Source organism: Castor canadensis, chromosome 3, assembly GCF_047511655.1.
Source record: "Castor canadensis chromosome 3, mCasCan1.hap1v2, whole genome shotgun sequence".
Lineage (NCBI taxonomy): Eukaryota > Metazoa > Chordata > Mammalia > Rodentia > Castoridae > Castor > Castor canadensis.
Genome location: NC_133388.1, coordinates 20336616 through 20480794, shown reverse-complemented (window position 1 = coordinate 20480794; position 144179 = coordinate 20336616). Strand labels below are relative to the sequence as shown.

General features: G+C 37.4%; 2 protein-coding genes and 1 non-coding gene across 4 annotated transcripts; 1 reads left to right on the top strand and 2 right to left on the bottom strand.

Moving 5' to 3' along the window:
• Positions 1-60391: 60391 nt before the first annotated feature.
• Positions 60392-119676, bottom strand: Galc (galactosylceramidase). 2 transcript variants are annotated; one of them, XM_020185887.2, is made up of 17 exons: positions 119475-119676; positions 112418-112486; positions 112121-112184; positions 107996-108109; positions 105890-106029; positions 104057-104095; positions 96751-96881; positions 85197-85352; positions 81419-81543; positions 79416-79543; positions 74791-74880; positions 73392-73478; positions 72789-72939; positions 72488-72668; positions 67964-68127; positions 66934-67010; positions 60392-62404 (listed from the first exon to the last, which is right to left on the bottom strand). In XM_020185887.2, exons 1-17 carry the CDS (start codon positions 119667-119669, stop codon positions 62258-62260), a joined length of 2058 nt encoding a protein of 685 aa, XP_020041476.1. In that variant the 5' UTR covers positions 119670-119676; the 3' UTR covers positions 60392-62257. The 2 variants fall into 2 exon arrangements, with proteins under 2 accessions (XP_020041476.1, XP_073923489.1); XM_074067388.1 differs by lacking the exon at positions 112121-112184 and having other exon boundaries at positions 119475-119518.
• On the bottom strand, positions 61039-61203 carry LOC141421901 (U1 spliceosomal RNA). Its single transcript, XR_012446591.1, has one exon. It is a non-coding gene; the product is annotated as a U1 spliceosomal RNA (small nuclear RNA).
• Positions 119677-130716: 11040 nt separating the features above from the next.
• Positions 130717-139730, top strand: Gpr65 (G protein-coupled receptor 65). The gene is made up of 2 exons (XM_020185890.2): positions 130717-130795; positions 136024-139730. Exon 2 carries the CDS (start codon positions 136489-136491, stop codon positions 137551-137553), a length of 1065 nt encoding a protein of 354 aa, XP_020041479.1. The 5' UTR covers positions 130717-130795; positions 136024-136488; the 3' UTR covers positions 137554-139730.
• Positions 139731-144179: the final 4449 nt, after the last annotated feature.

Sequence of the window (144179 nt, the reverse complement as noted above, 5' to 3'; positions counted from 1 at the left end):
CTCCATTATCATCAATAGATAGGTCATCCAAACAAAAACTCAATAAAGAAATCCAAGATCTAAAATATGCAATAGATCAAGTGGACCTAGTAGATGTCTACAGAACATTTCATCCAACCTCTACACAATATACATTCTTCTCAGCAGCCCATGGAACCTTCTCCAAAATAGATCATATCCTAGGGCACAAAGCAAGCCTCAGCAAATATAAGAAAATAGAAATAATACCGTGCATACTATCTGACCACAATGCAGTAAAAGTAGAACTCAACAACAAAAGTAAAGACAAAAAACATGCAAACAGCTGGAAACTAAATAACTCATTACTTAATGAAGAGTGGATCATCGATGCAATAAAAGAGGAAATTAAAAAGTTCCTGGAAGTCAATGAAAATGAAAACACAACCTACCAGAACCTATGGGACACAGCTAAGGCAGTCTTGAGAGGAAAGTTTATAGCCATGAGTGCATATATTAAAAAGATTGAAAGATCCCAAATCAATGACCTAATGATACATCTCAAACTCCTAGAAAAACAAGAACAAGCAAATCCCAAAACAAATAGAAGGAGAGAAATAATAAAAATAAGAGCTGAAATCAATGAAATAGAAACCAAAAAAACCATACAAAGAATTAATGAAACAAAAAGTTGGTTCTTTGAAAAAATAAACAAGATCGATAGACCCCTGGCAAACCTGACTAAAATGAGGAGAGAAAAAACCCAAATTAGTAGAATCAGGAATGCAAAAGGGGAGATAACAACAAACACCATGGAAGTCCAGGAAATCATCAGAGACTACTTTGAGAACCTATATTCAAATAAATTTGAAAATCTTAAAGAAATGGACAGATTTCTAGATACATATGATCATCCAAAACTGAACCAAGAGGAAATTAATCACCTGAATAGACCTATAACACAAAATGAAATTGAAGCAGCAATCAAGAGTCTCCCCAAAAACAAAAGTCCAGGACCTGATGGATTCTCTGCTGAATTCTATCAGACCTTTAAAGAAGAACTGATACCAACCCTCCTTAAACTGTTCCATGAAATAGAAAGGGAAGGAAAACTGCCAAACACCTTTTATGAAGCCAGTATTACACTTATCCCAAAACCAGGTAAAGACACCTCCAAAAAGGAGAACTATAGGCCAATCTCCTTAATGAACATTGATGCAAAAATCCTCAATAATGGCAAATCGAATTCAGCAACACATCAAAAAGATTATTCACCACGACCAAGTAGGCTTCATCCCAGGGATGCAGGGGTGGTTCAACATACGAAAATCAATAAACGTAATAAACCACATTAACAGAAGCAAAGACAAAAACCACTTGATCATCTCAATAGATGCAGAAAAAGCCTTTGATAAGATCCAACATCATTTCATGATAAAAGCTCTAAGAAAACTAGGAATAGAAGGAAAGTTCCTCAACATTATAAAAGCTATATATGACAAACCTACAGCCAGCATTATACTTAATGGAGAAAAACTGAAACCATTCCCTCTAAAATCAGGAACCAGACAAGGATGCCCACTATCTCCACTCCTATTCAACATAGTACTGGAATTCCTAGCCAGAGCAATTAGGCAAGAAGAAGGAATAAAAGGAATACAAATAGGCAAAGAAACTGTCAAAATATCCCTATTTGCAGACGACATGATCCTATACCTCAAAGACCCAAAAAACTCTACTCAGAAGCTTCTAGACATCATCAATAGTTATAGCAAGGTAGCAGGATATAAAATCAACATAGAAAAATCATTAGCATTTCTATACACTAATAATGAACAAACTGAAAAAGAATATATGAAAACAATTCCATTTACAATAGCCTCAAAAAAAATCAAATACCTAGGTGTAAACCTAACAAAAGATGTGAAAGACCTCTACAAGGAAAACTATACACTTCTGAAGAAAGAGATTGAGGAAGACTATAGAAAGTGGAGAGATCTCCCATGCTCATGGATTGGTAGAATCAACATAGTAAAAATGTCGATACTCCCCAAAGTAATCTACATGTTTAATGCAATTCCCATCAAAATTCCAATAACATTCATTAAAGACATTGAAAAATCTACTGTTAAATTTATATGGAAACACAAGAGGCCACGAATAGCCAAGGCAATACTCAGTCAAAAGAACTATGCAGGAGGTATCACAATACCTGACTTCAAACTATATTACAAAGCAATAACAATAAAAACAGCATGGTACTGGCACAAAAACAGACATGAAGACCAGTGGAACAGAATAGAAGATCCAGATATGAAGCCACACAACTATAAGCAACTTATCTTTGACAAAGGAGCTAAAAATATACGATGGAGAAATAGCAGCCTCTTCAACAAAAACTGCTGGGAAAACTGGTTAGCAGTCTGCAAAAAACTGAAACTAGATCCATGTATATCACCCTATACCAAGATTAACTCAAAATGGATCAAGGATCTTAATATCAGACCACAAACTCTTAAGGTGATACAAGAAAGAGTAGGAAATACTCTGGAGTTAGTAGGTATAGGTAAGAACTTTCTCAATGAAACCCCAGCAGCACAGCAACTAAGAGATAGCATAGATAAATGGGACCTCATAAAACTAAAAAGCTTCTGTTCATCAAAAGAAATGGTCTCTAAACTGAAGAGAACACCCACAGAGTGGGAGAAAATATTTGCCAACTATACATCAGACAAAGGACTGATAACCAGAATATACAGGGAACTTAAAAAACTAAATTCTCCCAAAACTAATGAACCAATAAGGAAATGGGCATGTGAACTAAACAGAACTTTCTCAAAAGAAGAAATTCAAATGGCCAGAAAACACATGAAAAAATGCTCACCATCTCTAGCAATAAAGGAAATGCAAATTAAAACCACGCTAAGATTCCACCTCACCCCTGTTAGAATAGCCATCATCAGCAACACCACCAACAACAGGTGTTGGCGAGGATGCGGGGAAAAAGGAACCCTCTTACACTGTTGGCGGGAATGTAGACTAGTACAACCACTCTGGAAAAAAATTTGGAGGCTACTTAAAAAGCTGGACATTGATCTACCATTTGATCCAGCAATACCACTCTTGGGGATATACCCAAAAGACTGTTACTCCAGAGGCACCTGCACATCCATGTTTATTGCGGCACTATTCACAATAGCCAAGTTATGGAAACAGCCAAGATGTCCCACCACTGACGAATGGATTAAGAAAATGTGGTACCTATACACAATGGAATTTTATGCAGCCATGAAGAAGAACGAAATGTTATCATTCGCTGGTAAATGGATGGAATTGGAGAACATCATTCTGAGTGAGGTTAGCCTGGCTCAAAAGACCAAAAATTGTATGTTCTCCCTCATATGTGGACATTAGATCAAGGGCAAACACAACAAGGGGATTGGACTTTGAGCACATGATAAAAGCAAGAGCACACAAGGGAGGGGTGAGGATAGGTAAGACACCTAAAAAACTAGCTAGCATTTGTTGCCCTTAATGCAGAGAAACTAAAGCAGATACCTTAAAGCAACTGAGGCCAATAGGAAAAGGGGAACAGGTACTAGAGAAAAGGTTAGATCAAAAAGAATTAACCTAGAAGGTAACACCCACGCACAGGAAATCAATGTGAGTCAATGCCTTGTATAGCTATCCTTATCTCAACCAGCAAAAACTCTTGTTCCTTCCTATTATTGCTTATACTCTCTCTACAACAAAATTAGAAATAAGGGCAAAATAGTTTCTGCTGGGTATTGGCGGGGGAGAGGGAGGGAGCGGAGTGGGTGGTAAGGGAGGGGGTGGGGGCAGTGGGGAGAAATGAACCAATCCTTGTATGCACATATGAATAAAAAAAAAAAGAAGAATTAACCTAGAAGGTAACACCCACGCACAGGAAAAAAAAAAAGACAAAAGAGTGTGATAGTGGAAGAGGGAGGTTGGAGTAATGAGAGGAAGAAGTCACAAGCCAAGGAATGTGGGACCCAGAAGATGCTAATGCTGAGGAAATGGCTTCTCCCTAGACACTCCAGAAGGACCTAGCCCTGCCAACATCTTGACTTTAGCCCAGTGAGACTTATTTTAGGATTTGGACCTCCAGCACTTTAGAAGAAAGACATAGTATATCCCTATTAAGTCACCATGTTTGTGGTGATGTATCACGTGGGCAATGATGCAGCTGTGATTTGACATGGTCGTTCTCAAACCTTGCACCTACAAAATGTTTATTATGCTAATATTCAATAGCTACAATTGGATAATGAATAAAGTTATGGGAATAGTATAATAGCTATCAGTTTTTGACAATATATTAGCATGAAGCTTCTCCATGTATAATTTCATTCCAATTAATACTTACACTTTTCCCTTTTTATGAGTGAGCAAACTGGTTTTAAAATGTTAAGTAATTTGTCCTAAGTCATAAAGCTAATGAAGTAGCCAAATGTGGATGCAAACCTAATTTTAATCTAAAAATAATTACATTAAATTTAGCATACAGAAATATACCAAACATGGTTTTTCTACCAGTGGTTTTTCTTATAGTTCTGCAATCTACTGCCATGTCTGTGGTGTGTGCTAGCAGAGAGTCACATGAATGAACTAGAAAGAACTCATGTTAGCAGAAACTAATTCTAATAATGCCTAAGGACAAATCCTTTCTTTTAAAACGCTAGGTATTTGAACTTGAAATCATTGTTTATGGGATTGAATTTTTACTTGTATTAATATTTCTAAGCACACCGAACTTGAAACAGTTGAATATACAGTGCCTTCTAAGATTTCCTTTTGTATATTTGCCTGTTTTCATCAGGTGTCAGACCATGACAACCAGTCTAGGAGACCTGTGATTTTTACTTTTGCACTGTGCAAACAGAAAAACTAATGCTTACAAAGCTTAAATAATTTGTCTAAGCCCACCTAGATAATGAACAGGAGAGCTGGAGCTGAAGCCAATAGAAGTCTTATCTAAAACCTACACTCTTGGCCAGGAGTAGTGGCTCATGCCTACAATCTCAGCTATTTGGGAGGCAGAGATCCAGAGGATCTGCTTGAGTCCAGCCCAGGCAAAAAGCTAGCATGACCCTATCTCAATCAACAAGGTGAGCAAGCATGGCAGTACACACCTGTATAGCCCATGCAGGAGGCCATGGGTATGGAGACCAAGGACTCAGACTAGCCCCAGGCAAAAACATGAGACCCTACCTGCAAAATAACTGAAGCAAAAAAGGATGGAAGTTGTGGCTCAAGTGATAGAGCACCTGCCTAGCAAGTGGGAAGCCCTGAATTTGAGCCCTAATTCTAATTACTACCAAAATAAATAAATAAAACATACACTCTTTTCTGTATACCACTGAAGGGGTAAAGTGCCATCAACTCTAATCCCTGTCTGCTTTGGGTGAGGGCAGAGGGGTCATCCAGTAACAGGGAAGAGGTATATATGTATGAAAATGTCATGATGAAACCTACTATTTTTTATGATTTAAACTAATAAAAATATGTATTTTTTAAAAAGTGTCATCCAGAAGGCTCCACCTCATGCTCAATCCCTTGTGATTTACTTTGGAGATAACATAGCTGGCTCAGGCTGGTTGCCTGGCTAGGAGAGGGGTAGTGTTTGACTTCTCTTTCTCCACATTGCACACTCATTCTTTCTCTTCAAACTTGTCCATCATGGTTGCTTACCCTTCTGGATAAGAATGTGACTGGGGCAGAGAATAAAAGAGGTTTCATTTTGTGTTGACCCAGCATGTGGCTGTCAGGTTCTCTCCTTGGACCCTTTCCTGAATCTCTTGCCCTCCTCACCTCATTGCTGGGAATTTCTCTCCAGAAGTTTTGCAGACATGAACAAATGCTTCTCTTCTGCCTGACATAGCGATCTTCTTTAGGCTCTGGAAATCCATGTCAGTGCCTCCACCACCCTGCTTAGACCCTGTCCACCTTGGTCAGGGTCTAAGGTGGACCCCAGATGTCTGCTCTGTAGGACATATTTTCTTTGCTTACAATAACACTACATCCCACCTCAAGGTAGCAGCAGACTCTCCTTCACTCCTTTCTCCCAATCACTAGTTAGTCAGTCTCTCACATTCTGGATCTGGGAAGGTAAGTAACATTGCTGACTTCCAGAGATGCATATCATGGTTTCTGGGTAGATTCCTTACGGCCCCTCTCTCTGGAACTGAAGTGAACTGCTCCACCCTCCTTCCTACCTATGAGACAGACTCACTATACACCAGCAACTCCCTCCACACCTCTGCATCTCACCTGCCACTCTTTTGTCCACTGTTACACCACATCTAAGGCTGGAGCTGAATGGTTAGGGGTCAGTCGGTACCCACATTTTTGCTGACATACTTTTGCAAATCTTGCTTGTGGTTTTGCACCTTGCTTTGGACAGTGGCTTCTATTAACGAGTGCTCAGCTGAAATTGGCACTGAAAGACATTTGTTTTAATATCTCTTGTCAGTAGTAGTAGCAATGATAATAATGGCAGCCTGTATTTATTGGTCACTGAGACATTTCCAGCACTATAGTGAGTGCTTATGGCTATTTATGGCTATGCTTTTTTAAAATCCTTACCATGACTCTATGAGGACACTGTGGTGTTTGCTTCATTTAAGAGACCACCTGAGGGTCAGAGTGCGTCTGTGAGTTGCCTTGGGTCACAGAGTTCCTGAGGGGCAATGGTAGGATTGGATTAGAATGCAGTTCAGTCTGATGCCCAAGCCAGTGCCAGAGCCTCTGCACACTAAAATGCTTGTACAATGAGCAAATCAGCCATTTATTTGATAGTCTATGAGAAAGTCCTTTGTAAAATTATAAAGTTTTTTTCAATTATTTACATTGTTATTGTAGTTATAAAAGACAATCATTTTTATTATTCCATTCTATTGGTAGGGCTTTAGACTGCTTGTAGAAGATACATTTGAATGCTTTGAAAAGATTTAACTTGAGGCTAGAAAGTGCACAGTGATAAAGTGTTACAGTAGCCATTAAAAATGTCTGAAATATTAAGGTGCCTAAAAATGGAATGTTTAACTGCTTGAAGACCTCCAAATTAAATTGGCTATTTCCCCAAGCATGATCTCTAGTAAGTACATTTGACTCAGTAGTGAAACAGACTGATATATGGGCAACACAAATGATGTTCAAGCCACCCTTCACTCAGCCACTAGGTACGTGGAGTTCTACTGACTTTTCAGAAAACAAGACAAATATGCTTTGCTTTGAATACATACAAACATCATAAGTATTTGCACAGCTATCCCCACCACTTCAAAGGATTTAGAAAGAATCTGTTCCATTAAAACATGACACAGATGAAACTGGTAATAATATTAACAGCTGAGGCATAATGAGTTATTTCTCTACACTAGGCCCTAGGCTGAGCGCTTCACAAGAATGACTTCTTTTAATCTTCTTAAATACTATGATGTTAAATCACTAGCGTTCCTGATTTACCTCTGTGAAAGAGTTTAGGACAGTCACTACAGTAGGTAAAACAGTTCTCCCAAAGATGTCTGTGTCCTAATACCTAACATGGCAAAAAGAACTTGCAGATGTGATTAAGTTTGAGATCTTGGTGTCCTGAGATTATTTACTGCTATCCATATGGGTCTAATGTAATGACAAGGATCCTTAGACATGGAAGAAGGAGACAGAAGGTCCAATTCAGAGAGATTTAAAGATGTCACACTATTGACTCTGAAGATGGAGGAAGGTGCCATGAGCCAAGCAATGCAGGTGCCCTCCAGAAGCTGGAAAAGACAGGGGAGTGGTTCCCCCTAGCAGTTCCACAAGGAACACATTTCTGCTGACACATTGATTTCAGTCCAGACTTCCGACCTCTAAAACAATAATATAATAAATGTGTGTTGTTTTAAGCTACTAAATATGTATAATTTGTTACACCTTACCAGTAGGAAACTAATATAGTCACTTTTCATAGCCAATGTTACAGGCTGGATTTGAACGCTGATGTGACTGACTCCATTATTATTCTGCTTGGTTCCCTACCCCCCTTAAAAAAAATTGATGTCCTAATCCCCAATATGATCTTATTTAGAAATAGGGTCTTTGCGGATGATTGAGTTAAGATGAGGTCATTGAGGTGGGCCCTAATACAATAATTGGAACTGATGTCCTTAAGAAGGGGCAGTTTGGAAGCAGACATTCATAGAGAGGAGACAAGATGAAGGGATATGAGGAGACTACAAGCCAAGGAACACCTGAGGCTGCCAGAAGATAGAAGTAATTGGGAACAGATCCTCAGCCTTCAGAGAGAGCACAGCCCTAAAAAACATTGATTTCAAACTTCTGGCCCCCAATACTGACAATAAAATTTAGTTGTTCTAAGTTACTCTGTTTGTGGTACCTTGTTATAGAAGCCATAGCAAACTAACATACTCACTCTGCCTCACAGCATCTGAGTCTATAGTCTTGCATAGGCACTCTCCACATCTGTCATTAAGGAGATGCCTTAGGCTGTCAATAGTGCTATAGCAAATACGGAAGACTGGGTAACTCAGTAATAGAAATTTACTTGCCACATTTCTGCAGGCTGGGGAGCCCAAGGTCAAGGTGCCAGCAGGTTCTGTGTATGCTTCCAAGATGGTATGTGGAATATTGTGAACTGACATGGCAGAAGGGATAAAAGGGCAATAAGGACATACACCCATCCCCTCCAACCCTTTTGAAGGCACTAATCAACTCATGGGAGCAGAACTGTCAACACTTAATCACCTCCCAAAAAGGCCCCATCTCTTTACACAACCCAGTGGGGATTAAGTTTCTCATGTTTTGGAGGGGAATACCTTCATTCAAACCATAGCAAGAGATGATTATTAGAAATTGAAGACAATACCACTTTATATATGTGCATGGGTTGTTCTTTCATGGAAAACTTTTCATATTAACTTATTTCATATTATCTTATCTGATCCACACCACAATCAGGCAAGTACACCAAGGATTCTCTCTCCAAGATGGTGGCATGGTAGCAGTATATACATAGTGTTTTCACACACCAGATTGTCTGTGTCCAAATTCTGGTATTTTCAATGACTCAAAAAGTTACTACTTTTCTATGTGCCTCAGTTTCTTCATCTGAGTAAAAGGAATAATAATAGTAATAACAGTATTTGCCTCATAAGTTTCTTGAAGTGGTTAGAGCACAACACATTTGAAACCCTTAGGGAAGCCCATTATAAGCCCAGAAGACCGTTTTACAAATAGAAAAACTGAAATATAGAAGAGTTAAAGGAATTACACAAGGGCATATGGCTCCTAAGCAAATCTAGGACTAAAATACAAATCTAAATCTTATGGCAGAACTATTTGCACTATAATATCCTGTCTCTCTATTACCTTTCATTTTCATGATTCTTTCGTGTTCTGGGTGTAAATTAATCTGAACCTTTTTTATCCTTTAAGCAATTATAAATTTAATTCTTCTTTCCATGCCCACCCCAGTCATTCAATAAAGATTACAATTTCTATAAACCACAAAGTCTTCTTCTTCAAATTCTTTTATGAGAATCTTTATCTCAAGAAGTAACTCATTTTATTTCCTAACAGCAAAGGAGGTCTGCCAAGATAATGCCATCACTAAATAAAATACCAAGGACATAAAAAGAAGATACAATAACCCCTGCCAATGCCTACCAAACCACTGACTCTCTTAACCTGCCATGTGTTGTTTCTGGCTCATCTGTGTCTAGAGAGGCCGACCCTAAGATCTTACGAACTTATGAGTTCTTACAAAGTTTGCAAATAAATTCAGCACCCTGCAGACTGCAAAGCTGCTTTCAGACCTCACTTCCACCTTATTACATTTTTGCATTTATCCAACCATCTCAGAAAGTGGTTCTCCTTAAAATCATGGGATGCAGAATGAAAAACCCATCAGGATTTAATGACCATATTTCAGCATTTACTGCTTAACAGAACTTGGCTTTTTCAGCATTTTTGCAATTATTTAAACTGGAAGGGGATCAAAAAGGTAGAGTGAATTTTGACTTTTTTTTTTCAACTGCCACAAACCATCCATCAAAAAACTAAGCTATTGTTAGGGAGAAAGAATGAAGAGCCACAAATGTGGAGATTTGGAAAATATTAAAAAAGACAATCTCCCAGCCCAATAAAATATAATTAACTAAATTTCATCAAGACTTCTATAAAAAAATACACAAAGAATCAATACTCGGCATAAAACCCAAAAGTGGGCTGTTATCTCTAGACCAGAAAAAACATTTCATTAGGCTGAAGGATTTTATATTCCCATTGGGAAAATTGCTTTTTCCTCACACCTCTCCTTTGCTCACTACAGAAACTCAATTCAAAAGTCAATCATCAAAATCACTTAGCAAATGTCACAAGGTGCTGCCACTTTTCACAGACATTTGTTTCTTGATAGGAAATTCAGGCCCTAGAAACCCTGGCACCTTTCCTCTGTGTTGACTCACACTCTTCCATCATTTTGTTGTTTTTACTCTTTTGCGATTTTCTTTTTCTGCTTGGCCTCTTTGTTTTTGTTGTTGTTGGAAACAGAAAGCCTATTTTCATAAGGTTGCAGGCAACAGCTTTTCCCTTTAACATTTCAGTGTTCTTTAACAGTCACTGCACCACTGAGAGCACCCGTTGGGCAGGTTATAAATGAACTTCACTCTCCAATCACACTCACTGCAGTGCAGAAGGCCTTTTCCAGGCTGATGGCATAGGTGTCATCTTTTCACATTTCATCCTTGGAAATGCCTGTTGCTTAACTGACACGCTGCCCAGGAACAATACTTGCTTGGTTTATGATTCTCTGCTGACCACAGATCCACCAGGTGCTCCCCCTCCTCAACCCCTTGCCAAAACACAAGTGGAGCAGATACACAGGGAAGCACAAAGACCCCACAAGCAGAATCTGAAGATCAGGATTATCCATTGAAAGGGAGAGCATAAAGAAGCATCTGAAGGCCTCTAGCCATAAATCACTGAACTGAAAAGAGCACAATATAAGACTTCCGTGTCTGATACCAATGACCAGGCTGCTGGTGAATATAGCCAGAATAAAATAGCAATTTACTGGATATCTTCTATGTGTACTTGGTATACAGTTTATCATTCTACTTCTGAGTTCTGCTTACTGGCCAGCTATGTGAACAGGGACAGACTACCTCCTTTTTTTAAGCATAGGATCATGAAACCCACATGTTTTCTCAATCAAGTGTTTTAAAGAGGAAACCAAACATAGCAACAGTGACTTGTGCTGTTAGTTGACCTGTGTGTATATGTGTGTTCAATTATTTAACTAAGTAAATTAACCAAACTGACTATCCACGTTGTTTCCAACTAACTTTGTCTTGGCCACTTGGATGTGTCCTAAAGATGACAGATGGTGACGATAGCAGACAGCTGCAATGGGACTGGGCCTCCCATAAACTCATCTGGTGTCACTCTTCTATTAATCCTTAAATTTGGAAAGCTACCACTGATGCTCTTGAGGTCCAAATTTTTTTTATCTTTTCCTAATCAACCGGCTACTTACAAAAGAATCTTCCATAATCAATAGAATAAATATCTGGATCTTAAATTGATTTTTTTTAAAAAAAAGAAATTTGCTTCTGACTGAAGAATGCACTTTATGCATAAGTTACAGTATATATTCCTCTAGAACCTCCAGAAATCTTCCACATTGCTAACAGCTCACACAGGATCTAGAACTTAGTGAGAACATAATTATTTAACAGATTGTACTCATGAAATGTCAGAAAAGGGATTGTAGTTAATATGAAACTATAGCAGAAAAAGAAGAAATTGCTCACATCCTACAATTGAGTGAGAAGTCATGATAGAACAGTAATTAGTAAGATCCTGACTGTGTGGCTTGCTTGAGACTAGAGCTGTTTAATAAATAAACATTCTCTGTCCTTTGAAGAATGTAGCACTAGTCAGGCAAATGCTGAGATTGTCTAAGAAAAAGCAGAGGTGAGCTACAGAAGACTTTTAGCCCCTAACATAAACCTGCTTAAATCACACACGATTTAAGAACACATAGTAAGAATTACAGTAAGAATGCAATATGAAACTTCACCCAATAGTAATAAGAATTCTCTATTAATTTCATACCTCTCTTTCTGTGTATTAACATATATATCCTATAGTTTAGAATACTTTTATAGTAGATTTATGTCCATAAAACCTTTTGCATTCCAACCTCTGTTCAGTATAATAAATCCCTTTTTCTATGCCTAAGAAAGCCAGTATGATCCTTTAACTGTGGGCATGCTGCCATCTAGTGGACTGTCATTAGAACTGAGGTTCTGTTCCTCAAGAAATGTGAACCATCTACTTTTCTTTGGGGAACTAATATTTGGAATACCTTCTATAGGTTTTTCTGAGCATGGATAAGAATATTTTTATACTATCCTTCTCTCTTATCTTAGTTGGTATTTTCAAATGTGTCAGTCACACTCAGTGAGCTGGTACAGAATGGCTGATGCCATCAGACTAGCCACAGCTTGCCACTGTTATTTAGCTCTGTGTTGTATCTTTGAGGAAACAGATTTAAATGCCAACACTGATAGAGCACTTCCTTTTTTATTTTGTTTTCATTGTTGTCCTGAGACAATTGCCAACACTACTGAGTGTCAAACACGGTACCATTTGGAAAGGGACATTATACTTCAGTCACTTCACAGACACTGGTTCAGTGTCAAGGGTGTGCCAAGTAGGCTAGAGTAAGTGAGGAAGAAAGCAGAGGTCTGGCTCCTTCCTTAGCTGAGGGGCCTAAGTGGTCATTCCTTATCTCTGAGCCTCACTCAGTTTCTCCTATTGCTAAATGAGTAGAGGCATTAGAGGGTGTGTAAAGTAAATCCTTGCTTAAAAGCACGTTAAGACATGTGAGTTTATAGCAGGCTGAAGCAGAACGATCACAAGTTTGAGGCCAACCTGGGCTACATAGTGAGAGTCTGTCTCAAAAAACAGATGTGTGAGTTTAATCACCTTAAGAACAAGGCGAGTACTAAACTAAGATTATAAATAGAAAAGAGGATTTCAAGATTTCCCTGTGTTACCCTCCTCAGTGGACATCTGGCCCTCCCTGTTGTCAGGAAAGATGGGGTGTTTCAGTTCAATCTCTTGAGAGTTGAGATGTGAGATTCACAATAGTTTCTGAACCCTCCATTCACTATAGGGCGTGCTGTTAAGATGCATATTGGAATCATGGGAGAGCTGGAAAAATATCAGAGTCTAGGGTGCTATTAGGACTTCGGGGTAGTCTTAAAGTTCTCTAGGTGATGGCAATTTTCAGACAAGCTTGAGAACCATTATTTTAGAGAAAATAAAACATAAAGCCCTTGGATAATGAAATTAAGCTTTCTAGAAAAGAGCAAGAAAGCAAGGGACCTGTACCCAGTCACTTTGTCCACACTGTCCCTCACCTATGACCCACTTCTGAGTCCCTTGATCCCACTAGTAAATCTCAATGCGTCACTTGGTTATTTAATGTATGTGTGTACCTATGCTGCAGTAACTCATTGTTTACAGAAGAATAGAAAAATAAAAGCTAATAGAAGTATTAAACTTTCCTTTCTAAAGACTTTTTAAGTACCATAGATGTTTTGAAGAGAAAGGGGAGCTTAGAGAACATCTATTCTAATTATTTGATTTGACAGGCAAGGATGTAATCCAGGAAAGATCAATAGCTGGATATGGGTTATTGCATGCTCTCTCTAAGCTGGATTGCTTGTCACCACTTTTATACACATCATATCATTAACTCTTCACTATTACATTGATATAAGGTGGTCATCTTACAACTCTGTTGAGACTTTGTGAGATTAATTCAACATAGTCAGCATAGGTAAATTTGGACCTGAACTTGAAACTTTAATTCCTATATACCATCCAAAGTGCTATTCCCAGGTGCCGTGTATGGCCAAGTTAGACCAGAAGATTCACAATTCTCTCTCTACTATGTCTCAGCTGCCCCACATAGTCCATTTGACCAACCTGGACTCTAACATTATAAAGAAATTCACCTGCCAGCCCTTGCTAGAAACCTACCCTATTAGTCACCTTTCTGTCACTATAACAAAATACCTAATGCAGACTACCTATGAAGTAAACAGAACTTTACTTTGGTTCATGGCTCTAGAGGACCAAGTCCAAGGTTGAGTTGCCCCATTGGTTTGGGTCTCTGGCAAGGGAGCCCATCATGGCAGAAGTGCCTGACAGAACAAGGGCTTACCTCATAAGCCAGAAAGAGGGAGACCCTCTAATGATATAAGGACATCCCACTACTCCCCACATCTTAAACATCCACACCACTTCCCAATATCACCACCCTGGGGACCAGGCTTTACATGGACCTTTGGAGGACATTTAATATCCAAACTGTAGCACTTCAGAAAATCTTTGACTTTTCCTTTCTTCAAATTCCTATACCACCTTATTTCTTAGGCAAAAATCAAATTATAGAATCTGAAAACAGGACAGAGTTTGAAAGTTGGGTATTATGGGGAAAAATAGAGAGTGTGGCTTTTCCCTAGTGGTTTCCCACGCAAAAACATTTTTCTATGTGTGTTTGTTGTGTTCATTGAAGAAAATGTATAAGCTTTCCAGTAAAGTATAAAGAACAATGTAAACTTTTCCCTATTAGTCATTTTCATTTTACTATTTTGATGTATTTATTTCCATTCATTTTTATAAGTAGTTTTTATTTTAGCTTATTGTTATTTTTTGCAAACTTGGAAACATAATGTGAGCACTATTTTATATACTGCCTTTTTAGAAATTAATATTAACTCATGGGCATTTTCTCATATCATTAAAGATTCTTTGCAAGCATGATTTTTAAAGGTTTAATTTCATAATATGGATATGCACAATTTCTTTACATATTTCCAATTTTTACTATTATAAAAAGCCTTATAATAAACGTTGCTATGTATACATATTTGTACCTTTTATATTTTAAAATAGATAAGATTTAAATAAATATAAATAAACACACTATATACAAAAACACAAAATATATGTATTACATGCTACATGTTACATATAAACATTTTCTACAACGGATTTTCTAATGAGATAGGCTCAAAATGTTGCTTTTTATTATTTTAATTTGCCTGTACATTTTCATAACACTTCATATTAATTGGAAATATGCAGGTTGCAGATAGTATTCATCAGAACAATTTGGAGCAGAAGCTCAGGAGTATCCAATGTGCCTTCTCCCTCTTTCCCTGTAGAGGGAGCACTACCTCCTAACTCCAGATGCTTCCCTTCCCTGGGGAGCTAAGCAGAGCAATCAGAAGGAATCCCAAAAGTTTCCTCCACCTTACTCTATAAAGCCCAAGTGAGGTTTATGTAGCTGGCCTAGTGTCCTCTCCCTTGGGACCATCCCCACCCCACCCCACTGCTGCTGGTTCTTCAGAGGACACAGAAGACCCAATTCTCCAACCCCAAACACCTCAGCTACAAAGCTCTTCCCACAGCTCAAAGCAAAAGGACTCACCTCTTCCAATTCTTCAAATCCATAATCCCATTACTCCTCTTTAAAAACCTATTTATCTCTACAATGCATATAAAAACCAGAAGCAATCAAAATGACTAAAAACATAACTGTTCTAGTCTGCAAACTCAAATAAATGTTATATAAGTCCATCAAAAATTATAGTTATACAAACCATAGAAAAATATTTACCAGAGTCAAGGATATAGTTCAGTGGTGGAGCACTTATCTAGCATGCACAGTACCCTGGATTCAATTCCCAGCACTACTAATTAAATAAACCAATAAATTTACAGTACATTTTATGAAAATGAAGAATATAGAATAATGTTATTATTATGACTCAAATACAAAATGTTTCCCACAGATTCATGTATTGAAGGCTTGGTCGCCAGCTGGTAGCACTAATTTGGGAGGTCATAGAAACTTTAGGAGGTGGGCCTAGCTGGAGGAAGTAGGTCAGTTGGAGCATGCCTCTGAAGGATGTCTCTTTGTCTCTCTCCTTCTCTCTCTCTCTCTCTCCCTCTCCCTCTCTTCCAACTATGATGAAGTGAACAGTTTCTGCCACGTACTTCCAAAGCTGTCATGAAATTCTGCCTCAGACCAGGCCCAAAGCAATGGGCCCTGCCAACCATGGGCTAAAACCTCTAGAGCTGTAAGCCAAAGTAAACCTTTCCTCTTTTTAAATTGTTTCTCTCTGGTAGTGTCACAGCAATGGGAAAGTCTGACACAGAAAATTAGTATCAGAGAAGTAGGGGTCATTGCTATGACTACCTAACTATGTAGTTCAGAAACCTTTGGAAATGGTTTGTCTGGCGAAGTAAGATAAAGAAAACCTCGAAATCTAGAATGCAATAAGCAGAGCTTAATGAGTGATTCTGGTGGGAATTCAGAAGTCCAGAATACTGATAAAAAAGTGGACAGTAAAGAATATGCCCACAAAAAGAGAAAATGAAGACTATTGAGAATTGGATTAGGGCCATTTGAGTTACATTTTGGCAAAGAATTTTCTGCATTTTGACCATGCCCTTAGACTTTGTGGGAAGCTAAACATAAAGTTAACAGACTAGTTAATCTGCCAGAAGAAATTTTAAGGCTATTGTATGGGTATTGCTGACTGCTTTTAGCCAGGTTTACAGTGAGAATTGTGAGCAAAAGCAGACCAGAATGATATGAAAAGCAGGAATGCCTAGAGAGGTGTTTCCCCAGGATGGATTTCACCATGCTCAGTTCATCCAGGCATTCAGAGTGGACCTGGCTACTGCTTGAACTGGCACCAGATCATTATGTCTTGCTGGTTTAGCAGGTATACAGAATCAAGAATTGCAGTATCACGGAGGCTTCTACCCAGATTTCAAAGGAAAGCCTGGGAAGCCAGGCAAGGTGTGGTAAGGTCAGAATCCCTGCAGAGCACCCCTGAGAGGGACTTGCATGAGGCTGTGAAGATGAAACCTAATATGCAATAGAGACTCCAAGAAGTTGAAGATGCCAAGAATGTGGTAGGACTTCCAAGGAAAGCTTTAGGCAGCTAGAATAGCCACCAAACTGTTGGGAGCTCACCTCGGGCAATTACATGCCTTAGAAGCCAGACATGGAGCTATGTCAGTGCATGTTGGAGGTATGTAATTTTCTTTTTGGTTTTACAGTGGTTCACAGCTAAGAGTTTGCCTTGAGTCTCAGAGACTTTGAACGTGGACCTTTGAACAATGTTGAGACTGTTAACACTTGGACGACTCTTAGAGGTGGACTAATGTGCTTTGCATTATGAGACACGAGTCTTTAGGAGCTAGGGGGCAGAATGTTATGTTCTGAATATAAAAAGTCCCCAAAGACTCATGTGCTAAAGGCTTGGTCTCCAGATAGTGGCACTATTTGGGGAAGTGGTAGAAACTCGAAGAGTTGGGGCCTACCTAAAGGAAGTAGGTCACTGCAGACATGCCTTTGAAGGATGCATTTTGTCCCATGTCCCTTTCTCTATCTTGCATCCCAGTCACCATAAGGAGAGCAGCCTCTACCACACACTCCCTGAGCTGCCATGTTATTCTGCCTCACCTCAGGCCCAAAGATCCAGAAAACCATGGGTTGAAACCTCTGAAACTATGGATCAAAATAAACCTTTTCTCCATTTAAATTATTTCTTTTTGGTATTTGTCACAGTGGTGGAAAGTCTAACACACCTATCAATAATATATCTCACATACTGATTACTACAATGTCAAATGTGTCTGCATTTTGGGTAAGGACTGAAAGGGAATTGAGAAGGAGGAAAATATGTACTTATTAAGCATTAGGTGTGAATTACTTTTATTTTTGGAAATTTCCTTTCCATTTTTATAATGATTCTTATAGAAAATAATATTCAGCTTAATGGGCAGGAAAATGATAACTTATTTTAAATTTTCCATCGTAAATAGTTAAAATAAATATCTTTTAACTCTAAGATAGTGACTCTAAATTTGTGTTAAATACTACAAGCTTATAATAATAGCTATCATTTATTACTTAGTATATGCCAAGCTTGAGCTAAGGACTTAGCATGCATTATCTATTTTAACCTGAATAATAATATGCATTGGATTAATTAGCCTACCCACTTGTATACCGAGGAAACCACAGCCTAGAGAAGTTAAGTGATCTGTCCAAGATGAGAGAACTAACAAGACACAGAGCTGGGGGAGATTTTTTCGCCTTCACTGTCCATGGAAAATTTTTGACATATATCATAGGATCCATTCCTAACTCAGACAAACACATAAGTAGTTTCAGTAACATGAAAAGTTGGTAAAGTTTTCTGCCTTGTTTAGCAGTACAAACATGTCCAAATACTTCATTTGGACAATTTATTAGTGGAAAAGGATTATACTTTTCCCTTTGCCTATCTCTAAAATTCATTTAATGGGCTACAGGTAGACTATGTGATACTTATTAAAATGGACATTTATTGCATGCTAAGTAGTTTTGATAGCTTTACTGTGCATTTTAAATTTGTACTGCATTTATTCTGGAAATGCAATTTTATTATTTTCCCTAATATGTTTTATCCAATTAGCATTCAATGATGTAATCTCCCGAGCTGACACATACAGGTGACAGTTCCTACTCTAGTGGAATTTGGAGGGGTGCTGTTGACTTTCCCAAAAAATACATGTGGTGTTATAAGATTAATCCACTTGTGCAAAGTCATGCAAGACTCAAGGTAAACACTGTACTTATGTTTTGTCATTTGGCCATTCAGAACCTTGCATGAATATAACTCATCTTATACAACTGGTGTCCTAGCAGTTCTATGCAAATCAAGTTGCTTTTATCGGATTACACTTTTTTTAAACTGGGTTTCCTTATGTAGCCTAGAATAGCTTTGAACTAGCTATGTAGATCAGGTTGGCCTTGAATTTATGATCCTCCCCTCTTTGCCTCCTAAATGCTAGGATTGCAGCCCTGCATCACACATAGTATAAATTATGCTTTTAATATTCTGAATGAGAATCTTATTGAAAAAGGCAGAAATTCTAAGTCCTTACAGAAAATTGCACCTTTATCTCTAATAATGTTTTCTGTTAAAATTAGGTCAGAGTGGTAAAGAGGGAGGATGAAAAAGGGGATAAAGAGAGAGATGATAAAAAGGGAGATGAAAAATTGTCACAAAGTGGCACCCAGAGAAGAATGTAAAGGGAAAGGAACAGTCCAAATTACTGACTTTGTTGAGCATGGAAGGTGATTATGGTTGGATTATAAATGTGCTAGCTGTGGGCATTTATATTTCCCCAAGAGAAATGGAGCCTCTAGAAGAGTCACTGGCTTCTCCACGCTCTGTATGATCTTGAAAAAATGCTGTAACTCCCATTTCATTTCAGTGGTCCATAAGATGTCTGTATTCACACCTTTCTGCCATCTCAGATTTAGAACCCTGTTTCTGCTAAACTCACTGTGTTTCTGGATCACTTTGCCATCATGTCCATGTTTTGCTCTGCCGCAGCCCTCCTAAGGGAGAAGCCCAGGTTCTTACATCTACATAAATCACTCTCTCCCTCTGTCTCTGACTCTCTCTCTCTCTCTGCATGTGTCTCTTTCACACACACATATACAGATACCCACATATCCACATGTATACACACCCATGCTTACCTCCACAGTGACATCCATGTATACATACACATCCCATAACACATATGCACACTAAACTCTACTCCATTATACTCCACTACAGTACACTATAGAAGGTGTGCATTTTTGTACACAATATATTTGACTAAAGACTTCAGAAAACTGAGAGTGTTGCATTACTAAAATGCAATCTCATCAAACTGAGCATTTGTCATCTCTGTAAGTGACATTACTTTGACCTCTTTGCCAGCATCAAGGGCACATCAATAGCCTCTGTCCACCCTTCCAACTCCTTTCTCCTCTCCTTATTCCTAAGATTCAATATCTTATGCATAGCAACTTTCAAATTCCTTTGGTTGTATTTTTCTACAAGCCCTCAGTGCTCCTTGTTCCATCCTCAAATAATTTTTCAAGATACTTTCCCAAAAAAGCTTTTTGCTGGAAATCATTCTGATGGCAGATATTAAAATAAAACATCCTTCTACCACCTACACACCTTTTTCTCCCCAACCTACATTGTGACTCAATAACTGGTAGCCAGGAAAATAAACAAATGCTGTATTCTGGATTTGATAAATCCCAGTAACAAAAAGAATCATTAAATAATTTTAAGAACATTCCATTTTTATAGATGTCTCACTGAAATAAAGACTTTTCTGGCTGGAGCTATGTTAACCACAGGGGCCCTGTATGTTCCTTGGCTTGTAAACTTAACCATTGTGATGCCCTAGCTTCTCTCAGGGACAGCTGGTTGTCCACCAACCACAAGATTTGAAGCCTAGAAGACAGATGTTCAATAGTACAAGAAGACTGTTGGTGGGAGTTGCCAAGTGCATGATTCCAAGTCAAAACAGAGACCTGCCGAACACTGTGCTTAGCAGGAATCAAAGAAAGCCTCACCAAGCAAGAAGGATTTCAAAATAATTCAGTAGGAGTAGGCATAGAGAGGACAGCTGGAGTGTTGCTTTCAAACCTCAATTGATCGTGCCAAATACCCAAATTGAACAGAGTAGGAAAAAATAGAACAAAGTTGTCAGCAGATGCAAGCTCAGAGCACCAGGTGTCATCTTTGTGTAGCCAAAAGAGGGAAGAGGAAGGAGAGGATCTGTGACCTTAAACATTGAGCCAATTCTGGCTCAAAGACACTAAAGATGATACACAAAAAGCCACCATTGTCTGTAATGGTCATCTTTTGTCATCTGTGCCTACCTCCTGTTCATTCCACATTTACACACACACTTACTTACTCATGAAAGACCAATCCTGTTGCTTTTGTCTCCATATGAAAGCCAGGATGCTTCCTATACCTCTCAGGGAGGCTGCATTTTTTTGTAGACAGGATATATGTGGTCTTGAGGAGGAAATTTCAAGATTTGATCCATCTTGTCCCACGGAACAGGCAAATCAGCATGCAGGTATATGATATTCCTCTATTTTTGTCAGAATATTTTCATGTTGGTCCCAGAAATCATTCTCTGACTGTGCTGGTTTCTTTTTCTCAATACAAAAGGAACAGCTTAGCCAAGGGTTATGAGCAATTTGGAAGATATGAATGCCCTGCCAAGTTGCCAACTCATGAAGGAAATGTAACTATTTTTAGTGAGAAAGAGCTGGCAAAAGTGATGGCATAGGAGACTATTGAAAGCATCAGGGAACAGCAAGAGGAAATTCCCAAAGGAAGACTCAAAGCTCACCTGCAGGGCTGTAGCATCTCATCACAGAGAGCCCAGAGTACATGGGGTGAGATAGAGATGTTCTCAGACCTCATGATGATCACCCAATCAGCAGCCCTGGATACCCTTCCAACCTGACCCCTTTCTCTTTTGCCTCTGTGAAACCATGTTGCCACTTTTTTCTCCTTGACTGGTATCTCCTCTTCCTGCCCTGCAAACACACAGGCATCCCAGGGCTCAATCCTTCAAACTTTCATCTACATCAAATCTGAACCCCTAGCTGATCTCATCTATACCTCAAGAACTATTCATATGATAATGACACTCAGATTTGTAGCACCAGATCTCTCACTTAATCCCAGATTCATATATCCAACTCTCTATTCAGCATCTTTATTCTGGGTATCTAATCCAAACCAAACAAGTCTCAAAAGCACAACCCTTGGTCTTCTCCCCAAAAACCTCACTCCCCTCACTCTTGATCATCTCAGTAGATGGAAAATACATTCTTCCAGCTGCAATCTAAACTCTATGAATCACCCTCGATCAACCTGAACTTTCTCATACCTTATATCTGGACCATCAGCAAAACTTATTGGTTCTGCCTTCTAAATATCTAGAATCCAATTACTTCTTACCACTTGATCAACCATTACCGTCCTTGTACCAGCCACCATACATTAGTTTCTGGACCACTGCAAAATTCTCTCAACTGATCTCCAACTTCCCATACTTTCCGTAGCATACTCCTTCCATCAGCCACATCTTCTGGGAGTTGTGAAACCACTACCCTGCTTAGACCTTCTAAGGGTTTCCTATCGCACTTAGCATAAATTCCTCTGCAACATGTCTCTGACCCTTGCTACTTATTACCTCCTTTTTTCTACACTTCCATATATTTATATGGTCTTATTTTACAGTCTAGAATAGAGGTCCACACACTACAGCTCCCAGACCAGCCATGCATTTTTTCCAAATAAATTTCTAATGGAAGACAATGAGTCAATTAGCAAAGATAATCTCCTTGACAAAACTTCAGTCAGCGTCCTCTTCTCAACCAGTCCTCAAACTTGGCCTACCTCCTGGCCTACTGAGCCCAAGTTTAGCCAAAATTCTACTAAGTCCATTTGACAAAAATCTCTTTAGATATCATCTCCCACCCTTGTTGTCTAAATCTTTTGCCTGTCTGTAATAAGACTTATGTTAGGTTACTTTAACAAGCATCTCCCATTCCTTGATACCGAATCAAGGTACTGAGTCATTTTCCAACCCCTAAGCCCTTCATTCTGCTATATTCAGAGATAAGCAGTTCCAAGCCAAAGTCTCTCTGCCCCACTATAGAAACTTGAATAAAATCTCTACTGAGGATGCTTTTAACAAGTATCCAGTGCAAAGTTTTTCTCTTACCATTCATTTACAGATTGGCCATGTTAAGTGCTGCTTAAGTGCTACAAGGACAGAGCTGAGCAGTTGTAGCAGAGATTGTATGGTATGCAATGCCTAAAATAATTGCCAGACAGCCATTTACATAAAAAGGTTGCTGATTCCTGCTCTAGAATGTGAACTCCATGTAAACAGGGATTTTAAAAATGTTCAGTAAACATTTGTTAAATAAATAATAAACAAATATGAGAAAAAAGTGCAATGTAGTATCTGAGTTTCTAATAAAGGTATCAGAATGTGACACCCAAGTGAGTGCTGTCCTGATGCCATGACTATAATAATAAGATAATGAGGCGTCTTTCTCTGAAAATGGATTAAAAACTTTTGATGCTGCCATGGTTTGCACCTCCTAGGGAAAGAGGTTTGAATTTATTTTCAAGGAAGGCCATATTCTGGTTTAGGAAAACTATCCTACTCATATAAGCAGATTCCCACCTGGTGCCTTTGGGAAAGAACTGTGCAGTGGACTCACTGGAATGCTGATGTTCTGGGGGTAGTGTCTTAACACAACTATGGGTTTTATATGACGGTGAGGCAAAACACACACACACACACACACAAATTTACTCTTCTTTCAGTGCTAAAAAAAAGTATGTCCTGAATCCTGAGGAAACAAAGTAAGGTGCCTGGACATTCCCAGTGCTAGTAAAGGAGCTGCCCCTTGCTCCTGTGGCTGGTCAGGAGGCAGGCAGAAAAGTATTCATGAGAGGGACAATACAAAGACAAGTCTAGGCCCAGGAGTTTGTACATAATGACTAGTGGAGATTTTAAGTTATCCTCTGTAGTTTCTGCATTTTTGAAATGCTACTGAGAACTAGAGAAAAAGTTTGGCCCAGACTAGAGATGTAAGGACAAAGAGAAGCAGAAGCGGGACTCTAGGGAAGTTATCAGCACAGAGCAGTCATGCTCACCCAAGAAACAGCCTCTGAGGGTCACCAAGATTGGGATGGGGGGAAGCAGTATAGGTGGAGGTCAACAAATTGCAGAGAGAACTGATCCTGAGTACAGTAGAGAGACAACCCATGAAACAGCACTCAGAATTATCCTGAGCACAAGACTTCTGTGCTCAAATAGTGTGGAACATTACAACATGATTCTTAAGAGGGAAATGTGGTCTTTTGGATCATGACCTACTGAGACCAGGATACTTAGCATACAATAAAGCTGGTGATTTGAAGAACATTTATTTTAATGGCCACCATGGAATGTTCATTTATTCATTCATCTAATAAATATTGAGTGCCTGCTTCAAGGCCATAATTGAGTCAGTAATGGAGATCAAGCGATGAGTCCCATAGATATAGCTATGTTCTCAGAAGCTTAGGGAGTAGTGGCAGAGGCAGATGACACATCAAAGTTCAACATTTATGCACTCATTATTAATTCTGCAGAGGAGAAATTCAGGGAGATGGATGGATGGATGGATGGATGGATGGATGGATGGGTGAATGGATGGATAGATCTTCTGAATTTCCCACTCTCCTAAATTCATCCAGTTCATTACAGGACATGCCTCATTTATAGCTAGTTGCCTGGATCAGTCTCAAACTCCTGATGAATCTCCAGACATCAGGACCTGCCCTCTTCCATATCCTTGTCATGCCACACACCTGCAGTCAGAAAAGAGCTATTTCTTCAGCATCTCATTCACTAGATCAGGGGACTTCCAGGTAACTTTCCCAAAGCAGCCTCCCAGAAGCCTTCCCCAAGATACAGCTCTGTGGTTTTACCAACTGTTTACAAACCTTTCTAAGAAGCTGTACGAAGGTAGTCTCACTCACTGAGCATTTTGTTTATGGTATAAACAAATAATCATTATATTCCCAGTAACTGCCATGTTCCCAAAGAATCTATTCTACAAAAATCTCCCTGCTGGAGAGAAGGGAATTTTAGTAATATTACAACCCAGTTCCATCACTTCTTGACCACTTTTTATTATTAAACAGTATAATTCCAGTTTTTAAACACCTATCTTCATTTTAATTCTTTATTCATTTGATTCAAAGGCCTCCTCTCAAGGCAGGTAAACTTGGGCTCTGCTACTCCCTCTCTGTCTCTTTTTTCCAACTTTTATTGATGTGGTATTGTGGCAGGAGCATAAAGTAGCCTAAGTACCCACTTATCAACTTGCATATATCCACACTTTCTGCCCCTTTCTTTTGGTTGCCTCTGTTTCTCTTTCTACCCCTATCCAGATATCAGTGTCCCCTCCATGTGATAAGGATTCAGAATGGACTTTCAGAAACACATGTGTGGATTTTTACAAGGGAGAGTGGACTATAGAGCTTTCTTGCTGCCCAGTCCCTGTCACAGAAATTCTGCTGGGTTGGTCCTTTTCCTGCTTCCTCAGCACATCTGGAGGAGGTTTCAGGAACCCTTCCCAATACACAACTCTTTTGGGAACACCTATAAGACAGACAGCCACTACTTCTAAGGCATCCTCTAGAACCACAGGCTGTTCATCTGTCCCTGCCATGGTGGTAGTGCAAACAGCTTCAAGGACTGCCTCTAGGCTCTACCTTCTCTCATATCCTTTCTAAATACTCAGAAGCATGGGTGGGGAAGACAATAGATGACTACTAATTAGTTCCCAAGCTAGTGGAGATTAGAATGATTTAGGCATCCTTTATGGATCTGGGAGCCTTCCTCCTTCTAAGAGACTTCTCTATTGGGAGACATCAACCCTCTTCCATTCTTGTAGAGTTGATTCAGCAAGAATAGGACCTGATCTTTAACTGGCATGTCTCATAAAGCCATTCAGAGAGGAGCCAGACCCCAGCTGCTAACAGTTCTCTGAACTCAAGATATAAGGTTTACTACCTATGAGTCTCAGCTATGGTGCTTTGCATGAAATTCTGGAACCAGAGAACCTCACTCCACACTTGATTCTTACAGCAATTTATACACTCAAACAGATATGGAATAAAGAATCAAAATTCAAAAATTTTTCACTTTTAGGGTGAATAAAGTCATTGGAAAGTTGTTCTGTGTCTCTGACGAGAGCTCTTAAAACTCTGTGGCATCCTTCTTAGTAGAAGACAACTCAGGTCTGTCAGCAGCTGAACCACACACTCACTGCTATGGACTAAATACCCCACCAAATTCTAATATGAAACATCCCCCAATGTGATGGTATTAGAAGGTGCAGTGTGGGTCTCCCATGATGAGATCAGAGCTAGTATGAGTGGGACAGCAGAAAACTGGCTCTCTCTCCACTGTGTGAGGACACAGCAAGAAGGTGGCAGTCTACCAGTCAGGAAGAAAGGAAGAAAACCCCCTCCCCAGACACCAGCACCTTGATCTTGGCTTCCAGCCTCCAGAACTAGGAGAAATAAGTGTTAATTGTTTGAGCTACACAGTCTGTGATATTCTGTTAGAGCAGCTTGAACTGGCAAAGACTTTAACAACTAAGACATGAAGAAACTAATGGCATCTTAGGATATGCATCAGCAGAGGTACAAGAGCTAAAGGGGCTGGTTTCCTAGTCCTCTGCACCTGCCACACCAAACATTCAACATTTATCAAGTCCTTGGAAGTAGGACAGGCATTTGGAAACCAGGGGTGGATGGTGCCCCACTTCTCCCACATAGTGACTGTTTAAGGGACAAGATGAATCTGAAAATAAATCCTCACATCACAGGGAGGAAGAGCAGTGGCAGAACTAGCAATTCCCTTGAGAAAACTAAGAAATTCACAGAAATAGTGCTTTCCTTCATTTTTAAAGAGTAACATGATCAAAAGAAAAATGTTAGGGGAGGCAAGGAAAAAATGCATCATATTTTCAAGCAACAATATAAAGAAGGGTATGATTTGTCCTTATATCCCTATTACCAAAGGACTCCTAAAATACCCTACCAGAAACAATAAATAAATACCACTTTCTAGGATGGCCCATACAATGGTCTTTATCTATTTGAAGGGCTTTGAATTAGGAAAAGAATTAGACTTTCTCAGAGTTGATTCAATTCTAGAATTAGAATAGTTAATGGAAGGACTAGAAAGGCAGAATTGTAGGCACAAGGTCAATAGTTTCTAGTGACTATAACTCTCCTACAATGAAGACATCTCTATGTATAAATAGGGATCAGACAGAAACAAAACCATCACCACACCATGTGTGAGAACTGCATCAACACACCAAAGCAACTTCCAAGTCACTCAAAGACTTACTGATTCCATTTTAAAGAGGATACCTCATTTTCAACATGCTTATTAAACAGTAATGTCCCTAGAATCCATGGGTCTTTGATGAGGAAAATTCTGTCAAAAAGGACCAGTTATGAAAAGCGCTTATATGTTAAATCATCAATTTGTTGTTTGGATCTATGGCCAAAGGTTTGGAATTCTTGCTCAGGGACTTTGGTGATGGAAGAAAGAGGATTGCTGTCAAAAAAATTTTTTTAATTAAAAGTTTCTTTTTTTATCTGAATAACAAAGAGAAGCGCTTTCTTCCTTTAAAAATGCTTGGTTAATGTTCCTATGGTTGCTATGGTGATCTGAGTTGGTGTCTGACTCCTGCTAGGAGACCCTCAGCTCCCTGCTGGGGTACAGTGAGTTTCCACCCTTGGCTGGCACTCTCAGATTGTTTTAACAGCCATCTGCCAGAAGTGTGCTGTGTCTTACTTTAGTGAAAATGAAAAAAGGAGGGAATTTAAACCCATCTTTTGTTTTTTAAATAAATTTTCCTTAAAATACTACCTTGCACATTATAAATATACATAGTTACACATACACAAATACTGTACAATGCAAATAAAGTAAAATTGTCTGAAATTCTATTCAAAAAGTACTTCTGTTAGTATCGAACACATTCTAGAAAATTCTGTTGCTGCCTCTGTCATTTATATGTATAAGATTTGTAAAGAAAGCATTGTACTAATTCATTTAACTCTCATAAAACCCCAGCCAAGTAAGTTACCTGTTATTACACCTATTTTACTGGTATTACCTCTATTTTACAGATAGCAAAGCGATGCGTTAAAACATTAAGTTCCATGAACACACAGCTAATAAGCAGTAGCATCAAAAGTCAAATCCAGACACCCTTGCTCCTAAGCCTGGGTGCACTTAGTTGTCATATGATGCTATCTCTGAGCAATGCCACTTTTTGGTGTAAATACCACCATTTATTACTCAGTGTCCTTTGATTGCAATTAGATTGTGAGTAGCACTTTGCAATGATAAAGCTGCACTTGACAGACATGATTGGATACACCCCTTGGTAAACTCCTGAGGTCATCTACTTCCTTAGGAGACACTCCTTGCAGTAGGACTGGTAAGTCAGAGGGCTTATTCTGTCCTTCACACTGGTGTGAAAATGCTTCATCTCCAACATCCTTGACAATACCAGCTTTGTCCTTGGTGACGTCAGCTTTTCCATTTATTGGACTCTTGATTTTCTGAGTTCTTATCTTTTCTTTTGCCTGTATTTTAAATCAGGGTGCTCATCTTTTCCTGGTTCACCTTTCACGTACATGCCACAGTGCATAATTATGGGTAGTATACTGTACTGTGGGTCTTTCAGCACCTACCCTACCCTTTTCCTACTCCAAGAAAGCTAAACACCACATTTTCCAGACTCTTTTGCAGCTAACATTTTAAATGTGATATCATTCACCACTCGGCCATGCTGGCTGGAGCAGTGGAGGAAATTCAGGTGAACACACACAGTATTGTTTTTGCTTCTGTGAAGTCAGTGAGCTTGGGGAGCTCAGGAGCCAGCAGTTCTGGCCACAGCATCCCAATGTGTGGATTGCAACTGTGACCATGTGATCCAAAGACCAGCAGAGAGGACAGCAGCTTTCTCAGCAGACTCCTGGGTAGCTCAGGGTGGCAGCGACATTAGCAAGCTAGCTCTGGAATCTCCTCCTGCCCTTCCAACAATTTGGTAACCACCGTACATTAAATCCCTTCCTGATTAAAAACCCAGAGTGGGTTCCAGAATCTGTAACTGAACTCTGGCCACTAAATGTTAAATTGTGATAAACACATCCTAGGAACATTATTCCAAGTTTGTTATTTCCTTCAATATTATCTTCAAAAGTGCTCCCCTGTTGCTTAAATTTTTATTTATGTTCATATTTCAAAAATCTTTCTTTATGCTTCCTATTTTATAATATCCCTGGAAAAACTTGTTCTTCACAAGTTTATAAAAGCTATATTCCTTTTATAACTATTACTTACTATTTGCAACTTGTGTATGTTGCAGAATAAGGCAACTTCCATCAGCAATGGTTCCACTGACTTTTCAATGCCATCTGTGGCCACTGGAATGTGGATTTTATTCTATGGTAGGGACTGGCAAGCTTTTGGTGTAAAGGACCAGAGTGTAAAGATTTTTGTCTTTGCCAGTCTTTTGGTATCTGTTGCATGACAGCAGTGGCCACAGATATGAACATAGTGTTGCACATAGCCATATCTGACCTGCTAGTCTTAGTTTGCTGACCCCTGTTCTATGTCCTCCCTTGTATGCTTGGCCCCAAAGGAGGCCACTACCATGCTCACCACATTACCACAACTTTAAAACCCTTGTCATTATACTTCACAGGTACTTTCTGACTATTCTTGAATCAGTTCCTTCAGAGGAATGTTATTTTTCGTCAAGTGAAGAAAATCTTATTGGAATTAAAATTTGAGCGTCATTTAATTCAAAAATAAATTTAGAGGAACTGTCATCTTTCCAAAATTGTCTTTCAATCTCACTTTATTTAAGACACTTACTGTCAATAATTTTCTTCTAGAAGAAGAGTATAGGTAAAGACTCAAATCCCAGTTCTACCATTTCTGGGCAGTGTGACTTCTCTGTGCTTTTATTTTCTCATTAGTAAAAATGAGACTAATAGTATCTCTCTTGCAGAGTTTTGGGAAGATTAAATGATTCGTTTGCCAGAAAGAAAGAAAGTATGCTTTATATGATTCTCCAAACTTTCCTTACATGTGATGGATAATAATGGTTATTACCATGAGAGTCCTTGTATATTCTTCACTTTAGAAAGTGGTTCTAGTGTTTCCATTTACATAATGGAGATAACTCCTGGGAGTTTCACTAATATGACATATTACTATTTTACTTTTTATTAAGTACATACACTAACTTTCATCAAATGCATCTTCCACTTTGGTTGAAATCAGCACTCTTTCCCTTCCTTTCCCCATCATAAAGACAATTACATTAGCAGATTTCCACTATTGAGCCACCTTCAATTTGTTAAAATGAACCTCCCTTGGCCATGGTGCCGTCCTCTCATTCATTGTTAGATTCTATTTGCCTGCACTTTAGTTGGAGGTTTTCATACCAATATTCTTAGCAAAGATTAAAATGCATAACTAATTGTTTTTAAGTGCTGTCCTTACCATTTTTTATAGCAATGTTGTGCTTGCTTCATAAAGATAATTCAGACACTTCACTTGTATCTGTGCTAGAACACTGTTAAGCAGCCTAAGCACTATCTTATCCTTGATAACTTAAAATTACCCAACTGGAAACTCTGCGTAATGTTTTACGGAAAAATGACTCAATTTCTTCCGTGATAATTGGTCACTTTCTCTTTTTTTCAGTTTTTTTTTGAGTCAGTTTGATTAAAGCATTTTCTTAGAAAAGGATTCATTTAACCTCATTTTTTCATTTGTTGGCAGATTATCTGCATTTGGATTTCCTGGTTATAGAAAAACTGCAAAATTCTTCTAGTTCATATGTGTTTAGTTTTTTTTTTTTCTTTCCTTAATTCATTAATCAAAAAGAAAGGTAGGTCACTTTGCCTTTTGTAGGAGCTGCTCTCCCAACTCAATCTGAGGTCTTTGATGGTCCTTAGCTAGCAAGGCCACGCAACAGAAACAGAAGAGGTAGACCACAGGAAGGGGGGACAAACAAAAAATATGATTTCTGAGACAAAAATGGCTCTCAATCCTGACCACACACTCAGAATCATATGGGATACTTACAAAATAAAGACCAATGCCTAGACCTCTCTCAAACCAGTCAAATCAGACTCTTTGGGATCAAACCCAGGCATCATATTTTTTTTCCTTTTTGTGGTACTGGGGTTTGAATCAGGGATTCACACTTGCCAGGCAAGAGCTCTACTACTTGAGCCACATCTGCAACATTTTTCCCGCTGGCTAGTTTGGAGATAAGATCTCACTTTTTGCCCAAGCCAACCTGGACTGCAAGCCTCCTCTTTTATACTTCCCACTATTGCTGGGATGACAGGCACATGCCACCACACTCAACTTTTTTCCTTTGAAATGGGATCTCAAAAACTGTTTGCCTGGACTGGCCTGGAACCACAGTCCTCCTGATCTAGGTCTCCCAAGTAGCCAGGATTTCAGGTGTGAGCTAAAGTCCAGCTCAGGCATCAGTGTTTTAAGTCTCCTCAGATGTTCCTAATGTGCCTCCAAAGTTGAGAGCAACTTGGTTCTAAAAATATGGGGAGAGGAAAGAAAACAAAGCCATAAAAGAATATGGCTACCTACTTGGGAAGCAGAAATCAGGAAGATCATGGTTCAAGGCCAGCCCAATTAAAAAAAAAAGCCAGCAAGACCCCCCATCTCAATAAATAAGCTAGGTGTGATGGCACACATTTGTAAACCCATCTACACAGCAGGCATAGATAGAAGGATCACAATCAGAGGCCAGCCCCAGGCAAAAAATGTAATGTCCTATCCAAGAAATAACTAAAGAAAAAAAAGGGCTGTGTTGTGCCTCAAGTGGTAGAACACCTACCTAGCAAGCCCAAGGCTCTGAGTTCAAACCCCTACCACCAAAAAAAAAAAAAAAGAAAAGAAACATGGTCACCTGATCTCCAGCCCACATCGTCCACTCAAAACCTTGAATCCTAGGCTGAGTCAGATTCATAGATCTGATTTAGTGACTGTTCCAGATACAAAGGCTTATAGAGGCCTGAGACATCATCACCACCTAAGTCAGGCTTCTAGTATCAGAAATATCTGAAGAAATAGAAAACACAAAAAATCACACACACAAATACCAAAATTCTCTCTCTCAGGTGGTGGAAGAGCAGTGCTGGAAGCACAGAAAACACAGGGAAGCAGTTCCTCCAGCCACCTGCTCCCCGCTGCCCGTGTACAAATTCACTATTTCCTTTGGAAGATTTAGAAGCATGGAAGTAAATCCCACAATTCTGGGAGTAAGATCGATGTCTTTCATTCATGCTCTAGGTTAGATAACACTAAAGAACAACATCTTCAAATTAAATGTATGGATCAGAAGAAAGTCTCTCAACATCTCAAACAAAATACAGTGGAAACCTTATTGAGTAACTATTCACCACTCAGTCCACCCCATTCTCCAAAAATACTTAGCCAAGTATCTTTGGCTAACCTAAAATGTTAGCCTTCTTTTTTTTTTAATTCCAATTTTTGTAAGGGTAATTAACTTATCTTTAGTGTGCTGGCTAACATGTCAGCTAGTCAGTCTTTTAAAATTTCTCATATTTAATATATTTATTTATTTCATATGGTAGGGAAGACATGAGATTCCCTAGTAATTCAGGAAGGAGTCAGACAGACTAGTTCAGGTCCCAACATTCAATGTATTTGGGTGTGTTTTCAAGTTTTAGTTACTAACATTATCTACCTCTTGGGTGGTTATAAGGTTGAAATGAAATGACTCATGAGAAGTGCTTGACTCAGTGTCTACCACCTCATAAACACTACATTGACTCAGCCAACAGCTATTTATTTGTTGCCTTACACGTTAAGCATCAAGGGCTATGTTAGGCACTAGATACTGTGGTGCATGAAATCAAACTTGATCCCTATTTCCATGGAGCTTACAAACTAATTCTCAATAAATTCCTGCTGTTATTATTTCAAGATGCTAGAATGGGAGCAATCCATTCATTGCTAAAAGTAGTGTGGTACAATAAGAATTTGAAAACTTTTACTTGAGCATGCTGATTCCCAAAAGGCAGGTATTTATACAGTTACATTTTATGAAAGGAAATAACACAGTATCAAAGGACTGGATAACTTTCTCACTTAGATTAAACTTGAAATAGGGATTATAGATGAGTAGCTACAGCCTGAGATGACCATCTTCCTGCTCCCAAGAAGTCTTCTTGAGTATATGGAACTTCCACCATAGTCACTTAACTTCTCTGGGCTTTAGTTTCTGTTTGTGTAGGCAGTTAGACAGACATAAACAGGAACAAGTAAATGTCCTGGGCTGCAAGACTCCATTCCCCTTCCTGGAGGCAGAATCATAATCCCCAGATGGTCCATACTCTGTACCTATGATTAAAATAATGGCCCTATGTTCTCCTTATGGAGTACACTCCCCATATCAAGGTCATGCAGTATACCTTGAGGGTGTGATGACTGCTACATTATCACCTATCACTGGTTACACTATGTCAGAAAGGGCCAAGAGAATCAAATATGCAGGTGTCTGACCTTACCTCCTCAAAGGTGCAGGTGGCCCTTATCCAAACTGCCTGCCTCACACCTCAAAGTGTTCTTTCACTTTGCTATTCTGTGTGGTTCTTTTGCTGCACTTGGAGCAGCAACTTAATCTTAAATGTTGCACCCAAAGAACTGAGGAATATCTGGAATTCCCATCCACTGGTGACATTTCTCCTCTGTAAAACGAAGTTGCTGTTCCAGGTTATGTCTGAGGTCCATTAGGCCTCTAACACTTTTCAGTCATTTTAAGTGTGTAGGGATTTTTGTTGTTGTTATTGTTATTTTGTTTCGTTGTTGTACTGAGGATTGAATCAAAGGCCCTGGGTATGGTAGTCAAGGGTAACTGAGTTACATCCCCAGTCACAAGTGTGTGTTTTCCGCCCCCCTAAAAACAGTATTTTAGGTCTGCCAGCTTTAAGACAGTAGTACTAAAAAAATTAGGCAAAATGCTTTTCTACCAATTGAAATTAAAATAACATTAATAAAAATAGGTGTTCTGTGGAAAAGGCAGTTGATTGCCTATCCCAGTGACTATTTCTCCCTTCCTACTTAGTAACGTAACCCAATTTTCTGTTTGCTTGTATGTTGTTTGTTTGGTTGGTTGATTGATTTGGGTTTTGATAAGTGTCAATGTACCCAAATGAAAGCCTATTACTTCCCAGCCTCACATGTGATTCCTTGGCTAGAATTTTACTAAATTTTGTTCAACAACATGTACGTTGATCATTCCAGCAAGTCTACTCAAATAAGAAGAGTAAAGTCCTTTTTTTCTCCATAATGAGTAGCAATTAACAAATGAAATATGTTGAAAGCAAAATGAAACATGCTAATGAAGAATTTTTGAGGTCAATATTTGTTTAATAATTTTTTTAAAGATCATTATAGCCCAGAAAATCATAACACTTTTATTGGTTCTTAAACCCTTTATACTGCTAAGGAAAAAATGTCAGCATAATAAGACTAATTATAAGTTTTTCATTCAATAAATGTTTATGATCATTGAATATTTCCCATACATTCTTCTACCCTCTATGAGAAGTAACAAAACATCCCTGTGTTCTAAAAGGTTGCATTTTTACTAGAAAATGTAATGCAGTGCTTTAAGTACATTTTACTTACTTTCATTTAAGAGTTCCAACATGTCTCTAGAATAAAGTCATCCTTGCTAGTCAAGATTATCCATACAAACAGAACCAATAGTGTGTTTGTGGGGTGTGTGTGTGTGTAGGTGTGTGTGTGTGTATGTGACTCTATGGAGTGGGGTTGACTGATTGATAGATTGGTTTCATGAAATTGGCTCATGAAATTGTAGAGGCAAGTCCAAAGACTGTAGGGTAGGCCAGTAGACTAGAGACCCTATTGAAGTCTGAATCCAAATGCTGTGTGCAGAATTCCTTTTTGCTTAGAGAGGTCACTCTTTTTCTATGAAAATCTTCAAGAAGATGAATATGGTTGATATATTCTCTATATAAGAATGAATATAGAATTCTTAAACCAGCTAAAACCACCATAAGAAAGAGACCAACATAGAATGAAAAAAAATATAGGAGATGAACCAAGTGAGGTTATAATACATATATACATGGAAATATCACAAGGAAACTCCCTGTGTAGCTACCTTTATCTTAAACAAGCTAAAATGTTATTTTTTTTCTTTCTTCTTTTCTCTTCTACAAAATCAAAGAACAGGAGGGCAAAACAGGTCCTGCCTAAGGGTGGGGTTCAGTACAAGTGAGACAGGGAGGAGGTAGGGAAAGAGGGTAGGAGGATGAACATGATACAAATACTGTGTACACATGTATGTAAATGCAAAATTGAAAACTGTTGAAGCTGTTCCAGGATGGAGGAGATAAAGGAGAGCAGTAGAGGGGGTGAATTCAAGCATGATATATATTTGATATATTTGATACATTGTAAGAACTTTTGTAAATTCAACAATGTACCCTTGCCCAGCCCAATAAAAAAGGAAAACTTTCAACTGATTGGATGAAGCCCATCTGCTTTAATCAAGATCTACAGATTTAAATGTTAATCTCATTTTTAAAACACCTTTACAGAAACATTGAGAATAAGGTACCATGGTTTAACCAAATTTACATATAAAATTAACCATCATACCATCTTAATTTTATTTGAAAAGCTTAGTTATTTGCAAAGAGAATTCCCATCTATGTAAATATGTTATGGAGTGTTATGGAGACTTCTGGAGGGTCTTGGACCTGAACCTATAAGATGGGTGTACGACTACACTTGTGAAACTGACCTTTAACTCACTCAGTCTTGCAGCAAACTCTCAATTTTTTCTGTGATTGTTGCCAGTTATTTCAAAGGAGTAGGTATGCATATGTCTAGCTTCCAGAGCAATTGGAAGAAGATAAGAGGGGGAGTCACCCTGAAAACCTCCTATTGGCAAAAAACTTGACCACATTCCACCCCCATCAGATAATACAGTAAGCAGCAAAGAACCCTTTTGAATATTCAGGGCCAAAAGTCATGCAATCCTACCTAGGGATGCCATGAGTCCCCCACATTGAAGAGCTATGAATCCCCAGACATGTTATGGCATCATTTACCTATGTTAAAGAAACTTGCATCCTCTGTCTGTGTCTAGTAAGGTTCTCCATTTGAGCAGTCGACAGTCTATTTATCAAATATAGTAATTCCATTGTAGCAAAGTAATAGATCCCAAAGTCCATGTTGATTCCCAAAGCACACGGGACCACTTCACATATAAAATCTTTAACCTCATCTCAATAATACCCATATTATGTTAAATACATACCGCACAACTCAAAAACATTAACTGAACAAACACAGACAATAATAAACTGTTCCTTCAGTATAATCTTCAAGTAATTTAACTCTATAAGGCTACCCCCATGAATGTGAAAACACAATCACTTCAAATTTCTTGCCCAACAATCCTCCACAACCCTTCAAAATGTTTATATTTTTCCTAAATGAATAACAATTATCAATCCTCTGGAGCATCAAATTTAATTTTATGGAGAGGGAAGGAGAAGATGGAAGAAAAGGAAGGAGCTAGAAGAGGAAAAAGGGAGGAGGGGAAGCATTTTAGAACAATTTCAAATTGTTTATGGATCCAAATTACACAGAAAATCTGTTTTCAGAATAATTTGATCAAATTATAATACATCTAACATACAAAGAAAACTAGGCTTTCTAGTAAAATACTAAGATAAAAAATAAAATAGAAATCAAGTGTTAGGAAGACTTGACCTAGGAGCAAGTGCTAGAGAACACTTTGATTCCTAAGTCAAGCCTTCCTTGTTTCCAAATTCTTAGTTTTGGTGAGATGCACATAACATTTCCCATTTTAACTATTTTTAAGTGCATTTTCAGTACAGTAGTGTTAAGTATGTTCACACTATTGCACTATCAATCTCCAGTATATTTTTGCCTCAGAAAATTGGAATTATAAATTCATTAAACACTAACTTGTCATTTCCATATCTCTAGTCCCTGGCAATATGAAAATACTCCAAGTGTTCATTAACAGAGGAATGGATAAATAAAACATAGTGTATAAATTGAACTGGGTAATTCATTACTAGAAAGGAAGGAAATTCTGATACATGATGCAATCTGGATGAAGCCTCCTACCTCTTGATTCCAGTCTACCATATCATAATGGACCTCACAATAGCTTAAAATATGAGACTGACAAAAGACAGTCCATTTTAAGTAGATCACATATCTAGAGTATGGAGTCTGCCATCAAACTTACCTATATTACTATAAAATGAAGTAAAATCCATTGGTCCATTGGCAAAATTATTTCATTTGATGAAGACACTGTGCCAAAGTGGAAAGTACAAGGTGATAGATGATAGAGAGATAGATAGATAGATAGATAGATAGATAGATAGATAGATAGATAGATAGAAACACACACACACCAGAGTCAGGAAAGAGAGAGAGAGAGAGATAGAGAAGCAGGAAGGCAAGGCATCTCAGATTCAGAAGCTTCAGTGATTCAACTAAAATCAGATAAATAAGTAGTAGGGCTGGTCTTAGCACTCAAGTTCAAAACTCTTGCCATGATGCTCTTCTAGGTGTTGCTGTCAGATTTGTAAAGTATAAGGGTATTATAGAGCTGTGAAGATAAATATCAGAGTTCAAAGTGGCTAAAGACACCTGAAATTTGCAGCATAGAGTACCTGAGAGGAAGGAGGTACGCAGAAAAAGAAATCTAGAAATCTCTGTGGTGGGTCTACTTTGCATCTTTGGCTATGGACTATGCTACATATTCAGAGTGTGGAACTCTATGGGCCAGACAAAGAATAACCAGGGAAAGAAGACTTAATATGGACATATTGACTAAACAACTACCAAAATTTTCAGAGGGCTGGAAGATGTTCAAGATCTGAGCAACTATAGTGGAGAGAATTTATTCAACTCCCAGGGAATTTATGCATTAAGAATAGGGCTATACTAGTTCTATGAGGCCCCCAAAAGTCAACCTGTCTGACCAAAAAGGGAAATAGAAAGCACACAATTGTATCAGGAAACTTTCTGTCTAGTTTTGTTGGATTTGTTTGTTTGTGTTTTGTTGTTGTTGTTTTTAGATAGGGTCTCATATGTAGCCCAAACTGGCTTTGAATTCACAATCCTCCTGCCTCAGCTCACAAGTAGAAGAGTTTACAAAGGTATGCCACTGTGCCTAGCTTTGTATCTGAAGCCTTCAACACTTCTCAATTAATCATTGTTAAAACAAGTAACAGAAAACCAATAAGTATATAGATATCCTACAACACTGTCTTGTCAAGTCACTGGTGGTCCACAGACATGTCAGAGGGCTCTTGCTGTCTAACACTTAAAATTAAGAGGTCAGAGCAGCAGGGTGGCAGTCAAGAAAGAAACTTTATTGATAGGGAAAGGCTGAGCAGAGAGACACACAGCAGGGTCTGGAAACCAGGCACCCCCTGATCATGGGAGGGCTGGGCTAGTTATAGCTATTTTAACACAAAGGGAGGAAGTGGGGAGGAGAATCTCTGCTCCTTCTTAGCTTGGGGAGTTTCCGCATTCCTGGGTGATGTAGGTTTGATTTATGTCATAGAAACTGCTACAAATCCCCCCTATGAGTTGGAGCCTCTAACTGCCATTAGGGAGATGGGACAGCAACATTCAGTCTGTAGCTATTTCCTGCTGAGAGGGGGTGAAGAAGGGCCCCCAGCAGGAGTCAGGGATCCAAACCCAAGGGGGTGTCTAAGGGTCCTCTGTAGTACTGGTGAGACAGCAAGACCATCTGTAGTTTGACTCTAGACCAGAGGAGACAAAATAGGTTAGGCAGTTAAAGTTGCATGGGCCAAAGCATAGGGCCAAGCCCACAAGGATGAGGGGACCCAGGAAGAAAGTACCCATAACCAGATGGAGTGCCCCAGGGAGGAGAACAGGGAGCCCCACCAGGGTGTTTGAGTGCTTTGAGCTTTGTCAATTATCTTGATGGTTTTTTTTTTAGGAACTTTAGATTTTCTTCTACCTTACTGGTCATGTTAATGTAGAGGAAGCAGGTTTCATTGAGTATGGCACAGGTGCCACCCTGAGCAGCTATTAGAAGATCGAGTACCTTCCTGTTTTGGAGGACCACAGCCACCAAAGAATCAATAGATTTTTGTTGGTTCTCTATGGCTGCCACCGTGGCCTTCCAGGATTTATGGACCATGATGGTGAGGTTAAAAACTGAATTCTTGAGTAGAGGAATACCTACAAACCAAAAGAACCCCCAGAGCACTGCCATCCCTACACTGGGATTTTCAAGTATAGGGTTGTGAGTGCTGTGGCCAGCCCATTCCACTGCCTGAAGGCCATTCTCTGCATCCCTACAAAAATGGGAGCTAAATTGATGCATTAGGGAGGTTTCAAGGAAAGACCCAAGATTAGGAATATAACCTAAGGAAATCATGTCAGCCATACAGTGTTCTGGAACAGTGGTAATGACTGCATATCTACAGGGTGAAGTATAGTTAATCGCACACAGAAAGCTGAATCCCATGAGATATAAGTTTACCTCAGTGGAGTATACCTGGACCAAGACTGTTTCGTTATCCTTGTCTAGGGACAGTGCATGTCTAGAGAGAACGCATGTGATATTATTGCTGTGAGTGCTGCGATTCCAGTGCCATCTGTCCTCCCAAGAGGCTTACATCTGTACTGAGGGTGACATTAGGTTGAAACTGTGTGCCATTACAGATGGGAGCCGAGTGGCTAGTGGCACAGAGCCCGTTACAGAGGATGAAATGAAGCAAAGGTGTACAGTGATGAGTGGTGTTGGTGAGAATCCCAGAAGTGAGGTTGAGACAGCCACCACAGTCCTTCTGAAGGACAGGAGTGTGGAATTACCCTCCCAAGAGTTAGTATGTTAAGAGTCATGTTGCAAAATTAAGAGTTCACAGTCCCTAAGAAGAGGCCCCCAGCCCCAACACTTTCAAAACAAAGGGCATGATAACCCAAAAGGGAAGAAGCTTGCCCAAACATCAAGGAGGGGGTCCTCCTCTGCCACTTCTGTGAGAGGCTGTGAGGCTTAGGGGTGACATTGTACAGTAGAGTCTCTATAGCCAAGGGAAGGGTCCTATAGGTGAGATCATCAGGTGCCCAAAGGTTTTTAGGACAAACCCAGCAGTCAGTAAGGCTGGTAATCTTAGCCAGGTAGTTAATGGTAAGGGTCCAGGGATGATGGTGGTAGACTTGACCCTCAAGGGCAGGGAAGAGAAGAAACATATGTATTATAATGTGAAGTGGATTATAGGGGGGAGAGAGCATAGAAAGAGGAATCTGAAGAGCAACACTCCTCATTGTAGACAAGTCCATTCTTGGGGAGAGGTTGCCCATAGGCCTATGCTTAAGGTAAGTCAGGATTAGATATAGAGTTATGAAGAGATAGAGGAAGAGGTCTGGCATAGGTTACTCTTTTGGTGGGATCTTCTTGAAGAGTAGTCAGAGGTCCTCTACAGGCTCATGGGAATATTGTTCCTTGTCTGGGTCTGGGTCTGGAGAATGGAGATCCCTTGAGGGATTCCAGCACTTAACTCTAGAGATGTGGATCCAAGATTCCAGTCCAGCCACTCAGACTCCTGTTGGGGTGGGAAGAAGCACAGGTATGGCCCTTCCCATGGGAACTCTGAAGGTTCTCTGGATACGTGAGGAAGTTTAACCAGCACCAAATCACTGTGACAGAAGAGTGGAGGAGAAGAGGGGGGGGCATAAGAGATGCCTTGGTGTAATTTGGTTAAGATTTTTGGAACTTAGGTAGCTGGGTAATATGGGAGGTAAGTCTGGCTGTTTCACCTTTCAGAATGAGGTAATTGGTGTGAAACAGACGACCATAAAGAGACCCAAAAAGGGTGATACCTAGATTGCCTGAGGTGTTTGTAAAGCAGAAGAGAGCCAGGGGCAGAAGCTTGGGCCAGGGAAGATGTGTTTCCTGGGCCAGTTTGGCTAAGTGGCGTTTGAACAATCCATCGGCCTGCTCCACCTTTCCTGAGGACTGGAGCCTCCAGGCTCAGTGGAGGTGATATTTTATGCCTAGGGTCTTGGATACTCCCTGAGTCACTTCAGCTTGGAATGCTGGGCCATTATTGCTCTGGAGGCTGTGAAGGAGAACAAATCTGGAAATGGCTTCCTGAATTAGAACCTTGACCATTTCCCGAGCCTTTTCTGTAAAGAAAGCAGAAGCCTCAACCCGTCCTGTAAAGGTGTTCACTAGTATGAAAAGGTGGGAGCAAGGACTCCCTGGCATGTGGATGAAATCAATTTGCCAGTCCTCTCCAGGATAGGAGCCTTGTCTTTGAATCCCAACAGGAGGGAGGGGCTGGTTGTGAGGATTATTACACTGACAAATCTCGCATCCCATAATTATGTCTTGTAGGGTCTCCCTAAGTTTCATACCCTTGAACATACATTTGACCAAGGACAGGGTGTTATCTACTCCCAGGTGGTAGGTTTGATGTAAAGTTTTGAGGACCTTCTACCGTAGGCTCTAGGGTAGGAAAAGATTGTCTTCAGGTGAGACCCAGCCCACAGGTTGAGTAGTGTTTCCTCAAAGTTGTGTGATGACTCCGAGGGCCAGCCCCTCAACCCCCTTTTTTCATAGAAATATAGCTGAAAGGTGGCCTGAGTGGGTAAGCTTAAGGCCAGGGTCAAGCCAAGAGACCATTTGAGCTTAAGAAAGGCATCTTGGCTTTCTTTGTCCCATTGAAGAAGGGACTAAGAGTGTTGTTGAGCCCTTGATGAAGGCGATATAGAAGGCGATCAATCTCAGCATAGCTGGGAATCTGGATTCAACAGAATCCAGTGACTCCCAGAAAAGCCCTTAGTTGTTGAAGGGTTTTAGGGAAAGGATAGTTTAAAATTGGATGATGTTGCTCTGAGCCTAGGGACCTAGTTTGTCTTTCAAGAATCAACCCAAGGTATTTGACTACATAACATAGCCCAAGGGCTACATAACTGAGCTTTTCCCCTGGGGACCTTATAGCCCCAACCAGCCAGGAAGTTTAATAGGGACTCTGTGGCCCTAGAAATAGTGGGTTCCATTGGATCACAAAGGAGAAGATCATCCATGTATTGGAGTAAAATAACCCCCTGGGAGTCCCAGTCCATGCCAGTATCTGGCCAAAAATGTGAGGGCTATCCCAAAACCCCTGGGGCAGGACCATCCAAGTTAGTTTTCCTGCTGGTTTGGTAAGGTCTTCAAAATCAAAGAGCAGTTGGCTATCAGGGTGGAGAGGTATGCAGAAGAAGGCATCCTTTAAGTCAAGAACTGAGTAGTATTGGGCATCGGGGGAATCTGAGCCAGGAGAGTATAAGGATTAGGGCCCACTGGATGTAGGGGCACTACAACCTCATTGATGAGTCAGAGATCCAGGAACAACCTCCATTTATTGGGACCTTATTGGGATAGGAGAGTTGTAGGGACTGGAGCACTTGACCAGGAGGCCCTGTTGTTAGCGGTTATTTATGATAGGCAAGAGATCCGTCCAGGCCTCTGGTTTTAAGGGGTATTGCTTTTGGTGAGGGAACTGGAGGGGATCCTTTAGGTGAATCTGAACAGGAGGCTATTTTTGCCTTTCCAATGGTAGAGCCATCCATCCAGACTGACGGGTCCACTTGTTCCTCAACTAGGGACATACAGAAATACTCTCCAGGATGAGGGGAGTAGTATTTGGACCTTAAGCTTGGACAGGAGGTCTCTTCCTAACAAGGGCTTAGGGGTCTCAAGGACTAACAGAAATGAGTGACAGAAATAGAGGTCTCCCCAAAAGCATGCCAAAGGCTGGGTAAAATACTGTTCTACGGGCTGGCCCAATATGCCCCAAATGCTGACTTTGTTGTTAGACCTGGGACCTGGAGAGAAAGGAATGACAGAGAAGCTGGCTCCACTATCCAAAAGGAAGACGACCTGTGCTTCTCAGCTATCAGGACTACCCGGAGCTCCTCAATCTGGATGTCAAGAACTGGAGCCTAGACAGGAGGCCCTGGGACCCGTCATTTGAGGGAGCCATCTGGCCTCTTCCCCAAGTGGAGACAGGGACAGTGTGACTTCCAGTGATTGACTGTACAGAGAGGGCAGGGTCCCAGAGGGGGCCAGGGCTGTCTCCCAGGCTTCCCCTCCATGGATACTCCCATTTGAAGTCTCCCTCCTGTCCACAATAGTAGCAAGTCCTAGAGCTGCCACTAAGTCAAGGTGCCTTTTGTCTTTTTCTCTTTTTAGTAAGATCCTGATTGTAGTATACGGAAGTAGCTGTCTGTACCAGCTGGTCTAATGTTTTGTAACCCTCAGCCACCAGCTTTTGAAGCTTTCTACAAATGTCTATGGCCGATTGGGTAAGGAATTTGTCTCTTAGGAGGACCTCCCCAACTGTAACTCAGGATCTATGGTAGTGTGTTTTGTAATGGCCTCTTTAAGACACTGTAAGAAGGCCATTGGGATTCATCAGGTCCTTGTTGAACTGCCATAACCTGGGAGTAATTAAGGGGTTTGACCCTAGCCTTTTTAAAACCCTCATGGTAAGGTGAATGAAATGATGTCTAGACTGTTCATCAGCCTCACTTCAGGGGTCCCATTCTGGATCTGTCCTGAGAACTGCTTGGGCTCCATTTGGGACTCTGGGGTCCTCATCTTCCCCTTCTAGGGGTGGGGGCTTAACAGAAGTCATTTGTAAGTGGTAATCATTGCCTGCCTAAGTGGCCTGATCAAGGACTCTTTGCCATCCCAGAGAAGTGAGGGTTTGATCTAGGAGATATCTTTCCAAGCCAATTCAAAGATGTGAATAAATGCTCAAATGTACCAGTTGGATCATTGGTAAAGCTGCCCAAGTCCTGCTTAATTTCCTTGAGGTCACTTAGTCTAAAGGGGACATGGATTCTTTCGGGGTGGCCACAGCTCCCCCTGGGAGCTGGTTGGAGGGAGTAGCAGCTGATGGCTGCCAAATAAGGAGGCAAGGGAGCCACGGGGTTTGGGCAACCACTCCCCTCACTTCCCTTGGGTAGAAGGGGGTGGCAGCTTTCCTAGGGGCAGCTGGGGTGTTTTAGAGATGTCCTCCCCCCTAGATGTGTTCTTACAAGCCATGGTCAGGACTTGAGTACTTCCTTTCCGCTTGTCCACCCACTGGGGATTATCTTTAAGGAGAAAGAACAACTGTACACAGGGGATTTCTGTTCATTTGCCCTCCCTTACAAAACGGGTCTAACTGGAGGACAGTGTCATAGTTAAGCATTCCACCCTTAGGACATTTTTCCTGATCTCCAAGAGGATATTGGGGCCAAGCTCCAGTGCAGAAGAAAATCAAAGCCTTTTTATGAAGGCTGTCAGGATCAATATCCTTCCAGCATTTTAGCAGGCAGGGAAGGGGTGACCTCTACAGAATTCAAGAGGAGGAAGATCCCATCTGGAAAAAGAACATGTGGTCTACAATGGAAGGGGTATTCCTATTTATCAGCATCCCAATAAGGAAATCCCTCCCCAGGGAGATCGTCCTTTCCCCTCCAACTTTATGATCTCCCTACTAAATGCTGGTGTGGTGTCCTCCCATATATTCCTGAAGAAAGTCACCCAGCATTGTTGGGGGCAAAAGAGCTCTTGGGTCACTGTGCAGAAATGATAGAGAGGGAGAGAGAAAAGCCTGGCAGTTGGAGGGGTTCTTGCCCATGTGGCAGTAGGGCAGTCCCATATAAACCCTAGGTTATACTCAGCATGTTATACTCCTAGGAGGGGTGTGCTGGATTCTACTGTAAGCCTTGGTGGGCTTGAGAAATTCTCCCTCTGCTTTCCGGAGAAACCTCCCTATGGATAGAGGGAAGAAGGGAAGGGGTGGCCAGAGAGTTCTGCTTTTGGCTATTCTGCAGCAGGGGCTCTCCCAGCAGACAGAATCCATGGGAATACCACATGGTCATGGTTACTTCCCAGGCAAACTGTCCCCAGTTGAACACAGCCAATACCAATCTTCCACCCTGAAAAGCAGAGTGTCCCTTTGTGGTCACCAATTTGTCATGGGTGGTCCAAGGATGTGTTAGAGGTCTCTTTCTCACTAATGCTCTTAAGATTAAGAAGTCAGAGTACCAGGGTTGCAGGCAAGAAAGAAACTTTATTTTTTAAATTGTTTATTCATTTATTCATATATGCATACATTGTTTGGGTCATCTCTCCCCCTTGCCCCCTGCACCTTCCCTCACCTCCAACCCCCCTCACTTCCAGACAGAACCCCTTCTTCCCTCTTCTCCAATTTTGTTGAAGAGAAAACATAAGAGATAATGAGAAAGACATATCATTTTTGCTAGTTTGAGATAAAGACAGAGAGATTCCTAGCATTGCTTCCACGCACATGTGTATTACAACCCAAACTGGTTCATATCTACCAGACCTCTTCACTACTTCCTGTCACCTTCCCATAGTGGCCTCTGCTAGTTTAAGATTACTTTATTCACTCCTCTACAGTGGGCACATCAAACACTTTCAACTTTTGGGTTTCCTTCCCTTTCCCTATTACTCCTGTATGTGTTCTCTCCTTAGTGTGTGACCTATAACCAATAATATTACTACATTTGTTTTAAATCTAAAATCTGCATATGAGGGAGAACATATGATTTTTGACCTTCTAAGTCTGGCTAACTTCATTTAAGATGATGTTCTCCAGTTCCACCCATTTAATTGCAAATGACAAAATTTATTCTTCTTTGTGGCTGAGTAAAATTCCATTTTGTATGAATACCATGTTTTCTTAGTCCATCATTGGTAGTAGGACATCTTGGCTGTTTCCATAACTTGGCTATTGTGAATAGTGCTGCAATAAACATGGGTGTGCAGATGCTTTTGGAATAACCTGACTTGTATTCCTTAGGGTATATCCCTAGGAGTGGTATTGTTGGATCATATGGCAGAGATATGTTTAGTTTCTTAAGAAGCATCCATATTGTTTTCCAAAGTGGAAAACCTTACATTCCTACCAGCAGTGCATGAGGGTTCCTTTTTCCCTGCATCCTCACCAACACTTGTTGTTGGTAGTGGTTTTTTTTTTTCGTTTTTGTTTTTTGTGGGACTGGGGTTTGAACTCAGGGCCTTGTGCTTAGAAAGCAGGCACTCTACCGCTTGAGCCACACCTCCAGTCCATGTTGGTGGTGTCTTGATGATAGCTATTCTAGCAGGAGTGAGGTAGAATCTTAGTGTAGTTTTAATTTGCATTTCCTTTATATCCAGAGATGGTGAGCATTTTTTCATGTGTTTTTTGGCCATTTGGATTTCTTTCTTTGAAAAAAATCTGTTTAGTTCAGTTGTCTAATTCATTATTGGTTCATTGATTTTGGGGGAGTTTAGTTTTTTGAGCTTTCTGTATATTCTGGTTATCAGTCCTTTGTCAGATGTATAACCAGCAAATATTTCCCCTCACTCTTTTCTTTTGTTGTGCAGAAGATTTTAATTTCATACAGTCCCATTTTTCCATCCTTTCTCTTAGTTGCTGGGCTTCTGGAGTTCTATTGAGGAAGTCCTTGCCTATACCTATTGCTTCCAGAGTATTCACTGCTCTTTCCTGTACTAACTTCAGAGTTTTGAGTCTGACATTGGGGTCCTTAATCCACTTTAAGTTGATACTAATACAGAGTGACAGACATCAATCCAGTAAAGTTTTCTGCAGGCAGATAACCACTTTTCCCAGCAATATTTTTTGAAGAGACTATTTATTCTCCATTGTATGTTTTTGGTGCCTTTGTCAAAAATAAGTTGGGCACAGCTGTGTGGATTCATAAATGGGTCCTCTATTCTGTTCACTGGTCTTCATGTCTGTTTTTGTGCCAGTACCATGCTGTTTTTACTGCTATGGCTTTGTATTATAGTTTGAAGTGGGTATTCTGATACCTCCAGCATTGCTCTTTTTGCTCAGTATTGCCTTGGCTATTCACAGTCTCTTGTGTTTCCAAATGAACTTTAGGGTAGATTTTTTCATCTCTGTGATGAATGTCATTGGAATTTTGATAGGAATTGCATTGAACATGTAGATTACTTTTGGGAGTATAGCCATTTTTACTATGTTGAGTCTACCAATCCATGAGCATGGGAGATCTTTCCACCTTCTGTAGTCTTCCTCAATCTCTTTCTTCAGAGGTCTGTAGTTCTCCTTCTAGAGGTCATTCACATCCTTTGTTAGGTTTACTCCTAGGTATTTGATTTTTTTTTTGAGGCCATTGTACATGGAATTGTTTTCATGTATTCTTTCTAAATTTGTCCATTGTTGGTGTATAGAAAAGCTAATGATTTTTGTAAGTTGCTTTTGTACCCTGCCACATTGCTGAATCTGTTTATGGTGCCTAAGAGTTTTTGGGTAGAGTTGTTTGGGTCTTTGAGGTATAGGATCATGTGTCTGCAAATAGGGATACTTTCACAGTTTCTTTACCTATTTGTATTATTTTTATTTCTTCTGCTTGCCTTATTGCTCTGGCTAGGAATTCTAGGACTATGTTGAATAGGAATGGGGAGAGTGGGCACCCTTGTCTGATTCCTGATTTTAGGGAAATGGTTTTAGTTTTTCTTCATTAAGTATGATGTTGGCTATAGGTTTGTCATATATAGCCTTTATAATGTTATACCTATAATAGAATGTATCTATAATAGAAGGTACATTCCTTCTATTCCAGTTTTTTTAGAGCTTTTATCATGAAGTGGTGAATCTTATCAAAGGCTTTTTCTGCATCTATTGAGATGATCAAGTGGTTTTTGTCTTTGCTACTATTGATGTGCTGTATTACATTTATAGGTTTGCATATGTTGAACCACCCCTGCATCCCTGGGATGATGCTGACTTCATCATTGTAAGTGATCTTTCTGATATGTTGTTGGATTCAGTTTGCCATTATTTTATTGGGGAATTTTGCATCAATGTTGATTAAGGAGATTGACCTATGATTCTCTTTTTTGGATGTGTCTTTGTCTGGTTTGGGATGAGTGTAATATTGGCTTCATAGAATGAGTTAGGCAGTATTCTTTCCCTTTCTATTTCATGGAAAAGTTTAAAGAGAGTTGATATTAGCTCTTCTTTAAAGGTCTGATAGAATTCAGCAGAGAATCTGTCCAGTCCCAGCCTTTTCTTTTTGGGGAGACTATTGCTGCTTCAATTACATTTCATGTTATAGATCTGTTTAGGTGGTTAATATCCTCTTGGTTCAGTTTTGGATGGTCATAAATATCTAGAAATTTGTCCATTTCTTCAAGATTTTCAATTTTATTGGAATATAGGTTCTCAAAGTAGTCTCTGATGATTCCCTGGATTTCCTTGGTGTTTGTTGTTATCTCCCCTTTTGCATTTCTGATTTTACTGATTTGGGTTTTTTCCCACCTCATGTTAGTCAGATTTGCCAGAGGTCTGTCAATCTTGTTTATTTATTCAAAGAACCAGCTTTTTGTTTCATTGATTCTTTGTATGGTTTTTTTGGTCTCTATGAATTTCAGCCCTCATTTTTATTTTTTCTCTCCTTCTGCTTGATATGGGTTTTGCTTGTTCTTATTTTTCTAGGAGTTTGAGATATAGCATTAGGTCATTGATTTGAGATCTTTCTGTCATTTTAATATATGCATTCATGGCTATAAACTATCCTTTTAGGACTGCCTTTGCTATGTCCCATTGGTAATGGTAGGTCTTATTTTCATTTTCACTAAATTCCAGGAAACTTTTAATTTCCTCTTTTAGTTCATCAATGACCCATTGATCATTGAGCAATGTGTTGTTCAGCTTCCAATTGTTTTCATATTTTCTGCTGTTGTTTTTGTTGTTGAGTTCTAGTTTTAATGCCTTGTGATCAGATAGAATGCATGGGATTATTTTTATTTTCTTATATTTGCTAAGGCTTGCTTTGTGCCCTAAGATATGATCAATTTTGGATAAAGTTTCATGGGCTGCTGAGAAGCATGTACATTGTGCAAATGTTGGATGAAATATTCTCTAGTCATCAGCTAGGTCCATTTGATCTATGGATCTAGAATTTCTTTATTGATTTTCTGTTTGGATGACCTATCTATTGGTGATAGGGAGGTATTAAAGTCTCCCACTACCACTGTGTTGGAGTCTATATGTGCTTTTAAGTCCTTTAGAGTATGTTTGATGAAATTGGGTACACTGATAGTGGATGCATATAGGTTGATAAGTGTTATTTCTTTTTGGTGTATTTCCCCCTTTATTAGTATCAAGTGTCCTTCTTTATCTCATTTGATCAATGTAAGTTTGAAGTCTACTTTGTCTGACATAAGTATTGCTACTCCTGCCTATTTTGGGGGGCCATTGGCTTGGTAAATCTTCTTCCATCCTTTTACCCTAAGCCAGTATTTGTTTCGGTCAATGAGATGGGTCTCTTGTAAACAACAGATTGTTGGATCTTCCTGTAAATCCATTTTGCCAAATGGTGTCTTTTGATGGGAAAGTTGAGTTCATTGATATTAGGTGTTAATATTGATAGGTATGTGGTAATTCCTGCCATTTAGTTGTTTTTGTTGTTTAAGGATTTGATTGTGTACAACTGAATTGATGCTACTCTCTGATTCCTTGTCTTTTCTTCTGTGGCTTGATACTTCCTGTCCTCTCATGGTGTTGTTTGCTTTCATCTTCTGTGTGCAGAATTCCTTCAAGAATCTTTTTAGTGGTTGCTTGGTGGTCATATATTGTTTTAGTTTCTGATTATTGTGGAAGATTTTTATTGTTCCATCTATTTTGAATGATAGTTTTGCTGGGTAGAGTATCCTAGGGTTGAAGTTATTTTCATTCAGTGCCCAGAATACCTCACTCCACACCCTTCTTGCTTTTAAGGTTTCCGTTGAAAAATCTGCTGTGATTTTGATAGGTTTATCTTAATATGTTGTTTTTTCTCTCTTACAGCTTTCAATATTCTTTCTATATTCTCTGTACTTGTTGTTTTAATGATACTATATCATGGGGATGTCTTATTTTGGTCAAGTCTGTTTGTTGTCCTGGAGGCTTCCTGTACCTGAACGGACAAAACAGTCTCAAGATTTGGGAAATTTTCTGTTATTATTTTATTGAATACATTACAAATCCCTTTTGCTTGGACCTCTTCTTCTTCAATGCCCATGATTCTCAGGTTTGGACTTTTGATGGAGTCAGTGAGTTCTTACATATTCCTTTCACAGGTCTTGAGTTGTTCGACTAACTGTTCTTCAGTTTTTTCTTTAATTTCTATTTTATCTTCAAGTTCTGAGATTCTGTCTTACACTTGTTCTAGTCTGCTGGAGTGGCCTTCCACTGTGTTTTGTGTTTGTTTGATTCTTTTTTCTGAAGTTTTCCATATCATGTGTCACTTCCTCTTTAATATTTATTATTTTCATCTTTAATTCATTTATCTCTTTATTTATAGTATTCTCTGTTTCACTTTGGTGTTTATTTATAGCTCCTCTGAGTTCATTTTTGTTTCTGTGTCTTCTCACATTCTTTATTTTTGGTATCTTGAAACTTCTTGAGTGCATCTTGTACATTTTTGTTAACCATGTCTAGTATCTTCTCTGTGAAATTCTCAGTGACTATTTGCAAGATTTCTTCTTTGATGGTGTTTTTGTGGGCATTGATGGGTTCCTTGGTTTCATTTATCTTTGTTTTGTTGGGGTCAGGAACTGGGTATCTGTTTTCTTCATTTCCCTCTGAATCCTGTATTAAATTACTTTTTTGAGGAGAGTGGTTTCCATCCCTTCTTCTTCTTCCCATCACTCCACTTGGTGCTGTGCAACTATGCTCTTGATAGGCTAGTTGGTAGCTTTAGTCACCTGTTTTCTTTCCCTTGATTTTTGTTTTGTGGCTGTCTTGGCGTACTGTTTCTGTCCCTGGTCTGGGTGTAGTTTAGCAATAACTAATTCACAGGTTCAATACTCAGCCAGTAGTTAATATATTATCTAGAAGACCCCTTGGTGGAAATATCTATAAGCAGTGGGAGGCTAGCTATAGAAGTTTGGGGGATTGGATAGGGTGGCACTAAAATTGGAGCAGGAGGTGGGGTGGGTGAGTGGGGTAAGTGGTGTGGGGGCTCTGGCTTTTGTGGCCCTTGTGTGTGTTTGGGTATATGTCTGTTGTAGTGTTGGGTGCTTGTGTCAGGGATTGCAGGGGGTTGGAGTTGTGTAAAGTTGGAATAGTAGGTCGGTCAGCAGGTGATGTGTGTGTGTAGGAGAGAAGGGTAGTCTGGTGACAGGTTGGGGGAGATTGGGAGGGGAAGGGCAGGGCAGGGTGAAAGAGTGGGTGAGAAATAGAATGAATTGTTGGGAAGGAGAGCAATGGATTTAACACAGGAGAAGGAGGGAGAATGAAGGGGTGAGAGTAGGGATGAGAAGATGATGATGGTAAAGGTGATAGTATAGAAAGAAAAAAAGATAATAGGAATAGAAATAAGAAATAGAAAACCCGCAATAACAAAACAAACAAACAAACAACAACAACAACCAAAAAAACCCACCAAGTTCAAAGATTTTCAGTCTTAGTTTAAGTTCTGGAGTTACTCCTCTGGCATCCAGTCCTGGTATTGGCAGATAAGCAGAAGCTCTGATGTGGTCTCACCAGGTGATTGGCTTGTGAGTAGTGTTTTGTTCTTCTACCAGTTTAATTGAAATTGTGAGGTTAGGTAGATTTGCCAGATCATGCAAGTTGGTCAGAGCTATTGATTTCCCCAGCTGATAGCTGTGTTATCCTTCAGCTACAGGTGTTTAGTCAGCTCCTCTCCCAGCAAGGTGGGACAGTTCAATTGTGGATGCTGCTCTCTGACTCATGAGATGAGCTCTGTGATCCACTGCCTGCCCTGCTTTGGTGAGTGGCTTATCATCCCACACACACTCTCAGTCTTCCCTGCCTTTCCAGTGTTTGTTTACTAATAGTTCCTACTGAGATTAGCTCCTTGCCCTTCCCCCTTTCTCCAATGCACTTTTAGTGTTCCACCTGCCCTTTCTGCTATTGTGCTAAATTACAGCTTGCTGTTTGTTACTCAGTTTTGTTGGCCGGGGCGGGGAGTCAGTCTGCCCAGGTCTGTGCTGGTTTGTGTTCCTGGGGATGGCTGGGGGAGTTCCATCCCCAGGTGTGTGGTACTCACCTGTTTGTTCTGTCAAATGACAAACAGGCAGGTTTGGAGCCAGAGGCAGTGGTGGCGATGGTGGCAGCTACTGCAGCAGCAGCAGCAAGAAATGGCTCCAAATTTTTTCAGTGTAACATGGCTTGGGAAGGCTTTCCATGGGGTAGGGGTTGAAGATGTCAAGTTTGATTCTTGTTGGTGCTTTATTTCCACTTGATGGAGGAAGAAGAATAGAAGGAAAGAATAAAGAAAAGAAAGAAAAAATCACCATGGGGAAGAAGGGTTTCCCTGGAGCTGGACCTGCCTTGCAGGCTGTGCAGTGGGTTGCAGCTGTTAGGTGCAATTAAAGGCTGATTGTGGGTCAGTCTTTGAATTTTTTCCTGCACCTAATGTGCCAGCAGTTATTACTTTGGTTAGAAGCAGTCAGAATTACCAAGAATGGCTCCAATGTATCAGGGAGGTTTTGGAGTCACGGTTATGCTTTCTGCTTCTGCACCCTAGTCACCATCTTGGATCCTCCTCAAGACAGAAATTTTGATAGGGAAAGGCTGATCAGAGAGATGCACAGCAGGGTCTGGAAACTGGGTGCCCTCTAAGCATGGGAGGGTTGGGCTACTTATAGCTATTTTAACACAAACAGAGGAAGTGGGTGTGGGGGTGGTCCTATAGGTTCAAGTTGGGTGCATGAGGGCTTTTGTTCTCCCTGCTTCTTCTTGTCATGGGTGGTTTCTCTGCTGCTCCTTAGTTTGAGGAGTTTCTGCTACAATAACCTAATTAATATTTGTAAAACACTGCAGGCAATCACTGAAGAAAAATTATTTTCAAGATACATGATAAATTGGATCATAAAATAAATCTAACTACATTTCAAATAGTTGAAGTAAAACAGAGCATATGTTCTGATTACAAAATTAAATATCAATGATAAAAAGATATCTGAAAAATCTTCAAATATTTGGATATAAAAACATCAGACTTAATTAGCACAAAATTTTTTTAAAAATCATGAGAACTTAGAAAACAATGGAACTGAAGGAAAATAAAAACAGTAATATAAAAACATGAGCTAAATCAGTACTTACAGAAAATTTTATTATTAAAAGATTTAAGCTAGGTATAGGTGATACAGGCCTGTAATCTCAGAACTTGGCAGGCAAAGACAGGAGGACTGTGAGTTCAAGTTCAGCCTGAACTACACAGTGAATTCTAGGCTAACCTGGGATACATAGTGAGACACGATCACAAAAAACAAGAACAAAGGCAGGAGTGGTGGTTCATGCCTGTAATTCTAGCTAGTTGGGAGGCAGAGATCAGAAGGATCATGGTTTGAGGCCAGCCCTGGGAAAAAGTTAACAAGACCCTATCTCAAAAAATAAAAAAAGGTGGGCATGGTGATGAACTCCTGTCATCCCAGCAACACACAAAGTGTAAATAGGAAGATCACGGTCCACGCCAGCCCAGGCATAGACCCAACCTCAAAAGTAACCAATGTAAAAGGATCAGGATGTGACTCAAGTGGTAGATCTACCTACCTAGTAAGCACAAGACCCTGAGTTCAAATCCTAGTATCACCAAAAAACAAAACAAAAGCATTTAAGAAGAGGATATGAAATCAAAGATCTAAACTCAGAACTTAAGGAACTAGAATAAAAGCAAACTTAATCTCAAAGTAGAAGAATAAATATAAAGATACAAGCAGAAAACAGATCTAGAAAACAAAGAGTACAGGAAAAAAAATCTAAGAAACCAAAAGTTGTTTCTTTGAAAGATAAAATTGAGAAAACACTAACCAGACCAATAAAGGTAAAAAGAAAGCACAAATTAGCTATATCAGAAATGTACAGACATTAAAATGACAAGAAAATATTTTAAACAATTTTATGCTAATAAGTTAGATAATTTAGATGAAATGAACAAATTTTTTAAAAGACACAAACTTCCAACACTGGCATAAGAAAATTTTATTTTATTTTTTTTCTTTTATTATTCATATGTGCATACAAGGCTTGGTACATTTCTCCCCCCTGCCCCCACCCCCTACCTTACCACCCACTCCACCTCCTCCCTCTCCCCGCCCCCATACCCAGCAGAAACTACTTTGCCCTTATTTCTAATTTTGTTGTAGAGAGAGTATAAGCAATAACAGGAAGGGACAAGGGTTTTTGCTGGTTGAGATAAGGATAGCTATACAGGGCATTGACTCACATTGATTTCCTGTGCGTGGGTGTTACCTTCTAGGTTAATTCTTTTTGATCTAACCTTTTCTCTAGTACCTGTTCCCCTTTTCCTATTGGCCTCAGTTGCTTTTAAGGTATCTGCTTTAGTTTCTCTGCATTAAGGGCAACAAATGCTAGCTAGTTTTTTAGGTGTCTTACCTATCCTCACCCCTCCCTTGTGTGCTCTCGCTTTTATCATGTGCTCATAGTCCAATCCCCTTGTTGTGTTTGCCCTTGATCTAATGTCCGCATATGAGGGAGAACATACGATTTTTGGTCTTTTGGGCCAGGCTAACCTCACTCAGAATGATGTTCTCCAATTCCATCCGTTTACCAGCGAATGATAACATTTCGTTCTTCTTCATGGCTGCATAAAATTCCATTGTGTATAGATACCACCGACGAATGGATTAAGAATAAGAAAATTTTAAAAAATAGGATAGCCCTGCATTTGTTAAAGCTACTCAGTCCCCCAACCCATTCTTTACCTGCTTTATGATATGATAGCTAGATCCTATAAATATTTCTCTTGTGCCAGATAGTAACTTTGGTCAGAAAAGTTACTGGAGGGACACTCTGAGGGAAGGAGTAGGTCTTGTGCCTGTGGCATGTGACTGATACTCAGTGAAGCCTCCCTTCTGGTGAGAGCTGAAACAATTAGTGGCACTTACCCTACTGGAATTTTCATCAATACTCTGCAGGTGATTTCCCAGAAAGTTTCATTAGCACCACAAAAGGTAGCTTCCTAGTAAGCGTCCTAGCTTTCAGTAGCACCTCAGGAGGCAGCTCCTCAGTAAGTCTCAAACACACCCTCCAAAAGCACTTTCCTGCTTGTAAGCCCCAGCATGCAATATCTCCTCAAACTTCTATGTCATCTATGGTCAAAGGTAAACCATCTTCAATGAGATCTGAACCTCAGCCTATGAGGAAGGTGTCTTCCAAATAAATCCTTTCCTTGGTACTCTACCCAAGCCAAGGAGGCAACAGGTGGCTATAGTTGCCATTCCTATACCCTTTACAGTTCTCCTTAATACTGAGAGGATAGTTAATCCCACTGTGATTAGTTACCATTCTTTACATTAAGTTTTTCCTGGTATGTTTTCTATCTCCTGTCTAGACCCTGAATGATACAACTGATGAATTTGAAGATTTAAGAACTTCACAAACTCTTCCTAAAAATAAAGGAGGGAACATCTCCTAACTGATTTTAGAAGGCATCATCCTGTTCTCAAAACAAGACAAAGACATTAAAGGAAATAAAACTAAATCAATATTCCATGTGGGCCTAGACACAAACACCTTTAGCCAGATACTGACAAATGGAATCCTACAAATTACAAACAGGGTAATAAACTCCACTTGCTTGTGACATATCTCAGGAATGTAAAGTTGCTTTAACATTTGAAAATCAAGCCCTATGATATACATTAACAGAATAAAGGAGAAAATTCACATAAATATCTCATTAGATGTAGAAAATGCACTTAACAAATCTAATATCTATTCACAATAAAAATCTCAGAAAACTTTCCCTAGGTAAAAGATCTACAATAAAGAAAAAATATTAGAATATTACAATTAATGATTGAAAGACACTCTATGATCAAGAACAAGACAGAACATATATATGCCTAGGAAAGAATAAATCTCATGAGAAGAATAGATGAACAAACAAGAATTAAGAACAAATCAAAAATTATCAACTCAGTAAAACAGAAAATCTCTAAGATGAATGAGAGAAAGAAAAGAACAAAGAGTACTCAAATCAACCAGGAAAAAAAATTATACAAAATAGCACACTCCTCTCAATAACAAGCCTAAATGCAAACAGTCTTAATTCTTAATAAAAAGTAGACTGACTCACTGGATTAAAAACATAATCCAACTATTTGCTATCTGCAAGAAACACACCTCAATGGCAAAGACACATGCATACCGAAAGTGAAAAGATGGAAAATGTTACTCAAAGCAAATAGGATCCAAAAGTAAGCAGAAGTAGCTGCACTCATGTTTGACAAGGCAGATTTGAAGCCAAAGTTAGAACAAAGGGCACTACATACTAATAAAGGGAACAGTCCATCCAAAGGATATAACAATTATCAACAATATATACCAAATATTGCTGCACCCAATTTATAAAGCAAACACTACTTAAAGTACAGCTAAGGCCAGATACCATAATAGTGGGTGAGGTCAGTACCCCACTCTCATCAACAGATAGATCATCCAAACAAAAAAATCAACAAGGAAACTTCAGAGTGAAACTTTATCATACATCAAATGGACTTAACAGACATCTACAGAATATTCTATCCAATAGCTGTGGAACATACATTCTTCTTTGTAGCCCATGGAACTTTCTCCAAAACAGATGGCATTTTCTGGCCATATAACATGTTTTAACAAACACAAAAAATCAAAATTTCTTGTATCTTATCACAAAAGATATCATAATGGAATAAAACTAGAAATCAACAGTAAATGAAACTTCAGAAAATATATAAACACCCAAAGACTGAGCAACATGCTTTCCAATGGTCACTGGGTAATTGAAGAAATAGGTGTGGAGGGGATTTCAAAATTTCTAGAATTCGATGAAAATCAAAATACCAGTATCTGTGGGATATGGGAAAGGAAGTTCAAAGAGGGAATTTATCTATAAGTGCCTACATTAATAAATCAAAGATCTCAAATAAATAACTGAATGATGTACCTCATCCTAGAAAATAAAGGGCAAGCCAAATCAAAGATTACTAGAAGAAATAATAAAGACCAGAGCTGAAATTAAATAGAGACCAAAAAGAACAATGCAAAGGATCAATGGTTCTTTGAAAACATAAAAAAGATCAATGGACTCTGAGCCAAAATAACCAATAGAAAGAGAAAACCCAAATTAATAAAGTTAGAGATGAAAAGGGAACATTAAACCAGATAACACTAAAATCCACAGAATCATTAGGAAATATTTTGAAAATGTGCATTACAACAATTGGAAAAGACAGAAGAAATGGATAAATTTCTAGAGATTTATGACCTACTGAAATTGAACCAAGAGGCTATGCAAAACCTAAACAGATCTATAATGACCAATAAGATTAAAGCAGTAAGTCTCCCAAAAAAGAAAACCCAAGGATCAGATGATTTCACTGATGAATTCTACCAGACCTTTAAAGAACTAACATCAATGCTCCTCAAATTATTCCATAAAATAGAAATGAAAGGAATGCTTCCAAACTTAATCTATGATGCCATTATTACCCTGAAACCAAAACTGGATGGCACAACAAAAAAAACTATAAACCAATTTCCTTAAAGAACATAGATGAAAAAAATTCAATAAAATTCTTGCAAACCAAATTTAAAAACACATTAAAAAGGTCATGTGTGATGATCAAGTTGGTTTCATACCAGGGATGCAAGGATGGTTCGACATATACACATCAAGAAACAAAATCCACACAGAAGTAGAATCAAGGACAAAAATCACATGATCATTTCAATAGATGCAGAAAAGGCCACTGACAAAATCTATCATCCTTCATGATAAAAGCCCTGAAGAAAGTAGGAATAGAAGGCTCATACCTCAAAATAATAAAAGCTACATATGTCAAACCTATAGCCAACATTACGCTGAATAGAGAAAAACCAAAAACACTTACTCTAAAATCAGGAATGAGGCCATACTGTCTGATCTTACCACCCTTATTCAATACAGTGCTTGAAATATTAGCCAGAGCAATAAGGCAAGAGAAAGAAATAAAATAAAAATAAGCAATGAAGAAATCAAATTATGCCTGCTTTCAAACATGAACCTACAATTAGAAGACCTAAAAGACTCTTAGCGCTGATAAACACTTCCAGCAAAAGAGTAGGATACAAAATCAACATAAAAAACTCAGCAGCATTCCTATACCCCCCAAAAAAATTGCTGAAAAAGTCAGGAAAACAATTCCATCACAATAGCCTCAAAAAATAAAATATGTAAGCATAAATTTAACCAAAAATGATAAAGACCTATAAAGAACTGAAGAAGCTACTAGAAGATGGAACTCCCATGTTCATGGATTAGCAGAATGTTGTGGAAATGGCCATATTACCAGTAAGAATCTATAGATTCAATACAATTCCCTTCCAAATTCTACTGACATTCTTGTCAGCACTGGAAAGCAATCCTAAAATTCATATGGAAACACAAAAGACCCCAAATAGCCAAAGCAATCCTGAGCACAAGGAACAATGCTGGCAGCACCACAAAACCAGACATCAAACTACATTACAGAGCCACAGTAACAAAAGTCAGCATTGGGGCTGGTGGAATGGCTCAACTGGTAGAGTGTCTGCCTAGCAATTGTGAGGCCCTGAGTTCAAACCACAGTATGCCAAACAAGCAAAACCCAGCATGGTACTGGCATAAAAACAGACATGAAGACCAGTGAAATAGAACAGAGGATTCATAAATGAGCCCACACAGCAAAATCACCTGATTTTCTACAAAAGTGTCAAAAACAACAGCCACTTCAACAACTGGAACTAGGAAAGTATATATTCACATGCAGAAGTCTGAAACTAGACCTCTATTTCTTACCCTGGCAAAAATCAATTCAAAATGAATCAAACACCCTAATGTAAAACCTGAAACTTTGAAATACCTCAAGATATAGGCATAGATACAGGCTTTCTAAGTAGAACTCCGATAGCTCAGGAAATAAGAGGAAGAACTGTCAAATGGGATTGCATGAAATTAAAAAGCTTATACATAGCAAAGGAAACAATTACCAGAATGAAGAAACAGCCCACAGAAAAGAAGAAAATCTTTGCCAGCTATTCATTCAACAGGAGATCAATGTCCAGAATATGCAAAGAACTCAAAAAATTAAACACCAAAGGAACAAAATAATCCATCAATAAATGGGCAAATGAACTGAAGAGACAGTTCTTAAAAGTAGTACAATGGCCAATAAATACATGAAAAAAAGTTTCAACATCTTTAGTTACCAGGAAACACAAATTGAAACAACATGGAGATGTCATCTCACCCCAGTCCGAATGGCTGTCATCAAAAAAACAAACAAACAAACAAAAACATTTTTGGTGAGAATGTGGCAAAAAGGAACCCTTATACATTGTTGGGGAGAATGTAAATTAGTCCAGCCACTATGGCAATCACTACTGGAGATTCCTCAAAAATTAATAATTAAAATCACCACAGAGATTCTCAAAAATTAAAAAATGATCTGGCTGTACCACTACTGCCAAAAAATCAAAGTCAACATACAATCAAGATACCTCCATACATATGTTTATCACACTACTCTTGATGGTTAAGTCATAGAATCAGCTAAGGTGTCCATCGTAGGATGTATAGATAAAGAAAATGTGGTATATATACACAAAAGTTTCATTAAGCCATAAAGAAGAATGAAGTCATGTCATTTACAGAAAAATGGACATGCTATTTTGCAAGGACAAAATGTTTTCTCTCGTATGCGGCTATCAAAGGAAGGGAGGCACATGAAGGTAAAAGTGGATGTCAAAGTAGAAAAGGAGAAGGAGGAAAATGATCAATGCACATTATATGCATGTATGAAAATGTGACAATGAAACCAATTACTTTTTTACAATTAATATATGCTAATAAAAAGCAAAATTGTCTACATTCACAGATAACAAAAGTGCATGCGTAGAAAATAAAGAATTTACTTTTAAAAAAAGCTACAAAAAGTGAATTTAGAAAAGAGGGTTTCAGGATTGAAGGTCAATATACAAGAATGATATTTCTATGTATGTGCAAACAAGCAACTGAAAAGGGAAATAAGAAAAACAAAGCATTTAGAAGAACATTAAAAGCATAAAATATTTCAGGATAAGTTTAGTGTAACACATTTAAGACTTGTAGGTTGAAAACTACAGAAATTGCTGAAATTATAAAAACCTAAAGTATTGAGACATAACTTGCTCATGGATTGAAAGATCCATATTTTTCAGATATCAGTTCTCTCCAAATTGATCTATAATTTAAATGTACTTACAGTCAAAATTCCATCAGGTTTGTTGCAGAAATAGAGAAAATAATTTGTAAAACTTTGATAGAAAAATTTGTTATCTGGATTATATTAAGCACTTTTTTACACCCAATGAAAAGATAAAATTTGTATTGTTTATTCATTTATTCATGTGTGTATACATTGTTTGGGCTATCTCTCCCCCCTCCCCCCATGCCCCCTCCTCCTCCCCACCACCTCCCTCGCTTGAAAAGCTGTAATTTTTAAATGACAAAAATATTTGGATAGATATTTCACAAAATAAAATGTATGACTGGACAATGAAAAGCCATGAAATATCTTCACTCATCAGAGAAATGGACCTGTCATACACCCCAAATTAAGGATTAAAATTGGGAAGAATGACAACATGAACAACTGGTGAGAATATGGAATAATTGACACTCAAACATTGTTGACGTGAGTATAAAAATCAATCAATTTGGAAGCAGTTTGGTAGTTTTTTATTAAGTTAAACATATATTTAACATAAAACCCAACAACATACTCCCTCAGCATTAAATCAGAAGAAGAAAAACCTTTGTCCATACAAAGATTTGTATGTAAATGCTGGCAGCAGTTTTATTGGTAATACTAGAAACTGGGAGAAGGAAAAACCAAATTATGGTGTAGTGAGTACTTTTCAGAAATGAAGAGGAGCAAACAACATGGAAAAAAATCTCAAAACATATGCTGACTGAAAGAAACCATTCACAAGAGTGCATAGCATGTGATGTGACTTCTACAGTTTGGAATAAAGAATCCTAACTTACAGTGACAGAAATCATATCAATGGTTACCTGAGATTGGAAGTAGGGAAACTGGCTGCATAAGTACATAAGAGAATTTTCTGGAGTGATAGAAACTTCAGTAGCTTGACTGGAGTGTTGGTTACATGGGTGTAATCATTTATTAAAACTGATTGAACTGTACACAAAATTAGAACATTTTATTATATATTCATTATATCTATATGTTAGTTTTCAAAAATATTTATAGATCTGAACTGCAAATCACTTAGACTTGGTTTTAAAATTATTTCTCTGCCATCTGATTTATTTTAGTAATTAGCTTCTTTTTTTTTTTTTTAGGGGAGAGTGTGAACATAGTCCCCCACTACCACAAATTATGCAGTCGAGTTTCCCACATTTGGGGAAATCGCAGGGGTCAGCACATCCGGAGTGCAATGGATAAACCTCGCCCTAGGAAAACCATCTTCGTGATCATGGTAATCTCCCCTGCCAGATAAGTATAGTAATTAGCTTCTTGTCTTCAAAGTCATACAGAACTTCACTTTAGTTAAGCCTGTTAGACCATTACACATTCCTAAGTAGTAGCCTTAGTTTGATGAGAAACTCTTTCCTTATAAAGAATTCCAGAATCTACTTTACCCACATGAATAACTGATCTGCTTCTAATGTTTAGATACAAATCATACTATTCAGAAACATGCTCACCCATATTTAACGATAAACACATTGAAAATGTAAGCAGTGCATCTAACCATGCAAACATTAGGAAATGATCCATTCTGTGAGCTAGTAAAAGGTTAAGTGTTCCACATATAAAGAGATGAAAGTATTTATTTGTGATTTAGTCTGTTCCTAGTGTCACGTGTGAGGACAAACTACAAAAGGCACACTTACAGCACTGGCACCTAGGATAATGTCCTCAGAGAATTTTAAGTGTTACAGAACTAAAAGTGGAAATTGAAAGAATCAGAGAACACAAGCAACCCATTTTATCTGCTAATATTTATTACTCCAGAAATAGCTTTAGAGTTAGTTTATTAATGAGGTATTTTTCAAATCATCCCACATGTCATACTCTGAAACTCAAAAGCATCTTTTCAAAACGAGAGAGAAAGAAACACTTATCACATCGTGAGAGTGGCATACTAAAGTGTTCTTCAGCTTCCTTTATGGAGCATAATCTTGTGATGAGGACATCAGCTCACTCAGACACAGAGTCAGCACTCATAAAAGCATCTCAGTGACTATTAAGTCATGGCCATCTACATGATCACTTGCAATTCAGACAGAGACATGCCTCATATTCCAGATTTCCAGATATGAACCACTCCAACTGCTCCTGAAGACAGGACCGAAGACAGGACTGTTAAAGATTCACCTATAGTCTCTTTGGAATTAGTCCTACTAAAATCTTTCACAGGATCAATCAAAAATATATCTTTCTGTCCATTTACTCTTCATTATTTTTAGCATCAAAAGGCACACATTGGTCCATGAAAACAAGAACTGGCTCTAAACCAAAAGCCTAGAAGTGTTAGATAATGCTCTGTGAGAACTAATGTGTGGCTTCCACATAAAAGTTATCAAACTGTGCAAATTGAAAGGAATGAGTTCCGATCGCAGCCCAGCCATTCCTTGGGTAATTCACATGGACATTTTCCCACAGAGTCTTGCCATTCAACATGCCAAAGGAGGAATGACCCTGGAGTAGAGAGAAAGGTATTACTTGAAAACACATGGAAATGATCCTCTGAAGTCTGTTTCTTAATAACGTACAGTCCGTCTACTCAGTGGAGCAAATGTCTTTCTCACTCAAGACTTACCATGGCAGAACACAATTCCACATGTCTGAAATACAGGAAAAATATTCAGCAAGAATAGGAAATACGTATTTAAATAGTTCCCAAGGTATAAGGAATACTTTAGCATTTCCTGACGTTCTGCCAAAGTGTAAAACCAACAAAAGCATAATACTTTTCATAATATTATTATAAAGTTTTAGACAAAAGCCCATTGAATTTTTTTAATTGTTACTTACAGTAGCTGGACATATAGGTATTGTGACTAATGGTCACCAACCCTTCAATGCCTATCCCTAAGTTAGAAAAATGGTAAACATCATTTAAACTGATAATACGGTGTGGTAACGGGGCAGAAGAAGGGAAGTATCCATTAGGTGTGATTTACTGGTCATGACAGAGAAAGAAAAAATTCCTCAGAAGGTTGCCATTATATTTAGCTTAGTGTATGGTTATGGTGAACAATAAATGCTAGCTTTTATTATCATTACTGTAGTACACTATGAGCACACAATCAAAGCATACCAACTACAGCTAGTCATGTAAAACTAGTTAACTCTTAAAAGGTAGAAGCTAGAGAGTCAAAGAATTAGGCCCAAAACAAAAACTAATCTGTTTTTGTCTTAAAATTATAACACATCAGCCCTCAATTTGTTCTGTTATTTTATGAATGGAGACACTGAGGCTTAATCAGATTAAAACTCAAAGCCATAGATTCATCACAAGAGCTAGGGCTTGAATACACATCACCCAATTCCAAATATAGAGCCATATTCCTCTTATTATACTTCTGCAAACAACCTTCTACTCTAAAAGTGCTTATTGAACATACTCTGCCATTTTTAGGACCGTAAGTATTACCACCAAGCCAAGGGACTCACACATACAAACCATATTAAGCATAAAGCCTGCCTAATAGTGCCTCAACTTCTCCCCCTCCCAATTCATTCCCAAGGCCCCAGCCATCCTAGCTACCCACTGCTGCCCAAATAAGGTTAGCCCTGCCCTGCCTGCCTTTTGCAACACCTTTGTGGTCTTCTTGGATTGTTCTTCCCACCACTCAGGTCTAAGCTCAAACATCATCCACTCGGCATTGTCTTCCCTGCCCTGCCTACTTAGAAAATTAGATCAGGGGAGCTACTTTACCTCATTACCCCGTTTTTCTTAACTATTCATATATTCATTTATAAGTTTACTGTCTTACAACAAGGGGCAGCAAACCTTGATCCTCATGTCAGTCACCTAATTTTATAAGTAAAATTTCACTGAAACACAGACATTCGCACTCATTTTCCTCTTGTCTATCACTGCTTTCTCACTACAACAGCAGAGCTAAGTAGGTGCAACAGAGACTAAATGGCCCACAGAGTCTAAAACATCTACAAGAGCCTGAAACATCTGACCTTTACATGAAATATTTGTCCTGGAATGTCTGTCTTGTTCATTACTTATCCCTAGCATTTAGGAAAGTGCAGGTAGTGAGTGCTTAATAAAAATATGTTGAATGAAGAATAGAAGAATGACACGTTTAACTCTCAAAACAACTTCTCAAAAATTATCTTCATTTTACAGATAAGAAAGCAGAATCTCAAAGAGGTAAGGAAGTCTTAGTAAAGGTCAGAGAGGAAATAGGAATATTCATCTATCTGTTCCTAAACACTGCTCCTAAGAATATTAACTGGATTCATTAAGCACTCAGCATATCATTTACTGTACCAAACTTTCATATATAACCTCATTTAGTCTTCCTCAGAAGAGTGTTCATGATGTTATGCATGGGAAATTTGAAGCTGAGTGAAAAAAATGTTTACAAGGGAAACACAGCAGACTTCAAAGTCCATTATTCTAACCACCATGCAACCGTGCACCTGATATTTGCTGAGAAGATTTCAACAAATGTCCAGCGTAAAAAGAATAAATCCTTCAAATCAGCTATAATTTGGAATATGGAAAAAATAGATGATTTTTTTCATTTATGCAAGTAATAGTATATGTCAAATGTTATTTAATACACTTGGAATTTAGTTGAAAAAGAAAGACAAAGTCCCTGCTTTTATGGAGCTTATATTCTAGGAGAAGGAGACACATAAACACACATACAATAAATAAAATATAAACACTAAATAGCAAGTAAAGAATTAAAACAGATTGACATGAGGATGAGTATTTGAGAGACTGTTGTAGATTAGATAGTTGAAGAAAGACACTCAGAATACTGGCATAAAGGTGAGGCACAAGGGAGAAGCAGAATTTTGCAAAAGAAACAAGAATTAATTGGGCTGGGATGGGACTGGTATAAGTCTTCCTTATCTACCCTAGTAACAAGGCTAACTTCTAAATTAAATCACTTTATATTGAAAACATAATTTTACAGAAGAAACAGCTAAAACAAGAGTGGATATATCAAAAGTACAGAGCACAAAATAGACTATGTGTGGTATCAGGTGCTGATAAAAGCTTTTGAAAAAAAAGCAATTGAAAAGGGGCAAGAATGAGGTGGATATTATGTGGATATTTATTATGTGGTCAGGAAAAAACTCTGAAGCAAGTGAGGAAATAAACCATACAATCAAAAATTTTAGAAAGCTAATAATTTAAAGTGTGATATTAAACAATAATAAACAGACCAATACAAGGAACAAAGTTTAGAAACAAGTCTATGTATGTGTATTGACTTATTACATAAAAAGAAGCTTTAAATTATGTACAAAAGGACAAACTATTCAATAAATGATGATGGCTATTATTTGTTTTTTAAAAAACATTATATTGGGCACTTCCATTATAATTCACAAATAAATACCAGATGGACAAAAGATTTAAACATAAAAATAAATCCTAAACTTAGTTTAGTTTGGGGAAAAATGTTCCTAACCTCGAAATTAGGAAGGTCTACTTAAATAAAGTATAAAACACAAAATACAAAAAGAAATTTTAAGGACTGGCAGAGTGACTCAAGTGGTAGAACTCCGTCCTGGCAAGCATGTGGCCCTGAGTTTAAGCACCCATACCAACAACAACAGCAACAAAATTTTTTAAGTGAAATATTTGAAAATGTCAAAATTTTAAACTCTTATTCATCAAAATACTCATAAGCAAAATTAAGATACACATGACAAAAGAGAAGAAGATATTTTGACCTATGCACAATAGGTCAAAATTCAAAATATCCAATAAATTTATACAAATTCATCAGAAAAAGACAATACAATGATAAATGAGGAAAGAATGTGTTTCTTTTCAAGAAACTTCAGAAAAGGGAAAATACAAATCATCAATAAACAAAGTAGGTTGTGTATTTTCCTTTATAGTAAAAGAAATGCAAATCATTGATTACCTTGGAAAAAAATCTTTCAAATTAATAATATCATATACTATTACAATTCTCACAAAAAATTGGTACAGTTTGCCTAGGAATATGACAGTATCCGTTAAAATTTAAATGGAATTATATTTCTAAATATCTACCTTTAATAGACAATAGCACATATGTAGCCAGGAGGCATATTTGGTATCTCCCCATAATAAGGAACAAAGTTATGCCCATCAAGAGTGGTATGGTTAAGTGAACTACCTTACCTTCCAACTAGATCCTCAATACGTATCATTAATGCTTAAAGAATTAGAACTGTCATTTTTTGTTGTTTGAGTAGGCAGAGAGAACAAGTTAAAGAGTTATTTGAATCTCATTTTTAATTTCTAGTCACAAACTAACAAAATTCTGAGAGAACTACCTTGGGAGAGAGCAGCATTTTACACAGTAACTTCCTTGGGAGCACTATTAATCAGTAGTAGCTCATGATCAACCAATGATTTGATGACTACTTTTAGATCTCCTTTATACTACCATTACTCTGGTATCTTCTCTAATAAGACTATTCATGGAAACCAGTATCTAGAAATCTGTGCTTATAGCTGATAACCAAATTATTTGAAACTATTAGGAACAAATTTATATGACTTTGCTTATACCTATAAATTCCAATTATAGTCTTGACTCAAGTAAACTGGAAAAGTAGTTTGATTATTGACTTTACCAATTACCCTTCAATTTAAAAGACAAAAACAAGCCCAGAGTGGTAGTACATACCCGCAATCCCAGCACTCAGGAGGCTGAGGCAGGAAGAGTGAGAGTTAGAGGCCATCCTGGGCTACAGAGTGAGACCCTGACTCAAAACACAAACAAGCAAACAAACAGAAACAAAACTCAAAAAATAGTGGTCTGAAAAAGCCAACTGCTGGTTATTATGTGGGTTGCTCTTATATACATTTTCATCCTATGGGCAGGATGGTTTACTGGTTCCATGTTCCATGGCAGATTTTCTGGCTCTTTTCATTATTTGTCACTTTCCTCCATTCATTTTATAACAGAAAACTCTAGAAATTTATGAGAATATTTTTAACTTCAGGCATTCCAATCAGCAATACTTACCTTAATTGCTAAGATTAGTGTATACCATTTTTGTGCTGTAACATCAACACGTCCTGAAGCATACACAATCCATCCAGCTGTAACACAAAAAGATTCTTAATTGATATATTTTTAAAATCTAAATCACAGAATTGTACAACATAGTAGAGTTTCTTAAGTGGCATTTGTAGATAGTGAAGTCAGCCTTAATAAAGAACTACATCGCTTCATTTCCTGATCTACACCTGATTTAATATAAAATATCTCTATTCTGTCATACATCCCATGAGCATACTCTGAGATCCTATTCTGAGCCATAAACTATGTGTGAGCTCAAAACAGAATGAGATTAGTTAGCATCCAAAATTCAGGCGTACATCTATACCTGATCAGACTAAATACAGAGAATAGAAAGGAGCAGTCCAAGACTACAATAAGATTTCCATCTAGTGGAATTGCTTACAATTAGGGGGAGAAAAGGATAAGCTAACTTTTGCATTTATTACATTTTCATGCCTGAGAGAAACTCAGAATGAAATGTCAAGCAGGCAATTTAAAACACAGAACAGTGGGGACACTAAAGATGCAGATTTAAATTCCTAGTTCCAATTATACCACTAACAAGTTTTTGAGACTTTGGGCAAATCTACTAACCTCTTTGGCTCTCTGTTTTAGATTAGAAAATCAGTAAGGTACCTTTTGGATCAGTCATGCTATAATAAGGCCATTCCTACTCTACTGTTCTTACCACTCTCTCCCTCCCATCACCACTTACCCCAGTCTACACAAACCCTATCCTCACACTCAAGCTCAACCCACAATAACCTAAAAAGTTTTATACAATTATTTTCTCATTTACTGAACTGCCTGTCTCCAGATAAATAACCCTATAATGTTGAATTGTTTGGTATCTGCATGCATGTGTTAAATCTATTCCCAATTAGATGCACAAGCACCTTTAGATAAGACTCTTTGTTGCTCCCACAAATAACAAGCAACTTAAAGTAAAATGCCACATAGTAAGTCATGTGCTATAAAAAATGTCACTTACCTAGGTCACCTGTAACTCTGTAAGATCCATTTGCAAAAATCCAGAAGAAAACTCCGGTGGCACTTCTAATCAAAATGCCACCTTTATTTACTCGTCCTGCAATGAATACACCTCCCCTCTCAGGGGCCTCCATGTAAACATCACACTTTATAGTCATATTGGCCCTGCAGAATGAAATAGTTAATTAGTACTCTTTTTGGCTGAGGTGGCCAAATTTGGCCAAATGTGAAGAAGGTGGATATTGTATTGTTCTCTACTGGTCCCCTCTGACAGCTTTAGGATTCCATCAGAACAGAGTGACTTCTCTAGCAATGGAGCAAAGATGACCTGATAAAATTCCATAACCAGAAGGGTGGTATTTCTACTTTGTAGCTAGGGACCACCTGCTTTCAAATTGCCTGAGGAGTTTAGGAAAAATGCAGGTTTCTAGGCTGTAACCTATACCTTCTTAATCAGACTCTCTGAGGGTGAGGGACAGAAGAGCCAGGAATCAGCATTTTTAAAAAAGTACCTCCTGTGATTCTTAAAGCTTGAGAGTGAGGGCTATAGAAACTGACTATATCACTATGGCAGAAATAAAATGCTTACATTAAAAGAGTATACAAGGCACACATGATGAAGAATGCCTGTAATCTCAGCATAAGGGAGGTGAAGGCAGGGGAAATCATGAGTTCAAAGCCAGTCTGCGCTACAATAATGAGACCCTGTCTTCATTTTTTTTAATTTATTAGCATATAACAGTGTACAAGGGGATACCTTGTAACATTTGCATATATGCTTATAAGTACTTGTAAATTATGCCATTCCTAATGTAGCATAAATATGTCACTTCATAGCAAATGCTTTTAATCTTTTACCTGGGGTGAGAAAGTGACTTGCTAAGTCTGAGCTTGTAGCATGGACAGGCCTCAAGAATCCTCCCGATGACATGCTTACATCAAGCCATTTCATTACTTCTTTTAGTAGGTTACCAGATAGTAATACTTACTATTCTTAAGTTTCTTCTGAGCCTATTTCTTGTCTTTCTATAATAAAACAAGTTTGTCATTCTAAGAATATCATATTGAAAGAAGCTACTTTTTTTTTCAAACACCAAATGATAAAATTTTCCACATAGTTCTGAACAAAAAGGTTTATTCAGAATTCTACCAGCAAGGAGAATGAATGAAAGAAATGATTGGAGCCTCTGGGAAAACATATGTTACTTTGAATCCAATTTTTACATTTAAATCTATCAAGACATAAAAACTCCTGAATAACTATCTAAAATTTTTCCTCTGCAGACAGTCACCTCTGTGCTCACTTGGCAGGAGGGCCTCTCAAACCAGAGCAGCATTAGAGGGCTTGTTAAACTCAGTCTGAGGGCCCCATCCCCACAGTGTCTGAATCAGTAACTCCAGAGTGTGCCCCTCAAATGTCCACATTTAACAACTTCCAGGTGATTCTGATGGTTCACCTCAAGGACCATTTCACCATACAGAGCATCTGTCTATACAGAGGTACTATAACCTTGGTTCTAAGATCACTGACCCACAGCACTGTATCAAAGAAAGGGAAAGATTCAGTCAGCCAGGAACTATCAGCTTTTATGAGTTCTCCTTCAGGTTTCCTTTTAAACATGCTAGCAAATAAAACACTTTCCTTTAGAGACAATACGACCACCCAAACAGACATTATCTCTAAAAACAATTCACTTCCTATTCAATATCGAACAGCAAATCAGAAAAAAAAAAAAACCTGCAGAAAACCAAGGAATAAAGCAATCAATTTATCTAAAGTAATACTAAAACAACCAAGAAACCTATTTTAGAAATGGCGTGGGAAAGTACTGAATCTGGAATTTTGCATTCCTCAGAGTTTCCCCTTAGAGAAATTTGCACAGTAATTTTACTATCTATAGGAACCTATTTTTTAAAAAAAAGCAATTACAATAGGTAATTCCTACTTTACAGGAAGATTGAATGCTAAGTGAGTGAAGCCAGTCTCTTATACACACTCTGACATCAGGGGAGCTCTTCTTTCTGTAGATTATCACCAGAAGCCACTAAGGACGGGTACCCCTACCTCTTTGATACTTCATCACAAATGTGAAAATGCAACAGATACTGCCAGTACCATAAACTCGCTCTATTTAAAGTGGGAATCAGAGGAAAATGGAACTATTTTCCTTTTTCTGACATGACATTCTAGAGTAAGTGATTCTTGCATCCAAACTGAGGCAATTTTGCAAATAATGAGTAAGAGAGGATAAAAGTGTACTTTATTCTTCCACAGCCAAAATTCTGCAGTCTCACTGAAAGAACAAAAACCAGCCAATATATCAGCAAATTTGATCAACAGAATGGAGAGTTCAGCTGGGAGGAAAGGTCACTTTGTGACTGTCCTCAGATCCCAACCAAAGCTTATTAATAAAATAGAAAGTCTTAAGTAGTTTCAGCAAAGCCTACTCTTTTATAGTCAAATCATAATGAAATGCAACAAAATCTAAGTATCAAAGAAGAGGCTCATTGCACCACACAACTCTAAGAACTGCTGGCACTGTGGACATTTGAGAACTGATTTTCTAGAAGAACCACTACAGATAAAGTAAATTTTCCTTTTCCTATTCTTAGAAAGAAAACAATGGTTAAAATGAGGCTGAGGTATAGCCAAGAAGCCAGTCAAGACCTGGCTTCCAGCCAAGAAAATTATATACATCTTACTTCAGAGCCTCAGTTTCTCAATCTATAAGGTGAGGAGAGTGACACCTATGCCATAAGGTCATTGTGGGAAGTTCATAAAAGTGTTATCACCCAGTTTTCATTCCCTCCTTTCCCCACACCAAGTGGACATACAACAGAAATGAACTAGGGTTCTGTGTGGCTCTCTAAACAGATCTGGTTGCCTCAAGCAAAGGATGCAATATTGGTAAACAGCAAAGGATAAATACAAGAGACCAATTTATAAAGGATCTCTGAAGTCAAGCATGGAAGTGTAGGGATGACCTGGTAGCAGGAGAGATTCACTGAGTACCCCTGAGCAGTAGAATAACATGTTGAAAGTAGAGCTTAGGAAAGGTGAAAAGAGTCCTTGATATGAAAGATTGCTGTTTGCCAGTTCCTTTTCTTTCAGAATGTGTCTTCTTTCCCTCTCTCACATTCTCCTTTCTCACTTCTTTTATTCATAGAAGCAGATCATGGTAAAGACTAAGTACTGTTATTTAAATATTGTCAAGTGTTTAAATACAAGAGGGATTTTGCTGCTGTTGTTAATCTTTGCCTAATACAGTACCTCATCTCTCTACTACAATTAAAGGGCCTCTCAATTTTTCTGGAATCCCAGCCAGAAATAAGAGAGTTTGAATTTAGAGATAGCTGTCTGTAGTGTTTAGGAAAATGGGAGCTGGAAGCTACCAGTGAAACTTAAAAACTTTCTCAGGGTGACTTCCACACTGCTGACCAAAGTAATGGAGCTCATGCCTTGGACACTTAAGCCAAGCTGTAAGTCTTAGAAAACAAATAAGGAAGTCCATAAACTCCACTGCCATAATCAGAAAAGTATCTTCCTCAAACACAATGTGGTAAATAGTGTTTTTATTATGTAAGAAGACAAGTCACCAAAGGCATCCTAAATTAGGGAAAAATCTTCACTACATCTCAGTAATTCTCCAAGGTGCTACATGCCATGCCATAGGGTTGCAGTTTCTCAAGACTTACATCAGAGCTCAGGGCTAGAATCAGAATTTAGAACTGGGAGTGAGGCCATACAAAAGCGATAAAGTTTTTCTGTAGCATTATGCAGATAAGCAATCAAGGAATTTCAGATTTATCTTCTCTTCCCTCTCTGATTTTCAAGCTTTGGATATGGCTGTTTGGTGGCATGGAATTACTATTTACTATCTCTAAATATGATTTTGTGTGTGTGTGTGTGTGTGTGTGTGTGTGTGTGTGTGTTTCCACAGAATTATACTAGTAATGGGGAAAAAAAACAATCAAATAATAAGGCAGCACATTGAAATTTAGTAACTAAATTAAAGAAGGTAAAGGTTTGATTTGGTAATATTTTAGGTAAGTAAGAAAAACAATATCTCTCCTTAACATATATCTAAGGAAATGTGTTCTATTACCTAGCCAACTAAAATTGATTTCTTTTTTACTACTTCCATCTATCACCTGGTAAAAGATTGTCTTGAGGCAAAGATAGTATAATTCTACCGTTGATCCAGCAGGTGGCAATACTAGATCAACGAATCAAATTTCCAGCAAAACAAAAACAAATCTCAAACTCTATAAACAAATGTTAAATTATAATTGGGTAAAAAAAATCCTCAGACTTCCCCTACAATAGTCATTAAAAAAGGCTAACATGAAGGAAGGACACAAAGGCAGCGAAACAATTTGATTTGTGGTTATCATGATATTCAACACCCCTATCGGGTTCTTGGCACAAGGGTAACTGTTGAAAACGCTTTACTTCAGAATGTAAACAACAACATTACAAGGTTATTTCAGCCAGAGCTACACTCAGAACATCAATCTTACATACCACTGGTAATTTCCTATAATGCTGATTGTGCTGGAAGCATCAGCAGCCCAAGTAATAGGGCGTTGATTGAGAACTTGACGTAATGTGAAATGATGCTCTCCGGGGTCATCGGTGTTTGTGTAGTACTCAAACACACCCGTCTGATCAGCAAAATATGGAGCTTCATTAACAAATGGGTAATCTGTTCAGAACACAATAAATTCTCTGCTTAATAGCTTAGTAACTCAGTATCAAATCCTATAGGATTTCTCTTCTCTGATCTAAATATAAATAAAGATATACTTTATTTAAAAATGCTTACCAACGTTGAAATCATCTTTATAGGTACTTGGGAAAGGCTTGGATTTGGGAGAAAATGGGTAGAAGCCTTTGCGACCTGTGGTGAGAGTGGTGAGTGTGAACAGTTCATCCTCTTGCAGTTCCAGGGTGAAACTGTTCTTTTTGTCGAGGAGCTGAAAAACAAGACATCTGCATTCAAGGCCAGGTGCTGGGACTCATCTCATTGGCACAAAACAAGTTTGTAAAACAATAAGCATTAAAAAAAGCCCAACTTATTCCTGTTAGGACTTCCTAAACACTTGAAAAACACACAAATATCAAGGCCCTTGGCATCTGAGTATTTTACAAGACTTCATAAAACTATACTTTCTAGAAACAATTTTTAAAGAATTTAAGTGCATAAAGGAAAGGAATAGATGATCCCCAGATCTACTTCTTTTTAGCCTATTCTTTTTCATTTTACCATAAGCTCTTCAAAGGTTGTCTATATTCAATACATGCCACTAACAGCCCTGCTTATTTCTCTTTTAGGATTTTCCTAAGGGAGATAAAGTCACAAAATCTCACTGCTGACTCAAGATATAGAAATGCTCAAGATATAGAAATTTATTTTAAAACTAACTACCCATAGAGAATCCAGTTGTTTAAAAAGAAATCTCCTGGATGGTTTTCCAAGTTTGGTGTACCACACCTGTAGCTCTGGTATTTCACTCTGGAGAGAAAACACAAAAAAACATGGTTGAATGATTAATCATCTCTCTGAGGATTTCCTAAATCAGTACCAGCAAGAATAGAGCAGTAACAATGTGCACTCTGCTTCTATTTACCAAAAGAAACATCCCAAATATTAAGTGGTAACATTTTTGAAAAGAGTGAGACATTGTTTAAGTAAAAACTTTATATACTATAAATTTTAGCCACTAAACAAGGCAGGCATAGTTGAGAACAAACTCCTGGGCTTGAAAGAGTCAGACTAGTTAACATAATTTCAGAGTTATCTTCTCTTTTTGTTTCAGTTAAGACTCCTGGAAGAAACTTGTAAGAACCAGCAAAGGCCACTGAGCCATTGTGACGCATTCTTTTAGATAACCCACAATAAACTTAGCTCATTATAATACTGAACTGAGCATGCCCAGAAGTGTTCCTGTCTGCCAGGTTTCCTTTTGAACATGTGCTCGACATCCTGCCACTTAGCATGCCCAGAAATATGCCTACAATCATCTGTCTTGAACTATGACCTTAAGCTGAACATGCTTAGAAATGTAAACCTTAAATTGAGCATGCCTGGGAATGGACCCATCCCTAATGTGCTTTCCCCTACCAACATGTGGGAGGTGAATAAAATCCCTCTGCCTCCCTTCTGCTTTGTAAATCACCCTAGTGGTCTTCTTACCACTGCAGCTAATAAATCTTGCTCCAGTCTTTTATTTCCTTGTTGTGTTTTGTGGCTTTGCACTCACCAAGATGTGAACCCAGTGGCATTAGTTAGACTAACACTAAAGAACTTTTGCAAATGTTAAAAACAATTTAGTGCCTTTGTTTCAAAAATGCTCTATTTTTGAGTTTTAAAAATACACTATCAAAACTGTGCAAAAATCTTTTTAAGAACTCTCTGGTATAAAAAACAGTTCTTTTATGCCATTAGTAATCAGAAAGGATGCTACATTTTCTCAATTTAAATCTAACAAAGAGGTAGAAATCTGGTGGGGTTTTTGGTAGGTTTTTTTGTTGTTGTAACTGTTTTCACTATAGAGTACTCTAAAGATCAATGCTTGAAAGTTTGTTACATCACATAACTGATGCTTAGACCACCAAGAGTAATTTGCAACTTTTGTTAAGTGTTCCTCAAAGCCACAAAGAGCTTTAGCATGTACTTGCTTCTGTCCTGTTTGATTAAAAGAAGTCAGGAGATTCATATGCAAGTTGAAAGTAATTTATAATATAGGATTTCACTTAAGAACTGCTGGTCTGTGAAAGAAAAAAAAATTTTCAAATCAAAATACAAGTCTCATATATGTACTTACAAAAGATCCCTTAAGAACAAAGGTAGCCAACTGTTGTGAAACATTGTAATAAGGAAGAAATGGCCGAATACACATAGAATGTTTATGACTCTGAGGGGAAAAAAAAACAGGTAAGTTATCCCAAATATATGCAAGCTATCCTGGGGGAGAAATATTATATAACAGATGCCCCCATATTAACATTAATGGCATATATTACATAACAAATATGAATTTATTTCAAATTTTAACACTTTTTCTACTGTGCCTTTAATGAATGTGTATTGTGTGTATGTGGTCAAAGCAAATCTGAATGACATTTCAACTGAATCAAACTTCAAATTCATAGGTAAACTCTAGAGTCATTCATATTCAGAATTCCTTTTTGTTATTAAAAAAAAAGTAATATTTACTTTCCAAGTAAAATATATCAAATGAAAAACAAAAGCCTGGATGTTTTCACTGAAAGGGCATCTCATATAAATACAACAAATACATTAAAGTCAGCTAAACAAATATAACAAATAGTTCTCACATTGCCATCATCTTTCAATAGTCACTATTATGAGCTGGGTTTAAAAAGAGTATGAGACATAATTCTTACTTTAGAGGAGTCAACAATCACAGAGCACTTACAGTGCAAGATTTTGTCCCAGGCTTAATAGACCATAAAAAAAGCACAATCATAAATTGACATTCTACTCACAGTAACTGATAGTGCAAATACATAGAAAATCAGTAAGAATATACAGGAGATTTGAACAATACCCTCAAGTAACTTCCCTTACTGGCATCTATAGGTCAATCCATCCAATGACAGCAGAATGCTCATCCAATACTGACCAAGGTATACCATATCCTATCCACAAAAGAAATCTTAACAAATTAAAAATGATTCAAGTCACACAAAGTATAATTTTTACCAAAACAGAAGTGAGTAACAGAAAAAAATCTGGAAAATTCCAAAATATTTAGAAACTAAATGACAAATTTCTAAATAACCCATAACCAAGAAAAGATGACAATAAAAATATTCAAAGAAGGGCTTGTGTATGGCTGTAGTGGCAAAGAGCTTGCCTAGCAAATGTGAGGCCCTGAGTTCAAACGCCAATACCTCAAAAACAAAACAAAATATTCAAAGAAGTAATAACTTAAAACTTCCTAAGTATGATTTTAAAAGTTAGGTTACTCATCTAAAACGTTCAACAAACTCTAAAAGTAAATGCAAGGAGAGCTATACACATGGAGGCATCATAGTAAATGCTGAAAGTCAAAGTAAAAATGATCTTGAGAGCAGAAACAGAAAAACAGCTAATCATTTACAAGGGAACTTAAAAGATTAATAGATCATTTATCTTTGAAACAATAGATGACAAAAATGTCAAAATGCTCAAGGAATAAAACTGTCAATTCATCAAACTATCTTTCAAAAAATAAGGACAAAACAACAACAGCACAGATAAACAAAAACAGAGCATATATTAAAAGTAGATGCAACTTTCATAAAACACTAAAAGAAGCACTTCAAGCTGAAAGCAAGTGACCCATACAATAACTGAAATACACAAACAAAAAGTACTGGTAATGACAACTATATTACAGACAGTGAAAATGCAATTTCATCTCCTTTCTTCTCATAATTGATTTTAAAAGCACTTTATAAAACAATATGTACATAATTGTACTTTACAGAAATGTAATATAATTGCCAATAACAGCATAAAGGAGCCAGGTAGAAGAAAAGCTATATTTGGAATAAGGAAATGATACTATATAGTAACTCAAATACCTAGAAATAAATGAAAAGAACTCAAAATGATAAATAAGAAAATATAACAAATGCTATAAATACTTGCTTTCCTTCCTTTTCAAAAAGAGTTAAATTTATATATAAAGAAATAATTTAACAATGTTTTGTTAGGTTTCACACATGCAGAAACATGCATGCTATGTACAATAACAATAGAACAAAAAATGGAAAAGGAAACAGAGTAACATAGGAATAATGTTGCTATATCTGGAATTCAATTAATTTAAATATGAAGTGATTCTGATAAGATGTATATGTTAACCTCTATAACCACCACTAAAGAAATAATTCATGAAAATACAGTGAAAAAAATCATTAGAAGAATTAAATGTTACTCAGAAAATACTTAATGCAAAAGAAAACAGTAAAGAATAGAGAAACAAAGAGACATACACAAACAAAAACTAAGAAGGCAGATAAAAATCCAACTATATCAACATCAACATTAAACATAAATGGGTTAAATAATCTAATCAAGATGTAAGACTATATTTTAAAAAAGCAAGAACTAACTATATGCTGTTGAAAGAAGACACTTTAGATTCAAAGAAATAAACATATTGAAAGGAAAAAGATATATTAATAGTTTTAAAACAACAAGAAAGTTGTAATGGCTCAAATAATAGCAGACAAAATAGCTTTTAAAACAAAAGGAAAAAATATAACTACAGAGAAATTTTATGACAGGTAATTAAAAAATTTATAGGACATATAAACATATTTGTTCCTAGCAAGAAAGTCCCAATATAGCATGAGACAAGAACAGACAGAACTAGGAAAAAGAAGGCAGACAACTCCACAAAAGTTTAAGATTTTAATTGGTCACTATAAATAACAGATAAAACAAGTAATGAACAATGCTTTTCACCAATTAGACCTAAGTGACATCTATATAGTATTCAACACAATGACAGAACATACATTCTTCTCAAGTATACATTCTCTAGTCTAGACCATATACCAGGCAATAAAATAAACTACAAGAAACTTAAGGACTTTAATGATGTGAAGTATGTTCTTTAATCACAATGTAATGAAATTAAAAATTAGTAACAAGAACTTGGTGATTCTAGGAGCATGGCTCAAGTAGTGGAGTGCCTGCCCAGCAAGCATGAGGCTCTGAGTTGAAAATTCTAGTACTGACCCCAAAAAAGTCTTCTCTTAGGGCTTGAGGCATGCCTCAAGCCATAGAGGGCCTACCCAGTAAGCACAAAGCCCTGAGTTCAAAACACAGTACCACATACACCTTCCCCTGCCCCCAAAAAAACCCCTTGGTAAAACTCACAGAAATGTGAAAATTTTAAAATACCTTCCTAAAGAACCAATGGGTGAAAGAAGAAATCACAAAGTAAATTTTAAACAATATTCTGAGATGAATAAAAATGAAAATGAAACAAAAAACTTACAGAATACACTAAAATACCACTTACAGAGTAAGTGATAGCTGTAAATGCCTGTATTAAAAAAAATGATCTCAAAGCAAAAACTGTACCTTCCATCTTAAGAAACTAAAAGATCTTAAGAGCAAACCAAATCCATAGGAAGCAGAAAATAAACATTAACATGGAAATTACTGAAACAGAGAAAAATCAATAGAGAGAGTCTGTACAAACCACGGTAGCTTCTTTGAAAAGATGAATAAAATTAATCATATCTTTGAATAAACTAATCAAGAAAAAAAGAGAGATTACTACAATCAGGAGAACAAAAGAGGGACATTTCTACCAACATTAAAAAATCAAAAGAAGGGAGTACCTAAAGGAATACTATTATCATGCAAATAAGTTAGGTAACATATTAAAAAGGTAAATTTATACAAAAACAGAAACTGCCAAATCTACTCAGAAAAAAAATAAAATCCAAGTATACCTATAACAAGAAGAATGATTGAAACAGTAAACCAAAAACTTTTGGGAAGGAAAATCCCAGGATCAAATGGCATTACAGATGAATTCTACCAAATATCTTAAGAATTAATACCAACCCTTCACAAAGTCTTCAGAGACACATTTCCCAATTCATTCTATGGGGTAAGGAGACTGATGTTCACCTAACAGGAGCTATACATATTTTTAAAGCTTCTTTATTCCCTTGATTGAATCCTGCTTCCCCCAGATTTCTTAGTCAATCAACTGAAACCCTCTTCTTGAACCCCTATTGATTCTACCAACTGTCTATCTCCTTGTTGGAACTTCATTGGCCAATTTAGGAAACTTAAGATCTCCCCAGGCAGGTACCTGTAAGACCTATCTTTTCCATTTGCTTCTTCTCCATTCTCATTTTGCCACCTTCAATCTTCCACTCGGTTCCCTTGAGTCCTCCATATGTCCCATTTTAAGGCCCTATTTCCTTCATCCCTCTGTTCACCCAAAATTGCCAGAACTTCTTCCTTTCCATGATAGCCCCTCAGTCACTTTAATTTTATCCCCCCAATTCTCACAACAGACTTAAAATCCCCCAAAAACAACAACCTGAGATTAAAAGCAGAAAAAGCCACAGCTTCCATAAGCTTACATATCAGACCAAGAGAATGTCCTGAAAGTCTCCTCCACAAATACTGCTAAACAGGTAAAACCAGTGAGTTATATTACTGTTTTACTGTCTCATGGCTAAAATTTTTAAATGAAAACTATAAAACCTTGTTATCTCTATCTATCTCTCTCTCTCTCTCTCTCTCTCTCTCTCCCCCCCCCCCGTGTGTGTGTGTGTGTGTGTGTGTGTGTGTGTGTGTGTGTATGTGTGTAAAACCAAAAAATAAGGGTGTTCAGTTTTGTATTATGCTATTTTTTCAATACTGAAGAATGGATCTAACCCAGTATCAACAACAAAATATTACCATAGTTTCAACGATGATTGTGAGGTTACCTAAACCATCAGTCAAAGCTACATAGCTTCCTCCTTTTTCTAAATGGCCAACTGTCTTCAGGTAATGCCAACCTGGTTGAGTAAACTGAGCTGTATGAGCTAGAGAAAAAGAGAAAAACACAAATTAGATAAAAATGATGATGACAGGGTTTCTTAAAAAAATAGCTGTCTACCAATTTGAGTCTGATTCCAATAAGTTATTTTCCATTTTAGAGGAAAATACTTGCCAACCTCATATTTCAATTCTTAAGTAATTAATCCAGTTAAATGGTATAATTGCAAGATTCTTGGAATGATTTGTAAAAATAAATGAACCTGTCAGTTTAAAAGTATTGATTAGTTCTTTTTTTTCCAAAAGCAAATTCAGTTACTCCTCCCAATCTTTGTTCATCTATTTAACCCATCCTAATAAAATTACTACAAAAAAAAAGAAGAAGAAGTAAAAATAGTTAATAAGGCAATTCAAAACTGCTTATGGTCTCAAATTTTTTCCACAACATGTATATTTATTGTCACCTCCAAAGTGGTCCTGAAAATGTACTAAACAATATTCCATGTCCCTACCCCAATAGTCACAAAATTAGCAATGTGTATAGTTCACATAGGTGAGTGGAAACAACAATTTCAGCATCTAAGGGGTTAACTAACCAAAATACATTAAGTCCAACTTAATTTTTCTGTATTGTAAAAGAACAAGAGTTTAGAATAATGTCATGGTGACATAACTAATGTAATGATTACAAATATCTCTGAGGAATACATATCAACTAAAAAAGAAAATCACCAAAATATAGGTTTAAAATTAAAACAAGTTTACTGAATTCATAATTTTCTCTGAAAGTGTCTTACCATTGAAGAAACTGATTTTTTAAAAATACTACGGATGCAATTTTAAAACAAAACAGTCACAAATATTAAATATTTTTTACTAAAAAATTCACAGAAAAATTTCAATATTAATCAACAGATGTTTTATTTTATTTAAATTACATCCATTATTACGGTTATATCCCTTCATGAAAAAGTGAGACCATGCCATCCATTATCTGTATGATCTCAGCTTCCTTTGTGGCTAATGAAGGGTACTGTAGAAAAAATTTTGTGTTTCAGTGGAAATGGATGATCTTTCGGCTATGTAAATTATGACTTGTTTAATAGACATCAAATTGATTTTCTCCCAGTTGTAGGAAACTCAGTTTGTCTTCATTTATAATTCATCTCACATTCTTTACTCCATAAAAATTTGTGCTTTGTTGAGTTGTCTTCTGAAATGGTTTTAACATTTGCCTGGTTCCTTCATATCATGAACAACAAAATCTTCAAGCATGTGCTTACTTTTTTTATCTATAATTAGAGTCATGATTTTATCTTTTCCTGAAAATTGTTTTTTAACAACATACAATAGTAGATTTAGGGAACAATATAAAGCCATGGTATTTCAAATAATGTTTATATTTACTTATTCATTAAATGATTCAATAAATACAATATTTATTAATCACCTAATATTTGTTATTCACTCACCTTCTATTTTGTTAAAACACTAATCAACAAAACTGAACTAATACAAAGGAATAAAATCTTCTAAGACTAATTTTAAGACTTTTAGATACTCTGAGTGAAACAAATCTTTAAAAATACCTTGTTTTATTAGTAATTATTATAATTTGTGATACCTTAGGTGATTATTCCTATCTCCATCACTAAACACTCCCTTTTCTTTTTCCCCTCTTCTTTTCTTCCCTTCCCCACTCTCTCCTTCCCAATCCTTTCTAAAGGCTTTGTCTAGGAATAATCAATAATCAAGTACAGAATACAGAAAGTAGTCTAGTTACCCAGAATAATCTTATAAAACACTAGCAAATACACATTAAAATAGAGACATGCATAAAACCTGGATATGTATGCAGCTTCTATAATCTCTTGAGGTGTTTTCTGTTTTGTAGGGAATGAGAGGTGAAGTCCGAGCCATACCTGACACCCAGATGGGAGATTCCACTATATAGTGCCCACTCCATGGCTCCTGGGCAGTCATCAGTCCACATCGTCCATAAGGCAGCTCTTCATAGTAAGCAGCCACCAAATTCCAAGCGATTGTGCTAAAATATTCATTTGATTAAAAAGAAACACCAAAACAACATGAAATAAAAATGTAAATGTCTAAAAGCCTGAAGAAGTCATTATCATAATTATGATGTAAATGAACATAAAATGTCCACACAAAGAAAATAGAAGTTGTCTAAGTTCACTCACATTTTGAAAAATCCAGTGTCACATTTTAATGGTGAGTCACATAATTAAAAAAAATACAAATGCATATTGGATGCACATTTTTTTTTTACTGAACAGTGGTATAACCAGAAGATGAATCATGCTCAATTAGTACCAACATTTCACAAATTTGAGTCAAATGCAAAACACTCTGCCTGCTTAACACCCACATTTCATGACACAGTTTTTATGAACTTGACTTTGGACTGTTGCACTGAAAATTCTTAAAAGTCAGACTGTATGGGTTCAGATCATACGCCTATCACTTAACCTCTCCGGACCTCAGTTTCCTCATATGTAAAACAAGGTAGTAACGGTACCTACCTTAAAAGTGGTTGTAAAGATTAAATGCATAAATTCACATAAAGAGTATGGAATAAAGTTTGTGCTGTACCATCGTTATCATTTTGTTTCAACTATAAGTAATAAGTGGATCAGCTTGCTAGTCTGCTTTTTGGTCCATTCGTTCAGATGATCAGGCCTTAAAGGTCCACAGCAGATACTCAACCTTAATATTGTGATTCTATGGTTATCAGAAAAATCGAAGCACAAAAAGGAAGTTCTTGTACCTGGCTGGGTTCCTCACAACTAAAAAACAAACAGAGCTTACTCAGAGTTTTATTTTTCTAATCAAGTCGTCATTCATCATAAAAGTCAGACTGGCATTCTTAGCAAATCAAAGCTGATTAATTCTCTCAACACAAAGTAGAAATAATAGTCCCACTTTTCAAAACAGCTCACTACCAGTGAACATTATAAGAGTTCTCATGATTTTGTTCACAGTTTGCAAGATGCCTGATATCCTCTCTGGCTAGCCATAGAAGTACCAATTGAGACAAATGTTCTGGAGGGCATTTTGTAAAATGTACAAAAGCCTCCAAAATCTATGTATCTCTGCCCTAGACATTCAGTTTTTAAGAATACACCCTAAGGAAATAATCATAGATATATACAAAGATATTTGTACACAGCTGATCATTTCAGTTTGTGTAAAGCTATTGATTAAAATATAAACAACTTCCACTTCTAGGAAGACAGAAATGAGGTATATTTTTTCCACAGATATTTCCCAAACTGCAGTATGAGAATCACCGAGATAAGACACACAGAGTACACCTAGTCTAGACAAGACTACCAGGAACCCTCCCTGTAGATTCTGATTCAGTGACATCTGGGCAGCTGCCTAGGAATCAGCTTAATAAGTATCTGAGATGCTTCTTAAGACAAGGCAAGTTTGGGAAATACTACTTAGTGTAGTAGAAAACAGGCCTGAAAAGTGTAGTGGGAATACACTTAAACAGGAGAAAAAGTTCATAATGTCATATTTAATAAAAGGCAGCTTACTAAACGGATTGTACAGTGTATCTCAATTCTGCATTAAAATATATAGCCATAAATTAAAAATGAGAGGAAATATGCCAAAATTTTTAGGGACAGTTATTTCTGGACAGTAAGATTAATAAGCAATTTTGCTTCATTCTTTGTATTTATCTTCAGTTTCTAAATTTTCTGTCATGAATGTGCATTATCTTAATACCAATAGGCCATGATAAGCAACTTTTCCTTCAAAAACAAAAGAAATACTGTGTGTGTGTGTGTGAACTTGCATTACCATCACAAAGTATATATACTAGTTTGCCTCTGTTCTGTTTATCATTGTTTTAGAAGGCTAACTTAAATCTAATTAAACTGTCATCAAAGCATTTAAGACATGCTTCCCTTCAAAATAAAGCAGTCTGAAAGACTGTAAAGCAAGATACAATTAAAGACACTTTGCACATTCAGGTTTATTGCAGCATTATTCACAGCAGCCAAGCTATAGAAACAGACCAGATGTCCTACATCTGATGAATGGATTAAGAAAATATGAGACATAGATATAGAGATAAAGATAAAGATAGATGCAATGGAATATTATTCAACCACAAAGAAGAATAAAATTTTTTCATTCACAGGTAATTTTTCATTCACAGGAACTGGACAGTATCATGTTAAGTGAAGTGAGAAGCCAGGCTCAGAAAAACAAAGGCATATATATATATGTGTTTCCAAAAGTGGAACTCTTCTAACAGTTCCACAGGGAGAAGGAAAAGAAGAAAAGAATACAAGACAGTGAATAATACTGAAATGCATCACATCCGTGTAGGAATAAGACACAACAAAATGCCCTGAAAACTGTTGAACAATACAGGGTAGGGGAAGAGATAAAAAAACAGTATTAGAGAGGCTTAGACTGATCAAAGTACAATATGTTTACAGATAAAATACCAAGGCGAAACCCCAATGAACAATGAATACACACTGAAACAATGAACAACAGGAATGTAAAATAGGTCATGTTAAAAGGAGAGTAATGGCAGGGGGCTAAATGAAGAGTGTAAATAAGGGTGAATATTGTTGAGGTACTTTCTATACATGTACAAATATGGAACATTGAAACCTGTCAAAGTCATTTAAAGTAGGGGAGTGAGAAAAGGAGGAGAATAATGGAGGAAAGGAATGAAACCAGGGGTCATATATTTATATACATAATGAAACCCCCTGTTTAACTATCATATACTAATAAAAACATTTTTAAAAAGAAATAAAATAGTGTTCTTTCTTAATAATCTGTTTTATAAACAAATAGTTACAGAAATTAAGAGATCCCACAAGGAATTAGTCAGCCAGAGGGGAAGTGATACAATAAGGCACCCTGCCTGGTCTTTTTAAGAGGTCACTATCATTAAAAAATGGGGAAGAAGAAAAAGAAACTTGAGGGCTGTAACTTCTAAATCAAATTCATGTGCTTGATTAGATCAAACATAGTAGTGGCACACATCTGTAATCACAACTACTCAGAAGGTGGAGGTAGGAGGGCTGTGGTCTGAGCCCAGTCAGACAAAAACTCAAGACCCTATATGAAAAACAAACTACAAAAGCAAAAGGACCAGGGACATGGCCCAAATGGAAGAATACTTCCTTAGCAAGCACTAGCCATAGATTCAATCTTCAGTACCACTGAAGTATTTTAAAAGCGGATCTACAAATGACATTTTGGAAGACAATTGGAAAAATGTGAATACAGATTGGGCATTAGAAATTTTTAACGTTCATATGCATAAAAATGATATTCATGTAGAACATCTGTGTGTTTTAGAGACCCACTAAAATATGTAGGTACAGTATAAAGACATATAAAGTAATTTACTTTATAACTGCTAATTTAAAATATATGCAGCTTGTCAAAAGTCACAGAACTGTATGAATTACCATGCATAAGTTACACCTCAATAAACCTAACTTTCCTAAATATACACTATATTCACATTTAGGAAAAATGTAAATTAGGTATACATTACATGTAAATAAAGCAAAGATTGCAAAATATTTAGAATCATTGTATATAAGTTGTGAGAATATAGAAAACCATTGTATTTTTTTCTATTTGTGTTTTTACACTTTCTATAATAAAAACACTAAAAGGTTTTTAATAACTTACGACGTCATATAGCCATTGATATAATTCTGATTTAATATGCGAGCCCAACAGCCTGCACCCACATCACTGTTTAAAGTGCTAAAATCTTCAGAAGACCAAAGCTTCTTCTTAGTCAGCTTTGCATTCAGTACTGTATGGGTCCCTGGATAATGAGCCCTAGAAAAGAAAGTGTAAAAATAAGTGAAAACAGTTAGAATGAGATATACATATTTGTTGAGTAATTTAAAATACAAGTCTTTGCCAATGTTTTCTATTTTAAAACAATTAGGCAGTTTCCAAACATGAAAGACAGAATGTAAGCATCTGCTTCCCATCCTTCTCTCTTTCAAGTTACCCTTAAAATTACAACAAAGGAAAAAAAGGGGGATATGAAACTACAACCATAGCTAGAATGGGAAGAAGATCACTAATGGATCTGAAAATTCAGGAAACCATAAATGAATGGAAGCATGTTGATGGATGGAGGTAGAAGAAGCCATAGCCTAGAAAAATTTCAGAGGACAATGAGGTAGAGACAGGATGGAGACTCCCCAGGGGAAGCTGAAGAGGAAAGAAGCAAGGAGGAGGTCAAAAGTCATACTAGTAAGTCTATTACATAATGTAGCACTCTCTTCCCTACTCCTACCCTAGCACACAGAGAGAAAATTGGCATTTACTCCCAGGCAAAAAAACTAAAATAACAACAAAACAAAACAAACAAAAAATTCCACAAAACCCACAGATGGCTCTTTCCTAAATGAAAATAATAAACTACATTGTAAAAACTAAAAGGTGCTATCTCAAAACAATAATGGTTTTCAAACTGGGTAATTTTGCCCGTTTCTGGCAAAATCTGGAAACATTTCTTCAACTGTCCCACTAGAAACAAAGGAGTTTTGACATCTAGTGAATAGAGGCCAAAATGTTGCTACACATCCTATAGTACACAGGACAGACCACCACAACCCAGAACTATCCAGTGTAAATATCAAAAGCGCAGAGGTGAGAAGCTACGCCAGAAAAGGAACCCTGCCTCATTCTAGCATTTGAAGAGAAGGCTAGAATCATTCTCTTAGAGAGAAGAGAATCAGGTGAAGAATCAATGCACATTTATTACTGCAAGAGTAAATGTTGCCATAGTGATCATTGTGGAAGCCACTGAGTATATGAATAAAAACAATTATGAAACTTAAAAACAGAAAACAGATTGAAAGTTAATACAATAATAAATTAGTATATTAGCTAAATAACTTTAGGAATAAGTGTATACTCTTTAACAATTATTTATAAAAAACAGTAATGCAAGTAGACTAATGGAAATTGGATTATAGCACAATTCTAATCTTTGCAATTTGTTGACTAGTAATCATGACATCAAAAGAATAATCATAAAAACCTGTTGTAGATTTCAGTAATTAAATTCCATTTTAGGTCATGACTTTTTAAAGAAAAAGTCCTATAAAGAATTCTTTGTAACTAGTGAAGATGAATTAGGGTACAACACCAATTTGGGACCCCAGAATTTCATGGAGAAGAAATGAATACATAATATATAAATAAATGAATACATATATATAAAGAAAAATGAGGTTCCACAAGGATTTTGTGGAATTGCTGAACTTAGCTGAAAACAGGCATCTATTTCAGTTTTTCAAATCAACATTCTAAAAAAAACCCAAGAACAATCTAGCAACTAACAGGGTTAAGAAATTATCTTTGCACTATTATGCCAAACTTGGAAAATCAAACTACTAATTCTCAAGCTACTAATGTTTTAATAATATAATTTTATTAAATTTTTACATTTTAGATTATTCATATCTCAGTTTCACTCAGTGACCATGCCTTGCAGCTTTGAAACCTCTTTAGCCAAACATTAATTTTTAATACCATATTAAAAATTAGGAATATTATATCCCTGCTTGTCATTCAGGAAAATATATACCTGGTTTGTACATTTTCCAACTTTTCCATAATGAGCATGTATTATTTTTATAATATGAAAAAATATCTCTACTACAGTTATAGGAAGTATATCCCTCACTCAGAAAAATATGATACTGTTACTATATTTGAAACCTCAGCAATTTATTAAGTGATCTAGTAAACTAGGGCAAAATTGATACTAAAATTTGGGTCTCTCCCAATATCCAGATCTACTGCTAGTTCAACAAAATGCAAAGGCTCTTTAAAAACATAATTTTAGCTGGAAACATGGCTCAAGTGGTAGAGTACTTGCCTATCAGGCACAAGGCCCTGAGCTCAAACTTCCTCCCCCCAAAAAAGAATTTTAATATATCAGAAAAAAACTTTTCTATTATTTTGCAGCATGATTTCTCAAACTTAACAACCCTAACAGGGTAGAACAGTTTTTCTTTTCTATGTGTGTGTGATGTTGGGGTTCGAGCTCAGGACCTCGTGCTTGCTTAGGCAGGCACTCTACTACCTGAGCCATTCCACCAGCCCCTAACAGGGTATTAAAAGAAAATTAGAACTTTTAGACAAGGTGAAGCATGGTAGCAGCTCAATTTAACTCATGAAACTGAGACCATCTGCACCAGGTTGAGGTTGGAAGTGAATGCCGTTTCAAAAACAATGCAATCACAAAGAGGTCAAACATAATACTGTAACAGTTTAAAGCAGATTTTTCCAATAGAAATCTGACCTAAACCACATGTACAATTTTAAATTTTCTAGTAATTACATTAAAAAAACACAAAGGTTCTTACCACAATGAAATAAATAAATAAAAATTAATTTAAAAAAGCAAAATGAAATAGGGAAATTAGTTTTAGTGACATTTGTTTAATTCAATATATTCAAATTATTAAACATGTGGTCAGTGTAAAATAATTGTAAATAACATTTTACTTTGTAATATTAAACCTCAAAATCCAATATGAAATCTCTAGTCTTTAAAACTTTCAAAATTTAATATTAAATTTTCAAAAGTGTATTTTAAACTTATTAACACATCTAATATTAGACTGGCTGCATTTCAGGTGTTCTATAGATAGGCATATGTAGCCAGCGGCTACTGCAGTGGACAATGCAGGCTTATGCTGTAACAATTTCAGCAAGTGATCTCCTCAGGAATGGTAGAGGCTCACCATGAGAATGAGCTGTGTGAAATGAAATCCAAACTGAGTAAGTCAGTCACACTCATAAAGGAAAGAACACTCAGACAACAGGGAGAATGGCATCCAGCAGATACAGACCCCAGAAAGAAATACAACTATGAAACAAAAATCTTCATATACAGCACTGGCCACACACAACATGAATGGGACCTGGACGTATACTCTTCCTATGGAGGTAGGAGCCAAGGAATAAATATCTCCTAAACAGAAGTCCAATACACCATTTGGATTGAAAACAATCCAAATGACCACTGAGAAAAGATTAACCAATATCACACACAAAAAACTGAAATGAGGTCACAGAATGCCTTAACCAGGGTAAACATCCCAGGTCATCCTGTCCCCGGTCAGGTTTCTGCAGACTGTCACCATAAAGACAACAAACAGAACAGGGTGGTGGCCCTGTAATCCCAGCACTTGAAAGGCAGAGGCAGGAGGATTGCAAGTTCACACCAAGCCTGGGATATACAGAGATCCTATCTTAAAAAAACAAAAAAAGGGCTGAGAGCATGGCTACAGTGCCTGCCTACCAAGTGCAAGGCCCTCTATTCAAACCTTGGTACCACAAAACAAAAAGATAATAAACAAGTTCAATAAAAGTCTTTTCATCTTATCATAATCCTTACCTGGAATGTATTAACATAAGTGGCCAACAGCTAACAACTGTCCTCTGTTGTCCTTGTCAATCATTGCAGTTGTATAACCAATTTGTTATAACCAGCTTGTTTGTTCTTTTTTAATCTATTAAAAACCCAAACTGTCAGAGGCTATTTGAGAGAGCATAATTGTAAGAGGCCAGAATTTATTACTCTAGGGGGTGATCATCCTTACTTTGGCTCTAATGTACCCTGTGTTCTCACACTTGTTTGTGCCTCACCTTGCCCTTTATTTGATTATTCATTCACTTATCTTCTTATTTATTTTGGCAGTTCTGGGCTTGAACTCAGGGCCTTGTGCTGGCTAGACAGGCACTGTACCACTTGAGCCACACCTCCAGACCTCAACTTGCCCTTTAGAATGACACCACCAGAATTATATAAGAATTAAGTTGTGGTGTATTCTTATAATTGAGTGCTAAACAACACAATGTAATTTCATCTGTATCTATCAGTATGAATATATATACAAATACGGTGACCAAAATAACAGATACTCTAAGATGCCATTTTAATAAAATTTTTAAACAAACAAAATTAGTTTACAGTGGTAAAGGTCAAATTAGTAGTTAAAGGTCAAATTAGTAGTTATCATCTGGGGGCAAAAAGAGAAGTTAATGAGTAGAAAGATTTCCAAGGGGAAGCCTTCTGGGGTACTGGGTAATTAATTATCTGGGGTGGGGGGGTCCATGTGAATGTTCCCTTTGTGGTAATTCTCTAAACTATACTCAGATGATTTGGGCACTTGTATATGTATATATACATCCTGTACTCAAATTTTAAAATTTTTAATGGGAAGAAATTCTTAGACAATAGAGAAAAAAATTATAAATGAAGCCTAAACTAAAAGAAATATAGATAGACACTATGAAATACAAAAAAGAGAAAAAAATTATAAATGAAGCCTAAGCTAAAAGAAATATAGATAGACATTATGAAAAACACAAGAAGGAGATAAAGGATAGAAATGATAAAATTAAAGAGAAGTAGATGGATTCTCTGCTGAATTCTATCAGACCTTTAAAGAAGAACTGATACCAATCCTCCTTAAACTGTTCCATGAAATAGAAAGGGAAGGAAAATTGCCTAACTCATTTTATGAAGCCAGTATTACACTCATCCCAAAACCAGGCAAAGACACCTCCAAAAAGGAGAACTATAGGCCAATCTCCTTAATGAACATTGATGCAAAAATCCTCAATAAAATAATGGCACACCGAATTCAACAACACATCAAAAAGATCATTCACGATGACCAAGTAGGCTTCATCCCAGGAATGCAGGGGTGGTTCAACATATGAAAATCAATAAACATAACAAACCACATTAACAGAAGCAAAGACAAAAACCACTTGATCATCTCAATAGATGTAGAAAAAGCCTTTGATAAGATCCAACACCATTTCATGATAAAAGCTCTAAGAAAATTAGGAATAGAAGGAAAGTACCTCAACATTATAAAAGCTATATATGACAAACCTACAGCCAGCATTATACTTAATGGAGAAAAACTGAAACCATTCCCTCTAAAATCAGGAACCAGATAAGGATGCCCACTATCTCCACTCCTATTCAACATAGTACTGGAATTCCTAGCCAGAGCAATTAGGCAAGAAGAAGGAATAAAAGGAATACAAATAGGTAAAGAAACTGTCAAAATATCCTTACTTGCAGATGATATGATCCTATACCTTAAAGACCCAAAAACTCTACTCAAAAGCTCCTAGACACCATCAATAGCTATAGGAAGGTAGCAGGATATAAAATCAACATAGAAAAATCATTAGCATTTCTATACTCTAATAATGAACAACTGAAAAAGAATATATAAAAACAATTCCATTTACAATAACCTCAAAAAAAAATCAAATACCTAGGTGTAAACTTAACAAAGGATGTGAATGACCTCTACAAGGAAAACTACACACTTCTGAAGAAAGAGATTGAGGAAGACTATAGAAAGTGGAGAGATCTCCCATGCTCATGGATTGGTAGACTCAACAAAATAAAAATGTCTATACTCCCAAAAGCAATCTACATGTTTAATGCAATTCCCATCAAAATTCCAATGACATTCATTAAAGAGATTGAAAAATCTACTGTTAAATTTATATGGAAACACAAGAGACCACAAATAGCCAAGGCAATACTCAGTTAAAAGAACAATGCTGGAGGTATCACGATACCTGACTTCAAACTATATTACAAAGCAATAACAATAAAAACAGCATGGTACTGGCACAAAAACAGACATGAAGACCAGTGGAACAGAATAGAAGACCCAGATATGAAGCCACAAAACTATAACCAACTTGTCTTTGACAAAGGAGCTAAAAATATACGATGGAGAAAAGACAGCCTCTCAATAAAAACTGCTGGGAAAAGTGGTTAGCAGTGTGCAAAAAACTGAAACTAGATCAATGTATATCATCCTAAACCAATATTAACTCAAAATGGATCAAGGATCTTAATATCAGACCCCAAATTCTTAAGTTGATACAGGAAAGAGTAGGAAATACTCTGGAATTAATAGGTATAGGTAAGAACTTTCTCAATGGAACCCCAGAAGCACAGCAACTAAGAGATAGCATAGAAAAATGGGACTTCATAAAACTAAAAAGCTTCTGCTCAACAAAAGAAATGGTCTCTAAACTGAAGAGAACACCCACAGAGTGGGAGAAAATATTTGCCAGCTACAAATCAGACAAAGGACTGATAACCAGAATATATAGGGAACTTAAAAAACTAAATTCTCCTAAAACTAATGAACCAATAAAGAAATGGGCAAGTGAACTAAACAGAACTTTCTCAAAAGAAGAAATTCAAATGGCCAAAAAACACATGAAAAAATGCTCACCATCTCTAGCAATAAAGGAAATGCAAATTAAAACCACGCTAAGATTCCACCTCACCCCTGTTAGAATAGCCATCATTAGCAACGCCACCAACAACAGGTGTTGGCGAGGATGCGGGAAAAAGGAACCCTCTTACACTGCTGGTGGGAATGTAAATTAGTAAAACCACTCTGGAAAAAAATTTGAAGGCTACTTAAAAAGCTAAACATTGATCTACCATATGATCCAGCAATACCACTCTTGGGGATATACCCAAAAGAATGTGACACAGGTTACTCCAGAGGCACCTGCACACCCATGTTTATTGCAGCACTATTCACAATAGCCAAGTTATGGAAACAGCCAAGATGCCCCACTACTGACGAATGGATTAAGAAAATGTGGTATTTATACACAATGGAATTTTATGCAGCCATGAAGAAGAACGAAATGTTATCATTCGCTGGTAAATGGATGGAATTGGAGAACATCATTCTGAGTGAGGTTAGCCTGACCCAAAAGACCAAAAATCGTATGTTCTCCCTCATATGCGGACATTAGATCAGGGACAAACACAACAAGGGGACTGGACTTTGATCACATGATAAAGCAAGAGCACACAAGGAGGTATGAGGATAGGTAAGACACCTAAAAAACTAGATAGCATTTGTTGCCCTCAACGCAGAGAAAGTAAAGCAGATACCTTAAAAGCAACTGAGGCCAATAGGAGAAGGGGACCAGGAACCAGAGAAAAAGTTAGATCAAGAAGAATTAACCTAGAAGGTAACACACATGCACAAGAAATTAATGTGAGTCAACTCCCTATATACCTATCCTTAGCTCAACTAGCAAAAACCCTTGGTCCTTCCTATTATTGTTCATACTCTCTCTTCAATAAAATTAGAGACAAGGGCAAAATAGTTTCTGCTGGGTAGCGAGGGGGTGGGGGGGAGAGGGAGGGGTCTGGGGGGTAACGGAGGGGATAAGGAAAGGGGGGAGAAATGACCTAAACATTGCATGCAAATGTGAATTAAAAAAAAGTGAACAAAAATAAAGAAATTTGAGAAAAATACAGAACAAAAGCATATGCAAAGGAGATCTGCAATATGTAACTCAAGTTCCTAAAAAGAAAACCAAAGTAATGAATAGCTATTTAAATTAAAATTTAAATAATCTTACTGAAACAAGGAAATACTTACATATACACGTTGAAAGTGTGTATATACATATATATGGTAAAAATTAAAACTGACATATAATTATATATAATTGACATATCATGATAATAATTATTAATTGTATGCACATTATTTATAAGGAAAGAAAATAAATCTAGAGTCAAGACTCCTCAATAACAACATTTTACACAGGTAATCAATGAGTAAACTTCATGGTACTCAAAGATTAAGAAAGGATTATAGCCAGCCAAATTCTCTTTCTTCAAGGACGAATACCATAAATAAACAGTAATAGTAAATATTAATAAATGAGAAATCTAGTAGACATTAAATTTCTGACACCCAAGAACCTAAAAGAGAAACTTCAGCAGAAGACTAGAAGGCAAGGACTGAATATGTTAATAGTACTGCTAGATTAAATTAAAGAGTAAATACTACGTAAGCATTACATGCTTGGCTAATGTACAGCTAATGTAGCAGAAACAAAACAGAAGAAAGGTAAAAGAAGGTGAGATGTAAATTAAGTTTGCAGATAGTCTGAGAGTAAAAGGTTGTGCACATGCAGCTGACAAACCGAGACAGTAGAATCTTGACTTCACATGAGATTAGAGACTAACACTAAAATAATCCTGATAATCACAATTCCATGGTAGGACAGAGACAACAAGCAAGAGATTATCAAATAATTTTAGTATCTCTTATAATAAATCAACAGACAATATCTAAATAAGGAGGAAACAAGGCTGGGAATGTACTTCAGTGGTAGAGTGCTCACCTAACATGAACAAGACCCTGGGGCACAGAAGAGGAAACGGTATTAGTATAAAATAGTTCCTCAACTTCAGCACTACTGACATTTTAGTCCACACAATTTTTTGATATGAAGACAGGTTGTGCATCAAAGGAACGTTGCAAAGAATTCTTGGCATCTAATTATCAGATGCTAGTAGCACTTCCCTAGAACTATGGCAATTATAAATATCACCCCACACTGCCAAATGTCCCCTAAAAGACAAAATTACCCCTAACTGAGAACAACTGATTCAAAGTTATATAAATTCATATAGCTGCAATAAGTAGAATCAAGAACAAATTTTACTAAATAACAGAGACATCTCCTTAAGCAAGAAAAAAGAAAATAAACCTGGTGTATATATACTTTGTATACATGCATGAAAACAGAACAATGAAACCAACTGAAATCATTCTAAAATGGGGGAAGGGAGAATGTGGGAGAATAACTAGAATGTGGGAGAATAATTGAATCTATATAAGATAAACTGTATGCACATATATAAATGTCACAATGTATACTGCATGTACAACAATTATATACTAATAAAAATCTTTTTATTTTTGGCAGTACATGGATTTGAACTCAGGACCTACATCTTGAGCCACTCCACCAGTCCTTTTTTTGTGATGGGTTTTTTTTGAGATAGGGTCTCACGAATTATTTGCCAGATCTGGCTTGGAATCATGATCCTCCTATTCTCTGCCTTCTGAGTAGCTAGGATTATAGGCATGAGCCACCGGCACCCAGCAAAAATGTTAAAAAGAGAACAAATCCCATAGCAAACATTTTGCATAAGTAGAATATAGTATAAGTCATTCGTAACAAAAGACATTATTGTAACAAGGAGAACACAAATATCATTTATATCAAAAAATAAAATGAGCTTAATTCACTCATTAAAATATGAAGATTTTCAGAGCAGCTTTAAAAAGCAAAATCTAACAGAATGCAAGAAACACCTCCAAAACAAAATGACCTTGAAAGGTAAAGAATAAACAATAAATACAAATGAAAACAAAGCAAGAACCTCTAAAACACATACAAAGCAGAATTCAAGAAGCATTAAATGAGAATGACATTTTCTATTGATGATAGTTACAAATCATACTGAAGATAGAATGTGTATTAATATCTATGTACCAAATAACAAAGCAGCAGCTCTTCCACAGCCAAAACTGAATTCGTTTGAAAGGAAAAACAGAAACCTACCACCAGTAAGAGGAAACAAACATTCTTGATAGCTCCAGGTAGCTAAAGTGGACAACATAATTAAGATACACAATATCTAAAAAATACAATCAAGAAGATAGAAGTGATACACCTAACTCTATATCCTGATGAGAGAATACATTCCCTGAAAAAATTATTTAAATAATACATTTAGCATTAAATGACCATAATGCGATAAAATGTGAAATTAATGATAACAAAAGAGACACTGAAATAAAGCTAAAGCTCAGGGGAAAATTCACTGCATTAAAATACCTATATAACTATAAAGTCAAACATCCAACTTCTTCAGAAGATACAGTAAAACCTATACTTTGGCTTAAATATTTTTTCCTAACCAAATATATTCAAGATTAAAACGACTTTGCTTTCCCTCAAGACTTGAGCTATTTATGAATATTTTAATGGTAAAGGGAAAAAATTCAATTTTAGCATGAAATGTTTAAATACAAATGCATAAATGTTTTTTCTTCCCAAAAAAAATAAGAAGCCTAAACCTAATCTAATCATATATCTCTACCAATTTCCAATAACAAAGAGAATAGATGAGCATGTCAAATTAAACCACAGGATGAAATTAATATACTCTGGACTGTGAGAATTTTCAGACAAACAACCCAGTCTCTTCTGTGAAAAGAAAAAAAGAAGATAAAGCAAGAACCTAAAGATTGGAAGAGACTTAAATACCAACCAACCACACTGTATGAATGAAAAATGTATCCAGATTCAACCAATAAAACTGTAAAATAATGATGAATATTTGATAACACAAAGAAACCATTACATTTTGAGGTACAATACTGGTATTACTTAGGGTAAATCTGTAGAGGGGTACAATAAAATTTTTATAGAAGAAATAATATAATGGCTGAGGTTTGATATAAAATAATGTGGGGAGGAAAGGGTGGGAGAATGAATAGGCATGTGGGTAAAGAATGGGTTAAGTGATAGAAACATATTTATTGTCTTATTCTGCTCACTTCTATGTACATTCGAAATTCTTGGGCTTGGGGTATAGATTACTGACAGAGTACTTGCCTAGCATGTATAAGACCCTGGATTTGATCTCCATTGCTTGGAAAAAAAAAAAGCAGCAACAACAAAAGTTCTTCATTAAACACACACACACACACACACACACACACACACACACACACACACACATAAAGATCAGAGTCTTCACAATGGATAAAGAAACAAATTCTATAAATATACACATCCTATTTTTTAAATGCTTATATATTTTGGCTTGATAGATAAAATATAAATTCACTTAAAAATACTGCTGAACCCAATGAGATCAGGGCCTAGGAAAGCAGAAATGGAATAAGGCCAGGATCAAAGCTATACTACAAAGGATACCATTTACAGCAGTGCTTATTCAAAATCTTTCATATACAGGAAATCTCAGGAATTAACTTCACAACACTGCCTTTATAATTTCTAAAGTTAAATACTACCTTATCCTCTAATCTAAATAAAATCTATTTTATTACTTCAAATATTAATACATTTTTTTAAAAGTTACCAACATATTTCAGTGTCATAGAAAGATCCCCTAAAACATTCATCAAAAAGAGAAAGGAATGAACTATGAGCTATACATGCTTTATTTAAATAAATACCTTTCCTTCCCAGAATGTAATCAAATGGGGAAGAGAAGGCGGGGAGAAAGTCAGTGAACAACCAGAGAAAGCAACCAGAAACTAAACTGCTAGTTTTCATAATAAAGATGCCTTACCCTATAACATCAATTGCCTTCAAGAGTTCGGGGTCAAATAGCATGGAAGAAGAAATAGGCTCCCAAAGATTATCACTCGCTATGATCTTCACTCGCTGAAGACCCTGATGGTTCAGCATCTTTCTTAGCACCTTTTGAGGAATAAACAGAACACAGGAAAGGCTACAAATGAGTTTATGGCTATTGAATTAGAGTTTATAGATATTGAATTATAACTGAAATAGCTGAAGTATCTTCAAAAACTGAATATTCTAGATAACAGTTTCAATATTATTTCTCAATAGAAAATGTACTCATGGGTTAAAAATGTTTAGGCGGATTTTCCTTCTGACTTTAGAATTATGTTTAACCATATAAATTAGGGGGAAGAAAGGGAGTTACGTTAGTAAAAAAATAATCAAAAATACTACCCAGAAATAATCACTATTATTTGGATATGCTTTCTTCCAGGAATTTTCCTATGCAGACGTAATAACAAAACTGGGATCATATTATCCATATAATTTATTAAAATGCTTTAATCTATCATTTTATTTTAAGTACTTGTAAATGTCTTTACACATTCTGTCATTATTCAAAATATTACTGTTAATATTGTCTACCATACTAGTAGTAGAAATAAGAAATATTCCATTCTCATGATCAATTCTTCATGATTATAAACAGGACAGAAAATAAAACTAAATTCTATTAGAAAATAAATCAACAAAGCACAAACTAAGCACTTTCACTGGTACTTAGTATCCCCATGAGTATTCTAAAAGTAGCATTAAGACAGACCCCTTGCCCTTATGTGGCAAACACACTCACCCAGACACCAAAACTAACAGGATTAAATAGAAAATCAGCAAGCAGATATATACCCAAAATGCCCAGATGTAAACAGGGGCAAAGAAAAGGACATCATTTTATCCAGGACCAGAAGGTTCAGATTTCATACCAAGAGTAGCTTTGATGAATAGATATAAATAATCCTCCTACTATAAATTTACCTAAGCATTTGAAATTGTCTGGCACATAAGAAGCAGGTGCTCAATAATATCAATCAAATTCAAAAGACAGGCAAAAGTAAAGGATTTCACAAGCTCTTTTTACATTCTAATTTTTCTGAACTTGGGAAATTTTCAACTAATGTGCTTTTAAGGGAACAAATAATAAAATCTCTAATTAAATCCATGATGTACTTTACATTGGTTTTTTAAAATTCATATATTACCACACATTGTGGTGGTGTAGCAGATGTGGTGAGAATTAGAGTAGTAGGCCAAATTCATCTTTTAAACAAGATCATTTGCGTCCAAGGGTACTCTGGAAGCAATACAAACAAATCCTTAATAATAAACACAGAAAGACTTTCAAGAGTTACTCTTGAGTAAGAGTTCTGAGTAAACTCAGAATCCCTACCCCTCTATTTGTAGGTAAACTTTGAGTTTCATCCCTCACAAATTCTTTTATTCTTACAGACAGGAGAGAGAGAACAACTGAGTCAAATTTCCATTTATCATTGTGGCTTTGTCTAGTCTTTGTAGTCCTGCTCCTAGACAATCACCAGTAATACTGCGTACTTTCATATCTTCAAATATTCTTTTGTTGTAGAACCCTTCCCTTTCCTCCATCCCCCAAACAATTTATAAGACAAATGAAAGGAAAGATGTTCTGGGAGATCCAGACACTCACACATCCATTTCTATCTACACCCTCAAATCTGAGATGGAATTTTTCCAGACATGATTTCAAAACCTTAAGAATATGGTGAAAACTATAACCATACAGCAAAAAAAACTTAAGAGAAATAATACCCCTGACATGTTTGAAAGTGCTTATATTTATTTCTATTCTTAAAACAAATCCTTATTCTTTTTAGGAGTCATCTTTTTTTTATTATTCATTTATTCATATGTGCATGCATTGTTTGGGAGGAGTCCTCTTAACATACTATATGGAATATTTATTTATTAAGACTCCCCAAACTATGCACTTACATCCATTTGTTATTACTGAACCCTTTGCAATGGGCATTTCAACAAACAGACCATAGATCACAATAAAATTCTGCTATAAAAAATGACAAACACAGGCTGTGTGGTGGCTCACACCTATAATCCCAGCTAATGAAGATGCAGAGATTGGGAGGATTTCAGTTCAAGGCCAGCCCAGGCAAAAAGTTAAGTGAAACCCCATCTCAACTGATGAACTGGGTCTGGTGGTGTGTGCTTGTCATCCTACCTACGCAGGAAGCATAAATAGGAGATCTGAAGTACAGGCTGGACTGAGCAAAAATAGGAGACCCTAGTCAAAAAATAACTAAAGCGAAAAGGGCTGGAGATGTGGCTCAAGTAATAGCATACCTGCCTAAAAAGGACAAGGCCCTAAGATCAAACCCTACTACTATTATTCCCCTCCCCCAAAATAGGCAAATAAATACAAGCTAAAAATTATAAGAAAAGGAAATGAAGTCTGAACTATTTAAAATACTAACAATGAGGCTTAGAGCAACAATTAATCTTTCAAAGCAGGCAAGCTGAGTTAGAATACAATAGGACAGCAACAGACTCTTAATAGTAAAAAAATAATAAGTACCTCAGTTTCAAATCATTAATGTAAAAGGAAAAGTAAAACAGATTCTAATACTCCCTGTTAGATCCCTGGCATTCTTGGGGCAGGCAGAAGGACCCAAGGCTACACCTTAAAACCAGACCCCCTGATTTATGACCACTTGTTTCTCCCTGCCTGTTTCTCGGCTTGCAGAACAACTCAGGAACTCCCAGTTACTCAACTAGCCAGACATGTCGACCTGTTCCATCTGGTGATCGCAGATAATCAGAGACCAGAGACTCTCTCCCTCCCCCATGGCTTGGCCCCTCCTATAAAGCCCACTACCCAATTCAGCCAAGCCACCTCACTCTGAACCCAAGAGTGAGAGTCCTGCAGTCTGGACTAATAAATCTTTCCTTTCCACACATGGCGTGGTCTTAATTCAGCAGTACCTTACATCTGGTGCCGAAACCCGGGAGAGGTTAACAGGACGCTCGGCCTGGGGCTGGTCCTTTGGCCTTCATGTCCTGCCCTCTCCCAAACCCAGACTGCTGAATTGACCCCATGTGCCTCTGGACTGTGAATTTTGGACCTTACTGCCTTGCTGGCTTTTCCATCCATCATTAGCCTTTCTCTTCCACTGCTCTCTACCTGACCTACTTCTCTCCTCAGGATCAGTAAGTGTCACCCCCCTTCGGGGCTGCCTGCTCTGTCTGGTCTGGTAGTTGTGGCGCCACACCAGGCATGCCTCCTGTGCCCACTGGGGCACCCCTCCGATTAGCACAGGATGCCTGGCTAACCAGTTGGGCATTCTCTATGGATGGCAACCCAGGCCAGGGACGTCCACCCTTGGGAACCCATTTGGGTAACACTTACACTTCCCCCTCCATCTCACTCTCTCTCTCGCTCTCTCACTCTCCCTCTCTGTTTTCCTTTCTTCCACCCAAGGTGAGAGCTCGACAGCCCCTCCAACTTACTATGACCAAATGGCAACTGGACGATTCTGCTCTCCTTGCCTGAGTCACATAAGGGAGGCTAGATCTTGACCTAGATCTATATTGGCCTTAAGAGTAAACTCACCAAGGCACCTGCCTCACTCTCTCTCTCTGTCGCTCTCCCCCTCTCTCTCTCTCTCTCTCTCTCTCTCTCTCTCTTTCTACATAATGGGGAACTTAAACATGCAAAGGGTGGCCCTCAAACCCCCCCAGGAAGATCTTGTGAAAATGGCATTTAAGGTATTTAATAACTGAGAAGAGGTTTGAAACCAGTAAAAGGCCCAGCTCTTGACAGCTGCCCTGAGGCCACCTCGTCCAACTTCAAGATGGGCCACACAACAACGCACACCTCCAGGGCCTGCTTCAAGTGCAAACAGATGGGACACTGGGCAAAACACTGCCCTTCACCTCGCCCGCCACCAGGACCCTGTCCACAATGTGGCCAGAGTGGACACTGGGGGACAACTGCCCCTCTTTGTCTCTGCAAGGGAGGTCAGTCTCCCACTCCCATTCTCAACAGAGTGAAGGTCTCTTGGACCTCTTGGGCCTGGTGGCAGAAGACTGACACAGCCCTGGGACCTTGGCCCCCTTCAAAATCACCTCGGAGGAGCCCAGGGTAACTGTCCAAGTAACAGGGAGGCCTCGATCACCTACTTGGTGCTACCTGACTTCTCAGGTAAGCTTTATCCTTCACAGATCTCCATGGTGGGGGTAGATGTTCTCCTCCACCAGCCAAAAAGGAAAGACAGTTTTATTTAAAATTAAAGTTCATGTGAAAGTTAATTTTGAAGTTCAAGTTGCAAAGTAAACTACTGAAAAGGATATAGATAGATAAACTTCAATGTGTAATAAAGTTAAAGTTAACTGTAATCTAAGAGCTGCCTAAAAAGATTTTTAAGGTCATGTCAAACTAAAATCTAAGTCTCTATGTCTATAAAATAACAATGTTATCTTAAACATTTTATCAAAAAAAATTATTTGTGTTTTCTGTTAACCCTGTAAAGCTTTAAGTACTACTAAATCAGAGTTCATTAACATATTTACTCATGTGTCTTAAATGACCATCTTCTAACTGTGTTCTGTGTCTATACTTTATCTAAATATGATACAAAAAGTGATAATTTATATAAAATATCCAACAGTGCTGCATTTAACCTGCATTCTGACAGTCAACCTCTATTTGCCTTTAAAGGTCCCACAAATGCTTCATAGCAACTAACCTGGTCAGTTTTGCCACAAGAATTTAAAGATAGCCCTCATCTTTGTGGACAGGCCCTAACTAGAGACTTCTTAGATTGGCACTACCCAGAGGCCACCCTTCTTCAATGCAGAGCCACAAAGCCCCTTATCTGCAGGGCAACTGAGTCCTTTTTAAAACTTTCTGGCTTCCGGGAATACAAAGTCTCTAAAGAGAAGGTTCAATTATGTCTCCCGCAGGTCACGTACCTAGGTGTGTTCTTAAAGGGACAGACTCACTCCCTGAGTCATAAGTAAATCAACCCAATCCTCTGTTTCCCACTCCCCCATACCATAAAAGCAGCTTAAAGCTTTCTCGGGAGTTACAGGATTTCATAGAATCTGGATCCCTAAAAATATGCAGCCTTCAACAGACACCTTTTTTTGCTCCTCCTAATATTCCTATTTGTGTTTTAAATAATGTATGGCTACCCATTTCTCTTTAAAAAAACTTGCCTCTACCAGACTCTGCTCCTCTGGTTGACTATCTTAACCTCCTCTGGGAACTTCTCAGACAGCAGGCAGACCAGATCCTGCCCCACCCCTCAGAGGGCCCCATAACAATTTCAATTAAACCAGGGGATCATGCTCTCCTCAAGGATCTTCGACCCTCTATGCTGGGACCTCGGTGGACCAGCCCTCATCTGGTCATCCTCACAATGCCCACTGCTGTCATGGTCAATGGGACCCTCCAGCTGAGGGGGATAAAACATTGCCCACCAACTTCAGACTCTTCCACTACAGAAAAGGATGAGTACTCTTGCATACCACTGGGCCCCAAGCGGCTACGCCTCTCCTGCAAACTCTCTCCCTCTTCCACTTCTACATAAGCTCTTAGTCCTCATCTGGCTCTCGATCTGCTTTCCCTTCGCAGCCCAGAAATCCTCCTCCTGTGACCCACGCATGCGCATTTCCCAGGCAGAATGTATTGTTACTAAGACTTTACTGTTCCACACTTACTATTCCTGTGCAGGCTCTGTTATTGGGTCATGCACTCACAATCACACCACCTATCAAGTGTGCTCCCATGATACTCAATTTACCTGCTTCAACCCCACTTATTGCCCTGTGGAGCAGTAGTTAGAACTCAGAAGTGGCCACCTCGCTGGGAACACTGTTACTCGAACTCAGGTGTTCGATCCTGAAAAACCAGTGTCATTATTGTTTGATGCTTGTGCAGCCACGGACAAACTATGTGGAGATACAGGCTGTGGCTGTGGAGGCCTGGGTTGGGAAAGGACTTATACGTCAAATTAAAAATATATGTGCTCCGGAGACAACTTCTGGTGTAATAATGAGGGTTATCATTTTTGCCCTTATTGGAGTTGTGTTTCATGGGCCACGTGGCACAGAGCTACACACTTAGCCCTCCTTCAAAAGGGCACTACTACCCCTAATTTCATTCAAGGCACCTGTAACCCTGTAAATTTCACTGTACTAAAGCCATCTGATTGGACACAGGGACAGATAGTTTTCTGCCATAGGTGGATTTAAAACACTGGTGGGGGCTGTGGGCCTAAATGATGCTATGGAAATACAAACCCCTAAACCAGGAAAATGCTCTTTAACCCTAGATGCCTCCAGGATCATTCAGGGAACTCAGCAGACAGACTTCCCACCAGATGCTACTACAAGCTTCTCCCAACAACAGGCCTTGTCTGCAAATAAAGCCTGGGATAAACCATCAGCCTCCACTCCTGGGGACCTCACAAATTTCCAAATTCCAGCCGAACCCCCTTTAATGACGCCCCCACTCAGCACGAAGCAGCTAGATCAATCGGCACCCATAATACCAACAAAAGGCTGGAATGTTAGGTCCCTGGCATTCTTGGGGCAGACAGAAGGTGAGGCTAACACTGAAACCAGACCCCCTGATTTATGACCACTTGTTTCTCCCTGCCTGTTTGTTTCTCGGCTTGCAGAACAACTCAGGAACTTCCAGTTACTCAACTAGCCAGGCATGTCGACCTGTTCCATCTGGTGATCGCAGATAATCAGAGACCAGAGACTCTCTCCCTCCCCCATGGCTTGGCCCCTCCTATAAAGCCCACTACCCAATTCAGCCAAGCCACCTCACTCTGAACCTGACAAGAGTGATGGCCCTGCAGTCTGGACCAATAAACTTTTCCTTTTCACACGTGGCATGGTCTTAATTCACAGTACCTTACACTTCCAATGCACCCCACAAGTGAAATAAACATAACTAGAGACACACACACACACACACACACACACACACACACACAAAACCATAAGCATACACTCTACTGAGCCATACCCCTATGCCAATAATTTTAAAAATAGGAAAATTGAACCCAACTCTTCCTATCAGCAATTCAGGGACAAAAGAAATGCACATGCTTTAATATCAGGAACATAACCAAACAGATTTTACTTTTATTTTATGTCACAACTAGAAACTAGCAAAATAAAAAATAGGGTGTTTGTACTATAAATTTCTTATTAACTTCTGTATATGGAACCATAAGGAATTATTCATAAATAACCTAATGATTAAAAGACACTGAAGTTGTACTGACCTTGATATAATTGATATCAAATGACCTTTCATTCCAAATCTGCAAAACACAAAGTGAAAAAATATGAGTTGAAAGTTTTCAAACCTCAGAAAGTATACATTATCATTAAGATGCCACTTTTCATATCATCTGTCATTTTTTTCTGAAAACCCATTTTCCCACCTGATGGAACATGCTTTCACATAATATATGGATATTGACAAAAACAACAAAACTTTTTCAAACTTTAAAATATTCCATGGGTGTTCTTCAAATACCAGAGATTTCCAACAATAGATTACACAGTCACTCAACAAATATTGACAGTGCTATGTGTATCAGGACTATCCTGGGCACTGGAGATCAGATGTGAGTATTACTGTAATAATTCTGACAAGATATCTACAGGCATACTTGAAAGCCAAGTAGTAATTAAGGATACTATATAGAAGGTATTTTTAAGCACACTGATAACAATGCTGTGCTGAACGTGAAAGCAAACTCTTAATTAGGAAGAATATAAGAAAATATACACAAATCTCTGAGGTTCAGAATCATGAAGCATGGGGTTTCAGATTTAAAAGAGAACATCTGTGACTGTAATTCTGTAGTTAAGAAAGCAATTTCTAATAGAGATAAACCTAGAGTTCAGGTGCTATAACAAGTCTTACATCAAAGAAACTCCTCTCTATGGCATGTGATTATCAAAAGACTAAATGAAATGTGACTCATCCATTATTTATGAAAAACATTTTGTAAATATTTACCATAATAGATGCTATTAGATCCAATCCTACATTTAGTCTCACTCGGTTAAAACTCAATATTTAAGAAAGTTCACAAATACAAACTAATTTTTCAGTTACAATTTGGAAAAGAATAGCAAAAACAAGCATATTCATGTTGCTGGCTTCCTACAGCCCTTGTTCACCCTCATGTTCTGTACCATCCTGCAACAGTATCCATTTCCCTCACTGACCACCACAGTTTACTAATCCTCCTATCCCCAAGTGATTATGTCACAGTTCTGCAACACAATAGGAACTCAGTAAGTGCATGCTGATAATCTAAATCAACTCCATGAAAACTTAAATATTAGTGTGGGCAGATGGCAGATGGTGTGCTAATAAGCAAGGAGACCCACCATGTGTATGCATTAGGCTCTGTAGGATATGATGCAGTCTGAGGCATGCCTCTAGCCTGCCAACAGACCTACTCTGGAAAAACACAATACCATGTTTAATTAATCTTGTAAATTATTAAAAGATGTTAAATAACATTTTAGTATACAGAGATTTCCGGAAGCCTGCCAAATCTAGCCCACCACCTGTATTTTTCAAACTGAGAGCTAAAAACTGTTTTTAGTTTTAAATGGTTATATTTCAAACTGTTACACAATTACCTTTAAAGGGATCCTGAATACTGCTTTCTGACCTACAAGCCCCAAAATATTTATGTCCTGGTTGTTTAAGAAAAAAGTTTGCCAATCTCTTGTTTAAGAAAGTAATAAAAGACTCAAAGAATAAAATGAGAATATCATTAAACTATACAGGAAATGTAGCATTACATAAGAACTAGAGAAACTAGGGAAACCCTTGAAGGGTGGTATAAGAAAAACAATTTTTAAAAAGTTCAAAGAGGCTATACACTCAGTACAATGTTTGAAGATGGGAAGAATTTGGATTGGCAAAGAATAATAAAAGTGCAAAAGTAGTTCATTTGTGTTATTTTCAGACACAAATAGAACAAATTAGTCTCATGACACAGAATAGCAAAGTGCCACAGAATCAAATTACTTTTAAAAATTACAAATAAATATCCAAAAATGAATTTTATTTTAAATATATTACTAACTCCAATATAATCAATGTCCAAATCATGATAATGCTTGGCGCCCACAATCCAGCTCACGACGTAGTAGGCAGTCAGCTGAAGATTTATGTAAGGCCAGTTGAAACCTTTGCCCAGCCATCCAGGAAATGACCATGGCAACGCTGCACACAGAAGAAAAGGAGGAGTAGGTAAAACAGTGGAAGCACTACTGAAAACAAAATAAACCAAGGAAACACTCAGCAAGGCAAAGGTCAAAAAGAAAGATTGTATACCGCACAGATTCTTAAAATCCCTTTGTACACTGCTGATGATCACTTGCTGGGAGGGTGACTCAAGTGGTAGAGCACATGCCAAGCAAGCACATGGCCCTGAGTTCAAACCCCAGTAACTGCTAAAAAAAAAACAAAAAAACACCTTTCTATGGACACTGTAATTTTCTATTGATCCTTAGAGTCAGGTCCCATAATTCCAAACGTTCTTTCAAGAGAATAAAGTAAAAACAAATAAATATCTGTCAAAGACATTTAGTAACAGAACAAAAAAGTACATTTAGGCTTGATGTCTCTACTCTGGACTCAATAGGGAAACACATCTTTGTTAAATGATATACATCAAATAAGTTCATATTCTTACAATAACTGATTATTAAGTTAAAATGAAAATAGGAGAAAATCAATAATTATAATTCTAAATCCTAACTTGGCTACTAATATATTAAAATAAGGTCAACATACAAGTTCCTTAGCTATTAAATATATTACCAATCTAATTCACCATTGAAAAATACTTTTCTAAAAAAACTGCATTACATAAAAAGTGTGACATTAAAATGATGGAACATTTGAAAACAACGAAATGCTAAATATGACCTGAAGGCCCACCTAGTTTAAGTCTTTGCTGGATGTAGGATTACCCCATGCCAGATTTTCTACATTTAAATGAGATTTGATCTTGAAAACAGACCAATGAGGGAGTAAGTGCTCAATAATGCTTTTATTGTTCAAAACATTTCTGGCTCTCTCACAAAAGTCCATTTGAAAGAACATACTTCTCATTTTTTTTTAATTTACAAAACACTACTCTTTTCCTTTAATTTTATTCTTAAGAAAATTATTTTTAATAATTATTTTTAATTTTTGAAATCAACTCTTGAAAATGGATCATTAATTTTACTTAACTTAGTATGAATGTAAGCCTATTTTAAAATGGCAAATTCAAATGATGTTCAAATTACTTCACAGGCTCTGTAAGCACTGCTACAGAACTGTGAAATGAACACAGTCTCACCTGAGCAATTATCCTATGATTCTGCTACTAGAACCTATGCCCAATATGGACTGGGAATAGGGAACTGATTGTTCAGTATCCCAGTCCCTGAAACAGTAGCCTGTGCATCACTGAGATTTGAAAAAAAAAAAAGGGAGATGTAGGTAGAAGCATCACAGTCACAGGTGGTCCAGGCAAAAAGCCTGAGACCCTCTCTGAAAAATAACTGAAGCAAAAAAAGGGGCTGGGGGGGTATGTCTCTAGTGGTAGCAAGCATAAGGCCCTCAGTTCAAACTCTAGTATTGCCAAAAAATAAAAATAAAATGAAAACACAAAAAATGTTCTTACACATACCTCTTCTAAAAATGGAGTCTACTGCTGCATTACAATTTTGTAAATAGCATTGCCCTTTTACAAATTTTGATGACAGATTTTGTTGAAGTAGTTTATTATTTCTCTCTCTGTCTCTCTCTTTCTCTCTCTCACTCTCTCTCTCTCTCACAAACACACACACACACACACACACACACACACACACACACACATACACTTGAATTGAATTTTAAACCTGACTTTGCCATTTACTATCTTCTTTCTTAGGCCAGTGACATAACCTCTCTAGAGCCCTACTGCTTCTTCCATAAAACAAGAAGAGCAACACCTCACTCCCCAGGTATTATAAAGATCAAACATAACATACAAAGGCAGAGAACGACCATTTCTGGCACATGTTTTACTGTTTTGCAGTTGGTAGTCAAGTGGCGGTATGAACATCATTAGTATTTCAGTATTAATAGAGAGTCTAGCAAACTGATTCAGTCAGAAAGAGACTGCAGAAGCATTGAAAACTCCACTTCTTACCCATAAGTATAATATTAGGGTTCCTCTTCTTAGCTTCCTTCATTAACCACCACTCATATCCTCGGAAATAATTTTCATCTAATGTGTAATGCATGTGGGAGGGCTCAGTGCCATCTGAATACGGGGAGAGCAAAAGAGAAAGAAAAAATTCATGAATGGTGCTTCCTAGGACAACTTTCACACACACATACACACACACGCTTCACAAAAGCAGCATTCCAGTTCCAGTCCTGAAGCTGGGAAAATGAGAATTATATAACTTGAAGATAGATGATCAAAGCATAATATTTCATCCTTTTTCATTATCCTATGCACAGTAAAGTTCTTAAATAATAAAACCCTGACTTTGTATTAAAGGCAGTATTAAGAGAAATGCTGAGGCAGGATAGATGAGGAGACAGGGAAATTATATGATTTTTAATAAATATTAATATCACCAGATTTAGGCAATAGAAAGTAAAAACTAAAAAATCACAGCAGGTAGCTCCCCTCACCTCACCTCCTTTTAGATGTTAAGTTACAAAATAGGGAAAAGGTAGAGGGACTATCTGCATCTACCTTCCCCTTTGAGATCTTAAGAAGTTGCAAGTCTCCTTGAATGAGTAGAAAGAAAAATGAAAGGCATGTTTTGCAAAAGGAAATCCTAAAATTCACCTATTGTTCCTGTGTTAGGATAGGGCTAGATCACATCTCTAAGTTTTAGCACCCATTTTGGCCACCCAGAGCCACTGCCTAATGATTAGGGGTTGCTAGACTTCAACTTGATAACTTGTATTTCCCTAGCTCCAAGCATATGAAACCCACAAAGAGGCCATCATTTTTGAGCTTGTCTCCTACCCTGCACTTCTAGAAGGAGGTGCCTTTTCCTTTCTCTTTTTAAATTTCTCTCTACTTTTATTCTTTTATACTAAAATAAATGAATAAGAGAAGCATAACTTTTGGACAGCAGCTTTGATTTACACCAATGATATCCATGCCAGGGACAACCCTAAACCAGTGGGAAATGTTGCCATTCCCAATGATGAACCAAATTGGAGCTACTAAGTTGGGAATGTTAATGAATGCAGAAGTAAGACTTTACATGATTAATTGCTTAACTGAAGGAATAAAGCAATCAATACACAAGGTTGTTAATTATGATTGATTAAGAACTATAACAAAGGGAAAACAGTAAAAATCCTAACCTGTTTCTAGGATGGTTCATAAAGGCCCTGAGAAAACACACCAATATCAGCCCAAACTCCATAGAAGTACAAACATTTCTAGGGATGCCTTTTATTAGTCAGTCAGCCCAGATATCTTTTGTAAGCTACAAAAAAACGAAAGATAGGACACCAGATCCCACTTAAAGAATTAGTAAATTTGGTCTTTGAGGTTTTCAACAACCAGAATTTAATGGAAGAACAAAGAAGGACTAAGAGAGTTCAGTTACAGGCAGAGAAACAGGCCTAGTTGTTTGCTAAAAAGCAAAGTAATAGCTATAATAATGGATGGAAATTTTACTTCTAGAGGAAAGTCTCCTTGAGGACTAACCCAGGAAATCTCTAAACACCAGGTTGATTCCAGTAACACCAAAAGAAAATGTTGTAAGTGTGGAAATCCAGGGCACTGAAAAGCTTAATGCCCTAAAAAAAGGCCATGATATCCAGGGACATGCCTCCTTGGCCATGAGGAAAAAACACTGGAGAAAGAACTGACCTTGCAGGGAGAAGGGTGGGGGAGAAGGGGGTTAGAGGGGATCCACTTCTGAAATGGAGTTCTTGAGGACTAAAGATGCCCAAGAGTTCCCACTATTCAAGCCCCAACCAGTCAACTACCAATATTCTATGAGGAACCCAGTTATCTCTCCAAGTGGCTAAAAGATTAATTAGTTTCTTAGCAGAAAACAGGGCCCAATTTTCTGCCTTAATTTGACTTCTCTAAATGGAGCTTTCTAAGTGGAGCTGCATGATAACAGTGTTGATAGAACCCCAAAGATCAAAAAATTTACTCCTCTCCTAACTTACAGGTATGAACATTTTATTTTCTCTCAAAGATTTTTTATTTGTCTAGAATGCCCAACTCCACTTTGCGGCAGATATATTATGACTACTTTAGGAACAAATGTGCTCTTGTAAATTGTTCTATAGGAAGATAATTTGACATTATTTTCTTCCTGGGTATTCACTGAAATACAAGGCCAATAAGAAGAGTATTTTATTCTATTTCATTGGGAGAAAAACAATTTTATCTAAATTCAAGTTTATCGAAATTATTTCAAAATACATGCTAAAAAGATAAGGAAATAAATCAACAAATAGGAAAGATATAGGGAGGTACTGGGAATATGGTTTTTTTAGGGGGGAAGCTAAAGGAAAAAGAAACTGATAATTTATAAAATAAGGTTTTTGTTGTAAAAGATTGTTCCAAAATGGAAAAGGATAGGGATCAAACCCCAAAGGTTCAAAAGAGTTACAAAGTATGTAAGTAAATCATAAGTATATAAAAAAAATGGGCCTTAAAAGAAATTTGTTTGTGACAAATACAGCTATAATTTAAGAGTTACCTAAAAGTTTTTCTAAAGTCAAAAATTAATGAACTAATATAGAACTAGCACCTAATTATTTGTCTTAAAAATATTCTGTGAATAATAGTTGCTAAAAATTGGCTTAAAGGAGAGATTTATATTTTATCAAGATAATTGCTTATGTTTTCTGCTAATGTTAACCAAGCTTTAGACTATTTTGGAAACTGAGTTTTAACTAAATCAGAGTTCATTTAAGTATCTGTTTATTACAGTCTTTTTTTAAGTGATTTTAATATATTTAACCTCCACTAGAAAAGTGTGAGCTATGTCTAAACTACATTTAAATGCTATGCAAAAGTTCACAGAGTTAAAGTTCAACATATACAAAATAGCCAGCAAGTGCTCTCTTTTATACACTTGACCATTGTGTATTCCTTGTACAATTGGAAATAAGTCTATTTGGGGTCACTGGCACTGTCTTCTTAAACTTGTAAGAGGTCTAAAAGCTTTGGTTATTGTTAGTGCTATATACCTATCCTTGCAAAAGATTTTAAATTCAACTCCAAAGGCAAAAGCTAAAGTAATACATATAAGATATATATGTAGCTGGGATGTTAATTGTTGCCGTCATCTTTAAATGTTAAATGTACATATATTCCCCATGGATATAAGTTTTCAAAAATACAAAGCAGTGCCACTTAATTAAAAGGACCTGACATTGATCATCCATAAAGTACATCTACAATAAATAAGTTAAAAGTAACTCATTTAAAATTCATTTACTCTACAGGCAAAAGTAAATGAGAATTTATACATATGCAATCTATTATTGATAAGATATATATACTATGCCATTCTTTACACTAAAATAAGAGTTTAAATGTATATTTAAGAGACAATAAGGAGAGCTGAATAGTACTCATTAATGCTATCAATCATAATTATTATCCTAAAATGCTGTGTGCAGTTGAAATAACTAAACCATTTTGTCAATTTCTAAACATATTTTTAAAATTCTATTGATAACTGTACTAAGTGTTTCTGTCATTGGATCTTTCTCTAATGGGATCTGACCTAAAAACAATAAGCTGTATCTACTCATTGAGATAATTATTTTTTCTCCTTCCTAAAAACCAGAGACCTATAAACTCCTAGTTAATAACATACACTATTCAAAGCCAATCAAAATGGACATGAAGAATGAAGATTTAGTGGTTAAAAACAGTTTCGTTTTTAAAAGAAATTTTAAAAATTGTATCTCTAAAACTGTACCACACATATATTTTAAGTTAGTAATACCTTCTGTGTTCTATGCAAAATTATTCTTTTTTACCTTCTCCATAAAACCCCAAACTGTCCCTATGCTGTCTAGTGTATAGTTTTTTAGAAAACTGGATTTGAAATCTGAACTAAATAAGCAACTTAAAGACTGAGTAGTGTTTTAGAAAAATCATAATTTGAAACAATTTTTTGAAAAATAACAGGTAAAAAAGGAAAAATAAGAAATAATCTGCTAAGCAGCGATCAGCCTCAAAAGAGTTGGTATGACTTACATTCCGTAAGGTTAAGTACAGATTAAAATAGTGGAGGGAAAAGTCCTATTTCCCAAACACTCCTACCTGTTGTTTGCCCATCACCACCTATTTCGACTTTTAGAATATGCAAAGAGGCACCGAAGTTTGGCTGTGGAAAGAAGTAACAGTATTATTACTGTGCTTCATTGTATGAAACCTCAGGACGATTACTAGTAACTGCCTTTGGATTTACAGGTGAGAAACAAAAGTAAAACTTCAAACAGCAACTTATTCCAAAAGTAATTTACCATTTATTTTTTAAAACCTAGAATTATAAAGCTGATAAGTTCTATGGTTGAAATTCACCACATATTCTACCATCAAATAATTATTTTTCATTACCTTAAAGAGATAATCCAGTATTTCAGAACGATAGGGCTCTGGGTAATTTACTAGAAGTCGGGAAGTTGCCTGAAAAAAATAGTATTCAAAAATATAAATAAAATCAATCCAATCATGAATGCTTGCCTAAGTGTTGATACACATTACCTAGTATCCACCTACTTGGCCACTTCTTGGGCAAATGGAGCTCATTTCCCAGGTTGTTAGGCAGACTTTGCTTTTGCAATCATTGGACAAGTAGAGCTGTTGTTTTTCCCAACTGTTAAAAGGTTCTCTCTTGAGGTTACTGAACATCATGAGTTAAGATATTTGATCTTAAGATCATTTGTCAACAATTTCTTAGATCTAGGATGAGTGGGATGAACTTCAGATTTTACCCCTCAACATCTTGCAGGAAATTACCAAAGGCAGCAATGCTAAAAGGAAGCACTCCTTTCCTCTTTCTCTGTAAGTTCCATCTGTTATTATTAAGAGTAATTACACAAGCCTGGCACAAATGGCTCATGCCTGTAATCCGAGCTACTCAGGAGGTGCAGATCAGGAGGATCAACAGTTCGAAGCTGGCCCAGGAAAACAGTTCATGAGAACCTATCTTGGATATACCCAACACCAAAAGGGCTGACGGGGTAGCCTAAGTGGTAGAGTACTGCCTAGCAAGTGTGAGGCCCTGAGTTTAAAACAAAGTACCACAAAATAATTAAATAAGAAGAGTGACTACACAATGATCCCCAGGCCAGGTTGTACTAACTAACTCACACAAGATTACCATCACAAAGAATGGAAAGACATATGCAAAAAGTATAGCAATTGTGCATAGTCCTACCTAGACTATGAAAGATGGCATCTTGAAAAAAAAAAAACAGAAAACCAACAATTGAGCAAAAACCTATCCTTTTGAGAGGCAAGGGAAATAAAAGAGAAAGATTTTCAACATGAAACAGGAGCACGTCCCTATGCGTGGAGGATGGGCAACCCTATGTTCAAATTCAAACAACTGACTTGCCAGTTGTGTGACAAAAGCACCATACTTCACTTTTATGGGGTTGATACTGGATCAGTGATCCCCAGTTCATGTCTAGGCGAAGTCAATGATTGAAGACAACAGACCAAGAGTCAAAAGCAAAGCAAGCACAAATTTTATTGAAAGGATAGCAAAGCTCCTATACACACAGGAGGGGCTTAGGGAAAGCTAAGCCATGGAATGACTGAAGTCTAGGAAGAGATATAGGGTTCTGCCTAACTTAATCCACCTTTTCTACCTTGAAACTACACTTATAATTGGATGTTATATTGTAGCTGACTTCCTTTTGAACCTAATCACCTGGTCATCCCCATCCTTATCAAACTGGACATATCAAGAAGGTCTGGTCAGCTCACCTAGCCTTGAGGCCCACCATTTACATTTTATAGCTATCTTTTGTTATCTTGGAAAGAGTTTTGCTGTTTTTCTTAGGAGCCTGTTCTTCGTATCTCCTTAGATGTTCCCTTTGAAGTTAGCTTTCTGTCTCCTTTATCTAAGATAAAGTCACTTCTCTTACTTGTTCCCCACACAGGGTTCAACCTTCCATTCTGTACTATCATACAGATGACACTCTGGTGGTACCCCTATCTAGTCTCTCATACTCAGAACTCCCAAGTCCCTGCCACTGAGCCACAGACCCATCTCATCTAGTTCAACACATCCAAACCAAACTAAAATTTATGCCTACATCTGTTCCTTCTCCTGCATTTGCTATCTTACTAAAGAACAATGCCTTGCTAAATCATAAACCTTGGGCCACACTTCCGTCAAACTTCAGTCACCAAGAGGTCCTTAATGTCTCTCAAATCCATTCTTCTCTTCAACCTCATTGACTTAACCTAGGCTCTCCTCACTAATTAGAATAGCATAAATGGTCTCTGCCTACCATCTACCCTGCATTGTATCCTCCACACTACTTATAAGATTAATGTTTGCAAAACACAAATTATCATGAGACTACTGAGTTTGAACCTGCTAAGTCTTCCCTTTCCCCAACAGCTTTCAAGACACACTCCAAATTGTTCAGTTTTAAAACCAAATCCCTTAATTATCTGAACCAAATTCTGACATTTTGCTCCTGATCATTCTCACATCCTCAATCCAGACATATCAAACTACTTTTTCTTCTCCTTCTGCCTGGCATGTGCCCTACATCCTCATGTGGAAAACTCTAATTAATTCTTTAGCTTTTAGCTCAAACTTCACCTCTTCATAGAAAGATGCCACTCCCCATCAATTTAAGTACCCCTCCTTTGGGACCCTTGGCACCAGATCCATATTTCTACCATAACACTTCTAACTCTATACCCTAATCAATGCTTTACTTTTTTGTCTCACTTCTAAGTACCTTGAGGAAACAGAATGTCTTGCTCAAGTTCATATCCTTACTCTTTGTTATTCAATAAACATCTACTTATTATCTTTTAGGTTATGGGTTTTTTTTGTACTGGTACAGAAACATAATTAAGGAGGCTTTGAGTCAAATGCAATATAAACAAAGTTATTTACTTTTTCAGTAGGCTTATACCAGATTTACTATCACAAGTAAAGGTCTCAGAAGGAGACTGGAACTGTGTTATATGAAATATTGACTATTTCAGAGTTAGACAAAAAAATGAGAATGATAACAAAGAACAAATGCAACAGATTATTAGCCCATATGTTCACCCTGAAATATGTAAAACATGCAGCAGAACCTGTTGATGAGGTTGCACAAAGGAAATAAAACTGTAAAAATCAAGATAAGGCTGTCAAATTAAAGATTTCCCCACCTCCAGCAGAAGATTATCTGTGATAAAGCTACAGGCTGGGTCACCTACACAGCAAGTAAGCATTTAAGCTTTTGCTGAGTTGAATTTAAAGATTCAAGTCTCCCGAGATGAGGATGCACACTTGCCCCAATCCTATTCAACATAGTCCTGAAATTCCTAACCAGAGCAATAAGGCAAGAAAAAGAAATAAAAGGTGTTGGAGTTAACAGTGAGGACAGCCATGTTAGGACCAGACCCCCTTACTCCCTTACAGGTGGCTTACTGGAAACTCCCCACCTGACCCCAAAGAATGACAAAGAGACAGTTGTTAACCTTTATCTCCAGATGGGTCCCAAGGACAGTTGAACAGACAGTAACCTAACCACAACTTACCTTTCTTGGTTGCCTAGCAATGGTATTTCTTCTTGCCCTTCCTGGTACTTTTCCACTAGCCTCCATAATATCTAGCCCAAGCATGTTTTCAGCAGTGGGCTCTAGCTCTCTTGCTAAAGACCCACCCCCAACAGGCCCTTTTCCAAATAAAGCCTGTGCTAATGTTGACCTATCTCCTGTCTTTCCTTCTGTGCCTCTTTTCAGTCTAACAAAAGGAATACAAATAGGTAAAGAAATAGTCAAAGTATTCCTGTTTGCAGATGACATGATCCTATACCTCAAAGACCAAAAAAAACTCCACCCAAAAACTCCTAGACATCATAAACAGTTTCAGCAATGTAGCAGGATACAAAATCAGCTTACAAAAATCAGTAGCTTTTCTATACACCAACAAGGAACAAACTGAGAAAAAGAATATACTAAAACAATTCCTTTTATAATAGCCTCAAAAAAAATCAAATATCTAGGAATAAACATAACAAAGGCCATAAATGACCTCTACAAGGAGAACTACAAACCACTGAAGAAAAAAATCAAAGATGTCTACAGAAGTTGGAAAGCTCTCTCATGCTCACACACTCACAGAGTCAACATAGTAAAAATGGCTGTATTAACAAAAGAAATACATATGTTCAGTGCAATTCCCATCAAAATCCCAATGACATTCATCACAGAGATTGAAAAATCTACCCTAAAGTTCATTTGGAAACACAAAAGACCATGAAGAGCCAAGACAATACTGAGCAAAAAGAGCAATGCTGGAGGTATCACAATATCCAACACTACAGAGCCATACCAATAAAAACAGCATGGTACTGGCACAAAAACAGATATGAAGACCAGTAGAACAGAATAGATATCTACCTTATTTTTGACAAAGGCACCAAAAACATACAATGGAGTAAAGACAGCCTCTTCAACAAATGTTTCTAGGAAAAGTTGCTATCTACCTGCAGAAACTGTCTTCCTGTACTAGTATCAACTCAAAGTGGATTAAGGACCTTAATATCAGACATGAAACCTTGCAGTTAGTACAGGAAAGAGCAAGGAATACACTGGAAGCAACAGGTATAGGCAAGGACTTCCTGAGTAGAACTCAAGCAGCCCAGCAACTAAGAGAAAAGATGAACAATGGAACTACATGAAATTAAAAAGCTTCTGCACAACAAAAGAAATATTCTCTAAATTAAAGAGAATACCCATAGAATGGGAGAAAATATTTGCTAGCTATATATACATCAGACAAGGGACTGACAACCAGAATATATAGGGAGCTCAGAAAACTAAACTCCCCAAAAATCAATGAACCAATAAAGAAGTGGGCAACTGAACTAAACAGAACTTTTTTGAAGGAATGGCCAAAATACACATGAAAAAATGCTCACCATCCCTGGCCATAAAGGATACGCAAATCAAAACCACACTAGATCTTGGTAGAATAGCTATCATCAAGAACACCAACAACAACAAATGTTGGCGAGGATGTCGGGGGGGGGGGGAAGGAACCCTCATACACTGCTGGTGGGAATGTAAGCTAGTATAACCACTTTGGAAAACAATATGGAGGCTTCTTAAAAAACTAAACATAGATCTGCCATATGATCCCGCAATCCCACTCCTAGGGATATACACAAAGGAATGCGACCCAGATTATTACAAAGGCACCTGTTTATTGCATCATTATTCACAGTAGCCAAGCTATGGAAACAGCCAAGATGCCTCACTACTGACGAATGGATCAAGAAAATGTGGTATATATACACAATGGAATTTTACTCAGCCACAAAGAATGAAATTTTGTCATTTGCAGGAAAATGGATGGAACTGGAGAACATCATCTTAAGCAAAGTTAGGCTAGAAGGCCAAAAATCACATGTTCTCCCTCATATCATATGTGGATTATAGATCTAAAACAAATGCAGTAATATTATTGCACATGGGTCACACACTAAGGGAAGAATGTACACGAGAAGAATAGGAAAAGGGTAGAAAACTTAAAACCTGACTGTGGTTGCTCACTGTAGAGGAGCAAAAACGGTAATCTTAAACTGGCAGAGACCACTATGGGATGGGGACTAGGAAGTAGTGAAGAGGTCTGGTAGAGCTGAACCAATGTGGGTTGTAATACACATGTGCATGGAAGCAATGCTAGGAATCTCTCTGCATAGCTCTCTTTATCTCAAACTAGCAAAAATACTGTATTTTTCTTATTATTTCTTATGTTTTCTCTTCAACAAAAGCCTAGAACAAGAGGCTTTGCGGGGGTGGGGGGGGGTGGGGGGGGTGGCAACAATGTATACACATATGAGTAAATGTAAAAACGATAAATCTTTAGAAAAAAAAATAAAGACCCAAGTTCCCTCTGACTCAACACAATTAAAACCAAAGTTTAAGAGTTCATCCTTTGAGAATTCAAACAAAATTAGCTCTAGATGTGATCTGGAGTACAAAACAAATGAAAACCCTCCCAAATGCCTGGCAGCAAAAAATCTGATGGGCCCAAAACAAAGAGGTACAACAAAGACAATGGATGCAAAGGGCGTTGCAAGGGGCCAAGTAAATACTGCTAGGAATGAAGAATAGTCATGTGACTGAAGAAATGCCAGCTCTGCCCACTCACAAGGCACAAAGCTGCAACTGTCTTTTTTTTTTTTCAAATATGCAATCACCATATAAAAACTGTCTCAATTGCCATAACCAAGAGAAGACTAAGAATACAAGCCAACTAAGACTACAGGTACTGTAGCATCCTAGTTGGACTCCCAGAACAGAAGAAAAAGTAAAAAAAGACATTAGGTAAAATCTAAGAAAATCTGAAAGTATGGACTTTAGTTAATGTATCAATACTGGTTGGGACAAACATAACTGGCTATGGAACGAGTATATGAGAACACTATTGGCTTCATAACTTTTCTGTAAATATACAACTACTTTTAAAAACGTTTTTAAAAAAAAATACTCCAGAGATCTTTGAATCGCGTAAAATATCCTGGTGCATTTTAAAAATACCTGGTGTGTTTGTTAAAATGCAGGTTCTCAGAGACTGTAGAATTACAATGTCAGAATGGGAGCCAGAAGGCAGAATCTACATTTTTAACAAAAACCCCTCGTGAGTCTTAGGCACCCCAAATGAGCCACTGCTTTCTACCTGCACCCAGCAGTGAGGCACAGAGGATGCCTGCCCGGGTGGAATTCACTGTGTCAGGCCCTGGACATCCGTGGTCAACACCGAAGCCAACAGGAAACAATCATAGACGATCAGGGGACACGTGCAGACTCCCATTAAATAAAAAAAAAAAAAAAAGTCCCAGAGAGTTTTAGAATTTTAGATCTTATTTCTTCCCAAAGAGAATTTGGGACAAACCTATTCGTCCTTCTGAAAAGGGTTGCCATCCCCTGCACTAGTGTCCTGGGGCTTCAGATTCCCCAGCCCACCAAAAACTCCCTAAAAATGAAGAGCCCCTCCACAGCGCTGCGCGCGTCGGTGGGGTGGTGGGGAGAGGCGCGCTCGTTCGCACAAAGGCGTTCTGGGGCTCTCCGGCCATTTCAGGGGTGACCTTCCCTGAGCGCCATCTCCATGGCGAGGGTCATCTACTGGGATAGGGACGAGGACTCGAGCGCCTGCCCCATCACTACTTTCACCTGTCACCCGCTAGGCTCCGGATCCTCTCTAGTTCAAAGCTAACTGTTTCTCTAGCTTCACCTAAAAGGAGCAATGGTCGTCTGGCCCCACAGCCGCAGCGCCGCGACCCCGCATCGTCGCGCGCGCCTGCGGCAAGCCGGCCTCGGCAGGCGGAGGGGTCCAAAAGCCGGGCAACGCCGCGGGGCCTGTGGGGCGGGGCAGCAGCCCCCCCGACGTTTTCCGCAACCCATCGCTCTGCCAGTTGCTCACCCCGCCGCCGCTGACCGCGCCAATGCCATCGAACTCCCGGCCCAGCCCGTCGGAGTCATCCAGCACGTACGCGCCGCCGCCGGACGCCAGCAGCGCGCACAGCAGAAGAACCGCGGCGCGAGCCGCCGAACCCGCGGCGGCTGTCATAACTTTCATTTGGCGTTGCCGGGAAGCCTCAAGTGGGCTCACAGCCATTGTGTGGGTCACATGACTCCAGCGCCTGGAGAGGCGGGTCCGGCCGCCGCCATGATGGAAAAGGGCAAGAAGCTGCTGAAGCCGCCGCCGCCATCTTGAGTGCGGGCTAAGACTGCTTATGCTGCCTCAGTAGTGTCGAGCGAAAGCATGGGAACTTTTTGCTGCTTCGTTAGGTGTCACTGATCCAGTACAGGCTTTCACGTGTATTCACTGCACTGCTACTCTTCTGGCCTCATTGATGGAACATGTTAACGGAGGGGAGGTAGATGGCAAGACTTGCCAAAGAAAGAGGGCAGTGAGTCGCCCTACCGTGGACCTACCCCCAGAATCTTAGGGTGCACCTACGAAGTACCAATTGATAGCAGAGCAAGAAAGAGGAGGACCTGGCCCATTAGATGCCCTAACCAAACTGCAGTTCAGCTGTCACCGTGGTGGACTCACTTAGGTTTAAGAGCCTGAGTTTCTTCTGATGGAAGAAGCGAAAGTGTACTGTCACCGTGGTGGACTCACTTAGGTTTAAGAGCCTGAGTTTCTTCTGATGGAAGAAGCGAAAGTGTACTTGGTTAAATGAGCTGGAAGTAAGGTAACAGGCACCCAGTACGTCTCAGTTGAACACACTACACACTTGGCAGTCATTACCTGAAGAGGTTCTCTATTCTGCTTACTACCATGATATGTCCATGACTTTCAACCTTAAAGTAGTTAAGACTAGGACAGAAAAAAGCACCTAAAAACACTGCAGGTGCAGTATCACCCCGACCTTCATTCTTTTTCTTTAAAAAGCAGGAGATGAAACTTTCATATAAAAGAGGCCCTCTCTGTAACATCTTTATCTAGGACAGAAACTTGAAGTCAAGGAGAATCTTTGCAAATTGTTACTAACCTAGTCCTAACTTCTCCAAGCAATTATATGAGGAGGTCAAATCTCTGGGCCATCCCATATAAACAACCTCATTAGGTACTCTGATATTTCTAGGTACTTCATTCTTTCTCTCTTTTTAAATTACAGTAAGCTCACCTTATTCACAGATATATTACAAATGATTTTGAACAAATGTGGTCAAAACATAATAAATAAATTGAAAGAAATTTCAAAAACAAGAACATTTTAATTCCACACACAATTACACAGCTCAATTGATGCAGAGTTCTCAAGTCAGTCCCACGTTATTGTCAGCTGTGTTTAAATCATTATGTCATCTGTTAAGTGTTTCCCTCCCCCTAATTTTGTGAAAATATGCCTTCCAAAAACAAGGTAAAAGTCAGTCTGCTTAATTTAAGTAACCAAGTGAAAAATTTAAATTTGTTGAAAGGTGGCATGTCTTCAAAGGAATTTGAGCAGCATCTGCCATACATGCTGAACTCCATGCATCCTAAGCATTCATTTTTTTCCATAATGGTGGTCTCCTTAGAACCACATACCAACAGATCCCAAGGGTCTACTTGTGTTAGGTCGATTCTGATTTACCAAAGATAGTCCCAGCTTATATTCATGGCCCCAACATAATTATTAGTAGTTCCCTTTCACCATTCAAAGTTTCTGATTTGAATGCTAAGTTATGGGCCACTTATCTTGTTTTGTTTTTTCTTTTCCTAACATAGCACATATCCTCATACTATGCCTTCTCCCCCACCACCATTCTACGATACAAGTCAGTAACTCTCCAATTCTATAGAAACTGGTGTGATCCATTTGTTCTAACAAAATTTTAAGCATAAGCTGAAGCAACTGTGATTGCAAACCATAGATAATAAATCAAGTGAATGTTGTCTCCCAAAAACTCTGAAATTTTATACCTGTGAACTGCATATAGCACATAAGGACCACATGAAGTACCAAGGTGACAGCTGAGGAAAATCCATGTACATGAAATTAGGAAATTGACACCAGTACCCAGCATGTGTAATCCTATAGCACACCATTGCACCTTTTACTTGGAAGACAAGCTACAAATATTTGTGCCATCCATGAAATCTGACAAAGAGTAAACGGAATCTTTAACAGAAAAGGTAGCTTTACTTGAGGAAGAGCCACTGCTTCCTGTTAGTTCACACATCAAAGTAATCTGATACCTAATCTATACTCCGGAAACCAGTATGTAAGAAAGTTTTTAGTAAAAGAATACATACATGTGTAATATATATGAAAAAACAATACTCAATAAAGTTGTGAGATACAAAGGAAATTGCAGTTATCAGACAAGTGACCATGTGGTCAGTTTCCTTTGCATCTACGGATTCAGGATCAATGAGAGAAGACATTAAGAGGGAAGGGTCCCAGTTCTCACTTTCATATGAGTTTTAAAAGTAATTTTTCAATTAGAAGTGTTTCAGAGTAACATTATACTTCAGTCACTGCAAACCTCTCTTTTTCTATAGTGAATAATGTGATAAAAATCAGATGCCCTTTTGAGAAAGACAGACGATCTAGGCTTTTAAGGAAAATGTTATTGATAAAGTTTGAGGGCAGTCCGTTTATTGTCTCACTTGAGAAAATGGCTTTACTTTTAGAAATCAGAAATAGGCTGTCAAGGACAGAGGGCAAGTTCTTTTTTTTTTCTACTCATTACGCATAGTGTTCAACTCATAGAGTGCACTCAGTGTATAGTGCTTGATTGGATTCCAAAGAAAATCACTGAATGGTCTCATATGGAGATAAAATGAAAATTATTCACAGAAAGGAGCTGGAAATATTCCCCAGTACATAAAAGGATGTGAAGTAATTTCTCTTGATGAACTATCCTGTAACAACTACTGTTGATCTGGTCTTCCAGCTCTGGACATAGTTGATTGATTGCATTAAGGACATCACCCTTTTCAGTTACTGCTCTCTAAAATATGTGAAAGGGTTCTCTTAACTTAGGACTTAATGGCAATGAAAATGGTTCAGAGGACAGAATCCACCTTGTGAAATTAATTATATGTTGCTTATTTAACATTTTCTTAAGAGTACATAAAACTAAAAACCACTATAGCAAAGTGTAGTGCTAACACATTTGGCCCTGAATCTTTAGACTGCTTGATCTCAAATCTTGCTCCTACCACCTATTAGCTAGTAATCAAGATTCTTAACTTTTTTAGATTTCAGTTTACCCATCTTTGAAATAGAAACTACGAAGTTCAGTCAAGTTCTATTCGTACAGCACTTAGGAAGAGAGTAACCAACACATAACATACTTCATGCTATATAAATGACATACAAGTTTAACAAAACTAAAACTTTTTGCTTAACTTCTCTTCCCTTATCAGGAAAAAATAGGTTATTCCCGTCTTTATATTGGTCAGGCTTTTTTTTTTTTTAATTGAAGAGGACTGTGCGCAATTTCCGTTTGTTTTCTTGTTTTTATGTTGTTTTGGGGTTTGGTTTTGTGGTTTTTTTTGGTTTTGTTTGGGGAGTTTGTTTGCTTGTTTGCTTGCTTGCTTGCTTTTGGTTTTTTTTATTTTGGTCTATACTTTCAAGCTTATATTCAGTGTGGCTGATCCTCCATGGTAAGAGTCTTGGTGGGAGGCAGGTCTGACTCCTTCAGGATTGAAGGAGCAGGTTTCAATCTTGCTCTCAGTAATAAAGGCTCTGACAGTGACCAGGCTCCCTCAGCCAGTTCCTTGAATCTGCATCTTTGACCTTGGCAGGGCAACCAGTTGTACAAACATACATCAAGACAGAATCCAGAGGAGGCGGCAGCAGCACACAGGGTCCATCAAAGGTGGCTCAAGAGCCCAGCACAGTGAGGTCAGCAGCATCATCCCAGCCTGAATGCCCAGGCAAAATGACCTGACTGTCCTTTGGTCCTCTGGCTTTGGCCAGTGTTACAACCCTGGTTCTGAAGCCTCTGCATCAATCCTGTGTCATATCCTGATTGATCTCCAAGTTATTCATTTTCTGTGCAGGGTATCATGGATGGTTTCCATTGCCTGCAGCAAAGAACCCTGACAGGTACATCCACAAGGTTACAATGCAAAGAATTTTCAACCTGTATGTCTGAAATTTTCCTACTATAAAAACTGCCTTCACCACCTATAGTTCTTTTGTCAGTGATTATTTGCTGAAATAATGGAACTATGGGAAGGTTTTCTGTCCTTCTAAGCAGCACATGTGAGATGTGCAAATCCAAGCTCTGCTTTGGATTGTCAATATCCATTTTTAAAAGAATTTTAGAGTTCACCTAGCTTCCAGGTCCTAGGCCAAAAGACAAAGTCAGTTCAAGAGAACTTTGGGTGTAAGAAGTGCTGTGGATGGAACACAGGGCCTTGCACATGCTAAGCAAGAGCTTTACCACTGAGCTACATCTCCAGCCCTCAAGATATATTTTTAACATCTAGTACAATCCTGTCCAGCAGAAAAATAATGCAAAACACGTATATAATTTGAAATTTTCTAGTACCACATTAAAGTAGAAAGCAGATGAGATTAAGTTTGATGATATACTTTATTTAACCCCAAATATACAAAATTTCATTGTAATATATAATCAATACAAAAATTTATTTTGTGTTCCTTTTTAATACTAAATTTTCAAAGATTTCAGAGTGTATTTTTATACACACAACACATCTGAGTTCAGACTAGCAACATTGCAAATAACACCATGGTAACATACAGCCAGGGGCTCCTGCCTGTACTAGACTGAGCAGATATGGTGTACATATGGCCTTAGGCTAGGCATACTCACTGATGTCTACTCCTAAAGAATACCCACTCTATATCGATATTAGTTTGCTAGAGCTTCATCACAAATTGAGTAGCTTAAACAACAGAAATTCATTTTCTTACAGTTTTGAAGACTGTAAGTACCAAGAGCAAGATATCTGCAGGTTTGATTTCTCCAGAGGCCTCTCTCCCTGGCTTGTCGATGGCAACCTTCCCAGTATGTCCTCTCACGGTCATTCCCCTGTGCCCAGGCAACACTGGTATCTCTTTGTATGCCCAAGTTTCTTCTGTTTTAAATTAATTAACAAGAATTATATATATATAAAATGTATATACACATGTATGGCATGACAGTATATATACATTATAGAATGACTAAATTGGGCCAATTAGCTTACAAATTGTTTCAAACACTTCATCATTTTTTGTGATGAGAACACCTAAAATCTACTCTCAGCATTTTTCCAAAAATATAATAATACATTGTTAATACCTTTAGTAATCAGCCTGCTATACAATAGTCTTCTTGAACTTAATCCTCCTATCTAACTGAAATTTTGTATCATTTGATTGATTATATCTCCCAAAAACATCCCTGGCCCCAGCTCCTGTTACCCACCATCCTAACCTCTACTTTTATGAGTTCAACTTCTTTAAATTCTTCATACAAGAAGGTGTTGCGGTATTTGTCTTTCTATGCCTGGCTTATGGTATCCACCAGGTTCAACTATGTTGTTACAGAGGACAGGCTTCCCTTCTTTTCTAAATCTGAATAGATTTAGAAAATGTGTGTGTATATATACCACATTTTATAATCAATTCATCCATTGATGGATGGTTAGATTGATTCTGTGAATATTGAAGCAATGAATGTGGTAGTGTAAATATATCTTTGATGTACTGATTCTCAATAGTGGGTTTGCTCTATCCTGTGATCTATTTTTAATTTTTTGAGAAACATTCATGCAGTTTTCCATATGGCCATATTAATTTACATTCCTGTTAATACTGTGCATGGGTTTTCTTTTCTCCATATATTTACCAACACTTATTATCGTTCCGCTTTTTGATGACACGTATTATAACAGATGTGAGGCAGTCTTAATTTGAATATTCCTGGTGAATAGTGAGTGACATTGAGTTGTTTTGTTTTGTTTTTCTCATGTGCCTGTTTATCATTTGCTTGTCTTTTTTAAAGAAATGTCTGTGGAAGACCTAGTTCAAACCACAGTATTGCAAAAAAAAAAAAAAAGAAAGAAACTGTCTACTTAAGTGTATCATCCATTTTTAACTGGGTTATTTTCTTATTATCAAGTTGAGTTCCTTATATATTTTAGATGAATGGCTTCCAAGTGTTTTCTCCCATCCGGAGATTGTCTCTTCACTCTGTTGATTGCTTCCTTGGATGCACATATGCTTTTTAACTTAAGCAACCCATTTACCTATTTTCACATTTGCCATCTCTGCTTTTAGCATACTCAAAAATTTACTGCCCATTCCAATGTCCTGGAGATTTTTCTCAGTATTTTCTTCTGGTTGTTTTGTGGTTTCAGGTCTTTCACATAAGACTTACCTCATTTTTTAGTTTATTTTTATATGGTGTGGAAAGGGTGTGATTTAATTCTTCTGCATGTAAATATCCAGTTATTTCAATATTATTTATTAAAGAGATTGTATTTATTGCTATTATACATGGGATTGTTCTCTTGATTCCTTTTTTTTTTTTGGAAAGCCCATTATTAGTGTATAGAAACACTACTGATTTTAGTAGATTGATTTTATATTCTGCAGCTTTACTGAATTTTTTGTTTATTAGTTCTAATAGATTTTTGGTGGAATCTTTAGGGTTTTCTATATATAGGATTAAGTTATCTGCAAGCAAGGAAATTTTAACTTCTTCCCTTCCAATTGAATGTCTTCTATTTCTTTCTCTTGCCTAGTTACTCTGGATAGTACTATGTTAAATAGAAATAGCAAGAGTAAACATCCTTATCTTATTCCTGATTTTGAGGAAAAGCTTTCAAATTTCACCATTTATCTGTATGTCAGCTGTGAGTTTGTTATATGGTCTTTAATGTGTTGAAGACATTCCTTTTATACTTAGTTTGTTGTAAGTTTTTATCATGAAGGGATGTTGCATTTTATCTAATACTTTTGTCTGCATCTCTTAAAGTGATGGGTTTTGTCCCTCATTCTGTTAATGTGGACTATCACATTTATAGATTTGTGTCACTGAACTAACTTTGCATTCCTAGAATAAATCCCACTTGTATCATGGTAAATTATCCTTTTAATCTGTTGTTGAATTTGACTTGCTAGTACTCTGTTGAGGATTTTTGCATCCATGTCCATCAGAGATATTGGACTATAATTTTCTTTTCTTATTGTCTTTATCTGGCTTTGGTATCAAGGTAATGCTGGCTTCATAAAATTAATTGGAAGTATTTCCTGTTCTTCGATTTTTTTGGAAGAGTTTGAAAAGGATTAGTATTAGTACTTTAAATGTTTGGTAGAATTCAACAGTGAAGCCACCAGATCCTGGGCTCATCTCTGATGGGAGATTTTTTATTTTTATTTCATCTCCTTATGTTATTGAGCAAGGGTTCTCTGCCTGATACACAATGAAATCAATACTATGGCACCAGGATTTTTCAAAAAGAAAAATCTTTATTGCTTGGCTGACTGGCAAAGAAATCACAAGCAAAAAGTTCAATCAGCTTCTCTGATTAGTAGTGGAGAAATTTATAGGAAGGGAGAGGCATACATCTGCTTGTAACAAAAAGGGGTATATGTTTCTTTAGGGGGTAAGTTTTGGTATGCATGGGGAATTTTGAGTTCATGACAACCTGACTGCAGCTCCTGTCCATTCTTGAAAGTCTGGTTCCAACTTACAGATCATTCGTGAAAGAACCTGAGGCTTTTCCTGGAAGACAACTTAACTTACGGGATTTAAGTCTGGATATATCAAGGTCTTTGCCAATTTCACTTATTTGGTTTTGGTCTGTTTGGATTTCCTATTTCTTCATGATTTAGTCTTAGTAAGTTTATTTGTCTAGGAATTTATTCATCTGTTCTAGGTTACCTAATTTCTTCTCCTAATAAGGATACTAGTCAGACTGAATTAGGGCCTCATCCTTAAGGTATTACTTTTACTTAATCACTGCTTTAAAGGCCCTATCACCAAGTATAGCCACATTCTCATGTACTGAAAGTTAGGGTTTCAACATATGAATTTTGGGGTGGACATAATTCAACTCATAATATTATTTAGGATATGAGGAGTTTGCATGTTGCCAATGTTGGAGAGCAGCTGTTACTCTCAATGCTGGCATCTCTGGAGACACCCTCATTCTTTTGGTCTTCTGTAGCTATCTCATGTAAGACTCACCTGAGTTGTTCCTCATTGATGGCTGTAAGACTGGAAGTGCTATGAAGTGGGCTGAGGCCTTCCATGGCCTTCCAGAAACCATTCTCCAACACTTGTGCCATGCAGGCACAGGGGAAATTCATGAAAGTGTCTCAGGTCCCTCGTATACATATCCCTGAGTCTTACCACCTAGCTGGACATCCCCTACAAGTACACTGTACTCACTAGATCACACAACTCATCTGGGGTATCTTTCACCCACTCCCACCTGTGAGATTGCTGCAGGCAAGCGATAATATAGTGGTCAGGAAGCAGGACCCCTTTCTCAAGTACTGGCCACATCTAAGCTCTCATTACTTCCTCTCTCACAACTCAGAGCCCTGTTTCTACCAAGCAGAAAGACCTCTGTGCTCTTGGGGCCTGGACTTTCAACAGGAATTTTCCTAAGCATATTCCTGGGTTTCTAGTGGCTTCCGTCTTTTGTGACTCTAAACTTACTTTGCTTTTTTTTTTTTTTTTCTTACTTCCTACCAAGAATCTCTTCTCTTAAGGCAATAAAGACAAACTTACTAATTGAATGTATAAGGGTCAGGGCTGGGATATAAAGAAATAAGGTTCAGGAAATACCACAGCATTTTACAATCTTACCCTGTCATATTTAGATGCTGATTTTATTAGTGAAACTGTGTTGAACAGACAGATGAGGCCTCACAAAGAAGAACCCCTTATCAGGAGAATAAGTTCTTGCACTGTCTGCCCCATGGAGAGGTTGGAATCAGGCAAATCCATATTCTATTCTCCTGTTCCCTATGTGCACTGCCTTTGGCCAATGTTGGATGCCCAGTTTGTGACCTCAGAAGACCAGAAAACTGACTGGCCAAGAATTCTGACACCATAAAACCAGTGATCTCAATAGCTGCTAATCGGCTTTGTCTTATCTTTATGTTGTTAAAAGGTCAGAACTGGATGTTGGCTCTCAGAGCTCTGAAATATCCAACTATTCATTAGATAGCCTTGTGATTGAAAATAAGGTACTGCTATATTTTTTGGACTCAAAAAACAAATTTCATGAAAGTTGGTAAATTTCTTATTGTGTAGAGTTCACAAGGTTTTATCATAAAGTCGGCCATAATTTTTTTCCTGTTTATTCTGAAGTGAAATTTTGTTTGCATTTCTTGTATCCTTTAACTACATCCCTTTTTTGTTTTTTGAAGAGCAAAATGCATAGATATTTGCAATGGATGTGAAAATATTCTTTCCCTAAAAGCAGAAGTATAGTTTATTTAGGTAAAATAACAGATTGTGAGAGTCATAAAACACCCGTGAATAGAAACCACAGATAAGCGGACGTGCAAAACCCAACAAAAATTAAAATATTTAGATTGCACCCATGAGAAAACTGAAATAGCTGCTTTCACTTTGTAAAGATTTAACACCTTTATTATGAATTTTCCACACTACACTTTAATTTTTTATTATTTCAGAAACAATGTATTCTAAATTCTAAGTTACTAAATGCTAACTTACTTTGTAAACTTTTGTGTACTTCATAAAATTATTACTTTTATTATTCTCAATGAAAGACCTACAAAGAAAGTTTCAAAAAACGTTTACAATCTTGATATACCCTGATTAACTCCAAGATGAAAAGTCTTGATTAAATTTAGGTTGTAATACACATATGTATGGGAACAACACAAGGAATCTCCCTGTATAGCTATCTTTATCTCAAACTAGCAAAACACTATGTTTTTATCATCTTTTATGTATTTTCTTCTACGAAATTAGAGAATAGATTCTGCCCGGAAGTGGGGAGGGGGAAGCCCAGGTAATGTATACACATGTAAGTAAGTGCAAAAATTATAAAATTTTTAAAATGTGGACCCAATGTAGCTACATGATATTAATGAATATCATTTAAAAAGAAAAAAGAAAAGTCACCTTTTCTATCCCTGGGTAGAAAAAAACTCCACCAATAGAAATTACTTTTCTTTTACAAACATAGACTTAGTATATCTTGATTATAGTCTAAAATTAAGTTAAAAATTTCCATCCCAAATCAATTCCATCTTTATAAAGTAATATTCTCTTTCTAATTTTTAATAAAAGTTGGTAAGGACAAGGTTGAAAAATGTCTAACTTTTTTATATCTCAAAGTAGGAAGTTCTAGGAGTTACTTTCACTTCATTGTTAGACCACTTATAGACTTGGCAATAACTTTAAACTTGTTGAATTATTACTTGAGCTTGTAAAATAACAATCTATATCATTCTCAAATGAGTTTTCAAGTTTCATACAACTATTTGCCTAAACCAGATAATTCAACTGGTTTTAGCAATGTTTTCTATTCTCAGAGGAGAATTTTTAAAAATGGTTCTGCAATCAAATACTATGGCTCTAATTCCATCAGTCCCTCAAAAGAAAAAACAACAGACTTGAAAAAATCGGTCACTTAACCTCCCCATGCTCCACCCCCATTATTGCCATCGAACCACACAACATCCACCCTTAATCAACCAACCTCCATTCTTCCTCTTCATTCTTCTTCCTGGGAAATTGTTGGCCATGACTTGATCTACAACAACCTCTCCTATTTCACATATGAAAATGAGTCATCCTACATTTTTGTTCATCTCTTGGAGTATTTATCCATGTTACTAGTTCATCTTACTCATTATTGAACAATTCTCCTTCACTTGGTGATACATTCCTCTTTGGGTAATAGCACAGTGCCCTAAAAATGTAATAGATATTTGTATTGACAAAATGAACAAATGAACAACTGAATGAAAGATCTAGTACATGATCTATTAAGTAAAGCATACATAATGTCAAAATATATTTGTAATTAAGATGTAAAGAGAAAAATGAGTTACAAAAACTATACTACAGTAGATAACAAATAAAAAGATCTTTTAAAGCACTTAAGAGACTTCTTTTGTTCAAACTTGGATAATGTAAGCCTTCCCATTAACATTCGGCTTCTTTATTGGTTTATGACGAAATATGAGTGCAATTTCCTGCCCCCCTCACAGTGCTGGTTTCTCTTCTTGATGCAAGCAGATTTATCAGGCTCCTCAGTTGACAAAAGCTACACTACAAGAAACAGGGGTAAGTATAAGATTAAAAACTAGAATAAGATTTTAAAGTAGATAACATACTTTGAGATGATTATTCATAAAGATCGCAATATTTTTTTCTGGTTTAGGCTGTGTAAATGTAGTGAAACAAAACCTTGTAAGAGAGAGAGAAATGAGGAAGACACATGGTTTCCTCCAATTTGAACAGTGGTAAAAGGATGTCAACATTTAGAACTAGTTTGGTAAAACTATAAATATAAAGAAGGAGGATGCTTGTGCTTCAAGTCCCTTTTAAGAAACAATGTATTGGCAAACAGCATTATCTAAAAAGAAACCTAACATCTCCCAGCCACAGAGGTATCTGGCACCGTTTCCTCATCCATACAATGGTCTAGTAATATTTTTTATATCCATCAAAAAAAATGTTTGGAGTTTGGAAAAAATGTTTCAGTATTAATCAGCATCAATTATAATTATTTGTTAATAAGTAATGATTGCAGTGACTGAAACATAGTAGAGTATTAATAAGTAGCTAGTAAACTTATAAACGAAAGCAAGCATTTTTTAGAACATAGTAAGGAAACAGCTTCCTTTGGCTATTGTCATCAATGATTTGTATATTTTTTGAGCTGGTTAAGAATAAATATGCTTTAATATAATATAGACTGTCTTTTTTGGCACTTGTTAAAAATTACAATAGAAATAAAAAACATCCAGATTTCTCAGTGATGGTTCTACAAACAATTTTCTCAAAATTAAAGTACACAAAATAATATTTGAAAAGATGTATGAATAATAAGAATTATGTATGCCATTGAAATTTCAGATCCATACCCATTAAATTGACAAGTGCTATCTGTGATGCTTAGTATCACATGTGAAGTGTTACTGTGCAAACCACACTGAGTGCTCTGGCCAGATGGTTAAAGATGATCTCCTTCCAGGAAACGTAGGGACAGATAGAGGATACTACAGAGTACTGATGCTGTCATTGAAGCAATTGGACCAGATAAAATAGAGTGAAGGTTTGTCATGTGCTAGAGTTTTTGCCTGATGGCTCATCTCATCTAAACTTCATATCAACCCTGTGATGTGGATACTAATCTACACATGTGGAAACTGGAACTTAAGAAACACATCAGGTCACAGATCCCTCAGGGGTCGAGAGCGTTTAAAACTATGTCCACGCTCATAACCACAAACTTACACTGCCTTTGTTACCCAACAGAGAAGAGACCAGTATCTGCTTCATCAAATTATTCTGTCTTGTGGTTGCTTTCGGCAAGGCAGGAAATGCTTTTTATAGCTAAAGAAATTCATTCCATTGAGAACTTTAAAAAATCTTCTTAAAGTAATTTTTTCCATCTTACTTTTCCTTTAGAGAAAAAAAAAGCCTATCTATTGAGGGACACTGACAAAAGAGGAAGAGGTACCTATTGCCTGGTCCTAGTTCCAAGGAAGGTTATTTTCACTGTCCACGTGTTCTCTCCCAGATATGTAGTATAGACATGATGCTGACCATTCATCAAAGGACTCCACCCAACCTTAGAGGCTTACTCAATCCCTTGTGCACCTCAGGTTTTATTTCAGGGACATTTTCCTTTTCAGTTATATCTTTTAGAATTTTCTTAAGCCAAGAATTTGGGAGCAAATTTTCCCTGTAGTAGTTTACTTGAAAATGTTTAATTTTTGCTCTGGTCCTTGCAGCTTAGTTCTGTTGGAATACAATTATAGGATGAGATATTTTCTTAGCAATTCAACAATATTAATCCTCTGTCTTCTGCTTGGTGGTAAGACTTTTCTCAATTCTAAGATGATCCTTGTAAGTAATCCATTTTGTCTCTATCCTTTTTCTCCCCTTAGTCTTTGGTGATCTGCAGTTTGATTGCAATGTGTCTAAGCATAGATTTCCATTTTAGTTTGGTTTTTATCCCATCTGGGACTTGCTAAACTTCATAAATGTGAGGGTTTTAAGTCCTCATCAGTTCTAGAAAGCACTCAGCCATTATCTTTCTAAACATTGCCTCTTCCTTACTATCTCTTTTCTACCTTTATAGAATTCCAGTATTCATGTGCTGACCTTTTCACTTTATTCTCCATGTCTCTGTGGTATTTTCCCATATCCTCAACACTGATGATTTTGTCTTATTTCTTCAGTTCTATATTACAATATACTAATTCTCTCCTCAGCTAGATCTAAACAGTTGGTTGACTTTAAATTTTAAATTATTACATTTTTAAATTTCTAGGTGTATTTCAATCTTTTATTTTTAAATCTCCTTAAATTTTTATTAATGTATATTAATTGTACAAAAGGATTTCACCATGGGATTTTCATAATGTGTATATTGTACTTTGATCAGATTAGCCCCCTCTGTTGCTCTTTCTTTTCCCTATCCCTCTTCTCCCCCATTTTTGAACAGATTTTGGTGAGTTCAGATATGCTTGGTCTTATTTTTTGTGTTCTCTTGCCCTTTCCTTCTGAGCTCTAATTCCCCTTTTTATTTCCTTAAACATATTACAGACACTTCTTTTGTGTTACACATTTATCTCAAATGCTTTTGTGGATATAGTTCTGTTCTTTCTTATTTCACTCAATCTCCCATGTTGTAGTTTATTTCTGTGTGTGTGCATGTGTGAGCACATGCGTGTGCACCTGTGTGTGTATGTGTGCCGTATGCATGAACATCTGTGTGCTTTAATGAAGTCATATTTGTTAGGAATCTATCTGTGGGATTCTTTGGAGTCTAGGTTGAGGAAGTCTTCCTCAAGGGCAGATTTATGTTTACTTCTTCCAGGTACACGGAATTTATTTTTAGATAGTAAGCTTTTATTTTTGGTGAATGTATCTCCATAGTTAAATTATTTATTATGTTGTTTTTACAAATTGCTTTTTATTTAAGAAGGAAGAAATAAAATCGTGTTTCTTAGGAAGGCATGTATGCTTACATCTGCAAGTCAAACAGATGCTGTTTGTCAGGATGCTTTACACCCCAACTCACACAGTCTTTGATTCCACTTTTTAACTTTCTAGTTATAATATTTATGAAAACAAACGCACATATCTTAAGTATACAGCTTAGTAAAGCTGTACAAATGAAGCATACTCATGGAAGTTATACAGCTTGATGAATTTTTACAAACTGGACATACTCATTAAACCAGCACCCATAGCAATAAACAGAACACTCTTAAACCCTCAGAAGTCCCCCTCACTCCTCTTTCAGCATTACCTGGATCCTCCCCAAAGGCATAAACTGATCTGACTCTGAACAGCATAGATTAACCTTGCCTGGATTTTATCATATAATTCATACACTTCTAGCACCTTTCTATCACTCAGCATTATGTTTGTGAACTTCAACTATATTATTGCATATAGGAAAAATTTGTTCATTTTCATTGGGGTGTAGATTTTAATTATTTAATGTCCCATAATTTACTTATCTATTCTACTGATATGGACATTTCAGTTGGGGGTTATTACAAATCATGCTACTGTGCACATCCTAATTTTAGTACCTTTTTAAATAAGCACATGTATGTATTTACATGGAACATATATCTAGAAATGGTATGCGTTAAGTTCCAAATAGTTTTTCAACTGACAGTATATACAAGCCTAGGTATTCTACAACCTCACCAACACCTGGTATTTTCTGTGTTTCTTCCATTTATGTATTCTTTTGGGGTGTGGTGGTATCTCATTGTGGTTTTAGTGTGTTTCCTTGATGACTGATAAAATTAAGCACACAAGTTGCCCTTAAGTTTGCAGGACTCAGATCCCATTCCAAATGCAAACTCAGATCCCATTCCAAATGAGGGTCTGCCAGAGACCATGAATACTCACAGAAGAATTTTCTTAGTATAGCTACTCACAGAAACCATGTTGGAGTACAGAATTTGCCAGCTTTTCTCTGTGATCTGCAAATATCTGTGGAGTTTACTGTTTTGTCATCTTCTGGTTCTCTCCTTCCCAGAAGGAAGAGGCTCCTGGATCTCAATGGGTGTGAGATAGTGGAGGACCCCTTCCTCTCTGCATAGGTCTAGCTTTGTGCCTCATTTCCTCCAGACCTAGATATGCCTCCAGAATACCCACAGCTTTCCTACTCACTTCCATCTTCCCAGTTCCCCCTTCCTTTTTCTCTCACAGTTTCCTCTCTAGAAGCTTCCCTATTTCTTTAGAAGGTTGATTTTTCATGTTTTATTCATATCTTTAAGTGTGATAAAACTCGAAGGTCTTGGGAGTTTTGGTTCTACATTTTGTTTCAAGAGTGAGATATACTCTGGATGATAGCAGAATCCTCCTGTCTTGTGAGGACTGGTCCTCTTGTGCTGGGACTCGTTGACACTTGGAAGACAGTGGTTCTGATGCCCTGCACAATGTCTCTGCAAAGCTGTCTCCGATGATCCCCAACAGATAAATCACCTCAAAAAGGAATGCGGAAGTATTTCTCTAGCCTGAGATGGAGAGAAGGAGGGATATTCTATTCTTGTGTGAATCTATGACATCACATCTTAAAAAAAAAGGAACAGACTTAATAAATAGCCAGGTCTAAAGACAAAAATTGATGTTCATGAAAATTTTATCCAGAAGTGAGAAAGTTCTAGCCTTTCATTTATGAAAGTATGAGAAAGACAAAGTGAGTTATTCCACAGAAGAAACAAAAGGACAAACAGAAAAGGTAGAGTTGTCTCTGTGTTAAAGCTCAATAAGCTGCTATAGTTTAAAATTCAATTTTATCATATTTCTTATGAAAATATTTTTGGATAATAAGGTGATTTTGAAAGTGCCTTATACCCATGAAAATAATTAATATTTTATAGAAAATTAAAATTTTGAAATTATATAACTCTGTAGTTTATTAGACTCTCAAAAACATTTACTCAATCCCCAGCACAACAAAAAATAAAGCATTTACTGATCACAAATAATTGAATTTTCTTTCTTTAACTTCTCAAATGGCTTTTTAACTTTACTTTCAGTTGCTAAGTCATATCTGGTGAGAAATACAATTCTCTCTAAGCTAGCATCTCTTGGGCAATTCTTATTTGAAATAGGTAAAATGTCTCAGCTTGATTTTATTTACTAAAGTCAGTTAAATAATTTTTCCATTTTAAATACCTTCATTGTATTTTGTAATTGTAATTTAAAGTGTTTTCAATGTCTTCAATAAATGAAAGAAGATTGCTTCAAAATCATTGTGGTGAGGTTCTATAACTTATAAATGTCTGAATCTAGTTCATCTTTCATTACAGATACAGGGCATATTAAAAAGCAGTATCAATCTTTGTGAACATAAAGCCTCATATATTCATACTTTCACTAATCCGTTATCTCCTATGAGATTGAAGAAGAAAACTTGGTACAACACTCCACGGAAGGTAAGGGATGCCCCAGCTGACCCTGGAGAGTTTTTTCTCAGCAGTCTTTGATAATGAACATGTGGATTTCTGTTCATTAAATTCAACTGACCACTTTAGCTTACTTCCAGGAGCCTAGATTCTCACTTCCACCAATTGATTATCTGTATGAAAATTGATCTACACCCACCATTAAACAGCACTGATGGATTGACTACAACATTACAAACCAAAGAAACATTGGAGGGGAATCTTAGTTAGTAAAAGAGAATTTGATGTTGAAAAGCCCTAACAAGGCAAGACTTATTTTCCTGTTTACCCTGTAAGAACTAATGTAATTGCCACCATTAAGAAGAAGCCATGAACAGCACATGTATTGAAGAACAGCACGAACTGGACCACTATTTGTTTCCAGTTGTTTACATATTTGTGATTGTAGTCAGTGTCCCAGCCAATATTGGATCTCTATGTGTGTCCTTTCTGCAAGCAAAGAAGGAAAATGAGCTAGGAATTTACCTCTTCAGTTTATCATTGTCAGATTTGCTATATGCATTCACCCTGCCTCTGTGGATTGATTACACATGGAACAAAGACAACTGGACATTCTCTTCTGCTTTGTGCAAAGGGAGTGCTTTCTTGACATACATGAACTTTTACAGCAGCACGGCATTCCTCACCTGCATCGCCATAGATCGCTACTTAGCAGTTGTCTACCCTTTGAAGTTTTCTTTTCTAAGGACAAGAAGATTTGCATTCATAGTCAGCCTGTGTATCTGGGTATTAGAATCCATCTTTAATGCTGTCATTTTGTGGGAAGACGAGACAACTATTGAATATTGTGATGCCGAGAAGTCTAATTTCACTCTATGTTATGACAAGTACCCTTTGGAGAAATGGCAAATCAACCTCAACCTGTTTAGGACGTGTACAGGCTATGCAGTACCTTTGTGCATCATCATGATTTGCAACCTCAAAGTCTACCAAGCTGTACGGCATAATCAAGCCACAGAAAGCAGTGAAAAAGTAAGAATCATAAAGCTGCTTGTTAGCATCACGTTGACTTTCATCCTCTGCTTTACTCCCTTTCATGTGCTGGTGCTGATTCGTTGCATTTTAGAGCGGGAGATCAACTTTGACAACCACAAGTCTGGGAAGCAGACATACACAATGTATAGAATCACAGTGGCATTAACAAGTTTAAACTGTGTGGCAGATCCAATTCTGTACTGTTTTGTAACGGAAACGGGAAGATCTGATATGTGGAATATATTAAAGTTCTGTGTTGGGAAACATAACAGATCACAAAGAGAAAGGAAACGCATACTTTCTGTGTCTACAAGGGATACTGTGGAATTAGAGGTCCTGGAAGAGAACAGAGAATTGGGGGGAGATAGGAGAGAGAGTAAGGTACATGATATTATATAATCAAAATTACATTTGAAAAAGGGCTGTGTTTGCTGAGTATTTTGAACCTGTCCAATGGAAATATTTTCAAAGTACATTGTACAATTTCCCCCTTGACTTTTGTGAAATGAAATGTATCAGTGAAGCTATGGGACTTTCTCAATTGTGCCCACTCCTAAGTGCTCACATTTCTTAGGAGACACAAGCTATGGACTTCAACATATGGGTAGATACCAGTTTTAATTTGTTTACATTTTTGACTTTACATTTTCTTATTCAGAATGTTCTTTTTTAGTTAGTGAACTCAAAAATACTCACTTTGCAGAGCCAGAAAAGAGACTACCTTAAATGCATATTTTTTAAAGCCTCCATTTCTCTATCTAGTCTGGGGCATCTTTATGGATGAAGGGGAGCTTAAAAGACATTTAAAAATAACCATCTTATATTGTCCAAATTATATAATATTATCTCCCTGGTAGCAGCAAGTCTTTTAAAACTGACTTATTCATTTTCTCTTTCAAGCTAGGCTAACAGGTCTCTCCAGTAATAGATATCTCCAAAAGATATCTATTGGATCTCCAAAGATCCCTTTTGGAGATCTTTTGGAGATATCTATTACTCCAAAGGATATCAAATAAATAATTATTTGTCAATTGCCCTTGTTGACTTTGTTAACTTTATTCATTTATTTTTAGTTGGGAAGTATTGATTTAAAAATACAATTTGTGATACAGAACATGTGGCCATTTCCTTTTGTAGAACTTTCATCTTGCTTCTTTTCCCCAATAATTACAGTAGTCATCATTCTGTCATCCAGGTTCTTTTCCAGTTAAACCCATCAGCAGGTTGGTACAGCAACACAATTACTGCTGTAGCATCCTGACCCAAGAAGGCTTTTGTGATAATGGACTTCTTTGTCTATCAGGTGACCCTGCCATGGAACCAGAAAATTTCCTCAAACAGAAACAACAACAAAGAAAACATACTTATAGACACAAATAATTTTCTCCATCTCACACAACAAAGAAAACACCAAAGATTCCTACGGTCTTTTTTAGTATATGCTTGTACTATTTCATAAGGTGTTTAGTACCAACTAGTAGAACACCCATTATTTCCTAAAATTGAAGTAATGCACCATCTGAGGTTTTTTTCATTTTCTTCTGTACTAATTTAGCAGCTGGGACAGACACTTTTTAAATTTTCCATCCCTGTTCTTCCTTCCTTCTTTCCCTTTTGAAGTGGCTGCCAAGGGAGTTGTGATAAGAAAACATCTATGTACATTTTTCATTGCTGTACTCTTCCGGAAAAAATTAGTTCTGACAGAGATGTTTATCTACATTTGCTGGGTAGACACTTCTGGGGGGGGGCGAGTAATAAATATTTAATTTATAATAAAGCAAGATATGTTTTTAAAGCATTCTTTATTCAAATACCTGATTCAATTCAACTTTTTAAAAAAGATACTTGAGCACTATTATCTCTTTTATTCTTTGTTTCTAACACACACTAAAATTTGTGTTATTAGATTAGCTGAAAAAAATTAGGAAACCGTGACAAAAGTAAATCAGATTGGGGTGAAGAAGTGATGTGGGGATTAAGATTTTCGTAAGATTTTTCTTGCTACATCACTTGTTGCTGGCCAAGAAAATAGCATGCAGGGTGTCTTGTTTGTGGCCACTAGGTGGCGGTAAGGTACTGTTACAGAGCTTTGCAGTTCCCTGCTCACTCCACTCCCAAAGAACTAAGGGTGGTCTAGGTTTTCTTTCTTTCTTTTTTTAAACTCCAAATGTCATCTCAGTTCTTTTTTCTCCAAGCTAGTTAAAATCAGTCAGTTCACATGTGACAGAACATAGGCTAAATTGTGTAATTTCTCCTATATTGTGACAATAGCCCTGAAGATTTATCTTAATTTAAGTTATTCTATAACCCATAGAAGAAAGCATCTCTTATATAAAAAAGTGTAAAACATTTAAGTTAAAAGCAGTTTGTCTTTTTGTCTGCTCTTAAAGAATTAATAACTGTGAAAGTCAAGATGTAATTCAATGTATGTATTTTTAATTTCTAATTTGTTATTGTTTGATATCAGCATAAAAAATTACATCTGTTATTTTGAATTGTTGAAATCAATTCTTCACCAATGAACGTAATACAATCATGTTCTAATTTAATAGCATTTGCATATCATTAAACATATAATGGCCTGTAATCTGTTTTTCTTCTGTTTATACTTTTCTAAAGTCGTTTTATGAAGCACCACTGGATTTTCACACATTAAAAAGTAGGTTACAATTCATCAAATAATGTTGCAATTAGCATTTAAAAAGCAAGCCATATGTACACAGCAATAGAAGAATGAGCTAAGGAAGTCTCTGTGTTGGTCATTGCCAGCTTTAGAATAAAAATGCAAATTTCGTTATCTAGGAAATGTGTGCTATTTCAAATCCAATATAATCAAGAAAACTTACTCAATAATAACTACCCAGTGCTATGAAAATATTAACTTTAAATCTCATCCTTTTATTGAAAGATCTTGGACAGTTGATTGAACTTGTAAACATCCATCTCAAAGAATTCTTTTCAGAATTACCCTAAAATCTAAAATTTTCAGCCCTTCCACTAAGACCGAATTAGTGGTACTCACAAATAATTTAACTTAGAAACCTTGACTGGAAATCTGGAAACAACTCTTGTTCTGACCCCCAAAGGATAATTCTCAAGTGCATTGTCACTAGTGAACACAATTATTTTTTGAATGAACAAAGAATATGTTAATTAATGGAATGCACTAAGAATGATGTACTTTCAATAATGTCAGGGCTTGATTTCTGAAACCCTTGGGTTACTTGTATTTTGGGCTGAAATTTTTTAACATTATATTTAAAAAATAGGATTAAAGAGAAAGAGTTTCCCTTTAGGAGCGCCTTTACCAGTAGTGATTACATTTTATAAAGTAGAAAGAGACATTACTAATGCTACATTCCAATCATCATCCTAACTCATGAGAAATGAATTTGAGATGTTTCAAACCCCCCGCCCCCAAAATTTTTAGTAAGATATTCATAAATTGACTTAATTTGTTGTAGGGATCACTGTAGAAGAGTCAATGCTACAAAAAGTATTGCCGTGTTTTCCTTGTTGACTTCATTGTAACTTCCAGATCACATGCCACCAAGTTACAGGAAATTCCAGCTCAGTAATCGTTGCGATGGCTTCCTCTTTTGGGTTCACACCAGAGTCGAGAGGTTTACATAATGCTAAGAAAATGTGCGAAGGCTCTTGTTTTAAGGTCTCTATCAGTTACCAATGACAGTGACATTGCCTAAGTTTTCAGTGGCTCCTTGAATCCCAGTGTTTCTTTGCTACCTCCTTGAACATCGTAGGGCACAGGGCTCATTGGTAAGACTGAGTCAGATCTCAGCTAATGTAACAGAATCCTATGCATCAGGTAGACATTCTTTCAAATGTTGCTACATCCTCCAGAGCCACATCTTTTTGGAGCTGTCTAATTTCCAAATGCATGTAGTTCCTGGCTTCAGGAATGGAACGTGTATATTAGTAGTTAAACCAAACTAATGAAAGCAGTCCAATCTCCTGGTCACAATGACTATTCAGTGGTGGGCATGTGAACAATCCTGCTTGGAGGTTGTGACAAAGGCTCTTTGTTTGGCTCTTGATGATGTGACACGCAGATGAGATGCCTGAAATCTTTGTGTCAATTTTGTTATTGTGAAATAGCCAACACATAGAAGAAAGGAGAGTTCTAGGACTCATAGGACACTGGAGCTAGATTCTAATGATACAGTGAGACATATGGTGACCTGCATACTGCACCTACATGAACCAAACAAATCTCATTATTTAATTCAGTTTTTGTCCCTGAATCTCAAAAAGTTCTAGTGGAATTTGGAACATGGAAGTAAGGGTGACATCACAGGCTGTTTGTGGAATAGGCAGGGCTGGAGAGGTTCAATGGAGAGGCAATGAGGACAACTCTAACTTGTGAAGTTAGTGGCCTTCATTAAGCAGTAGCAAAATCACTGCTTAAGCCCCTGTTTGCTACATCCCGGGATTCAGACAATGCCTGCCAGGCTCTTTCTTCAGGGAATTGTTAGGGAAAAATGGAGATGTTGGAGTCTTTCTTCTTACAGCCTTCTATATGGTCCCGGAAGACCTTATGGTAAAATAATGCAATTCCTGTGAGAGCTTCCTGTTTTCATATTTTCAAATACAGAAAATACCGCTGCCCCAAGGGGTCTGCTTACAGAATCAAGTGAGAATTTTAGCTAGAAAAAGGAAGTCAGCATTGTTTGTGAGTCACTAGTGAACAGAGCCTCAAAAGCCAGACATTATGAACAAAGAAAGGAATTTTTACCATCCATCAGGTTCCCATTACATAGCAAGAAACAGGTCTACATGACTTAAACCTGGGGTTTTCTGTAGGTCTGAGGGAAAAGGAAGATCAATTCTGATGTAATCAAATCACCTATTATGCAGGAACCAGGCTGGCCTCCTGGCCCATGGACCATGGGAGAAGACAAGAAAGAGTTAAAATGAGGTCAGAGGTGAATTTTGAACCTCATGGCCTCAGAGCGATAGAAACTTCCAGAGCAGGTGAGATATCAGTACTAATAGTCTGTTTTCTCTGCTTTTACCTTTGGGGAAAAACCTCATGTTCAGTCTGATGCATACCATTGTAGTATAAAAATGGAGACTGGTGTACAGTTTTCAGACTATGCACTGCATTAAAAAATCCATGTCTAAGGGAGCACCATTCATTTCACAGACATTGTAGATTTAGTATGGCAGTTTTAAAGTCTGTCGCAGCAAAGTATGTATTCTAACAAAATCAGCATGACAGTTTCCCAGCAAAATGAAAGTGTTTTAAGACACATCCTTTTCTAATTTTCATAGACTGCTCATATGCCTGGCCAATCCCCTGCCACCACAAGTTCAGGTAAGCTTCTCCCATCCCAGAGTCATTATGGGAAGAGGTAGGATAGGTGGAGTATAGTTCAATATAGATGGGATAAGACTAAGCATTCATCCCAGCATAGCTGAGATAACCTGAAGACACAGTTTGCATAGGAAGAGGTGGTGATGTCTTTAATTTACAGGTGAAATAATTTTTGCACCTTGATTCCCAGCAGATTGGTAAAACAGAAGAATTGGCCAGTAACATGAAAGTAAAGCTACTTTTTTTGCTGGTGCATATGTGAGTGGTAGCATTTGTCCAAGCTTTGACTGCAGGTGGCCTTCTAGAACACAGAAAGAAAACATACCTTTTTAAATCCTGTCCACCTAGGCTCTACCATCACAACCGAGTATAGGTCTGAACATCTGCACAATGGCTTTCTGACTGAATGTTTATAAAAATTACCTAGGAGCTTAGTCCCTACTCAATACTCTGAAGCCTGATATTCTGCATTTCTGACAGTTCTCCAGGTGACAGCAGTGTTGCTGGGCCCAGAGTCCAAGTATTGAGGTACATGGGTTAGAGCCTACAGAGTGGTTCTTAGACTTTTGCATGGGTCAGAGTCACTTGAAGGGCTTGTTAAACCAAGGTGCTGGGTCCTGTTCCAAGATGCTGACTCAGTAGATCTGGATTAGGGCCTGAGAATTTATATTTTTGACAAGTTCTGTGATGACACTGATGTAAGTGGATCACACATTGGGAACCACTGCTCTAGCACATAACAGACCTCTCCTGAGCACCTCCAATTTATTACTATCTACCAGAGAAAAGGTATAGTCCCTTCTGGTGAACATACAACTAGCATGCAAACTGAAGACAAGGAGTACATCACTGGTCTATTCCCACCCCAAGTTTAGTCCCTGCCATTTGCTAAGAGACAAATTCTCATGCCATAATCAAGGCTCAAAAAAACTGCAACTGACAGAGTTTGGGGCTGTGGTTTCTCACCTGAAGAACTAAGAACAAGTGATTAGATTGAAAGCTGCCAGGTTTCTAAGAGAGCTATCTGACTAGTCACTCCTCCCTGACCTCGCAACCTGAATGCAGGCCACATTTGGTCCCTATGCCATGCATTAGACAATGGTGCTACGTTCATCCCCTCCACCAAGTTAAAAGCTATTTAAGAGCAGAAATTGGCTGGGTACTGGTGGCTCACACCTGTAATCCTAGCTACTTGGGAAGCTGAGAGCAGAAGGATCGTGTTCAAGGACAGCCTAGGTAAATAGCAAGACCCCATCTCCAAAATAACCAGACCAAAATGTACTGGAGATGTGGCTTAAGTGGTAGAGTACCTGCTTTGTAACCATTAAGCCCTAAATTCAAACCCTAGTCCTATTCCCCGCCACACACAAAAAAGAAAGAGAGCAGAAATCATGTTTTACTCACCTCTGTATCTCCTCTGAGACCATCCTCAGCTCCCTTCCTAGAAGCTGGCAAAGAATTTTGCATAGTGTAGATGTAACAGGAGTCATATTCATGACATTAAATTATGACACTTTCTAGTCTCAAATAATTGATATTCTCCCAGAAGCAGTTAAAAGCCTAATTTGTTACCCAGGAGAGGAAGGAAGTACCAAAAAGCCATAATGCATGGAACAAAGAAGATATTGCTTGGTGATGCCCCAGTGGACATGAAGATGGAGTAGATACACCTGATCTAGGAGGAAACCAT

What these genes read in the sequence shown, in the direction of transcription:
- Galc (XM_020185887.2), bottom strand. Translation starts at nt 119,669, where the DNA reads ATGGCTGTGAGCCCACTTGAGGCTTCCCGGCAACGCCAAATGAAAGTT. An exon ending in CCCTAATATTATACTTATGG is followed by an intron (nt 106,030 to 107,995) that starts GTAAGAAGTGGA and finishes TTCTGTGTGCAG; the next exon opens with CGTTGCCATGGTCATTTCCT. An exon ending in ATCTCCCATCTGGGTGTCAG is followed by an intron (nt 79,544 to 81,418) that starts GTATGGCTCGGA and finishes CTTTTTCTCTAG; the next exon opens with CTCATACAGCTCAGTTTACT.
- Gpr65 (XM_020185890.2), top strand. Translation starts at nt 136,489, where the DNA reads ATGAACAGCACATGTATTGAAGAACAGCACGAACTGGACCACTATTTG.